This window comes from Doryrhamphus excisus, linkage group LG13 (assembly GCF_037039965.1).
Source record: "Doryrhamphus excisus strain RoL-2023G ecotype Guam linkage group LG13, RoL_Dexc_Guam_v1.1, whole genome shotgun sequence".
Taxonomy (NCBI): Eukaryota; Metazoa; Chordata; class Actinopteri; order Syngnathiformes; family Syngnathidae; genus Doryrhamphus; species Doryrhamphus excisus.
Window position 1 is genome coordinate 12270184 of NC_136369.1, and position 144179 is coordinate 12414362.

General features: G+C 40.4%; 1 protein-coding gene across 2 annotated transcripts; it reads right to left on the bottom strand.

Moving 5' to 3' along the window:
- Positions 1 to 49184: 49184 nt before the first annotated feature.
- On the bottom strand, positions 49185 to 120676 carry mafa (MAF bZIP transcription factor a). Of its 2 annotated transcripts, XM_058088628.2 has the most exons (3): positions 119307 to 120675; positions 112217 to 112282; positions 49185 to 56081 (listed from the first exon to the last, which is right to left on the bottom strand). In XM_058088628.2, the coding sequence occupies exons 1-2, from the start codon at positions 120299 to 120301 to the stop codon at positions 112255 to 112257; spliced, it is 1023 nt and encodes a 340-aa protein (XP_057944611.1). In that variant the 5' UTR covers positions 120302 to 120675; the 3' UTR covers positions 49185 to 56081; positions 112217 to 112254. The 2 variants fall into 2 exon arrangements, with proteins under 2 accessions (XP_057944611.1, XP_057944613.1); XM_058088630.2 differs by lacking the exons at positions 49185 to 56081; positions 112217 to 112282 and adding an exon at positions 117691 to 119140 and having other exon boundaries at positions 119307 to 120676.
- Between the last annotated feature and the right edge of the window lie 23503 nt (positions 120677 to 144179).

A 144179-nucleotide genomic window follows, 5' to 3' on the forward strand; every position in this document is an offset into this window, starting at 1 on the left:
GAAATTAAACCCGATTCGCAATCAGTATTTTCAGCTGTAATATTCCAGACTTCTTTTTTAATTAATTGGAACGGCAGCTGTAGGCCTCCTGCTAATACAAAGCCTGAACAAACAGGCTTCCTTCTGACCTAGCTAGCCCTGGGACTAATTATCATCTTATGGAAATGTGGCTATTTCTGCAACTTCCATATCCCTAATTATTTCTGTTATTCCAATATCAGGCTGGCTTTGATGTCCCAAATCCTGTATTTAAATAGTATAAGATTCCTATTCTTTGTGCCCTCTGAGGATTGTTCATGTAAAATACATGGACTAAGAGTTGGTATTACTACATCCTCCAGGGGCTGGACAGACCAGTTCCTCCTTGTGTTCCACTCATTTTTTACCCCCCCCTCCTTTTTTTGGCTGCATCTTCTGGGACAAATCAGCCAGAAGGTATGAATGTGGATGGGAAATATTCACCTGAACATTTTTATGAATTACTCTATTCTTAGAGTGACTGCTATTAAGCTTGACCAATTGTTTGAATTATTAGGCCACATTCTATCAAAGGCATCCATTGTTGGTGCTTAAAGAGATCACTTTCATCAATCCCAAGGGTTACAGTCTGGAACCATCTTGGTTGCGAGGAAAATAATGTTGACCCGTCTTGAGAGAATATCATCTCCCTCGTACAAGCCACACGGTGATTTGATTCAGCTGCACTGCAGGTTAGACAGAGTCCTGGAAATGAACTACACATGTAGAATTATGACTGTGGCTGCTTCTCAGCATTTTCCCTGCACCGGCGCATGAACTTCATCCTAAAAGATGACTCTGTGTAAAACCATCATCATGTATTTTCATATAGATGAGCTATGGCTACTTGCGCTCCCAGCCATGCCTTTATTAATGGGGAGCTGTCAGGATGGGGGCTGCTCTGCATATTCGCATATTAAACAGGCATGAGGAGGGGGGGGGGGGCGGTTTATTACCGTTTGATATAAATCAGCTTAAAGCATCTCTCCACCTCCTGCTCCACCTCCTTTTCTTCAGTGGACTGTCTCCTCCTCTGTCTTTCTCTTCATCATATTCTTGTTTTTGCCTTCTTCTATTGTTTTTATACAATAACTCTGTTTTTGTAAGTAGTTCCTCTGCACTATTTACCTACCCCAACAAATTGTGTACCATTTTCGTGTGTTCTTCTCATTTGCTACTTTTTCCGTATTTCCAGTTGGTACACTGGTGTGCAGAAAGCAACTAATTCATTTAATCCAATGGAGCGATTAATGTCTATACAGTTTTAATTGAAGTCGACTTAATTACCCATATTGTGGCCATGCAAGCTTTCAAAATACCCATTCTTCAAAAACGTCCAACAACAGCGTCTCCAGCGCAACTGAAGTACACAGATCTTGCATGGCTGCTATGGTAAATGGAGCGTTGAGCTGGCACCTGTCCCTGGGCAGGGCCTGGGCCTCGGCGTGCTTGCTCAGGCATGGCTGTGACACTAAACACTTTATATCCTGGCACTCCTCCAGACGACCAAATTATAATCGCCACTTAAAAGACAGAGAAAACAAGAGGCGCAGTGCTGAATATCCCTCCTGAGAGAGGAGTGCAGGGCACGGCATGATGTGACTCTAATCATATCTTTAGCCTGATAATGATCCTGACATGTTTTGTTATGGCCTGCTATACTGATGCCTCCTCCTCCTTTTCACGTTTTGCTTTAGGCAATATTATTATACCATGTTAACATCATGGCAATTGTTTTGTTTCTATCTTGCACTTTTGGTTTGTGCTTTCTCCTGTCAAATTCTCTGTACGGACACAAATATATGGATTGTTGTATGTTTGCTATTCATATAGGAACTCATTATTGTTGGGTAACCCCCCTTTATAACTGTGGGGATTTTTCTCTTTTCACTCAGAAGAACATTTTGCAGGGTAAAAGGTCACAAGACAATTTCTGTTCTCATTCATCATTCAAGATGTTAGAGGGGTATGTTACGATCTTTCACACAAGACCTGGGTCTATCAGAGTAAAAGTTAAAAGATTTAGTACTCAAAAGGTTAGGAATCACTGGTGAAGACCATACCTGCCGTGCTGGATAAGCACAAAAATGCTTACCAAACACTCTCCAAAAACACACAACAATAGTCTATAAATCATGACTGTGTCCTATCCACCCTCTTTTCCTTTTGCCCCTCCCTCTAGGGGATTTTCTTCTGGACTCCAGAAGCAAGTACAGCTCTCACTTTTTGGGAGAACTTCCCATAGGCATTATGAATTATCCAACTTCCTGTTGAGTCCAAAAGCCGTGCCTCCTCTGACCTTGTTTAGGTAGGCAGATAAGAAAGAGGAGCGCTGGTAAGACAACAATGCTTTTAACATCACCCTTTGTTGTGGTCATTCGCCGTTATTTCTGTGTAGCAAGCTTTCATGTATACCTGTGCCATTGTGGACTTCAATTCCTGCTTGTGGTTATTGCCCCACAGGTTCACTCCTCATTGACAGAGAGCCTGGGCCTATGTGTTTGGCCACAGCGTTTAGCTTATGCATGTTTAATGTTGTTGAACATGAACATACAGTCAGCCCATCATAAACATGGCAGCTGGGACACATAAAAGGTCATAAACTTGTCAGTGAAATTAGAGTGGCATGTACACCAGTGCCATACAACACCTGCTTGGAGACCAGGACAGGGTTGAATATTTTCCATGGCTATCCCCTCCATCCTGCAGTGCCTTGCACAATAATAGGAAGATGGACAGCATGGACGTTTCCAGCCACTTACAACGTTTGATAATGATATGGTCTTATTGACCATAGAGTGGACTCTTGGTTTCCATCATAGATCCGTTCTTGAAGGTCCGACTCAAACCGAAACATGCTCTAACCAAATAAATTCCCCCCATACAAAATAATGTAAATCTAAATAAGTCATTTTTAGCATAAATTTTTGACCGAAAAAAAAATCCTGACCAGGGTGTACAATAAACAAGGTTTCATTGAACATTTTGAAAATTGATGATCATATCTCTCAGATGCATGATATGAGTGAGTTCCAACATTTAGTATGTATGATTCGAATTCCTATTAGTTAAATCAGTAGCAAAGAAGATAAATTGTAAAAGGCAGGGCCTTTTTATCTTTCAACATGTGTGGGAGGACTTCAGAAAGTGCCCTCGAGTGTGATCTTCACTTTTTAGGTTAACTGCGTGTGCTACCAGCTGCCACAGGGTAAAAATAACACTCTTCTTCTGCACCATTATTCATTCAACTCCATTAATCATGACAGCATTATCTGGCATGTGAAAATTCACTTCGCTGATAAGGGATGCATGACCCCAATATGAGATTTCCGGCTATTGTGGAGCTAGACTAATTGATCGAGGTCCGTTTCTGAGACTTGCTGCGGGTGTCTCTCCCTTACTGACACTCTCACTGTCTTACATTCTGCTTCAAGTGTCTTTATTTTTCATTAAAAAAATATTGTGGATAGCTGAAGTTGCTATACCGCATGACTTCCTATAACTATGATATTTTTAAACTCATTTTTTTCTTGATTGCTTCAGTGAAGCAAAATAAGCTATTTATTTACAATGATCTGGACTGGCTTGCATTAATTAGTCATGGTGGTTTATTCATCTTTATCAAGGAGTGTGTTCTGTGACATGAGAAGTTTTTCCTCTTTCCGAATGACTTTTTCCGAAAACAATGGTATACATGAAAAGGAATATTCCAATCTCTTGTATACATGCCCGCTATAGTCAAACAGAATAGTCAATGGGGCATTCTTTCACTTGTTGGAATAACTCGGTATTGCGAGTTTTTCGTCCGTCCAGTCTTGAAATTTAGTTTGGATCAAAAAGCAGTCCAGTGCCGAATGCTCGCCTCCATCTTAAAAAATGAAAAATGTCTCGACCTTCGTGTTACATCATATCTGAGCATGCGCTGGAAGAACGCACCCAGGATCAATTTAAACAGGAAAACATCAAATTCAATCTTGCTAATATTTTATAATTAAACTCAGGACATGTTTCGTATAGATATATATTTTCTTTTCAAAGAAAACTGGACTTGTGAATAAAGTACAGAAGTGTTTAGATTCTGTTCCACATGTGGTGGTAGTGCACACTGAAAGCTGCTTGCCAACTGCCAATAAACAACAGAAGAAGAAAAACACAAAAAGCACGAAGAATGCGCCCTGACAACTTTCCGTTGTCCTCAATCGGATTGAGAAAAAGAATATCCCACCTCTGTGAATCTGATTATATGTTCTTTCGGATTGAGGCGCATACAAAGGTTCAATTCTTTCCGTTTGAGCAAATAAACCGAATGCAATTGGAATATTTGGGTCAATGTATACCTGGCTAGTGATGAAGTTGTCAAACTGACAGGAAAATTGTGGGCTCTATTTGTCTTTCAACTAGCTTACATCTAAGGAAAATTGCTGTTCATCTCATAGTGCTTTTGTAATGTTACACCACCACCAAAGGCAGCTTTATTTTTTCCTTACATGACTTCACTCACAGGAGGCAACTGTTTTAAAGGGAAACTGCATTTATTTGTTCATTTTCATTCGGGCGAGAGGCGGGGTACACCCTGGACTGGTCGCCAGCCAATCACAAAGCACATATAGACAAACCATTCACACTCACATTCATACCGATGGACAATTTGGACTTTTTGGGAATTTTGCCCATCATTCACAATCATTATGTGAAACATGAACGCATTTTCCCCCCTTTCTGTGCATTTAAAACCAGAAAACAAGTTAATATGAGCTAGTTAACAATGCAGGTCATTAGGACACACATATGTCGATTACCAAGCCGTCTAAAAAAACCCTCTAACAACATGTTATTGCTGCATATACATGCTGTGATCATGCAAGAACAAGTACATTGAGATAACATGTGTTGATGTTTCACATAAGCATTGTGAATGATGGGCAAAATTCCCCAAAAAGTGCAGTTCCCCTTTAAGGTATAGTCATTCCTTTCATGTGTGTGAGTGTGTGCAACCTGATTATACAGACGATTTCTGCAGTGACCAGCTTGTGGTCTCTCCCCGGCCTTAGCTACAGAGCAGCCAATTTTATGTGGTTTGTGGTCAACAAACAGCCTTTGACCTCAGAGAATGGCTGGTGTATCCATTGTGTGAATTCTGGGGGCAAGGGTGGGAACGTCAGGCAACCAGCTCTGATTGAGTTACTTTAGGCCACAGCTATGTCACCTACTCTTTGCTTGTTTTGTTGAATTATTTAACAGGTGTTGAAGGAAAACAGATCACTAGACTGAATATTTCCAAAAAAAGATTAAGAGATTCGCCCGTCTGAGAGGAATTTGTCGTGATACAGACTTTCAAAACACTGCTCAGGCCTTTGGAAAGTACAGTAATCCCTTGTTCATCGCGGTTAATTGGTTCCAAACCTGACCAAGATAAATTAATTTCCACAAAGTATACATTGATTAGTGTCGTAGTTAGAGCATAGAAAACCTCTTTACGATCTCCCAAATGTGTTTTTTAAACATTATTAGAGTGCTGTAGACATGAACTAACACCCCTATAATCACTTTCACACTCGTATTACCCAATATAGCAGAGTAGATAAACCTCATCTTTGGAGGAGTCTTCTGAATGTCTTGTATGTAATTTAATTAATTTAGCTTTTTTATGCTTGAAAATGCTTAATTTAGGCAAAAAAAATTCAGTATGCACATTTTTGACTAATAATAGCCTGTATTCAACAAAACACACAATTATTATTAATTAATATGTTTTGATAAACGGTGATTGACTGAAGCAACAAAATTCAAACTACAATGTGGCGAGGGACGACTAGATATGAATGTATATAGAATATGAAAGCAAATGTGTGTTTTATTGATGTATTGTCTTAGGCTTAACTAGTTTCCCCAAGAGAGCACATGCAACACATCAAACAATGATCATTATTCTCAATCTTCATTAGCCACTCTAAATCTTCTTTAGAAGCCGTACAGCATTCCCGGCACGCAATGAGTGATCTCTGACACCGAATTCTGTTGGCATAATCTGTGCATTAACAAAACTTTATAGAAGACATTTTCAGTAAGACACTGCTACTCCCATGTGGTGTTGAGTGACCTATGATGAGAGGCACTTTTCCAAGAAGGCCTCTGAGTACTCCAAGACGACTTTTCAACACATGTTCAATTTCTTGCAGCTTAAATGACAGTGGAATAGTCGGCTGTTACTTTCCTTAAAAGAGCCAGATGGTGAGAGTGTGACTGAAGACTCAAGTTTCACAGACACTTATTGAGGGATTGCATGCAGAGCTGCACGAAGATGTGCGTGCATGTCTGCATTTACATTGGAATAAAAAAGTTTGGGCACACATGATAATCAAGATTTTCCTCTATAAATCACTGGTTGTTGGGCTCAGTCATTTCAGTTAAATAAATCATATAGCAGACAAACACAGTGATAGATGGGACGTGAAATGAAGTTTATAGGATTTACAGAAAGTGTGCAATAAGTATTTAAACAAAAGTAGACAGGTGCCTAAATTTGGGCACTGGTGATCTTGTTCAAGTTGAAGGTCGTATGGATTCCAGTCAGTATCAGCAGATTCTTGCCAACAGTGCTCAAGAATCAGTGACAAAGTTGAAGTTGCGCCGAGGCTGGATACTTCCAACAAGACAATGACCGTAGACACCGCTCTAATTCTACTAAGGCATTCATGCAGAGGAACAAGTACAATGTTCTGGAATGGCCATCTCAGTCCCCAGACCTAAATATTGTTGAAAACCTGTGGTGTGATTTAAAGAGGGCTGTCCATGTTTGGAAAACATCAAACCTGACTCAACTAGAGATGTTTTGGAAAGAGGAATGGTCAAAAATACCTTGAACCAGAATCTGGATCCTCATTGGAAGTTATATGAAGCGTTTATTTTGGCAAAGGGAGGATCTGCTAAATATTAATGTCATTTTTCTGTTGGGGTGCCCAGATTTAGGCACCTGCCTACTTTTGTTAAAATAATTATTGCACATTTTCTGTAAATCCTATAAACCTGATTTCACTTCTCATCTATCACTGTGTTTACCTGCTATGTGATATACTTAGAGGTCTTTGATTTCATGTTCATCATTTTCTTTGACTGATCCACATCTTTTGTCCCACAGACTGTTGACACATATGTCCATCCATTCATCTCCAGGCATTCATCCATGCCTCGCAAAGTGAAGTAATGCATGTCTCTATTCTATAAAGGCCTCCAATATGATGTCCATTTGCTTGTAATAGCCATAGATTACTTTATTGTATTTTGTTTATGATCTGCATTGATTGCTGTTCCTTTGGATGATGCACAGTGTAACATCTAATATATTGTCTCAGAATCAAACATCCATTTTCAGGAGCACAAAATGGATACATGGGTAGGATTCATGAAATCCTTTTTGGAGTGTCCAATTTGGACATCTGTATAGAAATGTGCAGACATGCATGAAATTACAACAATGCTTTGCTATAATCCTGAGCATGTCAATCCATCAATTTTCCATGCTGCTTATCCTCATTAGGGTCGTGGGGGTATGCTGGAGCCTATCCCAGCTGACTTTAGGTAAGAGGCGGGGTACACACTGGACTGGTCGCCAGCCAATCACAGGGCACATATAGACAAACAACCATTCACACTCACATTCATACCTATGGACAATTTGGAGTCGCCATGTAACCTTTGGAATTTGAGAGGAAACCCACGCACGGGAGAACATGCAAACGCCACACAGAGATGCCAAAGCGTTGATTCAAACCCAGGTCTTCCCAAACTCCAGTGTGTATGCTGTGTGTCCTGATTTATACAGTATGTGTCTATATGTTGGACCCTTAGCTCCTGATCATTATATTTTCATGAGGAATACAGTGTAAAGCGGACCATTCTTCCACTCGGCTCCCAATTGCCCCTCCAGTCCAATTCACTTTCATGGTGGTGTGCTGCGGTGCTCCCTATAGGTTCTATATCAGTGGTTGCCAAACTTTTTACAGTCACGTACCCCTTCAGACATTTGACCTGGAGCCATGGACCCCCTACTCCTGCACACTTAAATGATTCACATGAATGCACCATTTTCAAGAAAGCTGGCGCAGCACTGACAGCAGTTTGCTAGTTGAGCTTGTTGAGTATGAAGTGTCCATTATCTGACTGGAATCTTTCCATGTTGTCCCAACTCTAAAAGAACCACAACCTCCTTCTTGAGGGGGGATACAAAAATACATACAATAAAGCCTAAAGCTTGGGATCTCCTTGCACTGTGAAGCATTCAGATGCACTCGTAATTTTGCGTGTTCAGCGTCAATTGTTTTTTTCATTTTTATTTTCGCACCGCCTATGGCAATTTATGTACCCTTGGGGGTATGCATACCCCATTTTGGGAACCTATCATCCCATATATCATCCCAACTTTACTCTCGCTAGGTTTCCTGATTGTTTTTTTTTTTCCAGATGTGCTTGACTGTCTCTCCTGCTGAGATTACAAGAAAAAGATTCTTAGAGAAGAGCAGCACTGGGTGTATGGCTCGGAAGCAGGGGGAAGTGGCCATGTTTCTCTTAATCAATACAGGGGCTCTTCAGTATGCTGCAAAGTAGCTGAGTGGTCAAGAAATTGTTGCACTTATAGTTATGAAGTTAAGTGAATGCATGTGCAGTACATATTGACATAGCACATATTACTCCAACATTGTGTACCTCACCTCAACTGAACTCACTGTATTTGAAAGCTGATTGGACCAGCTACAGTCAAGGAGTCAGGGATTTAAAAACGTATTTCTATTTGCGATTAATTCTGAGTTAACTATGGACAAAAGGGGACTTGTGCACATATAAATATATATATATATATATATATATATATATATATATATATATATATATATATTTGGCCACACCACTAATATATATATTTATATATATATATATATATATATATATATATATATACTGTATTCGGATTTGGCTACACCACTAATATATACATACATATATATCTATATGTGTGTATATATATATGTGTGTGTGTGTGTATGTATATATTAGTGGTGTAGCCAAATCCGAATATAATATTTTGGTTTGTATTTCAGTATTTGTGTTTGAATACAAATAATATATATATTGTATGTGTATGTGCACACACACACACAAGTGCATATATATATATATATATATATATATATATATACACACAAGTGCCCTTTTATGTCTCAGTAAGGATTGACAAAATGTGCTGTCTGCATGCAGCCATTTCCACCAGTGTGCTATCTAAAGGCCACTAATAAAGCGGAGTTTAAGAGGCTCTGAAGTATCCTGCTGTAATACCATTAATAATTATTGGCATTTAAGAGGAGGAGTTGGGCTGCTAAGTGTACACTGAGACATACTTTTTACTGTACTGTGCATTCACAGGTTTACAATGAGGGTCTCTCCAGCCCTGTCAGTGTCTCACATTGACAGATTTAGATGAGTTAAACCAAAGGAATTAAATAACCTCAAGGGGTTCTTTTGTGACAGTCAATATGCGCTAGTTATGTTGAAGCGTCCGCTTTTAAAATTGTTATCCCCATCTCCACCGTCGAGGCATGACAACACTGGATGTTAATAAAATTTAAGTCATTACGTTGGATTCAATTAAAAACAAGCTTTGTTCATTTTCCCCTTTCACTGTTTCCCAAGAAATGATAAAGATTTAATCCAATTAGTCTGGCACTGTATCACCACAATGCTGAGGGAAATACACTCTAATTGTACGAGAGACAATTAGCTGAATTACTTCCGTGACAAGTCAGAGAATATTGTCAGATTTAAACAATATTCCCCTTTGCCAAACCCTTCAGATGTCTCCTCTTTAATTCAAATAGGATGGCACATTAGTCAGGCATCTTACAGTATTTCAATCATTCTGGAGTCAATACTTGAAATGGATTCATTCATATTTATAGTTATACGTTAGATTTGCTCTAAACTGTGGGCATCCTTTTTGTATTGTTGCAAGTTGATTTTCATCTTAGCATCATATTCTTAATGATTAGGCTGAACAGCAGTTTTGTTATTTGAATTCACATACAGTGACATTTTAGGAATGAGACAGAATCACTCTCTTAGTGGAAACATTATTAGCCATTAGCTAAAACAACTTACACTTATATGTGACTGAAGTGCCCAATACTTATTGTTTCATTTGTCACGTTTGGTAGAATTTGTACAAGCACAGATTGATAATCTAGATTAGTGAATTTGGACAATGGTGGAGTGCGGAAGACTCAGGATTGGATTAAAGATCAATAGCGAAAAAATAAATGATGGGTTCCCCCAAGCAGTCAGGTTTACCCACCCATTCCCCCTGCTCCGTTTCTCTTCTAAACAAATGCATTTCGAACCAGCTCAGGGAGCACCCCTGCTAACAATGACAAACGACAGCACATGGAGTTTTCTCTCTCTATTAACATAAAGTAATATAAACCGAAGGACACTAGTGTATAGAGAGAGTTAGGGGCTAATGTTCCATATCAGATGTGGACAATGTCAGGACTGAATACAGATTAGGCTGTGTCCTTCTCTCCCGGGGGGAATTAAGGGGTTGACACCAGTCTAGCTGCCAAGTGTATTATTATAACATGCTGGTGCCAGGTCCGTCCTCCCTGGACTATTAACCCCACTGTCCCCAAAGCACCCCCCTACTAGCCCTCCAAACCATAACAACAGAGAGTCTTAAGCCAGCTTCACCTTATGGTACTCTACTCCCACCGTCCCCCTTAGCCTCTCTGCGGCCTACTGTAAAGTTATTGATAAGTCTCCTTAGGCCTCTGCCCAATCATTTTATTATAACGGTCCAAGGAACCTCATTTTATTTACTATCACTCTCACAAAGATGAAACACCACAATGCCAACAGTGTGGGGCAGAGAGCCTGAACTTAACACGGCACAAAAGCAGTAGGTGTGTAGTCTGGCTGATCTGTTTGCCGATGACTATTGGTCAGACTCATTGTGCATGAGTTAACAAGTGGGCGCTCGATTATCAGAGGTTTGGGGGAGTTGCTTTACCAAATGATAACAGATTCAAATCATTACAAAATATTCAATTCAATTGAGGGCTGCACGGTAGTGGTGTGGTTAGCACGCAGGCCTCACAGCTAGAAGACCCGAGTTCAATTCCACCCTCTGCCATCTCTGTGTGGAGTTTGCATGTTCTTCCCGTGCATGCGTGGGTTTTCTTCGGGGACTCCGGTTTTCCTCCCGCATTCCAAAAACATGAGTGTGAATGGTTGTTTGTCTATATGTGCCCGGTGATTGGCTGGCAACCAGTCCAGAGTGTACCCCGCCTCTCGCCTGAAGACAGCTGGGATAGGCTCCAGCACTCCCCGCGACCCTCGTGAGGATAAGCGGTAGAAAATGAATGAATGAATGTTTCAATTGATATTGCAGTAGTAAGTTTTGATGAAAGTAGAGCTGGAGTAGAGAGACAACGTTGGACCACATTGGATAGATGATACATAATTGACTGTTCTAAACTGTAACTTTATTGGCATTCTGTTGGCTTTGGTTGTGTTGCTCTTCATATAAGAACCCTTGACTTAATTGAGACACGTGGTGGTCTCTTCACACAGGAGCTTGTAGGCTGTTACCACTTCGAGGTTTGGTGCCTTAATTGCCACCACAAATGGAAACATGCAGTATTATGCGAGGTGAGTTGCTGGTGCTGGAAAATTCCATGCAATAATGCCTGCGAGTGTCATGCCATGTGAGTGATAATGTGTGGGCAAAGGCTTATATTCTCTTTTATATGGTCATGCCCACACCGACACACACATGGAGCCCCCCGTTTGAGCTCTGTAATGAAAGGAACACTTCGTCATGAAGGCTGAGGTTTGAGGTGTTGTTAAAGTCTTTGAGGTTTTCTCCCTGTGGGCCTCTGTCTGCTGTCCTGAATAAGAGGGGCTTTGTTCGAGAGGCGACAGAGGCTTTGGTGAGCCGTGTTGGGCAGCTCTTTCTCTGCTGGATTCGAGAGAAATGTCAATCCAGCCTTTAACTTGCCCAGTTCACCTCCCGAAGTACACTGTCAGAAACAGTGTGGTTGCACACATACACACACACACAAAGACATGCAGTTCTCCTTTGAGATGTTATCTTGTTAACTTTGCTGTAATTAACAGCAGTGATGTCACAGGTCAAGTGGGGGGAATCCCACAAAACTAAAGTATGTTCTTTGTTTAATTCTTGTTAAGTCCTTATCTGTGCAGTCTATAGAATTGTATGTGTCGTGGAACACTGATCACAGAATCTACAATGATTCATCTTTTAATTTATGTCTATAAAAATGCAGCTGGCGACAAATGCTCCTGAGGTTGTACAATATGAAATTTGACAATTTGCCCCTCACAAAATTGTCACCATACATGATGCAGCGTACGCCATAAGAGATAAGGTCAGCCAACATGGGGATGAACTCTGAATGTATAATTTCTATTTTGTATGTTTTTTTTGCAACATTTATTCCAAAAGAAGGACCAGGAGAGAGGACCAAGGAGAGAGAAATATTCACCATAATGTAGATATGTAAGGGGACATTTAAAGCTTTATACTTGCTGTGAAAGATAAGGTACAGCATACATCATCAGTCAAAATATTTCACTTAAAGATTGTTGAGTGGTGGATCATGTTCCATCGTAAACGTTCCACTGTGGAAAGACCAAAAAAAAAACCCTAAACCATTACAAACCATCCTTGAAACTGCTAAGCAATATACTGTAACCTGCAGGGTTTGCATTTCTACCATTCTTAGCTAGCAATAAACATGGGACTGCTTATTTCGACTTATTTCTCAGAAAATCCATCTGTATTCCCTTTCGACCAATCAAATGTGCCGGTGAGCAGCAAACAGGAAGACATCAGCATTCCTTTGCTCTCCTGGCAGGAAGTCTCTGTAACGGCCTGCTGGGAAATGTTTTCCTTCTTTCCATCTTTTTTTTTTGCATGTCTTCACTCAGGCAAACTGCGATAATAAAATGTCATTAATACAGCTGCCGTTGTGCCAAACAAAACTGTCTTTGTCGAATGAGTCCCCTGTGGAAGAGAGCTCTTCCAGGACATGTCATTCTTCACGTCCCCCCCACCCCTCTCGTCTCAGGCCCCCTCCCCCCTGACCTTCTCAGTAGTGCTACCCTGCACATCAGGACACTTTCAGCCATATGTCTCATTCTTTATTTTCACTTGGCAGCCATCTGAGCTTTGGGATGATGGGGATTTACCTGGCTGGGTTGAACACTCATGCTCCTAAAGAGACAATAAACGAGCCTGTTTCCATGAGTTAGTAGGTGGTGAAAGGCATTACATATAAACAATTATGAAGTTTATGCTGTAAAACAGTTATTAAAAATCTGCTTTGTGATGTGGCTTATTTTGTGAGTGGTTAAAGTCAATTGCGACGTTAAAATGACACTTACCTTAACCCGAAAGAGTAAAATGAAAGTGTTGCTCAGCATTTCTGAACATCGAATGATGCTGGCTGAAAGACAATGCTTTATGAGAAGCAGTGGGGATTGCGAAGCATTGAATTTGATGGTCAGCTATAAATGTTGATTGGGTGCCCGTGGAGGTGTTTAAGTCTATGTGCGTGTAAATGCTTAGTGGGCAATAGAGGGGCTTGGGGCAGTGCCATGCCCCCTGCAGTAGTTTATCTTAGGCTTGTACGTGCCCCCCAATGGCAGGGTCAATTCTCAGGGTGCCCTGCCCCAGCACAGCTCCATTAGTGGGTGTGCTAACCTTGCAACAATGCTGTGACACTCTCGTTTTTCATCTGGCCTTGCCTTCAGCCTTTTTACCCCACTCAGCCTAACCTCTAGGCCACCCAGGTGAGACAGAGGTGAGATGGACTTGCTGGTTGGACAATCCACTGCCGTGCCAGTCAAAAGAGCATCATCAAAAGAAGCCAGGATTAGAGGTAAGTGAGTTTTTTCAAGAGGAACAGTAAAAGTAATGTGTCCGCCCCATTTAGTGCGTTTTCAGTTAAGATTGAAAAATTACGCTTCAAGCCCTGTAAATCTATTTTGCGCGCGTCTTCTCATATTATTAAATAGCGGCACAACAACAAGCACACTTCTAAGTGTGACCAACCACAGTGGGTGGAATAAATTAAAACAGACCATTTTCATGGAAAGCATGAAATCCAAAGAAATACAGCTGGAATTGGTGCAGCTTCCGGAAGATCTAGAAAGCTTTTTGTGCTGGTTAGTGTATGTCGCTGCTCTATAGGAGTCCACAACTCAATACAAATGTCTGGAAAAGGATTAGCCGGTGACCAGTCCATGGTGTACACTACATCTCACCCAAAGTCAGCTGGGATAAGCTGCAGCATACCCCCTGTGATCCTAAATAGCAGAAGCGGAATGAGTGAAAATAAATGCAATCCACCTGTTCTGAGAAAAGCCGTATATGATCTAAGAAAGAAAAGAAACCTAAAACTGAATCTTAATCCAATGTTCCTAGATGTTGAGATTGAGTCTTCCAGTGCTCTTTGAATCATTGAGTACACCGTCAGTAGTGAGCGCAGTGACTCGCTCTGTAAATGAAGCACAGATGACACGTCCTGCAAAATCGATTTAAGACAAGATCTCTAATCATCATCAATCACATCATCACAGCAGAGATGACTGTGGCAGCATTGCAAAGCTCGTTTTTTTCCGTTCATGCAGATCACCCTTCATGAATACATTTATCCAGAATGACCTTAATGGCACGGTTTCATGTGGGTATAAAAAGCTGTGAGTATTTAAACTCTGAGGTTAAACAAGGCCCAAGGCATCAAGACAGAGACACAATTGAAGCAGATAATGAGATGTGAAATCCAGCGAGCACCTTATCAGTTTTCCGTGCTTTGGTATGCCTTCCTGAAGATCTGCTTCCTTTTACGGGATAGTAATCCAGCATCCTCTTACTCAGCTGTGAAAACTATGATATCCTGTGACACTGTGTACTTCAGTGGCTCTTTTAAAAATGATCATTTGTCAAGGCTGGACTAATTTGTATCAATCAACTCAACAAGCAGCAGGTCCAAAGATCGGACTTTGAGCGCTAGGTTTTTACAGCCACACATGGAAGTTGAGAGTTCCATCAGCATACTACTAGATATTTATCCAAGCAGCTATGCAGTCATCCAGTGTACATTTTCTCATTGTCTCCCTGCATGCTTTTTGTGTACCAGTGAAAAAGCTTCGGGTATTTTCTTCTTGTCAGGTGCTTTACAGCTATGCTCAGTGCTTCTTCGTACATAATCAATCTCTGCAAAGCTTTTGAAGGCAGCAAGAATATAGAAAAGCTTGGCCTGCCCGCCTCCCTAACACGTGTGGATGATTAAATGGGTGTAATGTATATTCCTGCCTGTTTTGGCGTCACTGTATTTTGTGTTGCATGTCTATTCATCCCCGACACCACTGTGATCCATCATATACACTGCTGATGGATATCCGTGCCCTTCCAAAGCTGCCCTGGACACATACTTATTGTATCCTTTTACTGAGGTGGAGGGATGAACTCAGGCGGCCCTGCGACAACAGAGGCTGATACTCAATAGCTGAATGAGCAAGGACATGGGTGAGTATAGGAATCCAAATTACACCGCACGATACCCACCACACTGTGAAGCTAACTTCCAGAAGACACAGGGATGAAAAGACATGAATAACATGACAAATCAAAGTGCTCTGAAATGGCACATTCCCAGAGGAATTACATGGTTGTTACTGTTCTTTACTTGAGCAGGAAAAATGAATTAGTTTCTTTTTTTTACACCACTCAGGATTGTCTGTGATAAAACATTCAATCAGAGGTAGCCCTGGGTGATACTATTTTAGTGCTGGGTGCAGTGTCCTCCTACATTCTTCTTTCCAGGGAATTTAGTGTGATTTATGGTGAAGCCTGGGCAGCTGGATGAGGCTTTTCCTGCTGATATGATACATCCATGTATGGTTATAATGAAATTTTCTGGCGCACAATTCAAAAATTGTCATTGACATGATAAAGGAACTAATTAGAGTCAGACACATATGGAGTTTTGTGATTTGTAAGAATGCACCTCCATCCATTAGTCTCTATCATGTAGTAATATATTAAGCACTTTGCAGGGGAAATACAAAAATGTTTAGTAGCTCTGTGCTAAAGATAAATGAAAAACTTGAAATACGTTTGACCCATGCTGAGAGGAAGCATTTGCAGAAGAGGGATGAATCACGGCTAAGCCCCTTATCCGATGGACCTGCCACCCTCGCGCTGTCATCAATAAAATAATCTGATCGAGATGAAACACTCTGATCCCTGTACTGTTTTCACATGTAGACCATTTAAATTCTTTAGGAGCTGGATTAAGTATGCACAGGCTCTATGTTGGCTTCCCAACATGTAATTGAAAAGCAATGGCAAAATCTAATATTTGTATGCCATCTCCATCTGGTTTGCACTGTTTGAATATACTGTAAAAGAGGTTCTTCATCAGCTGCAAATCTAGATGTAAGCCCCACCCCCAATAAGGGGGCTTAGCGAGCAATGAAAGAGAGCCACACAATGAATTAGCTCCTGATTATATACTATCATGGTAGCCTAATCTTTTGTAAGCTGCCTTTTTGCTTCACCCGTTTAAGAAGCTTCTCTTTACTCGTACTGATGAGATGACCTGAGTTGCTGCTCTCCTGCCTCAGGGTGTCGGCTGAACTGATAAGGACAATACAATGTAAAGAATGAGAGGGGAGTTCAAAGTAGAAAATCCTTCTTTCCCAGTGACTTTGTATTTTTTATCAGCTGCCCTTGACAGGCCAACCACTCACACTGGATATACTGGATAATGCTCCATCTGGGGCCTTTGCACAAGGACTCCAATGAGGGTGAGTGGGTAAGGAAAGACAGGTGTGCCTGGTGAGGTTCTCAGGTGACCTCGGCGTGCCCTGGAGAGTGTGAAGCCCATGTGGGCACAGGTGTGGTTGGCACCGAGCTGCTGTGTAACAGCGTGTCCCATGCAGTCTCACCAGCCGGTGTGCCCTGGCATGGAGCCGCGTCCTTCCCCTCTCCTGGCCACATAAAGTGTGATGACTTAATTCTTGCCGTCTGTGTGTAATTAAATATGATCTCATAATGTTATTGATCCGGGTGGGGGATAAAAATTACACTTCCACGGTCATGCAAAGTGTACCACATATTGATATGTGGTGTGTGTGAGTGTTGGAGTGAAAAGTGTGAAACCACAATTTATAGAAGCAGTTTAGTTTTAATTCAAAGTGGCTGCACACACGCGCTGTAGTGTGCGCACACCACCACTTTCCAGCACTTAGTTACATGGGTCATTGAATACTATTGAACAAGAACTTTAAATTGATCCCCTTTCTTTGCATGTCTAGCTACAGTTCAAGGTCACAAGCCCATCTTAATTACGGTTAAGGTCAAAGGCAGGCTACATCCTGGACTGGTAGTCGGTCAGTCTTTGAACAGTTGTTATGAGTGGGAACAGGCACTGAGAGGGAATTGATCCTGTACTTGCAGAATCACAGTCATTACAGTATAAGTGACAGTATAAGTGACCCTCCACGCCCCCCCCCCCCCCCCAAGTGACAGTATCAAAGGGAAAATTAATTATAAGATGTGCAGGGATATTGAAAATATCTGAGGGGTTACAGCTGTTTCTTTTTGACATAAGAAACTTCAAGGTTGCCTTTTAATTGAGATCTGATATAAATTGTTTATTCTGTATCGATGGATATGATATTAACCACTACAGGTATCTGCCTATGTGTTCTTATTTTGGGAGTGTGTATTTTCCTTTTTGGGTTTTTGTCCATGCCTCATTTTGTGTGTGGGTGTGCTTTTTTGGCACCACGGGAATTGTCTTGGTCCGCTTGTATTTTGACATTTGATTTATGTTTGTGTGAAACCATTTTCATGCAAGTCATTATGCAATCTATAAAAGCAAGCATGTGGTTTTCAGTGAGCGTGGGGACCGGCTGCCGCATCGCTAGCATACCAAGTGGCCCGTCTTTGTAAATTTCATTACTCTATCGACACTGCTGCAGCTCTGACCACAAGCTAAAGGTGCCATTGGCTAATGAAGGAGGAGGCTGCGTCTAAGTGTAGATGGATGCTGGCATCACCGGTGCGCTGTGCTATAAATATGTGAGCATATTTCTCAAAGATATGAGAGGAGAATGACACTGTTGCTTTTTCTGGGGGAGGTGACTGCACTTTGCTGACTTGTAAATAAAACAGTTTCCATCTGAATAAATAAAATGGCTTAGGGAGAAAACCAATGAGAAAGAAAGGCTCCTTTATGGATTATGTGTAAAGTCTGACACAAGACGAAATCAAAGTATTTACTTTTTGTTTTTATTTGAGGATGTAAAGTATACAGATCTCCTGCATTTCTGAAAATTGTGGCCCCCACTCTTTCTTGATGCCATGCCAAAATTGATCTGTGGGCACATCATCCACTAAAATAAATATATAAATGATGTACTTTAATTAGACTTAGTCATTACTGCACACCATCTGCAGAGCAGACCCGGCATATGTAAAGCTGAAGTTTAGCTTGCTGTATGAAGTGTGAAGCGAGTGTTGTTTTTTTTCTTTTTCAATGTACTGCCTGGCAAAAAATAAAGGTCACACACACTAGTATTCCATTGGAGTGCCTTTCACTTTGATTACGGCACACAGTCACTGTGGCATCATTTTCACAAACTCCTGTAATGTCAAAACATTCACTTCTGTTCGGAATTCCATGGATTTTCTGTGAAGATATCGGTGACAGGAGATTCCAACCACTGTCCGAGTCTTCTCCAACACATCCCAAAAGATTCTTCATGCGGTTCAGTTGTGGACTCTTTGATAGCCATGTTTGTGTTTCCCCTCTTTAACTAATGTTTAAATTACGCATACACTATGTTCATATTGAACCCTCCCTCCTTCTTTGTTCCCAGCTTTAATATTGATTACTTTTCTTTGGTTTTCACATTTTCAAAAAGGTTATACTTCTCAGCATATTCTTCACACCATATTAGTGTGATACCATTGTATTGGAATTAGATGATGCTGGACATTGATCACTCCAGTGCATCTTACCAACAGCGTTCTATTGTGAATTGTGAATAATGCCACTACTCCAAAGTGCATCTTAATATTATACAAGACTCCTTTAAATCAGTTTAGAGTTGCCTACACAAGCCTCAGACCTATTCATCTAGACTCCACTCCCGTCACAATACTGAAAAGAGATGCCTTTTACATTGGAAGGCAATACAATGACAATTAGATTACGCTGACTGCACTTTGGTCATCCATGCGACTCTTCTGACCCAAATGATTGGTTAAGATCTAGCAGCGTGGTTCAGCTGGGAGACAGAGGTGGTGCTCATGGCAGCCTCATTGTTCAGCGGAGAACTTGATGTGCAGCTGGTGTTGCCTCTGATGTGATTTGGCTTTTCTCCCATCCTCACTTTGGCTGATAAAAAGGTTTCCGTGCGGGGCTGCCTCCAGCAGCTCATAAGTCCGTTGAAAGATTTAGGGCAAAGATTGCGGTCGGAAGACTTTGTTGGTTGCTCAAGATGATTTTGTTTTGTGAAGTCTGATGCAACATTGTTATGAATGCAAAAATGTGGTCTCGATACCCAAATTGCCAAAATGTTGACACAACGTGCGTTCTTGGCTTTTGATTCAGTCCCAATCTATAGTTGTTCCTCTTACTGCACATACAGTAGCATACAGGGTATCTGATGAAGAGACGCATTAAACCTTATATCTGGTGCTCTACATTCACATGCTGCTTCTTAGACAAACATGTACCTGCGCTCCTGTGAGACTAGAAGATGCTGTCGAAGATAAGAGACCTCTCTTTAAACCACATAGTTTGACCAGTTTGGTCAACATGAATTACCATACATTGTGTCACTGATGATAGGAAGCCCAAAAGCCCTGTAAACACTCCCTAATACACCACTTGTAATCAACTGTCCCTCTTCAGTTAGAGAATTTTGCCTCTTGCTCAACACACAAGGCTTTGGCTGACTATCTGCTGTGGTGCTGTTTTGTATCTGGCGCAGCCTGTTCTTCCTCTCCTGTCAAACATACAGCGGAACACATTGGCCTGCTGTCAGGCAGTATTTTCCCGCAGCCAAAAGGCTTTAGGAAGAAGAGACAGAAGCCTCCCAGCGTTCGCTCCACACCTCTCAGAGCTCTGCGGTTACGTGGGAGATGAGCTGTCTGACGAGACCACCTCTCCTGCCAGACTTGGAGTAGATGGTGGGAGAGGATGAAAGCATCAGTGAGCGAGAGCGAGGAGGGGGGAGTCAGACAGAAAGTGAAGGAGAGGAGCCTGGAGACTATTTCCCTAATCTTTATGTATTAACAAAAACAACATTTTCTCTCAAGCTTGCCAAAGCTTTCACAACCTAAAGGAGGAGGGTTTGGGACAGGATTTGTTTATCTATGCACTCGAGTGTGTGTGTCTGTGTGTAAGATACAGACAAGAAGGGAATGTACAACAGTCTTAAAGTCCATCTTGAGTTTATATCGATCGAATTCATGTGTTTTGTCCACACAGTTGATCCAAACTTTGACTTTGACTTTAATTGGTTCGTGTTTTTGAACTTTGTGCTCTCTGAATGGTGTTTAGGTAAGGCTATATGAATATTTCATCGCTGGGAGCAGCCCTGGCTTCACTCTGAGCAGATCTGTGTTTGTCTGAACTTAACTTGGGATGACATGACATCTGCATCTGGAAGTCAACATGCGTGTGAATGTTTGGAGGTTCATTACCACCGATCTCTCATCTTGAGAGCTTCAATTTTGGATACTTGGTGCAGACCAAGCTTGTATAAACAGTCGCAAAGCCATTGTTATGTTACTCCAAATGAATAATCACAATCTGTCACTCGTGAAAACAATTTACGCTTCTTAAAATTCTTTGGAAACTACAAACTCAAATATTTCACAATTGAAACACATTTTGGCAGGGGAAATAAACCTATAAAGTTGCATAAAACGTTTTTGGGAGAAAAAGAATGGCATGGATTCATACTCAGTGTTGATACCTGCTGTCAAAGATAAGGAACAGTAATTTATTGATTCATTTTTGGCATGTTCTCAGCATCTTTACTTTGGGTCTCCCAATGCACATACGGTATGTTGATGTTGATGTTGATGTAGTGCCTGTAATTCCATCTTGAAAAGCCAGTTTTAATTCGACAGACCACTTTGGACCTGTTATTGTCTGGACCAACATCCCTCTACTCTCACACTTACTGGCTTACCATGAAATTGTATCCTACCTTTAGCCAGTCATCATTACTTATGTTTTTGTCACCACTAACCAAAGACGGCCACTAAAAATAAAACATATCCTGACAATGAATTTTAAGGCAGGAAATAAGGCTGCTAACTGAGAGTTTTTGGCAAGTTGTTCTTTTTTTTCTTTTTTTATGCTGACAGCACCATTTTGGTTTTGTTTGTCTTGCTTTCTGTGTCAGTCAATAAATATTTGTTTATGTGTTTTATTCTTTTTCTTTAAGGTGGAAAAAGCCGCAAATTAGATCCGTTCATTTGTTGTGTTGTGCTCTTCAAATATTAGTCAACAATGAACAATCTTGAATCAGATTTGACAATGAAAATCTTTAGTCGAAGAAAGCCCTTCATCTTTATTTGCAGTTCCTGTCCTGTGCATGGATGATCAGGTGCTGTAATATATCGATGCATCATAAGGAGACACATTTCACTATTGGTAATGGTAACAACATTTGAAATATAGTGTAACCTTGGATATTGGATTTGCATTGTTTGCTATGGGGTAAATAGCTTTGGTAAAATTCGGTTTTTGATGGATCCCAAAACTGACATAACACCGTTGTAACTAATTAAAACAGTTACTGCGTTGGTAACACTGTTACTCCCAAGAGCCCTGTTGTCATTGAGGCAGTTGTGCAGGGATGACCATAATCTTGGCAAAGCATCCTGAGTAATCGTCTTCTCGCCACAAGCGCAAACTGTAAACTTCCCCACTCAAGTACAGTGTTTGTCGAGGTAATCTCCCCTCCCTTCCAGTGCCAGACTTGTATATGATACCAACATAAGCTGTGAAGTTTGTGAGGTTACAGCATATATGCTATATTTCTCACGGTGACACCGGCTGAAAAGGTATTTCCTTCTCTTACAGGCGAAGGGGTCATACTGTCTGAGCTGGGCTTTCTCACACGTGGTTGGATGCTGCATCATTCAAGGCCCCCTGAAATCTGTCTGGGTGATAAGCTTCCAGCGCAGATGGGAATAACAGCAGATAGGGCTTTAAAAGCAGTTCAGCTTGACTGGAGGGCTTCTGCTTGCCTGCCAACAGCCTGATTACTCAATCCAGTTTTTTCTGCTGCTTACAATCTGCCCTAACAGCTCCCAGGACCGGGCCTCATGACGACCTGTCAATACCTGATACTCCACAAAGACGGTCAATGGTGGGTTACTGGAAGCAAGAAAATGTTACAATGTCTGCTGTCCTCAATCAAACTACAATATTCAATACATGATATTCAGCATCCGCCGTCTTGTATTATACTACATAGGCATCCAAACATTCGAGAAGAAAAATTGGTTACCTTAGGAAGGATTCTGAGACAAGTTATTGAAGTTATCTATCTCTGAAATCATTTGTCTTACCTTCATGCTCATTTGCAAAAGCAGCTCAATACACAAAGCAGGATTACATGAAATTGATTGTCCGTCAACCTTGAAATGTGAGGTTTCACATATCAGAAGCGAAATGAAAATAGACTTAAAGGTAGAACCTATTTCACAGAAACTGCATTGTATGCCTTTTTTGTGTAACATCTGTACAGAATATGTAGAATATGTTGATATTGGGTTAACCGGTGTTATGGCAAAAACAATTTCATTAACTGCATAATTACAATGCTCATTTTGGTAATTTATTGACATTGTTTTTTTTTTATATACATTGCAAGTTGAATTTATTTTATTCATATTTTAGGGCTGTTAAAGCTCCAACGTTCTTGTTAACCACTTCAATAATTGATTTGGGCATGCCTGATGCCAACAACCATTGCTCCAACAACCTACACATGACTTATGACTTAACATGAAGACAAATAGACATTAAGGCAAGAAGAGAATAGTTCTCTTGCCACAGCTTAGCATTGTACTCCTCTTCTCACAGTGCGTTTTAACATTTGTCCACCTACTTGTGTTAGTGTAAGTGTTATTCATGTATCACCATGTCCCACACACGACTGACTTCAAAGTCATCGTACATTCCAAGTAGGCTGCATAATGTCAGAACAAATATTTATCATGTTTTTTGAAGGTGCATGCTATTTAAATTCCATGTATGCGTGCACACTATTCATCAATTTCATAGGGTATGCTTGAGAGGTGTTTCTTATAAAATGATGATGATAACTTTTTTTAATTCAACTTCCTAATCAATTTATTTTTGCTGCAAAGGCAAAACACTATTTACTGTATTTTAATAGGTTAATTGCGGAGAAATACAAAAAAAGTGAAGCATAGAAATAGCATTTAAAAACTAGATTGTTGCACCCAAGAGACCAGACCTCCCCCCTTGGTCAAACAAGCGTACACCCTCATTGATGTGCCATTATTTAGTGAAACATTATTAATATATATATATATATATATATATATATATATATATATATTTAAATGACAACAGGACAAAGAAACAGTTTTTGTTTTACTTGCAGTTGACATTTTCTGATGTTTTTTCTTGACCATGATAGTAGATTAACGGACAAATATCTAGTTCTTACAAACTTCGCAGTGGTTATGAGGTCTAGCGGAAGTCCTCAGTGTTTCACATCAGTGTACAGAACCACTGTACACCATGTGCACATTCCAACGTTTGTCCTGTTAACCTATTTTGCAGATCACAAGTACACTTGTGGTTGCACAACAGGCAAACTGCACGTCCGCTTTTGACTAATATGACAACAGTCGTCCCATTTATTTGTGGTTGTGGAACATTTTTCAGCTGAGGTATTTGAATAATGTGTGTAGCAATGCTCTAATGCTTCTTTGCCATCGTTACAGCAACTAAACAGTGTATTCACTAAACTGGAAGCAATACAATTAAGATGGCTTATTAAGATCAGAGGTCTTTATTAATCAAAACTTAAAACCCGCTGATTTAGTAATGGCTGTGCCGTCATGGCAGCATTTTATTGCTGTGCATCAACATAGGGGCCAGGCTGCTCCCGGGGCACCGCAGACCCTTCCCTTGTAATTACGTTCCCCTCACATTGTTCTGAAGGAGTTGAGGTGAGCCTCTTCCTGCTCCTCCTGCACACTTTGGGGCATTATCATAAATACAGCACATTAACACTTGTTCCTGCCTTGTCAGGATATAAATTAAGTCTGCAGGTGTCCCGGCGAGGTTTACCCCTGTTGCTAATTAAAGCATGATAATTAGGTTTGTTAAATTCGGTCCTTTCAGCCCCGGTCCCCCCTTGGAATACAACAATCGCAGATTGCAGACAAGAGAGGGGCTTAGAGGATGCTTCTCTCGCGAACACATGAAGCGACCATCGGGTGCCTGATAAAGTCATTTGCCAGTACTGGAGGGAATATATGGGCTTGTAATTATGATTTTACGTGTGACAATTCTCATTCATCTGACTCGGGCTCGTTTTGTGAAGGGAAGAGACAACATTTTGATGAGCTTCTCGCTCTTCATCAGAGAGAGAACTATTAATTTACACCAGAGAAATACCTCCAACACCCCCCCTTTCTTCTCCTCTCCCATGTCTCTATGACCTTGGCGTCTGGCAGGCCTTATCAAGCAAGAGACAAGAACAAAGAACTCAGAGAATAACAGAAGGTTATGGCAACTCTTTAAAGCATTTCAGAGGCTCAAGCATAAGTTCTGTCTTCTTATAAGAGTGAATACAAAGTCAGTGTATCCAGTGATGCTGAGCTCATTAGGTGATGCCAAGATATATGCTGAGGATTGTGCACCTTTGCAGAGAGGTCACTAAAGGACACAGATCTGAATATCATTAATCACTACCATGCTCCTTCAGAAGGTCTCCACGCTTTAATGTAGCTCTCCAGTTCAGTTGGGAGAGTGCACTCATTTTCATATGAGACAGAAATGCTTGCAGCGGATGAGACAAATAAAACCTCTTTCTCTGAGTGGCTGATGCTTTTATTATATACTATTGTGTTCAATAAATTAGGAAAATGGACTGAAGAAAGACGTTAATGAATAGAAGAAGAAGAAAAAAAAAGATCTGTCCTTTTCGGTGGCCTTGCCAGTCTAGAATGAAGTGAAGAGTGGAAAAAAAAGCATATATATAGAAAAGGATGGAAAGGAACAAGGGAACATTCCTGTTGTTAAAGAGGTAGCTGGCCTAATAGTCAAGCGGTTCATCATCTTCTCCCTTGCGACCTGTGGACCCTTCACTGCAGAGGAAAAGGAGGAAAAGGATGGGAACAAGTTGCAAACCCAGACAAAGATGGAGTAGAAAATTCAGAATGAGACTGATCCCTCCCTCCTGTGTAGTCCAGATGTCAGACTGCGTGCAGGCCTCCCAGTCCAGGCCTCAGGGACAGGCCCAGCCTGGTGAAGCCCACTGACAGCACAGGGAGAACAGCTGTGCACAGGTCCTCTGCTCTCCTGCTCACAGCTCGAATTTGGGACAAACACATACTGCTCTTTGTTTACACATTGGCTTTGTGTATGTACTGCACTTGTTTACAAGCCTTTTGTTGTCAGTGTTATGTGTGCCATTGTTCTGCATAGTCATCAGCTTTTGAAGTTTTAGCCTGTAGCAGCTGATGGCTCTCCAGAGGTGTCACGGAAGCATGCCATAATGAGCATTTTTTTAAAGCGAAAGTTCCATTGTAGTTCTAATACTTAGCAGGAGCACACCTGATGTCTGCCCTGAAAATTACATAGAACTACATATGACTTGATTCTGGTTCACTGCATTGGAGCTGCTTTGTCAGCAAGTTTTAGACAGTGAATACTGTTTTATGTGAAAACAAAAGTGCCCTAGAGGGATTTATTGTCAATTTTATCTTAGTCAAGATGGTAGACATTTGCACATCACTGAGCCGCCTCTTAACTGGCAACAAACTTCAACTTATGAAAACTATGATGAAATACAGTGGAGCGTCTGAGGTCAAGGTTCATGGATTTGTGACAATTAATCTCACTGGAACTACAGTATATCAATCTAAATGATGTGATACAAGTAAAAAAATTACAAAAGAGTTGACTGTTTGGTGTCAAAAGCAGTGTCGGAAGCATAACTGAGATGGGATGGTGGCTCTGTGGAAGGGAATAATGCAAAGCTGAAACAAGGGTGGGCAGTTTGAGCACCCAAAGCCCAACATTTTATAATTCAGAAAATGTATCAAATACAAAAAATGTGGATTTACTTACTGCCACCTTGACATGCTTTTCCATGGTTTTTGCCTTGTTTGTGTATTTCCATAGGTGTCGGTTTTTGTGTTTTCACTCTTGTGTGGGTCAAGCACGGATAATCGGGACAGCTGATGGTGGAAGCACCTTGCGATAATAAACACTAAGTCCCAAACTTTCCTTTATCTGAGGTGCATTATCAAAATAACTGTCTTCCAAATATGCCATTTACATTATACCGAAGAATCTGAATGGAATCTTTTAGAATTGTAAACAGGCTTATTCCATCTCTGTGAGTGTTTGAGCACAACGAGCAAGCATAATATATATATATATATATATATATATATATATATACCAACAGAAACTCAACAAAAAACACTGTACTCTATGCATAGTTCCGAGAGGCAGTGTTCTCGATGTGATGTCACTTCATCCTACAAGTCCTGGTTTGATTTTCAATGGCGAAAAATGTAAAAAAAAAAAAAAAAAAGGAAAAAGGTAATATATCAACATTCAAGCACAGGTGTTACTGAGAAAATATGTCTTTCAATGTTATTTTGTGTGGCAAAAATGACATTTCATGAATTTTCGTGTCTTTTGATCTAATAGTGGAAAAAAGTTACGGGAAGCTGACCCAAAGCTAAACTTTCTTTGTCACTTGTTAAGTTCCATTCTGACCCTGAAGAAACATCGCTGCAGAAACACGATGTCTTCCATGATGTAGTTCAAAGAATAATGATGTCATATGCTGTGTTGTTGCTCTGCTGCCACCTGTCTGCTGTCTTTTGCAGCACACTGCTGACCAAGCAGAGGCGGAGCCACAAGTACACACCTGCAGTCTATTACTCACCTGCCTTCATAAGCTGGGCTATTGGACGCCCTCATTGCCATATTGTTCCTTGCCTGAACTCAACGCTCCCCTACATTGTGTACCCCTCATTGGCTGTTTTTCCCTACCTGTTACTGTGAGTACTATTCCCTGCTTGGCAGCTCTTGCTAGTATACGTTTCTGCTTGTTTTTCAGTATCACTTTGTGTTAGATTTTTCCTGCTTGTTTTTCAGCGGTGCCTTCAGTTGCTTACTGTTTGTAGTATTTCCTGCTATTACAGTGTTTTTCTTTTTGTTGCCTAGCCTGGTGTTTCTGTGCTTTTGGACTAACCATTTTTGGCTTGCTTTGTATGTCTTTAACTCCTATGGAGAATCTTTTTTTTTTTTTTTCGTTAACTTCTGTTTGGGTCCTCTCTCCATCTTGGGTTCCAAACCCCGACTTACCCCAATCCTTGACAAATGGCTGCCATGAATAGTGGAGTGGTTAGTTGTCCCTTTTAGACTTTTGAAGGTACTGCAACATCATGTCAACGTCAACAACAACAAACGTCACCCATTAAATGCCTTAAATAAAAAGGCAAGTCAAAGACTCGATGATGACTAGGCTAAGGAAATCATTGGATGGATTTAACCATAGCACTTTGTGCTTAGTTGTGTCCATTCCGTCACTATCCAGAGAGGCGCCTGTTGTGTACTCTCCCGTTTATGGATCTCATTGCTCTTAACAACACACTTCAAAAATTAATCACCCCAGAGTCCCATAGAAGTCATGCATCTTCCCAACTGCTCTGGTCAGCCTTACTCACTGGAACGCAGATGAACAAACCAATGGCAATACGGCGACGCATTTTATCTGGTGATGTCTACTGTTACTTGTCACAATCTTGTTTGCTAATGTTTCACGTTGCTGCCAACATGTTACCTCCTGCAGGTTTCACTTTGAAATCTCTCGGGTGGGCCTTTTAAACAGTTGCTCACACGGCAGTGAAGGCCTCGCTCACATTTTTCCACCTCTCTCGCTCCTCCTGTCTACTGTCCTTTTCAGCGGCTGATTTATGGCCGGCGTAAGTGTGCAAGAGACATTGCGATTTCAGAGGAAGTCATAAATAGAACAAAACCGAGGAAGACAGGAGGGAAGAGGAAACAGACTGAAAAGGTGGTTAGGAAATGCAGAGTGAAAGCTTGAGCTCGAGAGAGAGAGAGAGAGAGAGAGAGAGAGAGCATTTCACTGATTATTTAAGAGTATTTTTTTCTATAGAGGGAAGGCCTTCTGCTGCGCTGCTAGTGTACTTGCTTCTCCTTTGTCTTCTTTCCTGTCAGCTGACCTTTGAACCGCTGATAGTGGTTATACCTCCCAGTGGTTTGTTCTCCTAATTGGAGTTAGTGTGCAGATGCTCTTGCAGCTTGAGGGTCCACACATTGTACACACTTTGTTTCCAATGAAACCAGCGGAGTCAGTTGAAGGGAAAAGAGGGTACATTTCTGACTATTAATATTTAATTCTAGCTGGTTAATTCTGCCATTTTGTACTGAGCAGCCAGTATCTCTACTCATTTTAAAGCCAACGAAAATGCAAAATCTGTGGACAGTTTGAGACTCTACGATTGGCATAGAACAGTATATATAATATATATATACATATATAATAATATTATGCCAAGGTCAAACAATTTATAATTTTCCGCAATCATACATAATCACCTTCCGGGGAAATTAAAAGCTTTCCACCAATGTAACACAAAAATGTCATGGATTCCAGTTATGTTTAGTTGTCATCCCTCCTCCTGGCAGTTCCCATTTTATTAGAACACAATTATATATTTGTGTGTCAAGGGTTAGCCACATAGACACATTTTCAACGTACTTTATTGTTTCAGCCTCTCATCTACACAGAAATGGCGTTGTGGATGCCCTGCAATGGACTTGGTCACCGTCACCGTACCAGAAGTGAGCTTTGACAACAAGCTTACATAATATCTGAATATTTCGACTGACATCATTCACCCCAGTCGACAGTCTCTTGATATTTTGTCATCTTATACTTGATAATAACTCAGATTCCACCACCCAAAAGTCTAGATGAGCCTTGTAAAGCTGACGACATTGGACTTATGCTGGATTTCTTCTATGATTTGGTGTGTCAAGTGGATTCGTCTGCGTGTCTGTCTGTGTGTGTTTTTATTACATTGTTTTCATTGTTTTCACACTAATCAGTGTGGACGCATTTATTTTCAACCCCTACCCCAAAAAAATCTCAGGCACTTTCTGGTGTGGACAGGGCCTTTGTGTTTTGTGTTTTTTTTTTTTATTTTATTTATTTTTTTTAGTGCACAGACGGTCCATCCATCACGTCCTCTTTACAGTGTTTCCATGAGTCATTTGCATGTCATTACAGCTTTGTTTTATAAGTGAGTGGCTATTAAAGAAGCTGTTCCATAAAATGCTTGTTAAAATGGAGGAAGGCAGCAATACGGATCTTAAAAATCCAAGAGCACCTAGCGTGGTTGATGAAAAATATGTGTTCGTGTGTGTGTGTGTGTGTGTGTGTGAGCGAACCCAGATGTCTTTCCTCTGGGATTCACACATCTGTTGAGTTTTTAATAGCAGCAAAATTCATGCAGTCCCATCTCCCCTCCCACTTTCTCTGTGCTCCCTTTGCTGTTCCCAGCTTCACATCTGGACCTGGCTGGGGCAACCCTGGTGTTGTCCCCATCTGGGCGGGGACACAACTGTTGGCACAATTCATTCTTGCAGGGTCTGGAATTTGGGCAGGGCATACTGGGAATCCACACATTCCCCGTGCCTCTCTTTTAACATGTGTATGTCAATACAGCATGTGACTACATTTGCACAGCATCACAGCAATGCACAAGAGCCCAATGACACCATATTTGCTTAGTTTTTATTCTGTGTGAAAGCTGATACCTCTTTGTTAACGAGGAACCACAGACTGGAGTGTGGGACTTGAATCCAACAGTTAAGAGTTAGGTGGTTTTAGGTGTATTATGTGAAAACCCCACATGAGCTTAGTAGCATGTAGTCCACATCTGGTTCTATTTACAATGTCAAGGAGGTTGCACCTAAATAAAACATTTACAGAGAAAATGTCTCTCTAATTCAATCGTGAAAGAAATGTTGGCTTGGAAAGCAATTTTGACAAGTATACTAGGTTCTTTGTATACCAACCAGGAATCTACACAGACATTTTGGATACCCATCATAACAATGTTCATGTAAATATGATATTCCAAATTTATTTTTTGGGAAATCCACACAATTTTTAGGTGGACTAGGGCTCATCTTCATTGGCTCTACTGTATATTATGAGTGGTCAAAGAGAGGTCAGGTCAATTTTTAAAAGTGATTATGTGCAAGCAACTGTGCAATTTGTGCATCTAATATGAACCAGTTAAAATCATTCTTACAAATAGTTGTTTTTGTGCAAAATGGGCCAATGCACTCCTACTTTTTCCCCCTAAATCCCATCTTGTCAAACATTAAGTAGGCTCACTGTGGTCAGAAACAACTGGTTCTCATTTATCGCACAATGACGGCTCTGTTTGCTAGGGGTGTACTTTGTCAGATTACATTCCTTCCCATCTTCACACACGGTGAATTGAATTCAAATTTTTGGGGTTAATTTCACCTCACTTTTGCACTCATTTAATGAAATAAAGAGACAAACTATACACCTTGTGTTTTTAATATGTCACTTTGATAAAGGGTTGTATGTACGACATGCTATTCCTGTCTACTTTGGACTATATCCGCTCACAACTGTTCTCAACAAGCACTTTCTCCTTCCCTTCTCACTAAGTCCTAAGTTGCCTTCTCTCAGGCTAGTCTCTCCAAACAGTTTCTCACAGCTATTTCTTTACCTCCCCCTCTGGCCCGCTCGCTCTCATGGACATGACAGTGTGGGGGGATAAGGGAAGAGTAATTATGGTTCAGTGAGGCTGCCAGGTGTGATAAATGACTAATAAGGGGAGCAGAGCCCTGGGTCCTCTAAGGAGGACTATTACAGTCTTATCAGCACAAGGCTGCAGCTCACAGCCTGGCCCGGGACAGAGGCCCTTGTTGCTGTGCTCGTTCCCTTCCTAAACCTTTCACCTCAGCCAGCATCGCGCCAGCCCACCCCAGAGACAAGCTTGAGCTTTTAAGATCTTAAAGGCTGGCTCTGAAAATACTTGTGAATTGCACGCTAATGTATTGGCAACAAGTATTTATGCCATATGCCAGGTTTTAAATTCATGACATTTAAAATAACCACCAGTATATTTGTTTCACTGTTGACCTTACATCAAATAACAATGCACTTCCTGACAATTGCACTTGATTATAAACACATAACTTAATACAATCCATTCTAGGATGCCCCCAAAACATAATGTAAATTCATTATGTAACTGGTGCTCATACACAAAGGCAGCCCCAAAGAAGCCACATTATTTTTTTGATGTTGTATTTTTCCTTTTCCTTTAGATATGAAAAATACGAGAAGGATGTTCTGACATCTACACGTTCACAACACAAGCACTTACACAATGATCCTGCATGTGTCTGTTTTATGTGAGGCATAGTTTACGTGCTCTGAGCAGAAAGTGCTTGCAACATATTGAAGTTTTGAGGGTTGGCAGCTGTGTAACTGTTGCAAACAGACCCTTTTAATGGATGTTAAAACACCAAAACGTGACGAAGTGATGGATGTGCATGAAGTGGGAGGATGAAAATCTCATGCAAAATGTGTACCAAATGATAGACATTATCACTAATGAGGCCAAAAGCCTTTTAGTCCTAACTCTTGAATGCTGAAGCAGAAGTCTTAAATATGCTCAAGTTATGCATGATGATAGAATAATTTATTGTTTTGATCCATGTTTTCCTGCAAATTTCTGTAAAGATTTTGCAAAGATTTCTCATACATCACCTACTATTTATTTCCCCTTGCATTGCTCACATTTATATACATGCATGTTTGTTCTTACTGCATCTCTTGAAAGTGAATTCATGTGAATCTCACTTTGGATATCCTCCACACTCATCCATCCTTGTCAGTCAAATTTTAATGTCATTTCACGAAGCTGCACCATGACAAAAGTGTCTTATAAAGCTCTCATGCAAAATGTTCATGAAGCAACTGCTGCTCAGGGAACACAATGCGCCCATTCTTAAGCTACTGAATGATATCACCTCTCGCCCAAATTGCCTCGTAGCTAGTTTTATCTGATGGTGGTATGGTTTCCTCCATGCATAGATGCAAAAATAGTGTGGAAACATGATAATCCATAACTACCAGTGACGCTGTCTGCACAGTTGCTTTGTCACTTCACTTCAGCTCTCATTTGGGTGTATACGGACAGTTTTGCACAGAAGCAGGAATTAATTATTTCAGAATATAAAGGCACAACACTTAACGTTATTATTGAATCCACTGAAAATAGTCTTAGTGTAGTTGCACCACGTAGTCAGCTCCCATTTCCCAACATCTAACTCTCTCTTCATGTTGACCAAACGATGACCAATAAACATTATAATTGTTCATAACATGGAATTCTTGTAGATCTTACCAATTAAGAAGTGTGGCACTTTCTACAGTGTTTGCACGTCTCTCATCCACAGGTTATAAAAGAAGCATTACAGAGTTCAAATGGTAAAAGATGATGCGGAGAGAAGAAAAAGCTAAGAAAAACTAGTTTATATGCTCAAGTAGATTTTGGATGATCAAAGGAAGAAGATAGGCCATTGACTTTAACACTGCACGTTATTATTAATTTAAATTTACCTTGGGAAACTAAAACATGGTCAGTTAGCTGTTATGGGCTTGGTTGGGTGCTTACTGTATATGAGCTTGTTCTTACCGTCTTATCTGGACTGATTGGACTGACTGAGGAAATGAACCACAAATGTGTTAAACGTGCATGCGGCCCTTTAAACTATCCCCCTCATCTAAAATTCCGGGCTAATTCATAGCCCCGTTGATTACCCAAGGGAATTCTTTTATCTCCCCCATTTCATTCCTGAAGCGCTCTGTGGACGTTTTAATGGCTGCACTTTCATCGTCTGTCAGATATTTAAATGGAGAAGTGCATGCGTGTGGTAAGGAGTGAGGCAGTGTAGGAGCCCTCTCAGATTCAGCATGTCAATCTTTAATGCCTAGAGATATGGATGGGCGCTGACCTCTCACTCTGTCATGCTGCCGCTCCCTCGCATAAATTGACCTCCTGATAATCATTTCCTGCTCCTATATGCTGTAACGAGTGATCCAGAGTACTTGGCAGTCACATGACCCAAAGAGAACCATTAGGGTTGAGAGATTGACCCTTTCGCAATGGCTAGGCAATAGAGCTTCTTTCTGACATATGGACTACAGTCGGACGGTCATGGCATGTGAATATTGCTCTGCATCTTATGACCATGTACATCACAAAATGGCATGTAATGGAAATGTGAGCCATTTGTATAATGGAGACACAAGAACAAGTCATTTGCTATTATTGCTATCTGTTACTCGTTAGCATCGGAGGAATGTCTGGCGAAATAAACTGTGAGGCAAAAATGGCGTTCTTGGTCAAATTTCATGTTATTTGTATTACATTAAAAAAGTCATCGTTAAATGTTAGATGCTATATCGGTGGTCCCTGGTGGGTGCAGTGTATTCAGCACTGCATCCACTGCTGGAGCCTATCCCAGCTGTCTTCGGGCGAGAGGTACACCCTGGACTGGTCACAGAACCACTTCCATTAAAATGAGTTATAAATAATTGTATATGACAATCATGCGATAAGGATGGAACCGCAAGTATGACCTTCTGAATGTATTCAATTTGCCTTACGCTCACTTAGTCCTAGATGCAAATTCTGTTTAATTCATTTATAATAGCTGCTCACTGCTGGTCCTCCAATGAACATTTAATCCCTTTGGGGGCACCGCTAATCTTTTCATATTAAAAGCCAAACGGTCAAATGTGGATATTGATCTAATTACACATGGCTACTCTGGAGACCACTGAAATTAAACGCGTTCTTCCTGTAGCACCCACGCTGATGTTGTTGTCTTCACATATGAACGTGAGAGTGCGGGCACATGAACGACAGGTGAACGTCAACTGGCAGCCCACGGGCCACATTCGGCCTGCCAGAATAAAATTACTATAAAGTTAAAACTATACTATTATAAAATTATGAATACTAAAATTGACAGAACAAAATCAATTGCAGGAAGGTCAAAATTATAATCAGAAACACCAGATATTAGCAGAGATTGACTTTACTATGCAGTGAATAACGCAAGCGCAAATGATATTCACTGTGAGGCAACAGAGAAGATTTAGTTTAAAATGCAGAGCAAAAGTGGACATCTTTTTAGTTGCAGCAATAAACTGGCAAAGTAACCAATCAGGTTTGGCCCGAAACAGCATCATGGCGTGTGTGTTTTTTTGGTTTTTTTTTTTAGCCTGTGAAACACTTTTTGTTGAGTAAGGAGATATGTTTTTTGCTTTTGGTAACAGAATGTGCACTGGGCTGAAAATGACGATATAGACTCTGTTTATTTTGCGTACTGAAGTGGAGTTTTATGCTTATGCAAGGGAATCATGTCGTGACATCATGTTCCCCAACCTGCCTGGCCCCACATAAAAGCACAGCTGCTCTGCTGGATCAGCTGAGTCTGAATAATGCATCCACACAATGTAAGCAAATTATAGTACAAATAATTATAGTTTGCTTATGTTGTCAGCCGTTATTAGGCGAAATAGACGATATCAGCTGATTTGAACTTGGAACCTTGGCTAACTTTCTGACAGCATTGACTAATGGACAGTGCCTTACCTCCGATGTCCTAATTTCTTCATATGAACGTAAATGGCATTTGTGGAACTGTCCCTTGGGATGTGACCAAAATGCTTTGTAAGACGTCACCAGGCAAATGGTCAATGACTAATGGTAGAACATGTGTTACTAAGTCCGGCCTGTTCCCCAGAAAAGAAGCTTTGCTTGATGACAACCAGGGTTTTCTACCAATCTTTCCCAAATTGTACAACACAATACAAAATTTAATGGTCATTCGGCAAAACATCATACAGGTACAGTGGGTGTTTTGTACTTTCAATTCATTCTAATCTCTGGGGTTTACGGGAGTTTGGGGTTTAATAAGTTTAATAATAATATTGGTCAGAAAAATCACTGCACACACAATAGGAGTGCGTTCACACTTTTGTGTGTTGTGACTGGTAACACTGCTCATCTTTGCAAGTCACTGCTGATCGAGTTGTATTCACTTGTATGCAGTGTGGGTTCAGTCCCCTCCCAGCCATGTGTGTGTATGTGAGTGCTGTATTGATGATTGACTGTCTCTACATGTGCCCTGTGGTTGACTTTTGTCCAGTCTAGGGTGTAGTCCGCCTTCTCACCACAGTCAGCCAGGATAGACTCCAGCTACCTGTGATCCTGAACAAGATCAGTGGTAGAAAATGATGGATGTTGGATAAACACCATGCAGTTCTGTCAAAAGCAGTCCCATTGCATCAGAGTTGTAAGCCCAGTCATTTGTATTTCAAGTGTGATTACTGTAGACAGGCTAAATGGGAGGGTATATGACCATGAAGCTGTTTATGGCTTGCACATGAAAAATGTAATGGGTGGTTGAAAAAGAAACTGCCAAGAGCCACCGGCCACCTTTTTCCATGTTTTACATGATTTGTGTTACACTTGACTGGCGTTTTAAGACAATTTTACTTTAAAAATGGCTGGCACAGTTAGTAAATGTTTCAAGATGATTTATTGTGCAGATTGGTAAAGGGGACCAATTATGCTCATTTTCGGCCCTTGACTCCTATATAGCAGTTGCACACGATAACCCGCACAGAAAGCTTTCTAGATCTTCCAGATCTGCGCTCCTTTTTCTGCATTATTTCCATGGACTTCCATCTTCTCACCAAACGGTCAGATTAGTTTACTCTACCTCCGGCCCTCATCTAGGTGCACCCACTCCACTGTGATTGTTCACACACCCAAGCACTCCCAAGGACCTCCAGATATGTAGATGTCAGTAGAACTTGGTGTAGAGCCGTTCAAAACTTCTTTCAAGGCTCACTTCTAAATGTACAAACGTTTTTGTCTGATGCTTTGGCATCATTTAACACAAAATACAACTTTCTAAATACATTTATATGTCACAAAAGTGTAAAAAGCATAATCGGTCCCACAAATCTGACTTCAACCAGCATCTTAGATAACATATTTTTTGACTTACCAGCTTCCATTGTATTGTTGATTATTTTTTTTGACTTTCACATTTTCATATGTCCCTAAATGTGTGATACTTGGAGTTGCATTGCATTTCATCATTTAAGGTCATTCCATGAAAGCTCGTTTGTAGAACTGTTTTCACCACACTAAGGAGGTGGGGTGATTAACAAAGGTTAGATAACCTCCACATGAGTAAACAAAAGAGAAGTATTATGGCTGATATGTTGATGATTTAAAGGATAACAATCGATGTTTGCATAATTGCAAGAAAAAGAAAGTGGGCGTTCAAAAATCACTTGTATGGAAAGGAAGTAATATAATGTTGAAAACAAATGAGATGTAGTTGTTTCATGAGATGGACTTAGAGACAGGGAGGACTGGAGGGATACAGGCAGTGTTCTAATGACTTCACACCCCATTAGCCACTTAGTCTGATGCGTCACACCCCATTATGCTGCTAGAGCAGCAGTGCATGAATGCGTGAAACCCTGCGCTCAGCCAGACCTGTCCATCCGCTCCAAAGTCTCACTCACTTATGGCAATTAGTGTGTGTATGTTTGTCTTTCACTGTTGCTTGCTTGTTTGCATGCGTGTGTAGAGGTAAAATCTAGTCCAACTGCTTCTAAAAACGACAATCGCCACCATCAATCTTTTGAGAACGACTTTCTTCGTCCTGCAAATTTCAGCACATGCTTGCCATGGCTATCTTGCAGCTCAAACTGCAAATGTTCGGTATTGGCCAGAGGACTTTCTTTGTCAGCCTACAGAAGAGAGGCGGACTGGCATACTACAGAGGACTCTCCTTAATCTCCCTCAAACATCCATGCACTCATGCAGACACACCGCACACACAGTCACACACATTTAAGAAGATTGAAGAAACCCCCCACCCTCCTTAACGCCATTCCTTGCATGGGCAGCCCCAGTTGGCAGAGTGTGAAGTGTTCCTCTCCAGGACCAAAGCCCGCTAACTCAAATCCTTGGCCTTGAGCCACGCTGCTCTCCATTACAAACACTAGGCCCATTTATTCCCGTGTCACCCCCCCACACCCCTCCTCTCCCATCACAGTCACCCAAGGGGAGTACCGCAAAATAGGTCTGTAGCCACTGGAACGGACATCTCTGTTCCAATAAAGTTGATTTCTTTGCTCTAATTGGTTTGTTAATAATAAATATCACAGCCCAGCGCACAGGGAGAAACAAAAAAGTGATCTGTGCATCCTTGTGCCACATAATTATTTCAGAGCCTGTAGGCTGTACTTTATGTAATTTACCCCGATGGACACTTCTACAAATCATTTTTTTAGTTCTCCTAACATTTGCGACTTTTATAATCGTACTACAGTGTATACGTACAGTGGAACCTCTATGGTTGAACACAATCCATCCCAGTCCAATCTGTCCAAATTGTCCCATTAAAACTAGAAATAATTACTTCCTGGGTCAAATCGTTGCCATCAGGAAACCTCCCTTGTACAGTTTCCTTTTTTCCCTTCATTCTTTACTTTCAAACAAGTGTAAAAATAACTGCAGAGATCACCGTCCACATTTTCTGGCTTCTGAGACTATTTTCTTGGCTTGAATTTGTGGAATTGTTTACGTTTATGAAAGTAGCTCATCAAAGCATTAAAATTATGTGGTATTGCCCAAGTTCCTTTTATTATTACGCAGGGTGACCACCAATACTGTTTAACTTTTGTAAGCTCTGTGAATCAAGGCCCTAATCCTATGAAATAGCCAATAAGTCAAGTGTGGACAATTTGTGGTGGGGTTTAGAATATTACTCTATTACTTATTTATTTAGTTTTTTTTAAACAAAACTCCCTTACGGCATATAAAATTGTCCCCCGAATTCCGTTTTCTTGTAATTTTTTCAAATTCTTACAGCCTGAATCGTGCATACACATACTATGTACACAGCTGCAGTGCTAAACTAAGCTATGGAGCCAAATATCCAAAGTCCAACATTGAACTAACTTCACCAGGGTTCACCGTGTAAATGTCTGCCCTGCATTGTCGTCTTCTTGCAGGTGACCGGAGTGGAGTGGCAACCGGCTTTCGGCACATTATTGCACCTACCATGTTAATGTGGCTCAGAGTTACGATTGTTATACGGCCAATGCATTGGCCTGATCTCATTGTGGAAGCAGATATTATCCGATCCTCAAAATACAGCTGAGATTCTGAAGATTGGATCGAGACACCCCTATACTCACAAGTTCATAAATGGATCCTATGTTGCAACAATCACCAAGGGAGACGTAGAGGGTTTACACAGGAAGCGGTGCAAACAAGCTTGGATGGACCACTGAGCAGATTTAGGGATTCATTGTCTTACTCAAGGGCACCTCTTTAATACTTCAAAAACAGCCACCCAGACTACCTGGTCTGACATACCACTTTTAAATCCTTGTACAGCTGTAAAATTGTTTAAAATATATGTTGTGCGTGTGTGATTTTGCTCTCCCAAATATTTCGACAGTAGGGAGTGACCTTCAGAAGCATTGGGAGAGATAATGTAATCATGGTCAGGGAGTTGTTGCTGTCAAACAAGTCTCCTCCCAGTGATGAACACACGCTGTGTGAGCATGTCAAACATCACACACCTGAACACCTGTCTGGTTCTGTCTCCAACTCCTACCTCGCCCCCATCTTACAGGGCACCAAGGGGGAAGGACATAATTGAGGCACGGGTTATTGCATGGGGTTGAAAAAAAATTTTCTTGCACCCCCAGAGCAAAAGGATACCGCATTTGTATTTTACCACACCATAGATTATAACTCACAGTAATTATATGCTAATTTGGCAGAATGGGAGTTTAATTAAAACATTTTTATCAGTGAGGGGTGCACATGGGAGGGTACCTAAGTAACATTTTACAGTTCAAGTATTAATCAAATGTGACTGACTGGCAGCTGTGACAATGGACACAGCTTGTAGTGCGTTGGATGTATGCAGTTGTGTGTGTGTGTGCCTTGCTGTGACACTGCTGCAGTGTCTCTGTAACCTCCCAAACCTCCTTTACCTCCCGTTCCTTGTTTTCAGGATCTGTTTTCTACTGGAGAGTTGACAGGATGCATCCTCTCATTGTTCAAGATCATGGTTTAGGGGCAGGATACAAAAGCTAGCTCAGAGATTTCAGCTGTCAGGTTCCACTCTGAGGAACATAGTGAGGAAATGGAAAACCACAGGCACAATCCTAGTTAAGGCCTGAAATCTGAGATTAGCAGAGGCAAACGATGGTGAGAACAGTGAAACTCAACCCACAGACCACCTCCAAAGACCTACAACATGATCTTGGTGCAGATGGTGTCACTGTACTGTATCGTTCAACTAATCAGCGCACTTTGCACATGTACAATGTTCCGGAATGGCCATCTCAGTCCCCAGACCTAAATATTATTGAAAATCTGTGGTGTTTTTTTAAAGTGGGCTGTCCATGTTTGGAAACCATCAAACTTGACCTAACTGGAGATGTTTTGGAAAGAAGAATCGAGAACCTCATCATTTCTGCAAAAGGAGGATCTACTAAATGTCATTTTTTTGTTGGGGTGCCCAAATTTAGGCACCTGCCTACTTTTGTTGAAATGATTATTGCACACTTTCTGTAAATCCTATAAACTTCATCTCACTTCTCATCTATCACTGTGATTTATTTAACTGAAATGGCTGATCCCAACAACCTGTAAATTATGAAATTATAAAGGAAAATGTTAAATTATCAGGGGTGCTAAAACCTTTTCATACAACTGTACATCATACTTGGGCAGACATGATGGACTTGTGATGTGATGTGTCTTGGAAATGTGCGCATCCATACAGCTGAATGCCTTAAGCCCTGTTTACACTTGTATTTATGCATGTATGCAATTTTACATGTCATTGGCGTGCCAATGAGTAATGTGGTTGTAAGTACCTCAGCAGTGCGCAAACCGTGTGTAAACTAGTCTTCAAACTTTTTAGGCATGCCATCTAAATGACAATGTGGAGGCAAAATGTGCACATGTATAAACACAGCTTAATTTTTGTTGAGAAGACTTGCGGGATGATCACGCACGACGGTCAAATATCCTCATTATCATCCCCCTTACTTATTTCTTTCAGTGGCTTTATTTCGACCCCAGTCCTGCACCCTCTCTATGGCTTGCTGTTACTTCCTCTTCTCTTTTTTGGACGGAGGAATGGTTGAGATCATAATTATGTTTTGACACATGGCGTTAGCCCCTAGAGCACTCAGAGTTTAACTCAAAGTGGGAATTGTCAGAGCGGCAGCCCTTGCTGCTCTTAATTGGAGGGGTGGGCCAGGAGGCCCGCCCACTAACCAGTGGTGGCAGTTTTAATGAGGTTATGTTTGTGCAGGAAGTCAGAGATGTGACAGGAGGAAACAGTCATTGGCCTGTTAAAGTGAGCAGATGACATCTCAAAGCCTGCTGCGCTTGCCGTAGAGGGGGGAGACCTCGCTGCTCCTCTTTCTACAGGTGGGAGCAGGCAATTAGAACAGGAGTAAGTAAAAACACCCAGGGCAACCATGCCAACGAGAGTACATCACCAATAAACAGCACATGTGCAAGGAAAAGCTGCTGATAGAATAATAATTGCTAGATGAAATGCATATTAACCCCCTTGGCATCACTTCAACGAGTCTCATTTGAAAAGAAGCAATAATTAGCTCTGACTAAATGGTAATTAACAGTAAGCGAGGTGCTCTATAACACTGTAGTCCATGTCTTCAGTATGTATGTGGTCCAATTGCTTTGCCTTTGAAATCGTTTCCAACGTGTGGAGAAAAGGTGTTGAAAGAAAAAGTGCAGCCCTCTTGAGTCAAGACACTGGTCCCAGTGTGTACCATGTTGGAGGAAGGTGCTGTTGCCAAAGTTTTGCGGTTGTTGGTACCTTGCCTCAACAAGCAGGTAGTGCAAAAACTTTGATCTGCACCACCTTAAAGTGAGAATCCCTAGAGGTCTCCCCTTCACTGAAAAAAACATTTTGTAAATGTATCCCATTCCTTTCTCACATCAAACCAAAATCCTATTATTGGCACAGAGTTTCAATTCAAACAGGTGTGTATTTGGAATGGTGGCTGAGTTTATTTTTCTAAGTTGTATTTGAAACGGTTTGAGTTTCAGTGATGCTTTTAAGCACACAGGCATACAACTCAAATACTCACTGACATTTGACATCACCATCCTTCATGCAGTCCTTGGGATTTGATGCAGACTTCACATTTGCATTTTTTTTTTTTTACAGTGTCACCTCGGTTAGCATCATTTTCCAGAAGGTCCGACTCATGCCAAAACATACTCAAACAAATGCATTTTTTCCAGAGAAAACAATGCAAATCCAATGACTCCATTCTGGACACCCAAGAATGATAATAGAAGGTACAATATTATAATTTTACAATAATAGTTGTACTGCACATGCAGAGAATCATTCAAAATGCATATGCATGAAAGGCATGAATGAATATTTATTGTCACTTTTTCCTTGATTGAAGTCTTGATTGGTCGCAAGGTGGACAAGCAGTTAGTTAGTTAGTGGTTAGGCCACATAGTCAGGAGATTGGAAGACCTGGGTTTTATTCTCCACTTGAGCATCTCTGTGTGGACTTTGCATGTTCTTTCTGTGCATGCGTGGGTTTTCTCCGGTTTCCTCCCATATTCCAAAAACATGTTAGGTTAATTGGAGACTCCAAATTGTCCACAGGTATGAATATGAGTGTGAATGGTTGTTTGTCTATATGTGCCCTGTGATTGTCAGGCCACCAGTCCAGGGTGTCAAGGCAAACACACAAACACAGGTGGTGTCAATAACAGATGCGTATTAATAACAGATGCGTGCTATATTGTACACAATCCTGGAAATGTATGTTAACTGAGAAAACATTTTTGCATAAATTTTCTGAAGATAAAAACTGTTGAAAAACAAAAACGGTAAAGGTTGAGCCGCCCATATTCAGCTTGGTGTAGATGGGGCGGGGGAATGTGAAGAATTTTTTTTTGGCAAAAGTGTCCACACAGCGAGTGCCAGCTGCCACTTGGCTTATGTGTACCTCTCTCATATCATGAACTTAATAGACCCTCTTTGTCCTCCGTAACAATACGTGGCTTCACACAATTAGAGAGGACTCCTTCCTGCCATAGCACAGATAAGCATCTGCTGCTGGCTGTATAGATTGGAATGGGCCCTCCAAGGTTGTCTAGAGGTCTTTCTGTGTTTAGCGCTGCATTCAAACAAACACCGCAGAGCTCGCTTCTGTGTTGAAAGCAACGTGCTAGGATGCGTTATGACCTTGTGTGACATGGGGTCACGCGGCATGAGTAGTGGACAGAAAGAGACAAGGTCATGGTGGGTTTTAGATTAAAACAAGTAGGACGGGAGGTTATCTCCACCTAGTGATTCATTGGCTGCTACCTACCGGTAAGAATATTTTAGCTTTTGACCTTTGGTCTTCTTTAATGAACATTCATTCATTAATTTTCTATACCGGTTATCCTCACAAGGGTTGCAGGCATGTTGGAGTCTATCCCAGCTGTCTTTGGGCGAGAGGCGGGGTACACCCTGGACTGGTTGCCAGCCAATCACAGGGCACATATAGACAAACAACCATTCACACTCACATTCATACCTATGGACAATTTGGAGTCGCCAATTAACATGTTTTTGGAATGTGGGAGGAAACCGGAGTACCGGGAGAAAACCCACGCATGCACGGGGAGAACATGCAAACTCCACACAGAGATGCCCGAGCAGGGAATCCAACCTGGGTCTCCTAGCTACACCCTAACCACTTGTCCACGGTGCAGCTCTTTAATGAACATGTGGTTACAAACAGCAAATGTCCCTTCTAATCTATATACACATTTCTCACATATTTAAAATTATTACGAAACATTCAAAAACTATGCCTTTAAAAAAAAAAAAAAAAAAAAAAAAAAAAAAAATCGAGTGCCTATTCCTAATTTTGTCCTCTCGATTGAGATAATCACTTCATGTTGTCATACATATACAAATGTTACACAATTCAGGAGAGCTATAGGGGCACAACAGAATACATCACAGCAAAACATTGTATTGAATTAAATGCTCTATAATTCAGTGTGTCACACTACTGTACAATTGTCTTGTATAACACAGACTCTGTGGCTCTACACTGATCACCTCTGGTTAAACCAAGAATCCTTAATGTGCCAACGTCCCCTCAGCCTGGCTTCTCTAACATTAATAATGCAGAACATTTTCCTAATGAAGGAACATATTTTTTCTTTTCCATTTCTCTTTCAACATGTTGGATCACTGTGTTAATCAAGGCTTTACTTCCACATTCACCCCCACTTCTAATGGCATATGCGATGGAGAGAAAAGGTCACGGTGGTAATAGACTGATCTGTAGTCCTCAGGGAGATTCTCTTCTTCCCTTCCTTTCGACGCCCTCTCTCCTTCTGACACATGACAGTCAGACGGCCTTCATCCCAGACATCCTCATCTGCGTCCCGCTGTGCTCACCCCACTGTACAAGGATTTCAATCACTGGGCTAAATGAAATTATTAAGAGGTGTAAAACTTATTAATCATTAAATTAGCTAAATGATCCTCCAAGTGCTCGCCCAGATGAATGACATGACATTCTCTAATACAATTTGTCTCTACAACAGGTGAAGGTCAAGAGGATGTTATAGCATGTTCTGTATGTGAGTGCTCTGTTTTCTTTTTTGAACGTCTTAGTCATTTGAAGGGGGGATGTTTTGCATGACTTTAGAGGTATAATGCCTGGAGGAGTTAGGAACTGCCGGTAACACAACGTTTGTTTACTACCCGTTTAACCATAAAGTTCGAGAAATGACAAGCAGCGATATGTTTGCTTCAAATATTACATTGCAACCATTGTTTTTTTATTAATTTATATCATATTAATACGAATATGATTATATAATTAGTCTGTGATCAATACGGCATTGATCGCTATACAAACAAGGGATTAGAGCATTGTCTGCCCTCTGGACAGTTCAGCATTCATGATCTGGACATGTTCGACAAGCTGACCAGCTGACCTGTGCAACCTTGAACAAGTTTACATCGATATATGTTTGTCAAGAGCTAAAAGGCTGTGGGAAAATAAAGAGCTGGAGGTTACAGAGGGAAAATAGAATGGTAGTATTGCATTGCTTGGGATGATTATTGTTTCCAATCAGATATCTGTGCCGGATCGGTACAGTTTAAACAGGTTTGTAGCTGGCCATAATTTTGGCATGCAAGTTGAACAGAATTGCAATTTAATTACATTGATACAACAAAATCTTGTAAAAATGATATAATGAAAGTAAGTGTAACTGCCTCCCTTATGAGATTTGTATATATTTTTTGTCTGATTACCAGGAATACATTACATTAAAGATATTACTCAGTATGTAGAAAGACATAGTGTATAATAAATGTTTCTGCAACATCATATTGTTGTCAACATTTGACAAAAACATAAACTAGCGTAGACCCCATGAGCCAAATCAGTCAGCACTCGGGATGATAAGTGGGGCTTCCACACTAAGTCGGAATGCGACGATCATAGTGGCCTTCTCTGTAACTAATTAAGAGTATTGCATATTCAGCGATTTTAACTTGAGAAAATGTTAAGCCATTGGAATCATACAGCAAATACATTTATAGTACAGTTCAATGGATTCAATGGTTAATATTCTTATGTATTCAAATTGATATGGATTGATCAATTGCTATATTTGCCATACAGTAAATTTGCTATACAGCGAATATATTTATTATTCTGCTATGTGTACTGTGTATGTGTGTAAGTGATCTGTAAAGCATAGCCATAGCCAGTGTTTGATGCAGTTACTATGCAGGTGTACCTCATGTGATGGCCAGTCAATGCGGCAGTCCATCGGTTGTTACCACTGTCTATGTACCGCCAACTGAAAATTAACAAAATTATTATATTGTAGGTAGCACGCCTGTTTTATGACGACTTCATGGAATAAGACAAAAATGCATTTCAAGGAAAAAAGTGGTCATGCTACCTTTTATGTTACAAGACAAGTAACTTTAGATACTAATTGAAATAGAGGCGAGCTGAAGAAAACCTAATAATATGGAAGCACTGTGACCAACGCAACACAAGCTGTTTTTAACTTGCCAATTGCACCGTGTACGTGAATGAGGTACTGCTCAACCCTCTGTTGGCTGAGTTGTGCGTCTAGGGAGAGGCGGTCGCTGTGTCTGACTGGCCAATCTCCAAGCATGAAGAGTGAATACAGAATGAACATTTTCTTTAAACACGAATAATAACACAATGTACTTGTTTCATACTCGTTTCCAGCAAAAATGCATTACCTGTAACGGATACTCATTTTGTAATGCATTTATGGCTTATCCCTAGTCTTTAGGCTGAGGTGACACTTGTTTATTGTTAAGAGTGTGTATAGATGTGACTAAAGTTGTTATGATTCGCCTCTCTCTTGTGTTGCTACAATGTGAACCAGAGCAGTACTCCTATCGCCTCTTATTTTCCCCAATGTTACTGAGTGTAGACCCCCAGAGAGTGATTGTTACATCCATGAGCAGTGACTCCTTCATGCTCCGCTGACTCTCGATTGCCAAGTAAAGAACTCTGGAGAGACATCAACGATCACAGTCGATGTTTGCCCAACAGTGACTAGGCGTTGCGTCTTGTACAACCAAGCGGTATTAGCAGCAAACATTCTGAAAGACAAATAACATATTCAGTAACATTGAGAATGATTTAAAGTGGTTCATTTCATTTTGTCTCTTGAAAATGTTGATTAAATCCTCTTTATTCCTCCTAGTGGCATTTATATTCATATTTTTTCAGGTGGCAACTTTTACACTGTAATTATAGTTTGAATCTGTTCATGCTAATTACAGTGGTGTATGCAATTATGTGATTTGTGACAATTAATCAGTGACGTGATGCAATTAACATTCATATTGAATCGTCTCATTCATGTCGGGACATCAGTACTGGAATATTTTCTTTCGCTCACCGTTATGAATGAATATGTCAAAGACAGCCACAAACATGCAAGCTTATTGCCAGATTTAACACAAAAGAACACAAAAAAACCTTCGTCTGTTACAATTGCATATTTTTTTCCCCGTTGTGCTTTTGTTTTGTGCAGGCTCATTTGGGATGGCATTCATCTCGGTAAAGGATGCAAATGCCTTGCTCTTTTGTGAAAGAAGAATACTTTACAATCATCTACATTAACAAAAACAGTATTTTACCATTACAATAAGCGCAGACAATAGCGTGTAGCCCCCTTGTTCATTTTTGTGTAGCAAATGAAAAGGATGCATACGCTTCCGATGTTCTAAGAAAAATGCACCACAGACACCGCAATCTCCCGCTCCACTTTATGTACTAGATAATGAGAAGATGCTGATAAATTTCACAATAAAATATTCTCTTCATTGCTAATCCACATCTTTCAGCATTGTAACGATCACAATTGTGGGATATTATTCCTCATTCATAGCAGAACAATGAGAGAAACACCCTCAGATTACTTACCCCATTGAGGAGGATGAAGGTTTGTATGGTGGCAGCTGTTGGAGGGGCTGTGCTTGTGTGTTTGTGTATGACAAAAGATATTTTGGGCTGATGGAAAATGTGTTATGAGACTAAGACTGGCTCATACAACTACAGATTTCATTTTTTTCCAGGCATTGTGTGTGAAAACTGAGGGATGTTGTCACTGAGAAGCGTCGGAGAAAGAAATGACAAACTAAACCTCGTCATTATATTACTACATATTACCTACGTGGCACACAGGCTTACTCATCTGCCTGCAAAACCTCGTGGTAATTTGATGGGCACCTCCCTTGCAGATAAGGGAGGAACACTGCCATCCGGGAGAAACCAGTGCTCCTCCACATTGAGAGGAACCACGTGAAGTGGCTTGGTCAGAATACCTAGGACACGTTGGCGAGACTATGTCTCTCAACTGGCCTGGGAAAGTCTTGGAATCTGCGGGGAGGACAAAATATTGGTATATGGCATTGAAAACAGCATAATTCATACTTAAATGCATAATGTAGCCCCCTCATATCGATGAACATACTCTGCAAACTCTTCCAAGAGTCAAATTGCATGTTGACTAGGATACATTTGTACATGTTGGCAGGTCTTCACTCTGAATGAGAGTCAAAATGGCACCTTAAAATTAAAGACTACCCCTTTTTAATTGTATGACTTGCTTTAATAAATTACTTCCCAGTGAGATCTGGACATTTATTGTCTTTTATAGGTGAAAAAAATTGTGTTCTTACATCCACTTCCCCATTCAGAGCATGTGGAATGAAACTAGTGGAGCTTACAAAATGACGTAGTTTCACAGCGTCTGCACAAGTACTTCTCATTTGCCTTGTTAGATCTCTTCAGCCTCTTTCTTTCTCTGTTTCCTGATACACCTTCATAAGCACCATTCCCCTTTCACCACTCTCAGCTCCACTCGTGCCTTGAGAGGCTTGGACTTGCATGCCAAGAGGCACCCTTAAACCCACGGCACACCACCCCCACCATTCACATACACATACACACAGGTTTGTTTTGGAGTTCCCATTGAGCTATGACAGAAGCCACTTGACAGGTGACATGATGTTATCTGGTCCTGTTCAGAGATTTAGCCTTTAAAGTGATGAGAGACTGTCACTTGCATTATTTATCTATGCTACAGGATGAGATGGAGTGAGAAGAATAGTTCCCATTGTGGCTTTTTTTCCCTCATAGACAAGGAAAGTCTAAGGCAGAAGTGAAGAATTAATTCTTCCAAAGAGCCACATGACAAATTTGGAGGACATTGTGTCATTCAGGGCCAAAAGGCTGAACGAAATTATGCTTAATATCAGTTATATCTCTTTATAAAAGCAAAAAGTGATTGAGCAATGTAAAACAAGCTTATACATCATTTATTTACTTCCCCATTACTGTGACCTCATGTTCCAACCTTCCCTCACTTGTGCGTAAGACCCCAAGATACTTGAACTCCTCCACCTGGGGTAGAACCTCATTCACAACCCAGAGGGAGAAATCCACCCTTTTCCGACTGAGGACCAAGGTGTTGGATTTGGAGGTGCTGAGTCTCCTAGAAGCTCCAGTAAACGCCGAAGGTCACAGCTCAAAGAGGCGATCAGGACCACATGGTCTGCAAATAGCACAGATGAGATCCTAAGGTCCCCGAACTGGACTCCCTCCACGCCTTGGCTGGCCCTAAAAATTCTGTCCATGAAAATTATGAATAAAATCAGTGACAAAGGGCAGTTTTGGTGGAGGCCAACATTCACCGGAAACAGGACTTACTGCAGGAAATGCAAACACAGATCTCTTGGCTTACTCATTCCAACTGGTCTATAGTAGTGAAGAACAAGGTGGACAGAGGTCAAAGGTCATCCAATGTAAGATTTGGATTTCTCCACATTTTATCTTGAACATAGCGTATGCAAAAGCCACTCATTTCTGCATTAGCAAAATCCAAAAGGATAGGGCAGAATAACACACATTATTGTTACAATAATTATTTATTAAAGTTAAAATATCTTTAGCACAGGTTAAAAATTAGACACTTCCGTCTACCATGAGCGCCTTGGGATTTAATGTTTTAACATGGTTGAAAATAAACACTCTTTGAAATCCAACATCCCTCATTTTGATCTTAATAAAATGTCACATCCAAGTGATCAGGGCAGAGGCAGATTTTGGTGTAGACACAATATTACAATTCAAATTGAAATCACAACATTTCTTATCATGTGGACACATTCTGTTGAAAATTGTGTTTACCTCCAGCTTTAATTTTTACAATATTGCATTTGTTTCAGAAATGTTGGCCTTTTTAACATAGCAGCAAACTTTACAGCTGGTGAAGATTTATTTAGACAGAGAGAAAAAAACAAGTGTCTGCCCACAGTTTGTAGCGTTGAAACAATATTCCTTGACTGTGTACGCACACGGAGGTGACTTTTTTTTCCTCCAACACCCAAAAGTTCAATAAATCACTCTACGGCCCTTCCTTGCATCAGTCCTATCCTATGAAACATACAAACATGGATGAATAATATAAGCAGAGGGCTGTAAATGTCAGACCGATGCATCAGTTGTCCGTAAGAAAACATTAACAATAATCATTTACAAACCATATGCATTTTAATTGTTCAGTTTTTTTTTTGTATTTTTCCTTCCATGCTATATGAGAACTTGGGATTACAAAAGTACCTGAACAAATTGCTTTTATAATAGCATGCATAGGTGTTTGGTATTTACATCCTATTTACAGACGTTTACTTAGAAGAGAGGGAGCTACGGTTTGTTTTCACTTGTTTTTTGGGGGTGATGGTGAACAAACAACAGTCTCATACTGGCCTGTTGAGTACACAGTACATGCACAAACAGTAAAATATAATGCTTGAATGACCAAGACACCCCCATTGATACAAAGGAACAGCTTAATTCTGTTACAAGCTATGTATTTGACCAGTGCCGCTACATTGCATAACACAGACCAGATTTTTTTCAAATTTATTATTTGTCTCTATTAGGCGCCAGTCTCTGTGCACGGAGTACTTGGAAAAGTTAATTTATGATGTTAACTGTGCCGTGAAGGGAAAAGCAAATAGGAAAGCGCATGCACAGCACCAGCGAAGGACATTAAGCTGAGACCGTATCTTTCTCCCTCTGTCTGTCCAGTGAAAACAGTACAGCTTCATCATGTGTAAGAAGACACCGTTCATCTTTGCAGACAAACTGAGAGCGTCTTTCAATGGCCACTAGCAGGTATACAACCTCTGGCACCGCTTTCGTATGTGTCTGTAGGGAATGCAAGTAAAAAAAGGCCGCCACTGGGAAAGTGTCTTTAAAAAATTTGTGAAACATAATGGTCATTTAAACAACAATAAAAGGAAAATATAAAACAGTTTTGTTTATATGTACATTGGACGACTTAGCATATCTTAGTAAGAAAGGGAAGACATGATATTGTGAGTATTTATGATGCATGGCTAGGTAACCTCCTCACGGGGTATTGCAAAAATATATTGCTTGGTAAGTAAGAAAAACATCAGCGTCCTCCGCTCTGGCCGCAAGTACAGGTCCATTGTCCACCTCCAGCTCATTTACACTCAGCCTCTAATATAGGCAATCAGCTGCTCTGTGTCCTCACTGGGGGTCCATAAACACTCGATTTCACATAACCGCCTTTGATAAAAGAGGCTAGCGACTCCAGGAGCATGTTAATGTGCCTTCCCATGAAGCTTATCTCCGACTGGGGGTCATGGAGGCCAAGTGGCAAGGGGCTGATCGCCATTGCAATAAGACCCTAGAAGCTGTTAACGCAGCTTATGACCCTTCTGACGATAAACGCAGCCAGCCCAGGGCATACTTTTTTGAATAATCAAAGTCTTCATTCAGGCCCATGTGGGAAATAATATGCGCCTTTACAGCAGTACAATTGAAATGGGAGCCATGCTCAAATTAACCTCTGTTAACGGAGATTTGGGCTCTTTGTTATCTGATATGAGGAGCCATAACTCTTGAATTGTCGATCAGCAGCAGTTTTTACAGTAAATACAAACTACAGAGCTGACCCACGCCATTGCAATATGAGGCTAGTGTTTAAGAACAAAACAAAGTACAGAAGTTGTGGATTTGCACCAAATGTGATATTAAGTTGTTTTTGCATAATTCCATTCATCCATAAACACTCATGAAAATATCCTCCTTCGTTGAGAAAATGTGTTCTTATTACATGTATGTGGTAATGTATATTTCTTTATGAACTCCATAACACTTTTTTGTCATGTCCATTTGATGAAGTGGTAATTAAACGGACTGGAGTTGTTTGCTTTTGCGCGGAAGACTTTGATAGCATATGGTTATCCCCTGCTGGCTCACACTTTCTCCTCTATGGGAGAGGATGAAGGGGATATATGCATAACTCTCTGGATGCTCCAAACTTTTCACTCCTTTTAAACTGAAGGATTACGCCTTGTTCACAGCAGGGAGAATAGCAAGCATCCTAGCATATCCTCTTAAGCCACTTGAGTCTGCATTGTGAAGCCTGATGTCCAGCCAGCAGTTCGAACATTCTCCGCTTAAATAAGAACAAACAATCTTAGCAGGGTCTAAATAAGACTGTCTCCCCTATCAGGAAGTCCATTTGATGTTTTTTTTTTTTTAAATACTGAACAGAGTCATCAATTGTGCTTTAAAGGGAAAAACTGCACTTTTTAAAAATTATCATCCACAATCCTTATGTGAGACATGAACACACATCTTTCTCCTTCTCTGAAAAAGGTCCAACAAGGTTTTATGGTTTTATATACATGCTGTGAGCATGTAGTACATTCATGATAACATGTAATTAGGGATGAGGGAGTACACCACTATCTGTATCTGTACCTGTTCAACCATCTAAATTATCTGTGTCTGTAATCGGAGTGAGCGAGGCATAAACCAGAAGTGGGCGTGGTTTAACCAGGAATGTGTGTGGCTTCCACCTGTACATTATTTTAAGTCTGAAATTGACATGGATTGATCAGAAGTTGCTATATCTATTATTACCTCGCAATATGTATACTGATGTATTATTTAATTATTTTTTTCAATGATCTGTGTGAAATTGTTGATTGATGTTAAAATAAAATAAAACACAGCAGCACTATGTAGCATCACCTTATGGTAGTGGCCTTAGGTGTTGAAGCGCTGGAGGGGACTGTGTGGGGAAGATGGTTAATTGGTGTGGGAATGTGTTAATACGCCAGTTATGTAGTTTGATCGGTGTGACAATGTTAATAACAATAATAACAATGACATGTATATTAACCAAACCCACAGCAACACACTATATGTAAATGAGGCATTATTGCCGCTTTTTTGAATTTTTTTAAAGGCTTTATAGGCGAAATAAGTGTTTCCCATGATGTGTATTGTTACCTATGTCTTTTTTAGCTGTTTTTATATGTTTACATCGGGAGGAAAACAGAGAGACATATGTGTTAATATCGCACATAAAGATTGTGGATTGGCAAATTTCCAAAAAAGTGCAGTTTTCCTTTAAAGCATGCAAATAGGACAGTAAATCAAGCTGTCGGAAAGCAGATTGTACGGCTAAATGTTGCAGGGTGATACGCCACCTGTCCACACCTGCTGGCCATTTTTTTTTCTCCTTTTATTTATTTCAACAGCAGGATCGTACATATTCAAACCCCTGCCTTTCTTGGTTTGAACAAAGTCAATATGTTTGGCCTTGATGCTACAAGACTCTTATAAAGGGATTGACAAATAGAAGTTTAAAGCATCTGTTTTTCCCTATTACCTAATCAGATGCTAAATATTTGTTTTACAGCATTGATCAATGGCATTACTCTCATGTCTGCCGAGAGCTTTTTGGTTAATCCGATTCTCTATATTCTTTCTTAAATCTTCTTGGGCGATCTCATCTCTCAGCAAGGGGCTTGATGCCTAACTGCTCACACAAAGCACAAGCTTATGTGCTGCCGGCCACAATAAGGAGGGAGGATGGGCTGTAAAGGCTTTATTCATCGCTGTCATTAGCTGTACGGCATAAGGAGGTCTGTTTCTTGGTGACGAGTATGGGCCTTTGCCACTGTCCCCATGTCCATTTTAATACCAAAACAAAGCGGCCACTTTAAGGAGTCGTACATTGACTTTGTGCATTTCAATGCCTGCATGTGTGTAATCTGTGTGCAGGTGCCTGAGGCTAGGGATTAGAGCAGAGGAATTGCCATGGGGTTTCACACTGTAATCCTTTCACCTTTGACCCCACTCCCTCTACCCCAAACATGTCTGGCTTGAGGTCAGTAGTAAACGTAACACCCCACCAGACACTTTGTGCGACTGTGATGCCAAGCACATTTCAGATATGCCGCGTGGTCTAGCTGCATCACCAACCAAAAAATAGGCTGAAATTCATAAAACGTTTCTTTGCCCCCAACTTCAGTGGTCCAGGCAGCCTCTGATGACACTAATTGGGTGTTTAATCACATGGGCATGCACTTCTTAACTAGTTGAGATAATTGTCAAGATGGTAATGAAATAAAGGCCATAGAAGTTAATCAGTACTGTGGTCTACACTTGTGTGCTGCAAAACACATATGCAAGGAGAGGAAAGAGAGGTAAAGGTAGAATAAACGGTAACTCCCTACCCTGCATATGAATGCTACCCACCCAACCTCTCACTTATCCATTATGTTAATACATACCGACAACATGGCCAATACATCTTTTGACCTGTGATTACGGTAACAGCATATTGTAGCACTAAACACTCCTATTATGTTGATGACCTGTTAACATACCATCTTGCTATTTAGATTACAGTGTTTATGTGTGTGTCTGACAGTGGAAAATCCTTTTTTTTTTTCAGTGGATAATCTTTATGCTGAGGATATTGATGATTGGGCAGGTCATTGCGAGAAAATAGTGTGTATCCTGTCAGTCTATCCCAACAGCCGAAACACAAAGTGACTAATTGCATGAATGGATTTTTTTTTGTGAAATGACTTTTCTTAAATTAAAGAAGTGCTAGAAGGGGGATCAGGTGTATAACCTCAGGGTTGAGCATCTGGTTGAGCTGACGCCTGTGCTCATTAGCACATAGTAAACGTCTAGCAGGACATGAGGTCATGACAGCCTAACAGTTTGAGGTCAAGGTTTTTTTTTTCCAACTTTCCAATGTGGTTGTCTATAAGACGTGTATACCTTGTAAGGAGTGACAGAGCATAGCTTTGACACACCCTTCACTTTTAGAACTCTTTCTTTCCTCAGCTTTGGTTTAGGACTTCTCTGGCAGCATGTCGACTCATTGAGATGTACAAATCCCTTTGACGTTGGATGAATGGACAGCTACTGGCAGGATGCCCTGTACCACTTTGTAAGCTGCCATTTAATTGGCGCGCCCCAGTTTCCCTCTCGTCTTCGTTTGCCTCCCACCCATGCTCACTGTGGCCAGGTTCTGTCCCACATCAAAAGTGAGGTTCCGTGCCCTCCAAAGAGTTTAAGACCTATTGGCACCGCACTGCTGCCTATTTGGCTGAAGAACCGCATCCACAATAGGAATGTGAGCCTACCCTTCTACAACTCAACATGCAGAGTACAGCAGCCCTAGCTATACATAGTTGACAGTACATTATATACAGTGGCATATGTGAGCGATGCTGTGTTTTGGCTATGAACCTATGAGATATTACTAGCTTATGTCACTGAGCGTTTACTGTAACTGAACAATTGTTTCGGTTCCCACAGCACGGCATTTGTCTGTTGCATCCAACATTGTGGCATGCAGTGGGGAAAGGTGGGCTGACAGTCTTGGTTGTGGAGAAGTCGTCAAAAAGAGGTAGGGGATACACGGTGGAGTTGAGGTGTTCCAGTTCCCTGTTGACCACGTCAAGGTTGCCTGATGTCCCAGTTGAGGTTGTCCGTTCACTGGTTTGGCATCTTATCGGTCTGTCCATTTGGTTTTAATAGTCCAGTGAAGACAGATTGAGGTGTCCTCATGTCTACATTGCAATTGGTGGAGGTCTTCTTGCTCCCAGTGTATTAGGTTGGGATCAAAGCACCTTATGCAACCATGCAAAGCAAAAGTTCCTTCTCCTGGGCTGGCAACACTGGCCACCATAGGAAATAATACATACAGTCGGCTAATAAATGGAAGAAACCTCTGACCGGTACCAATATAAAGATTTATATAACTTCTTTTCAAGGTAAATTAACCCCAGATTCACCTAAGTTTCCTTTTCAGACACTTATTTTTCCACAGATAAAACTCATGTGTTGTCTTGTAGTAGCTTTAAGCTTGTTAACAGATTTACCTCAAGCTAAGATCTCTATGCGGTATAGAAAACACATTGTATGTTGCTATTAGAAAATAACTTATAGAAAGGATGTTTCAAATATCCACACAAGTTGAGATCTATGGTACTCTGGAGTTGCAATGATACACTAAGTGGTGTTTCATGCTGTTGTCTTCATCCATCTCTATTTACATGTTCTAAAGCAGATATTGGTTGTAGGAGACCAAGCCAGTGATAATTGCAAGCACTTTTGCTTTTTTTTTTACAGTCACAATGATGAGAAATGATAATTACACGGTGTCTGGATAGTAGTGGCTTCATGTGGAAAATGGCGGCCATGAGGACTACCCACAGTCGTGAAGGTTTATGGGATGGTGAGAATGACTTGGTATGTGTCCCACTTTAGGAGTATGGGTTTTATTATGATTTATTTACAGAAGCATGCATCGGTGCAGTTCCTGCTGAAGAGCAAGTAGTCCTCCCGATTTCACTGTCTCTCACATTTAGTCTTTGTCCCCTATCCCCCATCCCCCCATTTTTTGTTTTGTAGAAAAAAGCTGGAGGTAAAATATCAGGAAAAGAGACAGAAGTGGCAATTTTGAGGGGTTCCAGTAGGTCCTGTCTTTTGTTCCCCAGTGAAGACATTTTTGAATGTTGTGCTTTGTAGGTGTCTTCGTGTGATTGGTCAGTCGCTCTGATGTCCTCACTGCTCAGTTGTGGAGTTGTCTGTGAAAAGAAAGAGGACAAGGGGAATGGACAGTGGGGGAAGAAAAAGTCTCATTATTCAAGCGTGACTCAGACAACCAGAGGCTCACGCATGCATGTAGCACTTCCACTGAACTAACGCACATAATGTGAAAGTGAAGACCACATTAGAAGCTGTATGGTACTTTTGTCTCAGCACGCAGGGTTTATAGTGACACACACTGAGTCATGGTCACATTATTTAAGGGGTGGGGAGGGCTTTGCCAGCGTCAAAACAAAGGCGCCGTGACCACCCTCTGAGTGTACATGGCAAGCCCACTTGGCAGAGATTCAGAGTGACAGTGGCGTCTGCATGGGGGGGCTGACTCTTCAATCAGATTCAATTAAGGCCAAAGGTACACGTGCACATTTAACAGTGGTGCTTCTCCTAGGTGTCTGGGAAATGTGTACTGTGTGGGTTTTTTTTTTTTTTTAACTCGATCAAATTACACATGTTTGTTAAAACTAAATACTTATTTAAGGTTTACATGGGTACACAAATTCTGTTCTTTGTGGGTGGGCCATTAGCAACACAGACTATAGTGGACTCTCCGCTGAATATCCAGTTGCATGACCCCAAAGATGCCCACCCTGCATGCATAATAAATCAGCATAAACAATGCATGTATTGAAACTGCATTGCATACAAATGAAGCATCATGCATCGTGCTAAATTATTTTTGGTTGTGTGTTGGCGAGTTTTCTCCAGTTGCTGTTTTCTTTCAGCTTGGCCATAGCGAGTTAGTATAACAGCATTATATTTTCCCAGTTTTTCAGTTTCTTCATAAAACTTTCATATTGAGAACAATTTGGGACTTTTATTCATTAGCCAAAATTTTCATTTTGACAATGACTTGTTTGTTTGTTGTTCTTCTGAGAAGCCACTTATGTATCACAATATATATATTTATATATATATATATATATATATATATTTATATATATATATATATATATATATATATATATATACAATTTAACATGTTCTTAAATGTTAATTAATACAGATTGTGTATGAGTGGATATTATTGTTGACAGCTGCAAGAGGGCGCGGTATGCTTCTGACAGCTATGTACTGTATATGCTACTACTGTACTCAGTGAGATCGAGAGCTTGGTGAACTTGCAGTCTCCCAGGTATGTTCTATGCTATTGCATAGTTGAATAACTGTTATGTGTTATATTAACATACCAGACATCTTTTTAGGTTGTTTTTCCGTGTGCTCTTCTGCAGTTGAATAAATTGCCTTTCCAAATTAGATGTTTTGTGAAATCAATTTCGAAATGAATGCACTTATGGTACCTCTTTGCTGGCTTAAAAAAAGGCCCAGGCATCTAAATGCCATATTATCTAAGTGTGAGATTTCAGAGTGAAAACAAAATTCAAGTCATATATTGTGTACCTTTTTTTTATTTCTATTTTTCCTTTTTGTTGTGTTGTAGACACGGTCAGGTCCATTGCCCTCTCTCTGTGACCATACCACTTAAACCACCAATTGCTACAAGCTCTACATCACTGTATTGTCCACCTTTTGCACAGCAGTGAGCCATGTGAGCCAATAACCTCACCGCAGAGATCACAGCCATTGCCCCGGGGCACGCTACATCCACTCTCGGAGAAACATCAGCAGTCAGGACTCCACAGCCCTTCAAGACTCAATGTGGTCCCAGGGTGTGTGATAACAGAGTATGTGATGGGAATGCAGGGCCATTTGGACCTGCAAAGCCAGGTGTTAGCACTTCAGCTCACCGCCTCATCAATAATTGACAGAGGCAAACCAATCAGAACAATTTGCTCCCCACAGCGAAGTGCTAGAGCAGCCTAACACTGGTGAATCATTAATGAGGCAATTAGCTGAAATGGTTAGACAGTTCGCCCTCGCTGGCAACGCTCTTGTGACGCTATTGCGACGGGTCTCCTTCTGCTGGAGCTGCAGATGATGGAGTGATGTCCAAGCCAACATAAGCTGAAGCAAATAGAGAGACACAGGATCACTTGAAGACCGAATGAACCAAGTCTCCTTAAGACTGAAGCGTTACTCGTGTTGGCGGTGCCAGTTCTCCATCTGTTGACCACAGCTCAGCGCACCAATAATGGGAACAAACCCAATTGGCTATTACCATGGGAGATTGACCTTTATTGGCTGTTGTTTCCATTGCACAGACCAACAGATGCCATCTCCTGGGTGATTCAAGTGTGGGAGAGCCTTTATGGACATGGATAAAATCGACCTTGGTGACATCACTCAAACATGGGGTGGGGGGGTGGAACAACAAAAATAACAGCAAAGACGGTGCTCGCCTTTGAAGAGCAGAGACCCCGGATTGTTGTTTGAGAGGGAAATCAAAGCCCCAAGGGAGCTGCTCACAAAGCCTCATCGACCGGCCATATTGGAACCATTTTATAGTTTATCAATGCTCCTCTCCCTGCTTTCTCAGCCCTCGGTCTAGCACAGGCTCAATTAAACCAGCAACCTTGATCTCGGGGAAAAAAACTGAATGCAAATGCTAAATGTTGCATACTGTTGATTAGTGGTTCCCAAACTTTTTACAGTCGCGTACCCCTTCAGACCTTTGACCTCAGGCCATGTATGCCCTACTCCTGCATACTTTGCAAAATAGCCATTAAAACATTATAACATGTAGCCATGAAAATAACATGGTCTCCTATTATAAGCAAGTAAGACAAGTTTATTAACCCAAGTCTTAATACATTCACAATTAAAAATCAAATTAGATAATGCTGGCAATAATACAGTTTTGGAAAGCTGGACATTTACATGTGGGACAAACAAATAAAGTGCCAAGTATGAAATTATAAACTGGTCTTATTTAACACATCACACATTAACGTAACATAGTATATTTATAATCCGAAGGCGAAACTTGGAAATAATTACAGACCAGATCATAGCTTACTGATTTTTATGGCCATAATATCGATTGGCCGATATTATCAGACCACATGGGGGACAATCTTGTTTAGTTTTAGTTTGATTAGTTGGATGGGTAGATTTTCCAAGCAATGATTGTAATCCTTTAAATATGATGTTGTATAACTGTATGGACTGGTACTGCTTCTATTATGTCTTTAAAGGAGTAAGGCAGGGCAGGGTGCGCTTGTTGACTGCAACCAGCAGAGGCGCTGTTCATTCTGTCTTTTGCTAGTTTGCCATGTGAAGAAAAACATGAAAATATCAATACAGAATATTCACAGAGCTCCTATTACATTCAATTCAAATTTGACAGAATTAATTGATCGTTCAGTTTCACTAAAGTTGATCAAGGAAATGCCTGACTCTAATTTTATGTAAATGTTATAGCAAAAATATCTTCAATATTGTCTTGGTTGTTTTTTTAAGAATGGCTTTTGAAAACCTGGACTTTGTGCACATCATTGATTATAAAGCTAGGTCAGTCTGTATTGCTGATATTGACACTTGTGTGGACTTTTGCGGACAGCTCGTCTATTTAATGGTTGCTATCCACTTTTATTGCCCTCTCTGGATGTCGTTGGGGAAAACAGGAAATTTGCAGTGTTACTTGAGAGAGTCATAACTCCGGCACCTATGTGTTTTGAGATTAGCATGTAATTAAGATAGTAAATCAATATTTATTAAACAGTATTACAAAACAAATGAGAAGTGAAGTTGGTTGTAATGAGTTGGTTGAGCCACCCCTGCCCCCCCAAAAAAACATGTCCATGATTAAGGCAAATTTGATTTGATTCAAATATCAGATATAGAAACGGTCCCATTTATCCATCAAAACTTGCTAAAAGAGAATAAAACTCCCTCAGCCTCGAACTCAACATTCACCTCCACATTTTCCAGCATTTACTGCAGAATAAAAAAAGAGGGAACGCTAAAAGCTTAATGGCTTTCTCCTTTTTTTATTGTTTAAATCTCGCTCAACAAATAAGTGGCTGAAGCAAACACTGGTAGACCTCAATTATGCAGTGAAAATAAAATAAAGTTCTGAGCTAGTGGCTTAATTATTGATGCTGGCTCGGAGTACACAAGGATGTTAGTGGCAATGTTTTTTTTTGCTGACGCTTTGTCTTGTATTGATAATTTTTCCTACAACGTCTTGATCTGTGGAATATGGAAAAACACATCATGAATATTGGAAATCTAATGCAATTTTAAACTGAAGCGGAAACTAAAGAGTTTAATTGATAAGCATAATAGGAACATGAAAACAATGGAAACAGGTTTGGTGAGGACTTGTATATTGCTTTGAATTAGAACAAAGATGATACTTTTTACATACAATCCTATATTCCAACTCTCATAACAGGACTACTAGTCATATTATTATTATTATCAATCATAATTTCATCTTATGTTAATGCAAATGAATGATATATTCAAACAATATTTGACAGTGACTTCATTAAATGGAAGTAAAAACTAATTTATCTTCCAACTTTGCTATCACATTTTGGGTATCATCATTCTATTAATTTATTGTCAAGCATGTGAGCAACACAGCTTATGAATGAAATAATACAGGAAGTAACAGAGGAACAAATTCAAAGAGTGATAAAACTGAATGATTTCAAATTGAATGCAATGTAGTTCTAATATATATAATACACACACACATACTGTAACTCCACATTTGTATCACAGTTCCTGTTGTCACTTCTCAGTATAATGACATGTATAATAAAGGACGTGAGTGCATAAATGTGGCTTTAAAAGCAATGCAGAAAAGCACACAGGTGATTTTTTTTCTAGTTTGTTTTTTCTGTAAGAAGTGTATCATTTGATTCTCGAAATACCTTAACATTATTGCGTCAGGTAGTGTGCTTTTGCACTCCACTGGGTTAACTGAAGTGTGACTCAGTTCAGTGGGAAATACTCATCATCATTTAACACCCGTCTTTTCATCTTAGAGTAAAAAGCACTGTGGTGGAAACTCTAATCAGATACACTGCACACAACCTTATTTATCACCCATAGGCAACAATAAAAAGTCTTTATAATGATGGACTGCTGAGGAAATTCCCCATCAAGTTAAGGAGTTTTTACTAGATACTCTATCTGCTTAAAAGCGGAATGCACATGCACATTTATCCTGTGGAACTGCAATATCTCACAAAGTAGGTAACAGCTTGCTAATGTACAGAAACAGTAAGTTATATATTGTATACATGTATGTACATTTATCATGTTTATTTATTGTGGGCATGCTGGAGCCTATGCAAGCTGTCTTCGGGCGAGAGGTGGGGTACACCCTGGACTGGTCGCTAGCCAATCACAGGGCACATATAGACAAACAACCATTCACACTTACATTCATACCTATGGACAATTTTGGAGTCACCAATTAACCTAGCATGTTTTTGGAATGTGGGAGGAAACCAGAATGAATAAATATCTATCCTTATTAATCATTATTTATAACAAAATAAATATCCCTATTCGTAACTCATTATGAGTAAAATAGACTATTGATGATGTTATATTTTGAATAACTCCAAATCGATACATATACGTTTCTTCATTCACAGTGTCATAAGCCAATGCGTTCTGTCTTTGGAGCAAAGTGACTAACGTGACTGGAAGTGGAGAGATGACATTTTGAGCAGGCATTAAAAAAAGCTCAATGGATCATCTGTCAGCTTTAAACAAGAAAGGTTGAGCGAGACAGACAGAGACGAGGTGTTCAAAGGAAAAATAGAGAGACAAAACCGAGGCTGAAAAGCGAATGCTTGTGATACATCCCATGAAGCATTGTGACTGATCTTGCCCCGCGGCAAGACACAATCAAATATTGAGAATATCTGTGTCTGTTGCGCTGAGAAGCGCACATGATTTTTATGCAGTCTAAATTCGGGCTTGAGTGGACTGGCCTAAAGCTAAAACAGGCTTTTTGAGGTTTGGAGTAAAAAGTGATCATTTATTCACTCTTTGGCACCTTTACCCTTCTGAAGTAGTGTCACTTTCCCCATCACGGTAACAATATGGTGGTCGGAGGCCATTGTTAACTATCCCATTCCTCCATAGAAAAGTGTTGGGTCATGTGTGAGATGTATGCTGGAGGAGAGAGCTGCCTGTCCTATCCTTTTCCAGGGTCCCATAATGTTCGCCTGTGGAGATCAATACCCATCAGCCCGGTAAAACAAATACATTTATCAAAGCCTGATAGGTGTGTGCTACACCTTGCCGCTACAAGCGTGTTACATCTGATTGCAGGCACAGATACCAAGGAGCATCCAGCACCTGGAGACGCTCCTGCCAGATTGCTGCAAGCGTTGCTGTTAAACTAACCCTGTAACACAGGCTGTCTTTTATTTTGTTTTGGAGCAAGGTGATGACAGGCATTATGGCTATGGCTTTTCTACTCTGTGTTCTCCATCAAGCAAGCTCTTGTGGCATTTAAAATTTCATCAGAGGGAAATGTTCCTTATGTCGGCCCTCTGCTGCAGATAAAGAACAGGCGTTTGAGTAATTATGGTGCATTATCGCTAAGAAACATTTCATTGCCGCGTTTTAAACTGTGTAGTGAACGGTGACAAACGCACAGCCATTTTAATTCCTATCAGGAAGGAAAACACATTGCCGGAGCCAATGAAGGCAACTCTCGCAGTCTGCCGCTGACTGAGACCATCTGGACCGAATAAAGTTTTTCCCCTTTGAATCAACAGCTGTTGGAAATTAGACAGCAACACTTCTAATCTATATCTACTATATCTGTCTTTATTCTTGCACTGTGAAATTAACTGAAAATTGTACACTTTTATTTCATGACAATCTTGATAACAATACCAATAACAAAAGTAACAATAACAAATATTTGCATTATTAACAAAAACACTGTAATAGACAATCTATACCAGGTTGAACTACAGCCACATCACACTACGGCAGTTCCTCTGGGCAAGACTGGCATTGAAAGAGGAGTTCACAACATTCAAATATTCTTTGATTAAAAATAATGTGCAACATACTATTAGAAAAATAATAATGACCATCCTTAATATACAGATAAAATTAGGTCAGGATCCAATTCTTGAAGATTAAGGTGTTGTCCAACAAAACATAATATTTGGCCTAGACGCCATCCCCCTCCAAGTTTTATGCAAATCAATACTGTTTGCATAATTTTGCTAACAAACAGTGATGAAAACATAACATTCCAAACAGAGGTAGCAAGGCAACATGATTCCCTGCATCCTCCCTCCTCGTGCATGTCCTCACTCTCTCTCGTTCGCTCTCTCGCAGTGATCGAAGGCTTGACCGTGTCTGTCAATCTGTCAGTGGCTGACAGTTTTACAACATATGCACTATACTGATGGCTACCATCACTCAGTAACGATTGAGCTCTGCACTGAAATCTCAATACGAGAGAGAAGCAAAGAGATGTAAAGGGTCGCATAAACAGAAGGAAAAAAAATGGTTTTACGGCACCAGAGAAAGACACACAGGCAAGAGATAAAAAGGTCAGGAAGTTTATTTTTTTTTCGTGTGAATGAATCATTTAAGGTTTTTTTTACACTGTCAGAAGGTTTTGAGGTTTCCCCCTGCGGAGGTGGAATCATTGGCCATGTCTTTCCATCAACTAGCAAATAATTTGTTCCATTCCAGTGATGACATTTAACGTAATTCTGGAGTGAAATAATGGAGAAATATCAGACAAGATCCAACTAAATAGAGCAAAAAAGCTTGTCACAGCATTGTAATTTATACTGCTGTTTGCGGCAATTTTTCTGTCCTTTAATATACTTGACACGATGGAATATTTAATTTTTGCCCTGACACGCGTTAATGTTTTTTCCACCTGCAAGTTGGAACATCCACCAATGTTGCTGTCACATGTTTCAGATGAGCCTCTCTTTCATAGAACTGAGTGGCATATGTGACAAGTACCAAATTTTGTACACACATTTGTGCACATTTATTTGTGGTATCATTTTATTTACTTTGAATGAAGGATTGCTAGATGGGAGTAAATAAAATATACATGTTACATATCATAGTTTATGGTGTTGATTACTGCTTTGTTTATTACCATAATCTTAAAATTGGCATCATTGCCCCTTTTTTGTTTTTTCCCAAGAGTGGGTATCCGTGTTAAGACTTTTACTCTTCATTTCACTGGTGTGTGTAAGCGACAGGGAGAAAAGCTCTGACTACCATAATCTTAAAATTGGCATAATTTCTCCTTTTGTTGTTTACTAAGAGTGGGTATCAGTGTCTACTCTTCATGTCACTAGTGTGTGTGTGAGTGACAGGGAGAAAAGCTCTGACTTGCTTGGAAAAAGGTTATTTTTCACCATGCTGATGGTTTGCATGTGTCAATCTTAAGACCCTGAATATGTGATATGTTTTTCAAGTGAAGTCCATCCATCCATTCATTTTCTATGCCTCACTAAGTTGCGGGTATGCTGGAGCCTATCCCAGCAGGCAACAGGCAGGGTGTCTTATAATATATTCTGCTCAACAAACAGTTTAAAATAAGAATAGGTTTAATTTAAAAACCTCACCTAAATGAAAGTAAAGTATAAGCAAAAGTCTCCTTGAGTCTCTCCTTAAATCCAGGAGGCAAAAGCTGGCCCAAAGAGAGTGGAAAATAGCCAACATGCTGCTGTGTTTGCAGTGCACAGAAACAGAAGCATCCTGCCATCCTGTACTGTCATACGGGAGGCAGGCGCCCACAAACACATGCTTAATGACTCGATTTATTCACCCTGTCACCATCTCTTCATCTTTTTCTGCTTTTTTCTCCAACCGTCTAGCCCGGACGCAGTTACCAGTTCTTGTTTTCTCTTCTCATTGAAACACACAATTTCTGCAGAGTGATATTTGTAAATATTTGAACCTGACAATGTGGCCCTATACAGAGCAAAGCGAGGGTCAAAAGTAGTTCCCGATGGTGTGCCATTCAGGACGTCACTACAGACGTTTTTCAAGCATCTATCATACAGTAGCTCAGGAAGGTCTCTCAGAAGCTATATTCTTAAATCTATACTGACAAGTGATGACATGATGGAGACGGGCCTGCACAATTGATTCTGTCTTCTCCTTTTTACTTCCCCTTCTCTTCTCTCTCGTCTCTTTGTCCAATCACTCTCTGCCTTATATGCTTTGCTCGTGCATCTTTTCCCCCCTCTCTTTCTCCGCGTTGAGCACAAGATGTCAGATTATTTCCCAGCAGACACTGCGCAGTGTGACAGAGGACCCGAGCAGTATATCACTACATGACACTTCCTCTACCGCTAAACCCCCCACCCCCCCCACAACCTCCACCAACACAACTACCTCTCCATCGCTCTGCAGACATCAAATATCGCCAGGCCTTTTTGATCACTTAAAAGGCTTGTATTATGAGACGAGAAGGTGCTTAAACAAAAGCAAACAAAGTGTTTCATCTGTCATGTTTGTCAGTGGACCATATGTGCAGCATAACAGCTTTTCTGTCACAAAGGCGCTAAATCACACATTATCATACACGAGGGGACTCGGAAGGTTCAAACACCAGAAAAGGGATATCAGAAAAGGGAAAGTGGTATTTTTCAGCAGTCTTTTTCCATTTGACTTTTATGCTCTCACCCTGCCATAACATCACATGTAAATACATGCAACTAATCCAAAGATTTGTATATGGCCTCCCAATCCAAACCTTCTAGTAGGAAATTAATGCAGTTAGGTATTTTGATTGGGAAGAGTCAAGTCTGGTTTGAAGTTCAACCCCTCATCTTATTGTTTTTGTGGCCCACCTGCCCCTCAGACTAATAACTCCAAGGTCTGTGCTTGCAAAGCGTGTATGGATACCACAAATTACAATACTAATTCAGCACCAGGGATTTATGCAGTAGCCTCTCGCAGGATTTATGGCATATTAAGTAAGAAAGAAAGGCAGTGAGAAAGAGGACGAAGGACTGATAATGCTTACCAAAGTGATTAGCTCAATAAGATCAAATCATAAGAGAAGTCTGCCTGCGATTATTACTGTGTTTCTCATCACGTAATTACTTGAAACAATGCAGTTAATGGTATTATTGGCTGCCCCTCAGAAAAGGGTGGGTATATGGGCTTGATAGTTATAGTCGTGTGATTTGATGGATTGCATATTGATTATCACAAACACGTATGATTTGTTGAAGACAGCTGGTGGTGGGAGCTGTCCGTTTGTGAGAACGTGACTGTGGAATTTTAATAAATCTTTAAAGTTTAGCAGCACGCTGTATCTGTTCATATTTTGGAAAAAGGTTAATTATTAAAATCAGGCTGGCACTAATTCAGTTCATAGGGACTCGGGCTTCAGAATCAGGTGGTTTAAAATAAAAGTCAATACAAATAAAGAATAATATCAAATATATCTATATTCGAGAACAGAGTTTAATTATTTAGCAGAGTGGCAGGATGGATATGATTCAAAGGAACAGTAGAATTTCAAATTCATGATTTGATATATAAAGATAAAGATTTAAAAAAATATGTAGATATATAAATAGACATAAATAAATGCCACAATCTCCAACAGGGCCCACTATATAGGCACACACGCTATTCTGTTTCTGAAGAAGTCTGGTAAGTCCGGTAATAATCAGCCTGTTTACTCAAATGCTGAAACACACCATTAGTTATCATTGCTGGTGTATAGAGACGGTCTGGTGTGAAGACTCAACAATACAGCAGCCAATTTAGTTGCGCTTCTGAAACTACAAGTTAACTTTTTTTTTCTGCATCTACATCTACCACCCCCAATGCTCTCCCTCCTCCTCCAATGCTCTCATTCTCTCTCTCTCTGACGGCTCAATAACAGGTGCCATGCTAAGAGAGCTGTTACAGCTGTCCCTGAGTGGTTGTGTCAGCAGCAATGTTGGGCTTGAGCTTTCCAACCTGCTAACCATGCAGGAAAAAGGAGAGGAGGAAGGAGGAAAAAAAACAAAAAAACTCTCCTAGGTCCCCAAATGATGCCCGCTGGGAGCCATCGTGCGCTAAATTTCGCCGGGTGGTTCTCCGCTGTTTTCTGTCTTTTGGCTTCCGGACTCTGATTAACAGACAGAGCCATATTGGGCCTTTCTGCATGGCAGAGCCCTGGCAGCTGCGTTCAGCAGAAAAGAAATAGAAGCACATAATAAAGATACACAAACAACCCAACACAAAGCTTATAGACTTTTTCCTAGAAGCAAACAGTAAAAAATCAGGTCTTTCAACCGATTTATTCCAAATATTTTACTGAAAGATCTATCAAAGTGATTGATGGTATCAAAATAAACTTTGACTTGAAGAGCCAATCTAGCACGAGCCAATCGTCAATCTTAAGTGCAAAATAGGCGATCCATCGTTGTGATTGCTCGTCTTAACTCTCCTTCAAGCACACTCCTGGAGATTTGAGAGCTATGTGGCCAAATCTATGCAAATGAAGCCGCTTTGTGAAAAGACGCATCTGCTTGCATGAAACCAGAAGCGGGCAATAATCATGGAAGGATTGTGTGCAAACAAGAGATGCTAAGCACATCTTGAAGCGACAGAAAGCCACCGCAGCCGCATGAGGAGATAAGTCAGACAGGTGATTTTTAGTTTCTTTTCTGCTGATGAACCACTTAACATTTCACACCATCTCAACCTAAACAACGTATGATTATGTGCACTACTTAAACTCTAGTACTGCACAAAAGTATTTGTCTGCAGCCAGCTTTATTTTTTTTTAATGACCTTTTGCAAAACTACCGTATGATGCACATTGGACTTGATGTCCAGTGTGGCTGGAACCCGTCAATTCGGGGTTTTTAGCTTGATGGCTAGCGCTCTCATATGTCATTCTGCAGACCGCGATTTAAGCCCCGTGCAGAAAGTGTGAACCAGGCAGGTGAGACTAGGAAGTACATATTTTTCCTTTGTGTTATTGATACATTCTGCCTACAGACAACAACAGGCTCCCATTTACAGGGAGCTGCAAATGGCTGTAGAAAAGGCACACCAACTTCCTGTTTCGTGTATATTGTCTGGGATTGAGAATGTGTTATATGGGAGTCTCTTCTGGTCACAGTAAAGGTATAATTTGTTTAAGAAGTGTTATCATGCACATGCAATCTCCATGCATAAATAAATATGCTCCTCCATTCACAAAAAAGTGTATCTTTGGCTAGTTAGATGAAACTAAATATAGTCTGTCATGCATTTATAGAATAACTAATAAAATAAATAATATTAAAAAAAAGGATGGAGATGGCCTCTTGGGCTCAGTATATAAGGATTATGTAGGAAGTTTTTGTTTTTGTAGCACGGAAGAAGGGTAAAGGATGTTGGCATATAGGTAATCTAAATTTAGAGGCCATACCATCAGGAAGGTGGCGTTTCATTTTACACGCACACAAAAAAATGATAAATTTCAAAGGTGACCTGATGGCTTCACTTACAGCTGATTGATCTGCCTATGTGAGTCAGGGTGGCACAAAGTGGACACAGAACACCTTTGGGATCCTTGGAAGGACGTATATACTGTAGGCTGCCTGACCACAGCACATATACAGTACACTACAGCTGGGATTGACAGTACCTTAGAGTCATTAAATATTGTACTTTGTGGAAGTAAATGGAAAATAATTTAGTATAAGAACTGATCTAAATTAATTCCACATTAATCTTTTGTTTTTGTGTTTACTTATTCTTTCCCTTTATAATTAGGTTGAAATATTAGTTTCATTGTTGAAAATCTAATGAAAATAGTCAATTAGTCATACATAAAGGCATTATGTATAAATTAAATGTAAATATTATTTCGCTTTTTAAAAAAAAATCATAATAGACTTAATAAATTTGTTGTCAAGGACTAAAAAGTTCCAGTAGTTATTTTTAAGGCTGTCGTGTATTATATGTGAGTGTTTGGGAGCAATGCAGGCATATATGAATCTCTCATGAACACGTAAATAACGCATGTAATTCATCATAAGAACGCAAAGGAAATGTCAAGGGCATAGGAGTCCTTCTTTTCCCCCCATGTCGAGGTCACACAAAAAACATAAACAGCAACACACAGGCACAAACATACACAACATTTGCATGCGGCATTGTTGGCTATGCGACACAACAACAGAGTTACGGCATTGACAAATCACTGAGACCTGGAAGTGGGGCCGAGGTGGGACTAATTGAAATGAACTTTAGAGAAGGATGGGAGGGGGTGGGGGGGGGGCACCTAATTAAACATGAACTTTCCATGCTGTGTTTGTGTTGACATCACACAGCCTAAATTTAAGCTCATCTTGTTTAGCCAAATCTGGCGATGTAGGCAAAATGCTACTTTACATAAACACAAAGAAGGAATAGGGTCATTGCGTCTCCTCAGTGGGAAATCATATTTTGCCACGTCCCAAATCACTTGCGATACTTTTTTGGAAGTGGAACATTTATTATATAGATGTTTTAGATGTTAAAGAGACTGCAGTGCATACGGTGAGTTTCGTTTTGTGTATTTACATCTATATAGGATCTGTGTTTACTGGCATGCAAACAGCCTCATGTACCTGCATTTAAGAATACATGGGTGCATTTGTTTGCCTTTTATTGTCCATTCTAGCTTTGTTATTATTTTGTATGTTTTCACAGTAAGAGCCTTATTCCTCCGTGACTCTCTCTAGTGGTGCTAAGTGTTCTCCTCTCTGTGCCCGATCAGAAAACAAGACCACTTTAGTCGGTTTGTTTAAGGTCCCAAGAGAATGGACTCTTGCATCTCGCTTGCATGCCACTCGGCATTACAAATAAATTCAAATTGATGTGCACATGATTCCACAAGTGTACTGTATATCATTGTTTTCTGTCAGACTGTACCTAACTAAATAATTCATGTTTCCTGTAAGTATGGTAGTTGTTTTTTTTAACTAAATAAATATTGGCATGTAATGTGCAGTATATCATCAAACAGGAACTATTTGTCAAGCAAAAGAAGTTGATTGTCTATGGTGTTGCAAACAAACTCAGACTATATTTCAAACTGAGAGTAATTGTGTATTTGTTTACACTGTGTACTGAAGATATATTACCTCATAAAGCAGTACATTAATCAATCCTTTACCAGGTAAATTATGCTCGGCATACTGATGTTTCTTGGCTATGAATTGACTGAAGTTGGCACAGGCCCTGTGAGGGCCAGATGACTTAAGGGGCAGCACAGCAGCTTGAAAATAATAAAGAAAATAATTTTTCAAACCTACATAAATTATATCAAAATGAATGTATTTTGAATGTATTTAGCATTTTTTATATATGCTCCAGAAATCGGGTTTTTGGAGAAGGTAAAATAACCTTATTATATTCTCTGCTGACTCACTCTTCCAAACTTTGAATTGACTGAAGTTGGCACAGGCCCTGTGAGGGCCAGATGACTTAAGGGGCAGCACAGCAGCTTGAAAATAATAAAGAAAATCATTTTTTAAACCTACATAAATTATATCAAAATGAATGTATTTTGAATGTATTTAGCATTTTTTATATATGCTCCAGAAATCGTGTTTTTGGAGAGGGCAAAATAACCAGATTATATTCTCTGCTGACTCACTCTTCCAAACTTTGATCACCCCCAAGCTTATGGATGAAGTAGCTTGCTAAGCAGTAAAGTAATGCTTTGTAGTCTATAAACCAAAACAATATTACTGTTTTTCATGACAATTGACAGCAAAATATGAAATTCATGTGGAAAAATATGTTGTTGATGTACTCGTGAGTACCGTTTTTGGCTACCTTACTTCTGCTCTGCAAAGACTCATTCCATTCAACAATATGATAGCCATTCACCAAAGAAAAACGTCCTTTAAACTATACTGTAATGTTAGGCTTTAAAGCTGCTCTTCGTCATAAAGAGCGGCTGCCTAGAGGGCACTAACTTTCAAATATAATGCAAGCATTATGTTCACCCCTCTTCCGGCTTTGAATAAGTAAATACGTGCACTAAATATAACTGTTGCCCGCTAATGATAGCAGTTTGGCAAAGTTGAGATCCCAACGATAACCTACTGCATCATTGAATGTATACGTAATGTATATATGAATAGAGTAAGTCATCACTAAACATGGTTAGTGACCAATCATCTTATCAGACAACAATTTGTACTATTTTCTTGTGCAGTTTAACTCTTAATTGTGAAAAATAGACACTGTTTTGTTTGCTCTGTTCTCTTAAACCACTATTGGCAACACAGCTGGTAGTGGTGTTCATATATTTATATCCGGCTTATTAGCTGCTATGTATTCTTATGCTTTGAACCATGCGGCTTGTACAGTGAGAGTACGGCTTCAGGAAGTAGTGATATGGATGGAAATGGAAGCTAATATCACGTTTTCCGATGCAGCTATTTCTGACACATCTTCTGACACATACTACAGCTTCTGTTTGGACTACACGGACCGCCAACCGTCCATTATCACCAAACGGTTTCAAAAGGCTGGCCTGAATGAAGAGGTTAACTCAAACTAAATGGCCAGTGTGCTTTGTGACAATAAAAAGCGGCAATATAAGAGAGAGCGAGAGAGAGACTGACAAAGTGTGTGACAAAGGAATTCTGAGGCTGTTGAATTGTGATGCTTGTCAAGATGACTTGAGGCATTTTTTTTTAGGGTTTTACTTCCCAGGAGGAGGAGGAGGAAGACGATGACAATGAATGGCATTTCTGATATTTGAAAAAGCCATTTTACACTCACTGTTTGACACTGTTTGGGGAAAAAAAACATTTATTAAAATATTTATTTGTAACATTTGTCTTTGAATTAAATATCCCATGTTACAACGTGGACAACTGCGACTTTTAGACAGGTGTACAAATCTTTATTTGTCTTTAAATGCAGTAGGTGCCGCTTACATACCGGTGTACAAACGACACTAACCTTGAGCTGGTGACATACATCAACGTGCGTAACATTTCAGACCTGATTCTTTTTGTTTTTTAAAACTTTTTTCTCTCAGAGTCACAGTTCTCAAAGTCATCTTTTTGCCTTTGGTATTGTATTGAATAAAGCAACAAAGCTATTGGGGAGGATGATGGAAGCCAAGCTGGACCTTCATGGATTACAACTCATCTATACATCTATACCATTACTGTAAAGCCTGGGAATGAGATCCATATGACGTTCAAAGGATTGCTGGACCACAGACTGTACCAAACGATGGAGCAGAGAGGTCACAGGAATGGCATTGTTTCTTTCAAGAAGCTTTTCAGCGGAAAAGTCATTTAGGTGGTTTAAATACATGACATTAAATAGTCAGAATGATCTCCTGCACTTCTCAAAGGTTTTGTTAGCTGAAACGCCTCTTTGCATAGGTCTACTCAGGCTCCACTCATCCAAAGTGAAACTGACAGTAGCTTTATGCATTTATATCAACTTGTTTAAAGTGATAATAGCTTAAAAGTTAAACAGACCAGCTGGTCTGTGCACACCTATTATTTGCATCCCAGCCACATGTTTGTGAACACGGTGTTGTTTTTCACTCCCGGATTCATCAAAGCAACAAAACTTGTCAGTTTTTCTTTCTCCTCCCGGTATCTAGTTCATTGTGTGAAGGTTATCCAGCAGACTATGTGGCTAAAAGAACCGAGGAGATGTCGTGCAATCATAGTCTTTGTCTTTGAAGGCTGCATGCTGTGTCTGTATCGCTGTTGCAGCGTAATTGATACAGTCTCATGCTGTTGAGATTAACAGAGGCTCGCTGTGGCCTTACGCTCAGATCTCACGCAGCTGTAGGCCTCAGAGCTCTCGTAAAATCGCACAAGCATGTGTAGACGAACACACACACACGCATTCGCCCAGCCGGTTGGTGGTGAGATCACAGCCAAGGAGATTCAGAGTGGAGCTGGTTAGGCGGACGCTAATGGAGATGAGCTGCCTGGTTAGCTCAATGGAAAATTGAGCAGAGTTGATGCTCATTTCATCCCAGCAGCCGCCTGTTCCCCTGGGAATACAAGTGAGTTTAAAGCTCTCTAAAAGGAGGAAAGGGGAAAAAAATGCTGGAACACTACAGAGAGAGCTTTATCATGTGAGGCTTTCCATGAAGCTAGATGTGATAGATGATTGTCTCATAAGAAGCATGCTCAAAGCCTACATTTGTAAGGGCATGCTGTGCTCAATCAGTGCTCTGCAACTGACAGGGAGCTCTTATCGCTTGCCTCCTTAGTAGCAAGTGCATTAAATCATGTCACGGCTGTGGGCAAAATCTGTGCCACACCTGAGCACTTGTCCAGACCAGCAGCAGTGTAGCAGAGTAAAAACTACAGAGGATCGCTGGCGAGCAGGAGGTGGTCCTTTACTTTTATCCCCCCGCCTGACATTCTGTGACATTTAAGAAGTCGTTAAAGGTGTCAGCATTGGAAGGAGAGCTCCTCAGGCAGAGAAAGACCCTCAGTACTGTCACCAAATAAAAGCTTGTTGGGTGAACTGATTACGGTGTCGGGAAAAATCATGTTGTTACATTACACCCTTGTCACACTCTGTTTACTCTTTTTACAAATCATGTTTGCTGTTATGATAGTTAGATGCGCTGTAGGTGATTATAAATCAGCCATGTGGCATATGAAAAACGAGGATACACTGCTATTAGTACATGACCATCTCTGGTCTGGACTGACGTAGTTGTGGTTCACAGTGGTCAGACTGGACAGCGACACAAACACACAGGATCCACAAAAGATAAGAGTCTCCACTTTTATGAGCTTCTTCCTCTTCACCGACAAACAGCTATTAAAGTGCCGCCACATCTGGCTCCTGCCGATGCTGCTGACGGCTAATGTCCTGCCTGCTATTTGTCCATCTCTGGCCTTCATCTCCATAAAGGGCCTTGCTGTAAAAAGCCCCGCTGACCTACATCGTTAGGGGCCGACCCTGTCTTTACTGTTGTAAATGTTTGTTTAGGGGCACCCCCCACCCCCCCCACCCCTTTTGAAGTGGTGATTAGACTTTGGTGAAGAGAGGAGCCCTCAGGTTCAAAGCTCTTCCTTTGCAAAGCGGCTGTCACCTCCAATGCCAACAGAAAACACAGATACTTTACACAGAGCTTTGCAAAGCTGCAGCTTGTTGTCCAGTACATGTAAACATACAGTAAGGGTCCTCATGGAATGAATAGTGAGACAAGAGTGGGTTCTTTCATTAACAAAAATATGGGACAGGAAATATAGGCCTGCTGGCTCACAATGCATGTTCGAGTTCATCCCACAAGTGTGGATGTTGTTGAGGTCAGGGTTCTGTGCAAGTGCTTCCATTCCAAAGTTGTCCATGCATGCCTTATGGTTTGCCTTCCCAAAACTCCCCACAAATTTGGAAGCTTTGCATGGAATAAATAACATACATGGGACGCAGAGATGTCCCAATGAATTTGGGAATTGGTCATTTTGCCCTTGCAGCTAACATGAAAAACTATATTTACCTGGCGGACTAACACAACACGCCTTGCTAACCGCTCGTCTCAGCGTCATTCACAGACAAAAATATTGTGCTGGAAGACACAGCCATCCCAATAAGAACGGACATCGTATGCTATTGTTGCTGACGGAATATAGCATATGTATGTGTATCAATGCACTGAGGATATTGTTTTGGATGGTGCTAGCTCATATTAACTTGTTTTCTCATGTTATAATGCACATAAAAGGGAAATGTTCATGTTTGACATAAGAATTGTGAATGCTGAATGAATTGTGAATCCCAATGGTGTGAATGAAATTACTTAGCCTGTCTACTGTACTTGTTCTAAACTTGAGAAAGTGTTTCAAACAGTGTGGCAAGGGGCGATTGTAAATATGTCTGTGACAAGAGTGAAAGTCAACCAGGTCACCCCGAGACCTTGGCCCATCAATATGACATTGACTGCCACATTCTTGGGGGAAGTCCTGACATTCTCACCAGGCACATTGAGGTAATGGAGTCTCATGTGTGCTTAAGGGCACAGAAGTGACAGTAAAAAGATATGCAGACTGAGTGCCAGTAGGGGAATACAGTCGGGTGACCCCTGCCCCAGGTACATGTGTCCAATCTTGTGTTATATCCAGCTCAGGTCTGCCCTCAGTCACATCACATGGAGCGGACCAGGTGGCTTTTTGATGGATGCTGAAATGGTAATGGATTGTGCTTTGGGACCACATCTGGAGTGTCTTCTGTGGCACTCACAATATACTTAATATACACTCACATATACATGTATATGCTTTATATCAATAGGATTTTCCATAACATCAGCAGCTAAGCATTTCTGTGTAATGTACACCCATTTATAAACATTATTATAACAAACCAATACACCGGTGTATTTTTCAATAAACCCTGCATAGAGAATTAACAATTTTAAAAGGGAGATAGCCAGAGCTGACATGGCTTCATAGCCACTTACAGCCAGATCAATACTTGAATGAGCACTTTAGATTATTTATGTCAAGTCAAGTTTAAGTAGTTTGTATAGCATGGTCTTGAAGTTAGGAAGATGAACCCTACATGTTACATACCTTTGCCGTTTTATGTAATGCTGTTCATTTATGAACACTGTGAATCAGGTTCTTTGCAATATAAATGTACCGGAATTAAAAGATCAGTCTGACCCAAACCTGTCTGAGTTAAAGCCAAAACTAAACACTCAGACATCTGGTCGTTGTAATCCTCTTACAAACGCCCCCCCACACATACTGTAGCGGCTAATGGTAAATTGTTGGTGACTGTGACATTGTGCCATTGAAATTAACCTTAACTTATGTCCATTGACTGCCCAAAAGCAGCTTACACCAGCAAGGGTCAAGGAACAGACTTAAAGTTTAAGCATTGTGAAAACTGGGGGAGATAGGTCAAGGGTCAGTCGCATCCACATGACTATGAGTTTGTTGTTTTTGTCATTACAGATACAAGTAGTGAAATCCTACAAACTAAGACATTCGGTTGTACGATTCGGAATACTGAGAACTTTATGATATTAATGAATTCATGTCATCTAGAAATGGCATCAAGGTCATTGACTTTAGTTTTGTATGGTATGGTTCATTTGTTTTAGACATGCTTACAAAGTTCCATTAAGATTTGCACAATAATTTGACATGTGTAGGAAGAAGCAGAGCGTATTCAATATTCTTTTCTGGGTTTCTTTACATGTCGACACATACAATATTTCACTTGATCACATTTTGTCATTTACATTTTGGTCATTTCCTATGTGAAACAATGGGAAAGCAGAGTTAAAAATATCAAGCAGGAAATAAAATGTCCTTCACCACGGTCAAGGGTTCCAAATTGTTGCAAAGTGGTTTTGATGAGGGACTTGTATTTGGCAACAGCCATGTTTGCGGTGTTTGTTTTAGATTCTAGTCAGGGATTGTGTTACCTTGAACAACGGCGTGCACATATTGATGCCCATCACGAGCAATTAACGAGCAAACACACTGTTGAAAAAAGAGGGGGATACTTTTAAGAGCAACAGAAAAAGCTTGAGAGAAATTTTGAAGATAACAAAAAGGGAAGCTTTGGTGTTAAAAGTACCTGACCCTGCTGTCATCACTCACCGTGACGTCCTACATCACTCTTGCTTTCCTATGAATTTGTAATTTATTCCACATGCCGTGTGTTAAGTGTGCAAACCTCTTGGGTGCAATTGTTTTGTTTCTCTCGCGACCGAACGCTTAGGAGTTTCCATATATGGTTTATGAGAGAAACAGACTGGTGGCATATGTGTGCTTAATTACTTCCTGTTGCACTACAGCGGACTAAGTTTGTCACTAATTCACTAAACACGGTTCAAACGTGCTGAAAGTGAGAAATTCAACACATGGGAACAGAATAGACTTTAGTCCTATACAGTATACTGTAAATGTACTACTTATATATACTGTAGGTACCAACACTGACTAAACGAGAAATATATTCAAACTCTTCCATCTGTCATCCCAAAGGAAGAGTGTCCTGGGGCAAGCGCTCAAAAGTTTTGAACCAGATTTTTTGACAGTGCCTCTCCAAGTTTAAATAAGTAGTGCTCCTCATTAGCGAAGTCCCAAAGTAATGAAGGCTGGATTGGCAAGAACCCCCTTAGGGGAAATGCAAGGACACTTGGCGTTGACTCAGACCTATTTGGACTTAGTAGCACTTTGTCATTGTCTAGACTCGTAGACATAAAAATCAAGTTAGCGCAAAGCCTATGAACCACACATCTGGTTGAGGGGATTTAAGTATGCATACCCAGACACAAAATAAGACAGATGCTGAAAACTAAATCATATCCATGTATTTAAAAAAAAAAAAAAAACAGCCGTATCAGAACCAATGTAGTCCCACCAGGAGACATTCCACTTGCTGTTTTTCATTAAAATGCTGGCCACATCGCTACATTACATCTCAGTGTGAACCTAAATAGTTAATGGGAAGGCCATCCACCCAGCTACTGTAGGCAGACTGAACTGCTTCAAAAAGTTACTCCCATAGATCAGAAAGTGTAACTTTATAGTTTTGCAATATTCATGGTGTGTTTAGGTACTCTATACCCTTCCCTGGCTTTGAAGTCTTCAAGCAATACCAGATTTCTGTCAAAAATCAGTTATGAGTTGAAACTCTTGGAAACCGGACAACATGTACCCCCGGATAAAGCATCCATCTAACCAAGCATCATGCAGATCTAATTAGCTTAGGTTTAAAGACCATCAAAGACAAAGGAAATTAATTGATGATCTGTTCCTGTAAAATATGGTCTAAAAGTTGACAGTAGGCTATAGTCAAATTATGGCCCAGAGGCCTTTAGCAGCCCACAGCTTTTTTTTTTTTCTTTTTTTTTGGCTCGCAGCACATTGTAGAAACAGAAGCAAAACAGGAATCTTCTGTGGAAAAAGTTTGGTCAATAACAATAATCTATTTTATAACAATAATCTATTTCACATAAAGGGGAATTGTGCCAAGCTTGTTCTAAGCAAACGGATACTCTGTTTACGAGGTTTGATACTCCTCATGTGTCCACGTTAACTGTGCACTTACTGTTTCGGGGAGATAAACTGTGTGAGGAAGTAGATCAGTGAAGTACTGAAAGATACCACCACACAGGTCCAGGATGCCAGTTCGGAAGTTGAAATCTTAAACCCACACTGAGACTTAAAAGTGTGTGTAGCAGGACCTCTTTGAAGAAAACTATAAAATATTAAAGGGAAGTGGAAACTTCACCTGGCTGAATGTGGACACGAGTCGAGCCACACACAGAGCTTCTGAGATAAACCCTCTTTTTCTCTCGTTATCTCTCCCTGCCTCACTGTCCCTGTGGGTTTTTTCACTGATCTGAGGGTAAGAGAGGCATCATTCAGGTTTACGCCTCAAGAGTTTAACATTGATAGTGCCTCTTTAAGATGTATGTGCCTGTGATAACTTACAATCATATAATCTTTTATGTATGTTGTGTTCTTTCATTTTGAACAATTCTACACAAAAAAGCCATTGTTGGAACTGTGGGACTTTGATAGCAACAGAAAATTGATCAATGACTCCTTTTAACCCAATAGTTCCCGACCTATCAGCTTTGGTCCACTTCTTCTTGCAGGGCTGTTTAAAGTTTCCGATGAGTCTGTATTCCAAATGTAATGTTTAAAGCATGTGCCACTTCAGTTACACACCAAATAAACCTTTATACTAAAGGAACTACACTTTTTGGGTATTTTGCTCATCATTCAAATCCTTATGTGAAACATGAACATAGATGTATTTCCATTTTCTGTGCATTCTCACATGGGAAAACATGTTAATATGAGCTAGCTGACAATGGACATATTTTGGTGCTAAAGCCCTCACAAATACACCCTCAAAAACAACAAGTGTTCCATTTATTGGCTCACAAGTCTTCCAATGAGAGCGGACAATGCACATGTTGTTGCTGTATCTGTGCTGCTGTTGACGGAAGTAGTGTAAGCTCCTGGCGAGCTGTGACTTGTGTATGAAATCAATGCACCTAGGGAAGGCGTTTCGGTAATCATCAAAGCACGGCAAGATACAGAAAGTATTATGTTATCATCGGTGTACTTGTTAATGCATGATCACAATATGTATATCAAACCATAAAATATTGTTGCATATTGTTATAGGTACGTCCTGATGATGTGCATTATTATCTAGCTCATTCTAACTTTTGTCTTGTTAAAATGTGCAGAAAAGCCAAAGAAACATGTGTTCATGTTTCACATAAGGATTGTAGATGATGGGAAAAATTCCCCAAAAAGTGCAGTTCCCCTTTAAAATGTTTTAATGAACCATTTATATGCTTTCATCAGTCAAAGTTTTGTTATGACTATATACTTTGTTTTCAAGTCTCCAGCAGACAATCAAACACAATCCAGACTATCGATTTTCATGCACAAGTAACCATTTATTGACATATATTGTACATGACACATCGACTCATGATTCATTCATTCATTTTCTACCGCTTAGGTGGGGTACACCCTGGACTAGTTGCCAGCCAATCACAGGGCACATATAGACAAACAACCATTCAAACTCACATTCATACCTATGGACAATTTGGAGTCGCCAATTAACCTAGCATGTTTTTGGAATGTGGGAGGAAACCAGACTACCCGGAGAAAACCCACGGGGAGAACATGCAAACTCCACACAGAGATGGCCGAGGGTGCAATTGAACCCTGGTCTCCTAGCTGTGAGGTCTGTGCGCCAACCACTCGGCAGCCGTCGACTCATGATGCCAATTCAAATTCAAAGCACTTCAGGTAGTTACTACTGCAAGGACACCACTTAAGTCAGGTCCGTCAAATCTCTGTCATGTCATGAGTCACTCCCTGGCTCCACCTGAGCACCGGTGTGTGGTTGGAATGATCGCTGTGTGTAAATGATCCACCCTGAATCGATCCAGACTGTCAGCATAGACCAGACATTCACCTCTGCCTGTTATCTGTAATGAAGCCTGCCTCGGTCACGGAGGCAACCGCAGCCTTCCCTAGTTCGTCAGCTCCAGTCACAACCTACTGTTGCAGAGATGAATCACCTATGACTCCCTGCAAGTTCTTGTCTAAAGTCAGGCGTAACTTTGTGGAAATTAAGAGCAGAGGGATGTCAGTTGGCTTATATTGCATTAATAGGTTAAATCTATGGTGACCTTATTTTTGGTGAAGCGGTGTGATAATTGGAAGTCCTGCACAGCATTGGGGATTACCGTGTTTATCCTCCTATAATCCCCATAAACATTAAGACACAGTGAGCTACATGCTGATTGGCTTCAGGCAAAAGCAGTCAATCAGAGAGTGATAAATAGCCTCCTGGCTTTCCATGCACATGAAAGAAGGCTACCTTCTGCTTTGGATTTTCCTTTAGCACCTTGTGAAATAAATGAAAATGTCATTACTGGATACTACGGTATATACAAGAAGGCCGAATTATATTTGTAGTATTAACACTAAAGCACTGCCTTGAATCCGTTACACACTCATCGTATTTTGGATGAAGTTTATAACTTTAAATTAAAGTGGAATTTTTATGGAAGTCATTCAAATAAACATGCAGTTCTTTCCATAACTCCCAAGTCGACAATCACAAGTGTAAACATTTATCACATGCCTCAGGCCTGTGGTTAGGATGACTCCTTTGGCACACAGGAGGCCATTCTGCCATGTTGCATATTTGTCCATTCAGACAGGCGAATGGCCCAAATTCCTCAAGCAGAACACATTTAGGAAGGCGTGTTGTGAGGACTTCATGTTTGCAAATGACTTGCAACTACTCGCATAAAACCTGCTACCTGCTCCTGATAAAGTTACTTGTTGAAACCCAGACAAGCGCTGCTGTTGGGCTCCTCCAACCAGAAGCGGGGTGGGGAGACAAGCTGTGCGGTGAAATGGGGGAGGGTAGCGAGGACTGCGTGCGTTTTCCACGTTTGGTGCGACGCCACGATAAGGAGACACTAGAGCTTGTTTACATGCAGCAATGGGAAAACAAATTGAAAATTCCTGCCAGGCCGCAGATGCATATCAAAGCAGGATTATTTTAGAAATAATCATCCATGCCACAAACTGTCACCCGCTAATCTCCACTTTGTTAGAATTCAAATTACTTTCCCATGTTTACATTGCCATTACTGCAAGGGCAGGGGCCAGACACTCTATTGGGGCCTTATTTGCACAAGAGTAGCAATAAAATACTGATAAAATAAACCTGCCATAAATATTCCAGAACAGAACGAATGCCCAGGTTCTGTTAGCGCAATAGGAATATTGAATAGGAGAACCTTTTGGAATAATGGAGTCCAAAAGCACCTATCAAGGAGTAGCGACAAACGGCTTGCAGATTGAATTTGTGATGGCCTGACAGACAGCAAAAGCCAAAGCCAATCATAAATCCTACAAAAGCTATCTTTCCATTAAGTTGTACAGGTCAGTTGGATACTGATTGACTGGCTGCCCAACGGATGGGTAAAATGGTTTAGGTCTGATATTTTGGGACCCTTCACAATGGAAACTAAATATAATGAATATAGACTTAATCAAACTGCACCGCTTTCTTTCAACAATGCCAAAACCGGATAGACTAGTCTCTGATAATCTTCCACCTAGCCCTGAACTTGTCAGACTAAACTGGACTTTACAAAGAAGAATTGAACCGCATCGAGTTTGAACCCTTGTCAGCGGCAGAGGTGTCGCTGGTCGCTGGATCAGGTTGCTGATGTCTACCACTTCTAGCTGCGCTTGCACTGAAGGCAGACACACTATCCCGTATCCACCACTGTCAGTCACAGAGTGGAGTTGTCTCCAACATAGGAGCATCAGCAAGCTTCAGTTCTGGAAAGAGCCGTGGAAAAACAGTATGACTGCAAATCTAACCAATCAATGGGGCTTCTCCTTAAGTGAGAACAGAAGTGCCCACCAACCACTTATCATGTATCAGAAGCGCCATAAAATTTACTGTTTAAATGCAATGTAATGGTAAAAAAAAAAAGTTGCACGTCAAAAATCAAGCACAAATATATGTCACATAATTCAGTTCACAGCTCCACATGTCCAAAAGGAGTAGGAAGAAGCCCATGTCTTTCACATTTATTGCAGTATATTTATTCATTTCCTGTTTTCCATATGTGATTTTTGATGCCTAAAGAACCATAATCATATGGTGATGTGATTAAGATTTTTGTTCACAACCATAATAAAAGATGATCATACATAACAATCAGTATTGTAATAAATATCGACATAAGACTCTTCTTCCTTGTATTTTTCAAACATCAACTGCTTGTATTGTTTTTCTTTTTTGCAGTGCATTTAGTAAAGATTTCTTTTATGGTTTTTACCCCATATCTCCACTCAATAAGTTAGAAATTGTGTTATCATTATGGTATTGAGAAACTGATAATGCAGTATTCATTTATCTGTACTGAATTCGAAACTGAAACCAGCAAAATGCTACAAAATTGAGAGCAGTGAGGCATACAAGTGTATTCAAATGACATGCTGAGTACAACAAATTCAGACATGTTGGCAGGTCTGCACTAATATTGGCAGTTCTCCGTGCCCCACACGCCACTATTTGAGAACCATTGGTTTTAGTGTGATGTGCAGAGTTTCATTACATGTGATATTCATATGAGTTAGTCTGTTTGATGCAATTTTAAGGAAAAATAAGGTGCAGACCTTACCTAATTGCAGACCCCTGCCCTATAGTGACATTTACAAGTGGCCCTCTGAGGGCAGCCAATACTGTAATGTGGCCCCTAAATGACGTGAGTTTGACACCTGCTCTAGGGCCATCTTACATATATTCACTTATATCAGATTTAAAGCAATTAGCTTCTTGTAAAGTAGTGCCCCCTTACGTTTCATTAGTGATGCCATCAGTGTGTAGGTTTTTCTCAAATTTGGTCCTAGTCAGAGTCTATTTGTTGTTTGGCCATGCTGTCTCAGAGGCTGCCCATATCGTTCCCTGAAGGATAGAGGATGTGCCTTGTGGTTGAAACCACACTGCACGACAGACATAGAGGAGACACAAAGGAAGCGACCCTGATCCATGGTTTATTCCAGCAATGCTCACCCCAAACACCATCTCACAATCTGCTCAAAACATACGTTTGCAGGAAATGTATTGTAAATGTAGCAGGGAAAAAACACTTTTGGGGATGGATGTCCATAAGGCCTCCTTTTAGACACATTTAACTAGGGATGCACTTTTTTTCCAAGCCAACACTGATATAACATCCTGCTTCTTAAGACCAATACAAATAACTTACTTATATATATATTGTTTAGATTTAAATATAGATTTAACTTTTGTGCACACTTGAAGGTACAAACAACTTAAAGTTGGATTTGTACCTGTAGATCAGGGGTCAGCAACCTGCGGCTCCAGAGCCGCATGTGGCTCTTCAGCCTCTTTATTGTGGCTCCCTTTGCGATGCTTGAATATTTTTAACACCCGAGTGGGGAAAATGCACGTCTTTTGTAATGAGTTTTAAAAAATCCAACTTTGTCTGAGACCATGAATGCATCCTGAGTGAGTTCTGACTGCTATCCAGTTCAGTACATGAAGAAAAACAAGTAATACTTACCTACAAATCTAAAAAATAAATTCGAGATAATTTAAAAACAGCGGCATGGGAACTTGTTTTTACGTTTACAGTAGTTTACACATACATTTATGTAAGTTTATCTCCAATACTAGCAAGAGTACTCCAACTCGTCTTTTCTTATCTGAACTACTTTGATACTCCCAAATTCCCTCCAATGTTGTTTTAAACATACTATATGTTTTGCGGCTCCAGGCTATTTTTCTTCAGTGGGCATTGGGTAAAATGGCTCTTTTCATAGTAAAGGTTGCCGACCCCTGCTGTAGATCATTATGATATCACTACAGACAAAAGCTGTTATCTTCAACAATGGTAAAGGTTTGCGCAAAAGTGTGTCAGTGCCCTAACTGTGTTTATTTTGTGCAAGCAATCAGACAAATGGGCTGTCTGGAAGTCCTCGGGAGAGCTTGGGAGTATGACCAATCACATACCTGGAGGAGGGCCAGGGGTAGGGTAAATTAAACCGACCATTTGTGCGGGAAGCAGGAAATCCATTGAAGTACTGCAGGTAGAGGTGCAGAATCTGGAAGATCTAAAACGCTTTCTATGTGGGTTATCGTGTGTAGCTGCTCTTCAGGAGTCCACAACTCAATACAAAGGGCCAAAAAATTGAATAATAGGTCTCCTTTAATGTAATTTGTTAAGCATGTGCAAAAACAGGACCATGACTAACTGATGAATTTATTTAGGTCACATTGTGGGACTGGATCTGTGATGTAAAATGTATCGTCTGAAACACAAGTGATATCTCCGGCTTTGCTGTGACTTTGCTCTTATGTTCCCCAGCCCTTGCCTGAGGCAGCAAACGGCTTTGCTCACTAGGGGAGGGAGGAGAGGGGTCCATGGTGGCTTGGGAGGCAGGGAGCAGACAGAGGTAGGTTAGATTAGCTTTGACAAGGTAAGGCTTTGAACAGGAGCCGGTTGGAGTATTTATTCTCAAACAGCTCACCTTAAACTGATGACAATGGTGTAATGCTCACCTTTTTAACCACATGCTTTGTCTCTCCTTCAAACTCATCATCTTTTTTTTCCTAGAGCTATCTTTTTTTGTTACATTGAAACAAAAGAAAAACTAATAGCAGTACATGCATCACGTTTGTGGCTGACTCGACCTTGTAATGAAACCAAAAGGAGCTCACGCTAGTAAACGCAACGTTCACACAAACAAAACAGGAAACTACTTTTCACACATGTGAGACTGACAGATATATATAGTCTAGAGAACTACGAAGAGGTTATGGTGAGATATCGCTGCCATGGCAGGAAGGAGTTGAAATAGATACCATCCCTTCCGCAATGCTGGGAAGGTGCAGCTCATATCTGACAATCACTTTAACTAGGAAAACAAATACAACTGTAAGACTCGACACAAGTAGAGGGCACACTGACTCACTCTAGAGCAAGTGTGGGCAAACTGTGGACCGCAGGCCACATCATAGCCCGCCAAGTGCCTTAATCCGGCCCACCAGGCATTTCCAAATTCCTTTTTTTTTTAAAAACCATAACATATAAAGTATACTTGTACAAAGTAACCTACCTATAGCACCTTGTGAGCATACAAACAAATATGTATTTGCAGTACCCGTGCCAAAAAATGCCTATATTTTCCTGCCGCAAGGCATGCTGGATAGCTTGTGGTACTCTTTCTCCCTACATTTCGCCATAGTTCTCACATTTAACATACTCTTGATATCCAATGTTTTATTGTTCCTAGTTCATATTTTTGTCATGTCTTGCGGGCATTTGGAAATAACAGTTTTAAGCTATGCATTATGTTTAGTGCTAAGTGGTTGATTTATATGATGCGTTAACTTGCTTTGAATGTGTTGTGTTTTGGTTTTGTTGCACTGTGAGAAAGTCTGTCGTTCCGTTTCATGCCACCTATATGTAGACATCCCTGCCGCCAAATTTTTAACCCAATAAGGCCCACAAAAAAAAGTTTGCCCACCTCAGCTCTCAAGTCATCCACATGATTATTCAATAATGCTGATACTTTCTTATCTCGTATTTTCTTTTCTTCTGCAAACTGTGACAACTCTAGCCACAAGCTGAGACTGCACACGTTCTTGACCATATATTGTAAGCTGAGAGACATTGAGACATGTGGACCTAATAGCACTCTGTGTACTTTTACTTTTATTTGAGTAGGGTGAGAGAAGTTGCTTCTTCTCTTTAGGTGCAGCGTGGCAGCGTTGGTGTGGCTGCTTCTCATCCATCAACATATCTTTATAGCTCTAAAAACAGCACATTCAGGGCAATTCAATACATGAGTCCCTCATTTTACTGCAGGATTTAGGCAAACAAAATAACCACGAATAAAACATCTTCTGACAACGCCCACAAATGCACACTGCTACAGAGTTTTAGTGTATTGTAGTGCACTGTTACAACCCAGCTAATTAATCGTCTGGACAGTTTGCTGAGTCTTTCTTTTTTTGGCTTCAGTTATTTTCGAGTGAAGCTTAAGTTAGCGTGAAGTACTACAATGTCTGTGGTGATAGAAACTTTACAGGCAACCTCCCCTGTCCTCTGTCCTGCAGGTGTGGCCAATCACACACAAACCCACTCCCACATAACTGTGAACCTCAATGTGCCCACTTAACCACAAGTTTTCACTGGAACTCCTCTTGACTTTGGCAGTGTTTAAAGTAGAATGATAGAGTGACTGCATCGCCAGTCACTGCAAAACCAGTTTATATATATATTATTAAATGAGAATCAGATTAATCAGTTTTTACATTAATCACCATTTGTAACTATGTTTTAAAGATGCCAATTTTTTATGTTTTTTTTATTAACAGAAATATAAACAACATGGCTTTTAGCAGCGCCAAATGAATTGAATTTTTAAATTGTGCTAAAAAGACACAACACATTCTGAAAATCTTCTTATGTAACACCAGTCTCTTTAATAGTTGCAGAACACCTGAATCACATACTAACCGTATCATTATGAGCAATGAGGGGTTGCATTCAAATACACCACGTAATTTAAATTCAAGTCATATGCTTTGAGTGTGTTTTCTAGGATTTCTGAGCATACTTAAGTCCTGGTAAGAATACCCTAGTAGTAGTAGTAGTAGTAGTAGAATACCCTAGTAATAGTTTTTCTTTTGTCTTTCTGTTTATTTTGAGTTTGGAGTGTCCGTGAATACAACTTGTGTGAATGTGGTTAGAATGAGGAAGGTGTTGTTCAAAGGACCATTGGTCTAAAGATGTACTTGCGAGTAAATAGTATACAGCATGGTGTTGGAATTGTACTGCTGTTGATGTGTTCCGGTTTTAATTAATTTACAAAGAGCATCAGGCTCTGTGTTGGACTCTACACTGTGCCTCCTTCTGTGGCTTGCAAAACATAACTTAATGAAATAAATAATTTAGTTATGGCCATAAGTTTGGCATCCCTAATTATTATTTGTCTTCAGCATTGTTGAGCAGAGATGGTGGTGGTTTGAGATAACAAAGTCAAAAAACGAAATTGCTCACACCTTTCTAGAAAACAGGGCCGGAACGGTCACAGCCCCCATGCTCTGTTCCTGGGGGAGGCAGAGTGTGATGATGATGAAACACCAGATGATTCACATTTTACTGTCAGAGGTTGTAAAGGGAACACTTGCTCACACGCCTTGAAGAAAACAGTACGACTTCAATACTGCGGCCTCTGTTGACTCACATCTCCTCCTCTGTGTCACTTGGGCAGTTTAGTCATGACAGCAGGGAAACACAACATGTATTTTTATTTTTTTATTCCTGTAGCCATGAGTTTCGGTAATTGACCTGTTGTTCCCTCAGTTATGTTCCGGTGATTTGCTTTGGGGCTTTGCAAATGTGTCTCTGTTTCCACTAGCAAGTTGGGTGCAGTCAAAAGCAGGACATCAAAGTCTGCACCATGACACTTTTGGGTATATGGAGAGGGGAGACAGACACCCTGTCATCTACTTTCAAATAAATCAAATAAATACAGTTAGGACACTGATAAATTGTGCAGCTTGTGCAGCTCTGATTGCAGCTTGCAGGTCTTCAACTCTTCGACTCTTCAACATGACCAAGTAACGTTGGAAAGGCATCTGACTTCAGCAACAGTCTGCCCCATATTTTTCTCTTCACCAGGAAATTGAAATTCCAACCACTTCTGCCTGATGCTTGCCTCTTTAATCTATTTCGCTGTCCCTCAAACATTTCCTGGAAGCCATTGCTCTTTGCTAACCTAGTGAACTCTTTAACAAAACCGTGACATGGCTTCCTTATATAGGATGTTAGAAAGAACTCTCTGAAACCGAGCCTTCAGAGCCATCCCAAACTTCTTTCAAGGCTCACTTCCAAAATGAAACGGGTACATTTCGTCATTATCCGTATCCATGTTTTTAAAAAAATGCTCATTATGTATTCACTCTTCATGCTCTGTGATTGGCCAGTCACACACAGCGACCGCTTCTCCCGAGACACGTTGCAGCCACAGAGAAGCTCAGCGGTGCTTCATAAGGTGCAATTGGGAAGTTTACTTGATGCCACATCAAGCATTCTGCATTTATGGCTGGCATAAAATATTACTCCCCTCTCAGTATGTTGCAGTATGCACCTTGCAAAGTTGTTTCATTAAATACACTGTGTTTTTAACAGGACAGCGGGCACGATCGTGCATCAGTCACTGACAGTGTTTTTTTTTTTTTTTTGTCTGCTTGTTTCGGGTCCCTGTTCTTCATCAGCGCCATCTCAATAGACTGTGTTCTCATTGTGTCGAAACCTGTTTGTGCTCCTCACCTTGTCTCCGACTACACCAGCTCTCATTAACTCCTATAGTGTGAGGAGGTGGCGATGGTGAAGTGTGGGGAAAAAAGGAAAAGGTCATAGGCGTACCATGTTCGTTCTGTATTGCTCAACAGGCGATGAAGGCCTCAAACAGAAATTGATGGATGGATTTGTTGAATAGAAAGTTCAGTGTTGTGATTGTTGCACAAATGTTTTTGACTATGTTAAGATTCCCTGCCTTTTTGTTGCCTTTGCCTTATGTTATGATCCATGTCCTTTTGGCTTTACAATAGCTTGTGTATCTTTTAGACCAAGCACTATCTGTCCAAACATTGATACAGTGATTCCAGAGTTTCCTCTTGTCACCCAAAGACCTAGCTGCTAAAACAAACACTGACCAATCAATCTGTCAGAGACATGCCGCAGGTATGTAAAATATAGGAAGTAATTAATTCCTCACGTGAGCTTCTACCTCCACTTGGGTTTTTACATTCATATCTGCCACTTCTTTGCTCTTTGCACAGGAACTGTGTAGACCTTGCCCATCTCTTAAACGTTACAGTGCTAATGTCTAAACTTCATTTTGCCTCAGCAAGCTGGGTTACCCACTCTGTGAATGGGAAGACGCATCTGAGATAAGAATGAGGTTTAAGCAAGCAGGCATCCTGTCCCCTGTCCCCCATGCTTTTCTAACCCCGACTCTGGGAGCAGCTGAGGGTCTGGAGGCCTGTGTCTTAATGGTCCCCCAGGGCACATAAAGCTGCCAGGCCCATGATGCAGTGCACGCTTACTCCACTGACCATGTCACCAGGCACTCTTCCCCCCCGCCCCTCTTTGAGTGCTGCTCATGTCAAGTGAGGGTGCTCGCCGTTTGATGCATGTCTCATGCTGTAAAATTAAGATAACCAAAAAAAGGCGTAATTTTTCAACTCCTTCTGTCAACAGATTTACCATATGCCCTCTCTAAGAAGGGAATGAATAATGTGAAAGAATGTGAGTAAATAGGATAATAAAATGCTTTAATATTGGGCAGACAAAACAGATACAGTGCGGTGGTGTGCATACCGACTAAAATTTCATTTTAACATCTGGATGACGTAAAACTTTATTTATGGGAAAGCTAACCAGTACATAAGTTCAGGGCTCTATTTTAGAAACTCACCTAAATTGTTTCTACACCTAGCAAGTCACTAAACACTATAGAGTCTGGAGGTTACATGAATCAAAACAAAGAACCAAACTCCAACATGAACATCGGTGTCTTATTAGTCAATGCAGATTGTTTTATTGTTTTTATATTGATGTCTTGTAACAGTAGCGTGATAGGAATTGAACTCTGCTGGATCAAGATACATTTTCAACCCAAAAATATTTCTCTCATCTAGCATATACTGCTAACAGTAGTTTAAAAGAACAGATTGTACATAAAGTTTAGATTTTCGACAAAAGAAATGAATTAAACTGCCAAAAAATGGTCATTAATTTTCATTCATCCTAAACTAAATAAGCCCAGGCTCACATCGAATCCATTACGGCTCCGTTGCGGCGGCTGGAAGCATTCGGTAAGATTGAAATCCCTGTTGTAGGCTCACACTAGCTTTGTGCATTGCAGCTCTGGCCATAGAGCATAACGGAAAGAATCTGTTTTGGTTCTTTTTTTTTTGGATGCTGCAGACGGCAGAACACTCTCTGGTCAAGCTAACAGGATATCAACATTGTACACTCAAAAAACAAATGAGTAAGAAATTAGCAGTAAGTACATTTTCTGTACCGCTTATCCTCACAAGGGTCACAGGCATGCTGGAGCCTATCCCAGCTGTCTTCAGGGTGAAGGCAAGGTACACCCTGGACTGGTTGCCAGCCAATCAAAGAGTAAGTAAGTAAATAAATGCTATTTAATAATAATAGATATAATAATAGTTTTGTACTTACTCATTGTATGAAGCAAAAAAGCACCAAAAAAACAGAAACAGATTTCTCAGCTGGAGCGGACACCCACTGTAGTGCAAGCTGGACTGGACTGAGCTCAGTCTAACTACCGTTTACGGATGTCAGTCACGGCTGTCTTGTATTCATCCAAATGTTGTAGAGCATACATACACACAAAAGCCATCTCAGAGAGGAGTGCAGCTATTTACATTCATGTTGTTGTTACGATAGGCTAGAAAACCAATGATAGCTGTAGGAAAAATGGTTTTGAAATGTTTTCAAATATACTGGCCATCCAGGACCAGCTTCCTGAAACAGATTACGTCCAACTTTTGAGGTTCAAGTCTTGGTAAAACTAGCAGGAAAATACCCAAGATTCCAGAGAGGACATTTATGGAAAAATCAATGTTGCAGCAGCTTGTGTGATCAATACAAACAAAGAAAATTGATCTAATGATCCTGCAACATAAATCTACAAAATATAGACCTCAAGTTTGTATGCAAAAGAACAGTAAAGCAAGTCTTCCCAGTCTCTTCCCACTATGGATGCTTCATACATATACAAGAATATTGTCATCGCATATATGGTACTTTTTACAGCCAGTCTCATACAATAAATAGCATTCCTTCAATAATGCAAGCTAAATATTTGTCCTATTGTGTTTTATGTGTTTGTTTTGAGGGTGGCATGATTTATGTAAAAAAAAAAAAAACGTGAACATCAGCAGTTGTTCAAATCACTGCTGCACGGGGCGTGAAGGAATTAAAAAAAATGCCTTGCACACACTGCCCCCAGTGGTTAAAAAAAACAGCACATTTAACCTGGCCAAATTTGATCGTCCAAGCGTATTCATTCACGCCGTGTGAATCAGAAGATGTTGTGATTTTAGGGACGTGTCATAGAACTCCAGCAAAGATTAAAAAAGGGAAAAAAAGTAGGGATAGAAATGTGCTGTGCTTGTAGTTTATCAACACAAAGATCATCAAATGGGTGCACCTTGAGCGATTATTCCTAAATCCAGTGTCTTCCCAACTAACTTTTGAGTTTCAAAAGAAGAACGGTTTAAGTTTCAAAAGAACGGTTTAAGAAGAGCACTGAATATGTATCCACAGCATGGCTACATGTACGTGGGATATCACACAGACTGGCTAATGAGCATTAACATTAGAGCTAAGAGATACACAGGTGAAAAGACAGAAGAAGGAACCTCCTGAGGATATTTTTCCCAAATGCTCCCTTTTTTCCTTCTCTCTTTTATTTCCTCCCCTTCAGACGATTAGCCAATAGATACCTCCCACCTATCCGCCCCACCTCTCCTCCTTTTCTCTCTCTTTCTGTCTGTGTGGTGCAATTAGCGCTCTCAATGAATATTGAAGGTATGGAGAAGAATGAGGCTTTTTAAGCTGTTTCTCTTCCGCTAAGACCACGCCGGCTCCACGGAGGGATGGCTGAGGGCTTCAACTAAATCAGGATGCAGTGCTACAGCAGCGGCACTTAGAGCCGAACAATCACTGATCATTTATTTAAACAGACTTATTTATTCATCGCCGTTTGCTGTTGCTTAGAGCTGTGATTATCTCACCGAGGATTATTCTCATGTGATTATGCTGTACCTTGAAGAAGAAAGCTGCTCTGAGCTCTTCAAGTGAATATGAATCCTTAAGCTTGCTTTACCAGGATAAATGATTATGTCAATCATACAACTACAGGTTGAAAGAATTTTGAGAAAATCATATCTGCCCCTGAAAAATAAAAGGTCATGCAGAAAAAGTGCTTCGGTCAAGCATGATGTAACATGAGACCTCAGAATATCCCATGAATTTAAGTTTAGCACTTTAAACGGTTACCTTGGCTTCTCTTCATTTTTTTTTTTTGTTTTTTTGTTTTATTGCAATACCACTAAACCGAAGAGTCCAAAGAAATGTGCAGCAGTGACCGTAGAAGAAAAGTATTATCACCACAAAAGTGCCAAAGTGATATACATTTGTATAGTTGCATCTGTCATGCAAATGGGAGTAGTTTTATTTGATTAATTTCTGTATATTAGTTATATACACTATAGTATACAGCCGTTCACTCCTTTGTACATTTATATGATATGATATTATTAATATGATATTATTGATACGTTTTACTTTTTTACACACACTACTCACTCAGAAATACAGTATTCAGCTTTCGGGTGAAACTTCCCAGATGAACCTGATGTTGACTTTTACAGGTGAACTTAATTTGACCTCTAAACTTTTGAATGCACATTTCAAGCTGTTCAATAGTTTGGTTAGGTTTACACACCTTGCTGTTCTTGTAACAAGAGGCTGAACTCACAACCAGTATGTAATCCACCAATGTATGTGACAGTACATTGTCACAGAAAGGCATAAAGTATGTATTTTATATAGTATAGTATATCATTTTGTGTATCAAATACCCCTAACTTTTTGTGAGGTATTTAAACACACACAGTGTGGAAACCTATACCTGTGCATGCATGTTTCTTTTAGGGTTGCACCGTATCTTTAATGGGCTCTATTTCTCAAAAACACAACTAACTGCACACAAGCAAGTAAAAGACACAATCTATCTGACCAATAATCATACACAATGCAGGTGTTGGATACATGAAAATGACAAATTAAAAAAAAAACATTGTTGCTGTGAAACACATCTGCTCTACCTTCCACTGTGTCACACTGGTTTTGATGATTAAAGTTTATGAAGCAGCGCCCTGTATTTTGCTCATGCTCAAATACTGCAACATACACACAAACACAAAACATACACACTGATCAAGGTAGGAAAGTATTGGTGTCTCCTACCACTTCCTTTCATATACCCGAGCCGTGTGGTAAGAGTCATAATGCAGTACATAAATGCACCTCACATCGACAGTGATGCAAATACAGGAATCGAACATGCAGAGAGCGGTTTCCAGGAAGCCACGTCTAACTGCTGTGAAACTGGCCACAGGCAGCAGCAGCAAACTCTTATCATCCATGTGTCTCAATGAACACAAAAGGAAACACATTCAGCTGCAGGCAGCCTCTGTACGCCACACTTAAATAACAACCACAGCAGCAGGACAAGCCTCATGTATGGCACAAATCACATAAAGAGGGAATTAAAATCATGACAGAAAAAAAAAGAGCTAGCCTGCAACCAGAGAAGAGACGAGGCTACTGTGGGCCAAAGCCAGACCACAGTACGAGACAGGCTCCAGCTTTTGCTTTAAGGTCCATCAATGTTTAATGTGGTGGGGCAGTGAGGGGGCCAAGGCTGGGCTGTCATCCTCATAGAGGAGGTCAGCTGTGGAGTCAGTGAGTGCAGCTCTTGTTAAGGAGTTGACAGGAGACACACGAGGCATCCAGTGGAAACACATTAGAGGTCACAGTCTTTTGTCAAGCATTGACTCAGTAGCGCTGCTTTGCCTCTTTTAACAATGCTCATGCATCATGTATATCGTGAAACCTCAAAGATCAAAATCACCACTTCATTTCACCCATGTCCATAGTTGTTTATCTATCACAGCAGTATGACAAAAAATGTTTTATTAAGTGAGCACTTTCCTTTTTTCTTTTTTTTTTCAAACTTTAAAGGTTTCAATGTAATTAGGAGTTTTGTTGACATGCATTTTCTGAAAGAACGACGTAAAATAAGCATTCGATATTTCCATGCAAAGTCACCTTAGATGTGATGTTGAAATATAAACACCACCATCCTGACCTTCCTTCAAAAATTCTTAATATGCATGAGGCATGAGTAAGGACACTACAGTGATACTCGTGCACAATAAACTCAATAAACTGAATCAAATTATTACATCCTAAACTGTCAAAAAAATGCATCATGGCCATGTGTCTGCTGTCAAAACCAAGAGTGTCAAAAATGTTTATGGTTGAGCTCAAGGCTCATAAATTTCAGGCTGTTTGTGAAAGGACATCCTGCCATGATACACACACAACAGCAGCCTGCGGTCTGACAGACGCCTGCTCTGTGATCAGCGCAGGAAAAAGTCTGTTCTCCTCGGGTCCATTCTCGTGACAGTGGGATACACTCCGCAAAAGACATAAACCCACAGGGAACCTCCCATGTACAGTCACCTGCACACATATTACCCCCACAAGCTATGATTACCAGGACTCGAGTCTGCCTTCACTGTCATTGGGGCCATCAGGTGGTGTGTATTTTGGCAGTGAAGAACAATTTAAACACACTTACTTAGTGACCTTCATCTGGTACGTATCTGGTGTGGCGGCAGGGTTCGGTCAGTAGAAAGAGTAGGCGATTTGCGAGAGTGATAACAGAGATAGTAAATAATAGAAACTGTGAGGCAGAAATATAAACAAAAACTTCATGGAACCTGCAAAGTTGATTGACTTGTACAATTCTGACTGACTAAAATATCTGGAGAAAAATATCCTTGCAAAATCGACCTCATGGAAGATCGGAAGCCTTCAAAATATGAGCAAATCAGAGGTCCTGCAATCGATAGTGTCTTTGAGGTTTACATACTGTACATTGCAGTATTTAACATAATAACCTGGGTGGTATGTCATCAAGTGATGTCAAATATGCCACGCGTGTTTAGGAGTACAAGGTGGGAGACAGAGCGAAAAGGAAAGTGAGGGAAAGTGCTGACTCTGACACCAGCTTTGTGTTGCTAACACAAGAACCAATTAGCTGGAAGCCAGCTTCCGTTGCCTGTGCTGTTACAGGACCTCATCTGGGAGTCCCCAGGGCTGACTGCAACTTTGGGTCTTTGGTGCCCCACACTGTATTAGCAAAGACACAGACACACTGCAGACGTTCTGTAGATCTAGGATGGATGTGATAAATGTATTTATCTTTTAAGATGTTATCGATATAATGTCTGTATCAATGACGGTTATGTTGTGTCTTCAAATAAAGAAAGCATATAAAATATTTTGCAGCAACCAGCAGAGGGTGCAATTATTTCAAACAATTTATCATTTAAAATATGTTAAACTAAGTTTGGCTGTTTTGGAAAAAACTAACAAAAGTTGATGCTTTGCAGTATTGTGTATACAGCTGTGAGTGTCACTGGTTAGAATGTCAATGAAGCTGGAAAAGTTAGTGAGATGATAGGTCTGCATGCCTGCAACTCAAGTACCCACAGTGGGACAACAGCTTGCCTGACTGTCACTAGACTGCGTTCACACATCAAACTGCATTTCTCAACAAGAATTAGTCAGCTCTAGTTTCTCGGATTCTCAGGTTTTGCCTTTTCACTTTTTCATGTTTCGGGAATAGTAATAGGTAGAATAGATAATTGGTTGTTAGGTTTACAAATCATTTTCTACTACAAATCCTATGGTACAACATGCAACTTTAACGATCATTGATCAAGGACAATTATTTGAATTACCATGATCATGGATGAACAGAGATGTGAATTGGTCTTCTAGACAAGCGGTTCTCAACTGGTGTGATGGTTCCCATCTCTTAATGACAAGCGGCCACCAAAATTGGGGAAATTCTTCAACTCTTTTATTTCTAATAAGACAATAAAGTGCAGTTTGAAGTTGATGTAGTCGAAAATAACACTATGCCAGCATAAAACAAGTTTAATGATCATTCCAGGAACAATAAGGTTTTATCCACAAACGCCATCCATTTGTCCATTTTCTACTGCTTATAGGCCCAAACTTCCCTCTCCCTGGCCACTTCGTCCAATTCTCGAGGTGTTCCCAAGCCATTTGGGAGTCGCCAATGTGTCCTCTGTCTTATCCGAGGCCTTTTACCAGTCGGACGTGCCCTGAACACCTCCCCAAGGATGCGTCCGGGAGGCATCCTGACCAGTCACCACATCTGGCTCCCCTGGATGACAAAGCTTCTCACCTTATTTATGAGGGAGAGCCAAGCCACCTACTGGTCAAACTCATTTTTGTCCTTTTCAGTCACTACCCAAAGCTGATGACCATAGTTGAGTGTTGGAATGTAGATTGACCAGTAAATTGAGAGCTATGCCTTTCGGCTCAGCTCACTCTCCACCTAAACAGATCGATGTAGAGTCCACATCATTGCAGATGCCGCACCAATTCACGGGTCGATCTTGTGTTTCATCCTTCCCTTACTCATGAACAAGACCCCAAGGTATTTCAACTCATCCACTTGAGGCAGGAGGTCATTCCTGACTCGAAACTGACCTGAAACTCCACCCTTTTTTGGGTGAAACCGATAGACTTGGGCTTGGAGGTGTTGATTCTCATCCCGGTCGCTTCACACTCTGATGCTAACCAATCCAGTGAGAGTTGAAGGTCACGGTTACGATGAAGCCAAGCAGGACCACATCATCAGATGTCCAATCCTGCAGCCACCAAACCGGAACCCCTAAACTCCCTGGCTTCTCCTAGATATTCTGTCCATAAAAATTAATGAACAGAATCAGTGACAAAGAGCAGCCTTGGCGGAGTCCAACCCTCAACGGGTCCAACATATTGCCGGCAATGTGAGCCAAACTTTGACACCATTCATATGAACAGCCTGAATTAGCTGGTCCCCACATAATTCCTCAAGGAACATGGTCGAATGCCTCACAAACTCAAAAATATTTTTTTGGAACTGGACTTGGACCTGGATGAGTGGTGAAACAACTTTAAGCAAATCAAGTCAGTCCAGTGACCCTGATTCAACTCTTCAGATAAACAAGAAGTGCAATTCAAGCTGTTTGTATATACTAATTGAACTTTTATTCTGATTAACTACATTTTTTTTGTCGGACATCTCCTTGTCTGAGACAATAGTTTGTACTGGGTATAAAACACCTCCAGTCAGCTTTCCCTTCATAATTCAGAGTCTTCATTGTGAGGAAAAATGCCCTCATGCAACACAACATGAGCTGCAGTGGTGAAATGCTGCCTCTCTCTTTATGCCGTGATTTTGGCACTCCCATGCCCCACTCCTGCTCACTGTACCCAGCCATTTTCTGAAGCACACACCTTGTGGCAGTGTAGCAAATGAATAGCACAGACAAGAATGTAAAGTGAATTCACAGACATCGCAACTCACAACCCACCCGTTGATAATCACTGGTCTGGACAAACAGGCACACATCTGCATCGAAACTATATGGTTAACTTGTATACAATACTTTATAATACTACATATAATGGATTACTACATTTAATTAAGAGGAATTAAATGGAGAAATAAACATAATATGCTTCTTCTCAGGTCACCAGTTGAGGTTTCATCAAATTAAACCATATGTATTTTGTGTAGTCCAACTGATGAATAAAACCTATCCAAGAGAATCGAAATGTGATAGAGCAGGTAGCTGTTGAGATCATTGACAGTAACTGACCAAGTAAAGCGACCCATCATATGTGTTTTAACTGTTAAATCGCCTCAAGTATCACGATCACATTTCCTTCCAGGTAACACATGTGTTTCACATGTTCCACAGAATAAACCTCAAGCCAAGTCTATTTAACTATAGAAACAAATGTTGCGCAATGTACTTGCGCAAGTGAGACCCCGCGACCCCACGCCTGTGTGCACTTATGTATGCATGCATGCATACACACGTACACCTTGCTGTCCTGCATAAAGAGGGCAGCGGGTGACGCAGACTTTTTATGACACTTATTGATCCTGTGGAGCGCCATAAAAACTATCCCCAGACAGACAACAGAAATAACTGTAACCATATAACAGCTTCCTGCCTGGGGAACAGATCCCACTGAGCAGCCACGTGACTCAACTATTTCTGGAGTGGTAGAACCAAAGCCGGTCCAACACAAGCATTAGGCACACACTCCTATATGGGACAAGACAAAAGAGTGGTATAGAGCCATTTAGGTTTGGGCTCAATTTCAGGAGAATGTATGCATCAAGCTGTGGAAACATCTCAGAATATTACAGAGCATAAAGGTTCACTATTGCCAATGTCCATATAGTTTCCACGGTCCTTTTCAATGTTGAAAGCAGAGCACAAGGTTCCATTACATTCTAATCAATCATGTCCGTGTGTTGGGACATTAAAATAATCAATGACGTTGGCAGCTTTTCGACTGAAGATGTTCAAAGCTGAAAGCATGGAAAGAGAACATCAATTGGGGTAGAAAACAGACATGATGTGTGGAATAGTAATCATTAACATCAGTTTCCCGTTACGGTGGAATCTCGAAAGTTTAATAAGCAATCATACAAAGATCAGGGAGCTGAAGCCACCATTGTGCATGACACCTTGTCAAAGTTTAGCTGGTTGAATAGTTCAAATTTTATTGGGTCGCCGCTGTGATTGTATTGAGCTCTAATAAGGCAGTATCGTGAACCTCGGTTTTCGAACATCATAAATTTTGTATGATTCAGTTTTTACGGATACTGGTCATTTAGATGGGTGAACAGATACAGATATAGATACAGATACAGATATAGATACAGATATAGATAGTGGTGTACTCGCTCATCCCCTGTGAGTGCAACTGTGTTACGTAACAAAACTGTTTACAAAACGTGCTGGCGTGTTAGCCTGTTCTCAACTCCACCCGAAAGTCATAGTCCCCCAGCTCCTTTGCCCCTCTATAGTGTCACAAGCAGTTGACTGTGTAGTTCTTTGCTGACTAACACAGTTACACCACAAGTCTCTGCTTTTTTATTGACCGTGACGCCAAAATGGCAAAATAACCCACAGTGGAGCCCAAGAATGTTGCAAGTTCCAGCACTTTGATAATGAAGATAAGAAACACTATTGAATTCAAGAACTAATTCATAGCAAGGTGCAGTCCGTGTGGCTCTCTCCTACGTTTCTCCATCTCCGGGCTTTGCCAACAAAAGCATTAAATCAAAATAAAAGTGATGTTAAATATTATTGCATCCTTTTCATCCATTTCATTGACATTATTGCATGTGGAAGTAGTACTAAAAGTGTTTTGTGTTATTATCCTTGGATGTCTGGAATGAATTAATTGAATTTACATTATTTCCTATGGGAAGTATTGTTTCTGTTTTAGGTGGACCATTTGGAATGAATTAATAACAACTCTATTTTACTAAATTTGGATTCCAAGATGGAACCAAATGTTAATTTTAATGTGATGCCACTATACTAGGGTCCCAGAGATGGGAGGATCCCAGTGAGGATCTTAGAACTGTCAATGGAACTCATTGCATTGTAAAGTGGTAAACTGGCTGACAATGTGATGTAGTTGACAATAATAAATACATAAAATAAAAAAAAACACAATTTTACACCAGAAAGGGGCTTTGCTTGTTCCATCGTTGTTAGAATATGTTGTATGTCTCGGGCAAACAGTATATCCAGCATGCAATTACAATGATTTTAAAGCCGTTGCTTTAATGTAGATGTTGCAAATAGCAGGTGTGCGCCTGTGGTCCATCAAGTGAGGATAGCAGCATCATTGCATCTCTTAAAAACATCCCCGCGGGTGTTGGTGCATTTGCTATCCAAACAAGGAACCATCTACCAGTGACACCTGTGCTGTGCTTTAGTTGAGGCGTTGCAATTGCACCCTCAGACTTGTCGTGGCCTGAAAAACGAGCGTTTCATGTACTTGTGTTCACTGAGAGGCTTTCAGTTTGATTGTTTATGAGCGCTTCCTCTCCCTCACCATATGGTGCTGTTCACTTTTAATTATGATAATATCAACGTCTTTGTCTTGTATAGTCCATTTATGTAATAACATTTTCTCAGTGCACCACTCAACCACAAACACTCCCTCAAGCAAACACACACACACACACACACACACATCGTAGAAACATAACCCATCAAATTCCCTTAAATAGCTTTGCAGTGTTACACTGCAAAACATGTTGAATAAAAGCTTTTTTAAAGCTGTAAATGTGTGCTATTAGATTCATTGCTACGGCGAGGCAAGTCACTATTTCTCTGTGTGAACAATTGGGCTGCCAGTAGAAAGAAATTGCTGTGGTAAAGCTGACTGTCATTAATAGTAAGCTAAAACACCGTGAGTACCTGAGATGAATTAGAAAATGACAGAGAAAGACAAATGGACATAACTGGGCTATAGGCTGGATGGAAGAGAGCAGAAAAGAGAAAGATACAGGCGTGAAGGTGAACAAGCATGTGGGGTTTTATACTGAAGGCCAAAGTGTTCAGTGTAAGAACTTCCCATCAGTACAAATGCTGACACACCTTGGGAAATATGAACAATTTACAGCAAATTTTGCCCATCACTGAGAAACAGTGGGTTACTCAATCCAGATTTAATGTGAGTTAAACTGAGTGGTAATTAACTCATACATGTTTTTATCTCTTTGTAAGCAGTGAGGTTCTGGACTATTGTTTACTGCTGCCATTGTTTTTCTTGCACTGACTGCATGAACAGAAAAAGGAAGGCATCAATGTCTAGGCAACTTGGGAGACAGTAGCGGCTGGCTGACCTAATCACTCAGAAAGCTCACAATTTTTTCAATTTTTAAAACCTTTCCAAGTAGGTTCAAACACAATTAGACAATGCAACGCTTGGTAAATGCAAAAGAGGGAGAGTGAAATAGAAAACACACACTAGTTCCTTGCTCTATAGCCTATTTCTGTACGCCAAGCCTTGTGCATCTATATGTGAAATAGATTCCTTTGCCATTCACAGTCCTTCACGCTGTTAGGTAGCGGCGTCCCGAAATATAAGGAGGGTACATGGAAGAATGAATGCAGATTAGGTCGAGCGCATAGGAAACGCACCTCTGAAGGAGGAGGAGGAGGAGTTGTCTTACTGGAGGAAAGTATTTTAGTAGTCAAGTGAAGGCCTGCAGGGTACTGCTTTTCTGCAATATCTGCAAAAAAATTGTTAATTTCTGAAGGAGTTTCCCTTGCCTTTTTTTTTCATTTTTGCTGTTTTGAAAGACTAGGAGGCAAAAGGAAGAGTTGAGTTTGGGGATGCCAGGGGCTTCTAGTAGATGGTTATCTGTTTAAATAAAGCCCTGCAAAGCTGTGTCATTGTAAAAGGAAAACACACATGTAAGGGAGATTTGAATTTAAAAAATTGTAATTGTAATTGAAAGATGTAAAAACAGAGAACTTTTTAAATTTCTTAATTTGTAAGAAATGTTAAATTATAAAAATTTGGGAAGTTTGAAGAAGTTGAGCGATAGCTTTACTGTACCGATTTCTCATCATTCATATAATAAAACAACATATTACAGAATACAGAATATTTCAGACAATGCTTGATAAGAAGCATTTGCACCATGGGCTTTTTTACAATGGACAATGGATGTGCCCATAATAGATCTAGTCATAATGCCTACTGCCCCAAAAACAAAAGGTGCTTTTCTGTTGGCTCATCAGAATGTGGGCTACAAGTGACATTTGCCATAGTGTGACACACTGTATGTCAATGGCTCTAAAACACCTTGAAACTTCACCATCCAAATAATAATATCACCTAGACTAACATTATATGAACAATGTTTTTTACTTCTGCTTTGGCAGTTTAGATATTAGGATATTTACTAGGAATATATTAGGAATTCACTAAATTTAATTTTAAATTTAAATTTAATAAATGTATCTAACTTTAGTCTGGCCTGCATACATCAACAGCAGTGCAATTCCAACACCATATACAGCATGTACTGTATTTTCCGCGCCATAAGGTGCACCGTAGTCTACAAGTTGCACAAGTCACATTGTTAGCTGTTATTCAGAGTCTGGTCAGTGTGAAACCCTAAACCTGTATAACCACTCACTCATATCGAAGCAGCATTTTTTGTTGTGTGCGTGTGTGTGTGTTTTACAGGAACAAGCTGTCAGAATCATACAAGCTAGTTTTAACTCGTGATGCAGTTTATTAAATATTTCAACTGGAGCCAATTTCCCGTTAAGTGTCATTACAGTGTTTCTGCACACGCGTATGCCTGCAAAGTGTCACAATTAATTGGAGTTCATTTCCAGGAGATCATTTCCGACTGTTAGGCAGGCTGTAAAAGCACATCACCATGCACGTAATTACACAGGGAGGCACAAGCAGCCTGCAACATTTATCTTCCAGCCCAAATATGAGAGGCTGGTGATGAGGTGTTTGTAGAGGCGTTTATGTCTTTATGCTTAAATGAGCCTGCCTTCTCACATGGCTTGAGCAGCTTTGCTTGATTTTTACCAAAAATAAATATTTAGCAGGCTAATAAATAACCGACTCACACGTTTTACCATAAAATACAGAACAGTCAAGAAACAACAAGTCAATTACATCCAAATTAACTGTCCATTCAGCACGAGGCCTCCAGCTGTCCTAAGCAGCTGAAAGCAGAAATTAGTGTTGTGAGTAATTGAGCTCTCTGCTCAAGTGAACCCTTGCTTACCTTTCGCTTACTGTGCAGATGCTTTAAACACAGCAAATAGCACAATTCTATCTAGCTGGCTATGTGGCAAAGCCCTGGCAGTGCAAGATTGTATGTATAAGACAGTAGGAGCATGTGTAGTGGACATTAAAAAGGGATTCGATATATGTGGAATACCGGAGCAGAACTCTGCAACTGCTGAAGACATGCACATTAATGATAAATCTGCGAGCTGGATGATGCACTTCAACTTTAAGAAATGATGCGTTCTCTGAAAAATATCATCCATTTGTGAGGCTGCACGTAGGTATGTGTGTGACAGAAGGTTCCGGGGCTGCTGTGTGCAGTACCGGTTGGCAGGGCGACTGTCAGGATGGCCCTGTTTCCTGTGTCAGCTCTAAAATAGGTCCAAACGCAGCAGAGATGCTCAGCACACTCTGGCTATTTACAGCAAGCACAGTGTGAGCGCAAGATGCTGCCAAGGTGTGTCGTCTCAGAGAAGCTTTGTGAATGCTGTGCGTGGAGTCAAAAAACATGGAGAAACTGAATTTGACTGGGCAGACAGGCTTTATAGGATGTGGAAGACTTTTTTTTGGAAAATTTTATAAGATTTTTTTTAATCCTAATTAAATGTGTACATACTGTATATGCTTGACCTTGAGTGCTCCATATGTGACAATATTGCATATACGTAGTAAAGGCACTGTGCCCTGCTTATGTCGTGACACATGCCTCCTGTTGACTGGCATGTTGCCCTCCCTAACCAATAAACCCATGAAACCAGAATACCGTATTTTCCGCACAATAAGGCACACCGGATTTTAAGGCACAGTCTCAATTATGGGGTCTATTTTTGTACTTAACACCTATATGAGGCGCAACATGATAAAACATGCAGCATCCAAAAAGTTTAGTTGAACTTTATTCTATTATTTAACAATACATACCGTATTTTTTTTACTGTTTATCTACATACGTATATATATTTACCGTACATACCGTATATTTATTTTCCCACAAATCCATCAAAGTCCTCATCTTCTGTATCTATCTGTTTGCCGACCATGTTGCATGTTGATCATAAATTTTGCTAATTGTATTTTTCTCTCATCAGTGTTTGGTCCTAAAACAATAAAATAAATCCTGCAAAAACTACTTTGACAAGCAGCTTTTTTCCATATAAGGTAGTGTGACCATTTGTCTTTATGTATCTTTTGATTGACTGGCGACCAGTCCAGAGCTTCTCACCCAAAGTCAGCTGAGGTAAGCTCTAGGTCACATGTCACCTTGAACAAGATTAGCATTTGAAAATAAATGAAACATTAATACCAATGTATTGCAACATGCCATGTGTAAGTGGAGATAAACGGATACTATTTGCTGAGTCCGTGCTGCTGTTTGGAATAGGAACATAGTTTTGCATGTTCATTACATTGTTTATAAACTGGTGTCATTAGCATTACTACATTATGTAGAGGGAGACATTTGATTTAAGTGGACTATGCAGCCAGTGACTATTTCTGCCACTATTTGCAGAAATGTGTTAAGTAGTTGGACAGTGGAACCTTGGTTAGTGTACGCCTCAGTTAGCATGTTTTAATAATAAAAGAATAATAAAGAATGTGAGAGACACTATTGAATTCAAAGACATTTTCAATTTTTTTAAGACAGCAAAAAAAAACATCTTGTAAACATGAAAAAGGACACAATGGCACCATTTTAAATTAAAAATTGTGTCTGTTTAACCGGTCCGTTATTGTTAAACACTTTTGACCATAACGCAATAAATGGGTTATGCTTAGAATGGGTCAGTATGCGTTCTTCTTGTGTGTAATCTTCTTCCTTGGGTGAGTGTAGTGAGGAGAAAGGAGGAGGAGTAAAAAAAAAAAAAAATCCATAGTCTTTTCATCCTCCTGTGGCCACTGCGCCTGTGAGACAGCAGCTGTGGGAATGGAGAAGGATCCAAGCAGCCCTGCCTCTGACCTCCCTCTACTCCAACACAAGTGTGGAGATAAACAGGGCCACAAGCATCACTAACATCTTTCTCAGGAAGGCAAACACAGTCTCTCCCTCGCTCACACACACACACACACACACACTGCACAGACATCTCATTAAATCCATTGTAGGTGAGTGTTTGCAACAGCAATGTGCCACTGGGAGAGAGGTCTATTAGGGCTACTATCAAGAGACGTGGAAGGGAAATGAGAGTTTGTATGCCACTACTCTGTGCATCACATTTCGGAATTGCATATACGCTTGATGTCTATCTCATGATCACCCGAGGGATCAAGTCTGTATGAGTACTTATTGGCTGACACATTATGATAGTGTAGGGACCAAGTCATTAATTCTCTGGTTACCTCTGCCACTGAGGTTATGTTTTCATGGGTAGTTTGCTTGTTTGTTGTCTTCACAGTTTGATATTTAAGATTGGTCAATATTCTTCCTCATTCAGATTGCATTCTTGGAAGTGAGTGTTAATTTATGGTAAATCTCTTGTAGATTGCAATTCTGTGCTTTACGTATGTTGCAATATAAGATCATTTTACATTTTCACATCATGGATGAAATGTTTAGCTCCTTTTAGCTATTAAAAGCCTACTCTGTACTTATTCACTCATTGATTTTAGTAATGAAAAATTGTACATTCTTGGCTTATGTTTGCACTCTTTGATTGCTTTCCTGCTAACTTTCGCTAAAAAGGCTGAAATTAACTGGAACTGAATAATTGTCTATGATAAAAATCACAACTGCACTCGATCCAAAGTTTGACTACAACACCAGGCGGAGATGTGCCATTGCCAGATGCAATTTTAGTCTGTTTTCAATTACTGGGTCCATTTTTAAGTCAGACAAGGCCGAACTGACGAGGGCTGATAAGGGGATTTGCACCATTAAGGATGTGGTTATTTTACATGATTTGTGTGAACACTTTGTGCGTTTAACACCAAGTAAACCCGTATAGGTATCACGTCACACACCACAACAGTTTGAATTAGTTTCGTGCAAGTTCAAATTTATTAAAAAAAGTAATTTTCTTCCTGAAAATTGGTTTGAATTTCACATGATGTGACTTTCATTCAACTTTAGAGCTTCTATTTAAATAGTAGAAAGCATTTTACACTGTAATGTAGAAATACTTCAGAAACCTGTTTTCAGGCACCATACCTCACAAGATAACACCATACAAACAGTGGGAGTTGTTATGGTTTATCAGGGGACATTAGCGAAACCCAGTTTGAATACTATTGTATACTTCTCTGCTCTCTATTTTGTTTCAGTTTGGAGTTACGTAGAGATAAATAAATAGATATTATCAGTTTATCGGTATTTCAAATGGGGAGAAGGAGAGGGCATGGCAGAAAATGATTGAGAACCACTGGTGTAACCCAAGCTGATGGACATTTCTATTGAGAGAAGTACATATTCTCTTACTCTTTGTGTCTCTTTTTGTTTCCATATCAATAAGCAGCTACTTCCGATAATGTCATCCTACACTGCTGTCCGCTACTTGCAACCAGAGACCATCAGATGGGAACTCATTGCTCTCCCCACACTGCTATCATGACCTCATAGCATATGCATTGCCATGAGGAAATCAACTCTAAGACAGTTACAGAGCATTCCTCTGCCTGGTTAACCAGAGAGTATGAGACAAATATTTACTCCCTTGATTTCTCCTCCTCCAACGCACCCTGGTGTACGAGTTAACAATAAGAGCAAGTCGGGTTTGTAAATAAATACACTAGTTATGTCAACACTCACGGAGCCTTGGAGCAGACTTACAGGCTCCATTGCACTTCAGGCTCTGCTCTACACTTTTTTTTTTTTTCATTTCCTTTCTTTGCTCTCGTCCTCCATACATTTACACTGATGACCTCCACTCTCACCTCTTCTTTCCTCACCTCTGTTCTCCCGCCTTTTTCTCCCTTTCCACGCCTCTTTCCCTCCCCTCTGACTTATTATTACGATAAACAACCACGGTTTTATCTTGCGTAAGGGATAATACACCATAATGATATGTATTACCATGTGTTCAAGATATTCTATGGTATTTTAACTGGACACAAAACAGACCGTGTATGCTTTTTTTTCCTTTTTTTGCTTGTGTGTATAAACATATTTTTAAATAATTTGACACATATGAAGTGAAACATTCTTTCCATTAGCAACAAGGATACATGGCTCTATGTCTCTAAGAGTTATGTGTTTTATACAGATGTGTGTATGTGTGAGTAATGCAATTACAGTGTGGATGACATACTCTAGTTAAATGTGCATTTCCATATCTTCATTTGGCTGCTGCCTCTATGTAACCCTGCCTCTCATCACATTTCCCTATTGTCACTGCATGTATACACTTCATACAATATTGTCCTCTCCTTTTCTTCTGTTATATATAATATATGCTCTGATGCTGATAAATAGGAACATGCACTAGCATCGTTGCTGGGGTTTGTGACACAAAATGTCGAAGCTTGTTGTGATTCCAGTGTGTATTTGAGCTTTCTAAATGCAGGTCTCGCATCTGCAGAGGGTGACTGACTACGGGAGCTACTGTATGGCAGGATGAAGTGTGTTCATTTCCTTATTTATCGACTCGCTTGCTTTTCTCTGAGTGTTTGAAATTAATAACAGCCAGCAGAAATCAGACAGAGGGATGAAAATCAGCACTTTCCCTGCAGTGAAGCCATTCATCAAGCTAACGAGGGAGAGAATGGGAGTGGAGAAGGTGTGTGTGTTCGTGTATGTGTGTGTGTGTGGTGTGATGCTGGGAGACGGGATATAGGGAAGCTGGTGCAATGTGAAGAAAAGAGGTAAATGTGATATTAGGGAAGGTGACGGAAGGATGTTTGTTTTGTGGGGAGTAACACAAAAACTTAAAGTTTTTGATCAGACAAAAACTTAAAGTAGTATAACTAACAGTTAGTTTTGGGTTTTCTTTTCTTTGTTTCCCGTTGGTGTTCTTTTTTTGGTTTTCTGTTTTGGGATCATGTGCAGATTTGCTGGCAGAAGTACTTGCTGGTAATTGTTAATCAGGCTAAGATTTAGTTTACCTGGGACTCTGCTGGTAGCGACATTATTGTTTGCTGTTGTGTGGGTTTGCTGCATTTTCCATGGACTTTTTCTACCAACTTGCTTATTGTGTTTTGTGTTTAGTTGGACTGGACTCTGTAGCCAGCCTTTGCATTCCTGCATTTGTATATTTTGTGACTCACACTTGTGGACTTCCCTCTTCCATCCACCCGTTTTGTATGCCGCTTATCCCCATTAGGGTTGTAGGGGATATGCTGGAGCCCATCTCAGCTGACTTTAGGCGAAAGGCGGGATTAACCCTGGACTGGTCACCAGCCTATCGCAGACTTTCCTCTTTTTCCCCGAATTGCATGTTCTCCATGTGCATGCGTGGGTTTTCTGTAGGGACTCCGGTTTCCTCCGACATTCCAAAAACATACATTTTGAATGATTGTTTGTTTGGCTGGTACCCTGACTCATGCCAGCTGAGACAGCTGAAATAGGTATACCTGTGACACTAGTGAGGGTAAGCGGCATAGAAATGGATGGATAGAATTCAGCTAATGAAAAATTTGCGTTTATATTTTTGTGTAGGTAACAATCAACTTAGTCCATTGCAGACAAAAATGTCCCCAACTGCTGCTTTTTACCCCCCTCCCCTTCAATGATGGGTAATGATGCTTTCTCCCCAAAGTCCCCGGCTGCTCCGCCTCCCTGACAGTCCACTAGAGACCGAACAGTATCTCAAACCCAGAGTCGGGCTGACTAAGCACATACTGCAGAGCTTGCCTTCTCTGAGCGAAAGAGGCGCTTCTCACTGAGAACTCACGGAAATAATTAGTAAAGTGGAGTGCAGCCCAAGCACGCTACAAGTAGCACTTCACATACAAATGAAGCCATACGGCTTCCCCATATTTGCACATTCAAGCTTACACTGAAAAATGTGTGCTTGATGTATGGCAGTGACGCAAAACTGTTCCCATCTCACTGTACATGGTTGGCTTTATTTTTAACTTTCAACTGTCTTATGGTCATCACGACTAAAAATAGTGAAGTGTCCGGTTTCTCCCTCTCGCCTGAGAGGCAAGTGGAGAAGGCGGAAGGGTGGGATGGCACCCAGTCTTGGATTAATCATCCAGAAGGTTGTTTATGTATTTCTGCACACCCCCTTTCTGTCTCTCTAAGGCCTCTGCACCCTTGCCTGTCTCATTAATTTTCCCCTCCACACGAGAGGTCAATCTGGATCGATGTCACCTGCCCTCGATTGCAGAGCGCAACATCCTGGGACCCACAAATAGACCTCGCTGTGATAGAGAAGCCTTACTGTAAATACACGCCGTTCAGAGTATGTGTGACTGACATGAACAAACTGATATAGTGGTATTTTTGAACTGGGTAATTTTGACCAAAAGTGACACGCAACACAGCTGCTGTGCAGCAAGGTGTTTTTTTGGTGAAACCTGGGTGAGCCCCTCACATTAGGCATAGGTCATCATTTAGTGGTCTGAATGGTGTGCTTTTCCAGCCGATTGAGCTTGTTCATTCTGCAGCGGAGGTCTAATTGGTTGGTCAGTTTAGGTAAATTGACCCATTATGGGAGAAAGCAAGCAGACGCGAAAAGGGAAGAAAAATTGTTTGTGAGGAGAATTGCAGATAACTTATTAACCATTCAATGTAGTAGAAAGGCCTGGTTGCCTTCTCAGGGTTTTTAACAATGTCCTCAATTTCTACAGATGTTCAACCCACCAAAATGCTGCAAATAATTTGCCTATTCATTTGCACAAGGTTGAACATAAAAATGCATGACATTGCACACAATATAGTGTTAAAGATTTCAGCATGCGGAAGGCTAATTAATGCATGTGTACCGCAAAACCAGCTGGATTTAGTGTTTTATGTGATGACACTCTCCTCCGAGACACATGCAATAGACCTTCACATCATCATCCTGTCATGTTAATCGTTACAACCCTCTTTTGTAAATCGCCATTTCATAATGTACAAACTTTCAATAGTTGACCAATTAAAAAAAAAGAAATAGTGACCTACTGCAAGTTTATAAACATTGCAAGTAGATTTCACAATGAAGGTCGAATATTCTTGAGTGTAACCGGTTTACTTTTTAATGTAAAAAATTTGACTCTTCTTTAGCCATCCTCCTCCTCCACTTTATTAGACGCTACACCTGTCAGACATCAGGAACATTTATGATGCATCATTGAAAACCTATTTTTGTGCTATTTTTGACCATCATGGATGGCCATCAATTGTTTGAAGATTTAAACAAGGCTGTCATCTGGTTTCTGTGGTGTGTTCGAGTGCAACGCAGGTATGTGAGGCAATGTAGCAATCAGACTCCAGCGGCAATTTCTTTGACGTCAGTTCACTGTGTGTTTGCCCCTTACAGAATGCTTATGTGATCACACACACGCCGGCTGCAATCTATATTTGCACTCATATCCCACTCACATTTTTTCACACACTTATATATACTGTATAAGCGTACACACACCTGGTGGTTTATCTGTGTCAGCATATCTTGGGTTCCTTAGCTCTCATGGGAGCTCAAGTATTTTTTTTTTTTGCATGGTGAACTCTTGAAGTGTCTGTACTTCCACCCACACTGTCCAGTCCCTTAGGGAGGTTAACATGTCTTCAACTCCTCACCTATCAAATATCAGAGTGGCTTTAGGTAGAGTTACAATCATTTTGGTCGCGTCTGTGCATTCCTGGCCGGAATCAGGACACACTTTCCCCAGGCAAGGACACCAAGACCTGGCTCTCCATCTCCATCATTCAACTTGTCCCCCTGGAGCTACGTGGCTCGACTGCTCATTGGCACTCCCCTCTCCTCATATACTTTGCATAAAACAAAGACGTGCTTCTCGCATGGTTGAAACCTCTAAGAAAACGATGGAGCGGACCACACCGTATGCGGCCCCTCCGCGCTCCACTGCCAGGCTGTCAGAGCACCGCTTCGGTACCTTACAGCGACATGGCTAGGGCGTGGAGATTTACGAGGCCGTCTGAGATAGACATCCTCATGCTTTTCCACTTTAATTCGTTTAACATCCGTTCCCTTGGCATTGTTTATATTCCCCACCCCTCAGTTGGGAGCATAGGGCACCTAATTCACAGTGATGACGTGTGGAAGGAGGGGATCGCTGAAAACACTTCATCTATGCAAGATTTGTCCTTGTCTTTCTTGATGGCTTTTATGCTACCTCAACTCTTGAAGTGAAGTAAAGCTGGAGAAAGGCCAGCTGCTGATCACACTTCACCTTGACTATTTGGTCACAATCAAATGTATAGTCGCACATGCAACATACAACAAATCTACATGTGAAAGCACGGTAGGCATATTCAGTCTCATTGAAGGTTTGCTGTTGAACAATCGATGAAACTTTCTTAGTTTATTCTCTTTCTTGTGTTGTATGTGTCTAGTATCTCATTTACATTCAAATGACCGGGTATAATATTAATTGGTGAGGACAACGATTACATATCAGTACTTTTTAGTTTGCCCCAAGATTGAAATAAGATGGGAAATGGAAGTTAGAAGGAAATCAAGTAGCACAGTACAGTAAAACAATTTCTGCAGAATGTCTGATTTGTTCATCATCGACATTCATTGTTGAAACGGTTTTTCCCATAGGAAGCAATGGGGATTGTTTGCTGTAAGTGGATCGACTTGCATGCATCGCGCTTTAGTGTGTGTGCCTGGGAAGTTGTGTATGTGTAAATCTGTGTGCATATACAAAACAAAACACTACAAAAAATGGAGTCCTGCTACAGCACACCTCAGATACATAGTGGACTTGCTTGCTTGCTATCCCTTTAGACATGAAATAACAATCCTAGTCACCTTTACAATCGTATTACCCAATATAGTAGAAATAATACATGTAAATAAGCCATGAAAGACATAAATGACTCATGCTGAGATGAGTGATGGCTGGACACAAAGTGCCTTCTGGGGTTCAGAGTTGATTTTTACCTTACTGTGGGTTATGTCTGAATTGTAGTCTGTGTTTTTATTACTAGGCATTATTGTGAGAAAATTCAAACCTGCAATAAAAGCTTGTTTTTCTGCCAATCACCAAACATCACAGCAGCATTACTGACATCTAGTGACCAAAAAATACTACATATCACTCAGTGTCTTCTGAATGCCTTATACTTGGATTTTAGTTTATTTTGATTTTTTTTATGCTCAATGAGGTGAAAAAAATACATAAAATGTGCTTCAATGTGAATATTCTTTCACCTAGAAAAGGACACATTCAACCTTGGAACATCACGATTTATTAGTTAATATATTTTTTGAAAAACCGTGATAGAGTGAGGCTGTGAAATTGTAACCGCAAAGTGGTGAGACAACTATACTTAGAATTTATGATTGAATCCACCATGCAGGCACCTTTGCTATCACATCATTTCAGATTTGAAAAATACACTGTTGCCCTAGACGAGGTTAAAATAATCCTGTAACAATATATCACATTCAAGTTGAATATATCATTGAGCATATCAATTGTATTGAGACAGGATAAATCAAAGATATCTGCTATTGTCGCGAGAGGACTCTCCACTCTACACACACAAAAAGACTGAAAGACATGTGTTTTTACCTCAGGAAGCCAAGGGCACGGAGGAATGGGGTTTGAAATCACAGATGGAGGAATTTTCTGGATGACCTAGAGGAGCAGATAAGATTGGGGAGAAAAAAAACACAAGAGAGGATAAATGACGATCAAGGTAAATACACACTGTACCATTTGCTCTCATTCCTCTGTTTCTTCCAGCATGTGTCATTCTCTGCCACCCTGTCAAACACACACAATAAATGCACCAAACAATCACAAAGAAACAAATAGTTCCACTCCGAGAGAGAGATTCCCTCTCACCTTGTCTGTCTCGTGGAATACAGTACATGCATCACAGTAAGTGTGTGATGCAGAGGGAAATGTAAAAATTTGCATGCAAATAGACTTTACAGGCAGAGCCCCATGCATCAAAACACTCTAACCACCAGAGACAAAATATCTAACCACACTGTGTGTCTCTGCACACAGAAGACAAAATATATATATTTTTTACCTGCTCAGCTTATTAAATTTCACAATTAATTCTTCTATAAGGGACTATAATTTATCACACAGACAAATGAACTGTGACGCTTGGCATTTCTGGTCTTTGCTGCTGACACTTCATGAGAGACACTTTCATTTTCACCCCCCTCTAAAAGCACACCTCAAAGTAGGAGAGCAGGTGTGTTCGGAGTTCCTCCGACGCTCAATAAATGTTATGTGGAAATGTTCGCTTAGATCTCTGCTCCCTGTGCAGGGATGCCAAACGGGCCCAGAGAGGAAAATAGACTGCACTAAAGGAAAGTTTAAATCATTGCATTTTCAAATAAGTGCCACATAAATCTCTTTTACTGATTGTGTACAAACAGAGGCCTCTTAATTAGCTTCAAAATATTTCCCATTCAAATAATAAATAGCCTTTTTTTGTGCACTCACAGTTTTTGGAACCCACCGTTATGTGCATTTGCTGAGGGATGGTGTTGCATTTATTTAAGTCACCGGCTCTTGGTCTGGGTCCATTTACAGACATATAAAATTACCACAGCAGGTCCCGAGCACCTCATTACCAACATAACCTGCAGCCAGTCTTTCAAGGACAACTCTCTAATGACACCACACGTATCCGCTTAATGTCTATTTGAAGCACACTGTGACTTCCCTCTGTGGGGAGGAGAAAAAAAAGAGGAAATTTATAGAAATAGCTAAAGCATTCTCAGATTGAATAAGCACCTTAATGGATCCCTGATGTCAGTTTAATTCTAAAGGAGTTTAGTTTTTCCGCACTCTATCTCGCTCATATAGAATGACAGGAGACAGGATTTTCATTATCTTCATCATCTGCTGGAAATGTGTAAAAACAATCCGCAGATGTGACTGCCATTCAAGACACTTCTTATCTAAACTCTGCATATTTAAGACACGTATCACGATATTTATGTGCCTCAGTTTGTGTGAAACGAGTCATAAAGCACAATAATAAACTAAGGCAAAATAGAGTGTGCTACTTGGCTTCAAACAGAAAAGGTGCTGGTGATTCAATCTCAACTAGTTTGCTTGTTTCACTCTCGGGCATTCCTGATTTGGGTAGCATTAGGCCCTGTCCACATGGGAAGGCTGCTGGGATGTTTTTTTTTTTATTTGTTATTTATTTATTTTTTCCGCGGGTTGAAATAGTCAGCGTCCACCCTGTGCCGGAGTAGTAAATAGATGCATCCAGATGGGAACTGATCACTGGGTGACAAGAATGTAATATACAAGGCACACATTCATGCAGTGCTGTAAACAGACAGAACCATGGGCCACTGAAGAAGAAAGAACGCATGCGCATGAGTCCATCGTCTTTCCAGGGCACACCTAGACTTACGAGAAGTAGAATTACGCCTGTGAGTCATTTTAGAGAATAAGACAGTATAATATTAGGAGAATGTCGACTGGAGTCTGTGTCCGTGGAAATATTCAAATATTATGTTGGCTTTTTATCAAAGCTCACTTCTGGTCATGTGACAGAAACGAGGGGATGATGGGTCGGTGACATAGTTTTACATAAAAACGACAAGCCAATACTGCACGCCATTTTCCATTTTGGGTCACCCAGAACGCAATGACTGTGTAGATGAGAGCCTGAGACAATAAAAATATTTTGCCGTAAAACAGGAAAAAGGAGTTCAGAACTTTCAGAGATTCTCTCGTCTCTTTAACATTAATACTTAAAAAATAACAATTACTCTATTTATTGATTTAACCAATTTGTAGCTGTTGTCTCATTACAAATTGGCTATAAGATGACCTAAAATATTTCACCAAGGATGTTTGGTGGGGTACATTGTGGTCATCTACAACCATGCAGAGACTCTGCTGAGTAATGCCCAAATAGTTTCCAACCCAACTGTAAGCTATTTGAATTAGTGGAATTAAAAACCCAAATTTAGTTATAAGAGGAAAATTTTAAATTATCCGGAAAAATAAGGGAAAATGAGGGAAAGAAGGGACATTTCGGCAGAACCGGATAGGATTATTTTGTTTTCATGCAAGTTGAAAAGTGTAGGGTGCCAGTGAAAATGGGAGAGTTGACAGGTATGTACACCCCTCCTATCACAGGTCACATTCTTAACAAGCTGTCCAATATAAACCTGCTAACAAACTAGAGCTAACGATATTCTGTTGCACAACCAAACATTGTGCTTGTGTTTTTACTTATGCCGTATGACGCATCAAAGTCCAATAAAAAGCATAGCTGTTTAAGACAGGAAATGGGTGGGAAACAAAATGTGAATAATCTAGAATTGACTGGTTTCTGTGGCATGTCGGATGTGCTTGTCCATCTCATTTGGTGGGTTCTGGGTAAAGGAAATGAGCATGGAATCCCCAGGGCAGGGATTACTCTAATGACTTTGAAAGCAACCCTTTGTACTGTCACTTTTGACCTCCACTCGTCGTCCTCTCCAGAAGATGACAAGCGGATACGCACACATACATTAGTGGGCAAACATTCACGTGTTCACACGGCCTGATTGTGTGTGTATAATATACTGTATATACATGGTAGTGCGCCAAAAGAAGGTAGGTGGATATTCATCCACCCATTATTTATGTCTATTTATATCCTCAATTGGGTTGCTGATGTTTTAGATATGAATTATTGAAAATATAACTGAACCTTTATGTAAAAGAAAAAACTGAAAACTCGTACAGTGTTAACTGTCACCTTACTTTTGGCACAGCCTTTATGTGTGTATGTTACTACTACACATCAAACGCAACAAAAGTGCAGAGGAGTGGTTGTCCAGCCCAGGAACACAAAGTATTTAACAGAGGAGCCAACAATCAAAGATTGCCTATATAAAAGCAGTATTGCGTCTGCTTCTAGCTGAAGGACTGCTGCATGAAAAAATAAAATACAATTAGGATAAACACATTAAATGTCTCTGATGACGTACATTCTGCTTGTTGACTTGGGCTGCTTTAGACCTTGGCCACATGTTGCATGATGTTGCGTATCAGTAAACAGTTTTAACCTCTTAATTTGACAGAGGAGCACATCTTTCAAAGATTTTAACAATTCTGTAGAAAGGAGGATGTTGTATAAACTGTCTTGCAAATGTCATAATCACATAAGGAATACAATGCAGAACAATGTACGTATGTCCACTTATTGTCTGTGAGATTTTTTTCTGTGCGGAGATACTTAAAAAAAAAAACCATGCGTGTGTTATTATTTTTGCTTGAACTGATGTTTGCCAAACAAGGAAACAATCAAAATGAGCATGCAAACGAGTTGAAAGAGGACATCTTAACCAGAAACCCAATTTTCATTTTTTACATACCACTGCAAACCTCCAACACATGACTATAAAAGCTATTAAAAAGATTCTTTCTTTGAATTCACAAATATACCCTTTGAATGGGACTAAAGGACAACAATTATCCATCCTAAACTTCTTGAATACGTTACTCTTACATTGAAATGTGAAAGTAGCTGCACCGTGGCTCAGATCAAATAGATGCAATTAGATAAATTGAGGAAAAAGGAGGCTTGGCTGTGAATTGCGTAGCGTGTGCACGCATGCAAAGACGCGACAGTGGCACAGCTGCACAGAGCTGCGCTCTCGATTTATCATCCCTACATCGCAGGAGCTAGTGGGCCACACTACTATTAATCATCAGCAAAATCATTTAATTCAGCACAAGCCCAACTATTGTCTGTCTCTCCCCTCAGTCGGCTGTGCAAAACAGCGTGCACCTCTGAGGAAATCACTGCAATAAGAGCAGGCGTGGGTACCTAAAATGACCCAATGTGCAGCACATTTGTACTTGTTGGAGTCACAATGCATTTTTGTTGTAAAATTCAACTTAAAGCTACACAAAGGCGATGGACTCTAACATATGTAGCTTTGCTAGTTTTTATAAAGTGTTTTTTTTTTGCTTTTTTGGGGGGCTTTTCACAAGCAAAGTTGTAGGGTTTCATGAAAAATCCAGTCTCAACCTGCCCTCGGAAGCCTTCAGTGTTTGCTGACACTGTTTCATCAATGTAATTGTACTGGAACCATTAGAAGGAAAAGCATTCCCATGAGACTTTCTCTGTCCAAAAACTTGAACAGTATGTTTTTGAGTTTAAAAGTTCAGTGACTTTCTGAAGAAATATTAATAGGAATTAATAGGAATCTAAAAGAAATGTCCCAAACCAAACAAATTACAAGATTGGGTTTCTTCTGCCCACTAGCATTGGCACCTTCTGCAGCGCCCCCTCCCTGCCTGACACCCCCCCAGACCCCTCCCGTATATCCCCCTCAACTCGGGCTCTGCTTTGAGCCAACATCCATGCAGGTCCTTTGCCAAACAGGATGAAGTAGGGTGGAATTGAAAGATCCACAAATAACAAAGTGTGAGCACACACTGTCCAAAACCTGACAACAGATCAAGCAACACGCAATGTGACATGCGGTGGGGGGGGGATAGGCAACATGCACCTATCACATCATGTAGAGAAATGCACTCATGTACACAAACATGAACATGAATTCATACTCTGATTAGAAAAAAAAAGAACACTCCATCGCTTGTAATTGGGAAAAAAAAAAGCATGGCTATGATGTATTAAAATGTATTATTATTTCACTGATTGCTATTTATTTTCATTTTTAGGCCAAAATAACATGGTTTAGTGTTTACGACTATCCATATCAAACCGTACACAATAAAAGCCACAGTGTGATTCCATCTAATTTATGTGTCATGTGGTTCTGTTGCATGTGTATTGAATATGTTTACATGCGGGACAGCTCTGCTTCTAATATTGTGTCTCAACTTAGCACACCATTTTTCTTTCATAATAATTTGGTGTAAATACCAGTTACTAAAACCATACTCCTGGGTGGTCTGGGGGAAAACAATGCATGACAAAAATAAATGGTGTACTGTTTTGTACAGCAGAACTCTTGATTGTTTTTTTGTTGTTTGTTTGGGATCACAATCCTGAGAACAAATAAAAGAAAAGTGAGAAACTTATTGAAGGCAATTATACATTTATTGCATATCATTTAATTGTATGAAATGACAAAACGAGCACATATGAACATCACATATGGTTAGTGAGTGAAATCATTTTGCACAGCAAAATATATATATTTATATATTTAGATGTATGTATGAAGAAAGATTAATTCACATATTCTTAAGAAGCAAAAGGAGCTCCCTCTTTTTTTTTCATTTGTACATGCAGGGTATCAATCCCTGACCTTCTAACAATGTCCAGACATTATCAATTATTAGAATTGTTATTGCTTAGCAAATTTTCTTTGAAGTCAACACAACCGTTTTTCCTGAAGTGATGATAAAAGTATTGCATGTTACAAAACACCCAACACGGGCCAAATAACTTGTGGAAAATACTTGTTCTTAACTCCCTGCCTTGTGATGACAGGCAAGAATGTTGAGTGCACTTCAGTCCAAATACTTCAAAAATTAAAAGCACAACAAGCGACCTTTGCTGAGCACATTCTCAGTTGTTAAAAAAAGATTGTGAAAATTTGTGTCGATTCTCACTGTGCAGTGAAGCTGCATGCTGCAAATGCAATGTACCATCCTGCTCACTGCATCCACTGGAGCCCAGCCAGTCGCTTCAAATCACGTCCAAATGCTTTTTGCTTGTGAACTGTATATTAGCAATCTTCACATGGTGGCACTTTTTTGTCTGTTTCTCAATTTACATTTATAAAACTTTGTACTTTATATTAGGCTTTCAAAATCAAATGCTGTCAAATGTACAGTGGGAATATATTTAAATAACAGTAAAAAAAATCAAATGCTAATTTCTTTTTTTTCTTTTCCTTCCCCTAGCCCCCATCAACCAGGACCCCTGTTGATCAACTTCCATCATATTCACTGCAGCTTAAAGGCGGTGGATGATGGTGCACTTCAACACAGCTGAAACGCAGTCGCACTGTACAAAGGTGGGAAAGTCCTGTCACTTTTTTGTATAGCTGTCCCAAAAAAGTGAGGGGGGCAGGAATGAAGTATGAATGCCATGCTGGACTCATCCCACAAAATAATAAAAAAGACATAGCAAAGTGAAATAAAACAATATAAAACATACATGTCCAGCATGCAGGATAGTTCAATACCTCTTTTGAGAAAAACAATGTATACATAAAGTCCTTTAACAAGCAAATGCATGAAATGGCTGGCAATCCTCTAAGTTTGGCAAACACAACAAAATGTCAAATGAATGCACTTGAACATGTATCTGCATACTGGTTTCAAACTTTAAAAAAGATGGCAAGGGCAAATTAAGTGCAGGCATGCACTTCTGCTTGGATCTTTAGACACAGCAAGTCTAACAATTGTCACAAAAAGGTGGTTTATGATAGACAAAGTAGACTAAATGAGAGTTCTATCTGGGTAGAATTTGTCCCAGCAGAATGAAAAACAGCTCTCCACATCTAAATTGCAGTCACAGACTTGAGCAACCTGTTTGAAATGTGCAAAATGAAACAAAAAGTTGACAAATTAGTTCTTATTGGGCATTTGTGCCAAATGGAGAATGGAAAAAAGTTCAAATGGAAACTTTTAAAGCGGGGCTGAGAAACTCAACTCTTTCTTTTTCTCTTTTTTGCACGAATATGTGGAGACTCACATGAAAAACTCCGGGGATGAAGGGTTGTTGTCACTGCTCGAACCACTTTCTCTGAAGCCGTTGCCGATGAGCTTCTCATACTTTTCTTTGTACGCGTCCCTCTCCCGGACCAGCCTGGAGATCTCCTGCTTGAGGTGCTCCACTTGCTGCACCAGTTGCGTCTTCTCGCCCTCCAGGACGTGCCTCTGCTGGACCCGCTTGAAGCGGCACGACTGCGCGTAGCCTCGGTTCTTGAGGGTCCTCCTCTTCTGCTTGAGCCGGATCACTTCTTCCTTGCTGACCCCCCGCAGCTGCCGGTTGAGCTCCCGCACGGACATGGTCACCAGCTGCTCGTCTGAGAAGCGGTCATCCAGGCGCATGTGCGGGTGGTTTGTCCCGGAGGCGCCGTTGGACTGGACGCCGGGCGCCTGGTGGTGGTGGCCGCCTCCGCCGCCTCCTGGCCCGCTGTGGTTGTGGTGGTGATGGTGGTGGTGGTGGTGCGGAGCACCGTTCTGAGCGGCGGCAGCAGCGATGACCGCCGACACCACCGCCGCGGCTGAGCCCATCTCTTCCCCGGCCATGGCGCCTCCCGGGCCGGCTGCGCCTGCGAACTGTTGGCCTCTGGCGTAGCCATCGAACGACTGGAGCTGGTGGCTGCTGTTGATGAGCGCCTCGACCGCGTCCTCGGGGCTGAAGCCCAGCGCCTCTGGATTGAGTTGCTGTTGGTAACCGGACATCCAGTAGAAGTCCTCTATGTGTGTCTTCTGCTCGCTCCCCGAGCCCGGACTGGGTGCCGAGAAGCTCGGGGAGGGGGGCACCGAGCTGCAAGGCGTGCTCATCGGCGTGGAAGACAATGATCCCCCGGCGATGAGGCGGCTGCACTGGCTGATGTTGCGATCGGGCTCCACAGGCTCCTTTTTCACTTCAAACTTCATCAGATCGAAGTCATTAACATATTCCATGGCCAGGGGACTGGTGGGCAGGTCGGAGTTGCTCATTGCCAGCTCTGATGCCATCCTCTTGCTGCTGCTCACAGTCCTCCAAGCGGGCTGAAGAGCAGCTGTCACGCCGGGCTGGTTGGCGAGAACGTGAGCCAGTTTGACTTTTTGGGTAGTTTTGCTTTTTAAGGCGTCACAAAGAGTTTCTCTGCGTCCTGGACTACTTTGGCCTTGCTTGGCGGAGTCTGTCGCGCACACACGCCGGCCGGTGCCGCGCACACAAGGAGCGGAGTCCCTTCTCGGCGTGCGTGTTGTATTTCAAACATTTAACACAACTTTTCACGCGCCTTTTTCTCACGGAGACATCGCCACACAATGCAGCCCTGGAGCGAATGAGCGAGCAGGAGAGGGGTGGACGCTGGAGAGATTTTTGCCAAACAGGCATCACACAGCAGTTTAAGAGCTTTAGAGCGCACATGACGTCAGGCTGCAAGTGGGAAATTGTCTCGGATGAGGAACCAATGGGGTCGCACACTCCGTGAGCTAATTAGCATATTAGTCGACTACACACACACCAACCCCCACACCCCCCCTTCTCATGTCACCTGTCAAAGACCATCAGCTGACACTCAGCTGGGAAGTAACCTCTCTTTTGAGTTAGTTAGCAGAACAGTATAATACTATATTATACACCTGGTTCATTCATTTCAATGGAAAGAAAAAGCACGTGTTTTTTAATGCATTGCTGTTTGGAGCAATACCACTTTGTTAGGTTTCTTGAAATTAATGTATTTTTCTTTGCTATAGCTGTCCAAACCAATTGATAACATACATATATATATTTAAAACATATATGGCAGAGTTGCGTGATTGATTTCTGCATTTATTACAGTTTATATGTGAGAACGTGGCTGGAAAAGGAAGAAAAAAAGTTAATTTGAGAGGATGGGCCATGTGCTTGCGCACCATTATAAAACTCAACACTGCCACCTTTTGGACATGTCAGGTACTATTTTTAAATCAAATCACTTCTAACAAGCTTTCAATAAGGTTTAATGTATTTTTGAACTCCTTAACATGATAATAAAATTAATTTGAGCATTTATCTATACCACCTGTCCTCACTTGGATCACAGGTGAGCTGGATCTCATTCCAGCTGATTTCCAGTGAGAGGCGGGGTACACCCTGGACTGGTCACAGGACAAATATAAATAACCAACCATTCACACTCACATTCACACATACGGAAGACTTAGTCTCCAATTAGCCTAACATGCATGTTTTGGGGCTGTGGGAGGAAGCTGAACTACTTGGGGAAAAACCAGGACAGTACAAGGAGAACATGCAAACTCCATACACTCCAGTAGTGATTTGAAACCTGATCTCTTACAGATGTGGTAACCAGTATTCCACTGCGCTAATATTTACAAATATACACATTATGTCATTAGCAACCCGTCTAAGATGAAGTTATTGTGTGTGAACATGAACCATGTGTTCCATCCAAACTGATCCCACGGCCATAAAGTGACATTTTATCTAAGCACCAGTGTTGCAGGGCGGTCATATAATCAGCTGGTTTTCATTGCGCTTTATCTCAGTTCAGAGGTCTCCTACTTTTCACTCAACTTGTGTACAACACAGCCATAAGACTGCTGTACAATACTGCAAGTATGTGACCCCGCGCTGCTCCCTTTTCACCTTTATGTCCTATCTTGTTAAGTCATTTTTAGCCTTCACTGTCAGAAGATAGTGTCTTCTCCATAATGCTCATTCACTCGCAGTAACAAGACCAGGATGGCATTGCATTCATGTGGAATTTAGTATCGTTTGCATGAGTTCCCCATTGTGCGCTCCATAATGGCAAAAATGCAGTAAACGGAGGGCACATGGCACATTCAGTAAAAATGCTGCAAGGGAGTGAAGCTGACTGACACGGTGCTTGTAAATAATTTCTCGACAATTTGGCCAGTTTCTCACTCTTAGGAAATGGTGTATTTTAGATTTGTTGTGTTTTTGCCTTTTGTCTGCCTAAAAGCTAATAAATAGCCACAAAATGAGGGCACTGGCCAAGGAAGTTTCAGTCTGAAACCAGCATGTTTCCTTTGTATCAATATTGAGACAGGCGAGTGGTTTTGTGAACATGTTCCTTATTTTATCAGTTCATAATGCATACATGTTAATGTCCACAAATCAGACAATGTGCAGGTAAAACATACCACTGAAGGTCTCCAGTTTAATGTTAATCCAGTTCTTTGCTGTGGTGTATTTTAGGCTAAATTAGCCAATTCCCTGCAAACCAGGACCCATTTTGTGACATAATCCTGATAAACTCTTGGCACTTGGCATTCTGTTCAACTCTTTTCTGTTACACGTTGTGCCTAGGTTCATATTGTCTAGCTCCGATACAACAATGAAGTGAGTGCAGACACATCCTGTGTTTCCACATCAATACAGCACTCTGATTTTTGGATTAGACAAAATCTCAACTACAGGCCTATTGTTTCTATTTCCACGCTGTTGCCCTGTCATCTGTTTGGGCTTACCTGCACAGCAGTGGCCCGTTCCCCGGGGTACGTCCACAGCAGAGCGAGACTAATACACAAACGAAGGGAGAGCTCATTAGTCATGACAGAAGAAAGTGGCAGAGCTAAATTAGCTGCTTTTGTGCTGGCTGAAGTTATTGATGATGCCTAGCAAGCAGAGATGTGCACGGAGAGAAGAGAAGGAATCAAACCACCTAGTGCACTGGAGGATGTGGAAGAGCCCAAAAAAATAAGTTTGTAATATAATATGTCTGCGATGTCTCATTTATTTTGGCCATTTGTAATAGAATACATCTGAAACCATAGCAACCACTTTAAATAGGATAGGAACTACTGGCAAGTGTGGCAATTTTTTTTGCCACCAGTGGCCTCATTAATGCAGTCTGTCATTGTTTCCACAAGCATTTTACCATGCATGACACTAATGGGTATTTATCACGTACCTCTGGACAGAAACATGCTTAATATGAAAATGCCTGAAGAGTAAAACACATTGAAACAAAAAGGAGTAAAGTCTATTTCAAAAACACATGCACAGTTATTATAAAGTTTAAAGTAAAGTATTTCTCATGTAATGAGACGTATGCTTCAGGATTATTGCTTTTCTATTAGAAATGGAAGTTTAAACTTGGTATGGGCATAATAATCACTGTGTGAAATTGACTCTCAATAAATAGCATTTCCACACAAGTGAAGCCAAAATGGAATGTCCTACTTGGCTACTACCGGCAGAGGTGCTGTTTAGTCTCAGGTAGTTTGCTGTATGAAGAAGCAATAACCTGATGTCAGCTATGACAAGTTGTGCCTCAACAGCAAGCGTGATCAATATACAGTTGTCCCTCACTACATCGCATTTCCAAACATCACTACCTTACATCGCTGGTGGTCAGGTCTGGAACTAATTACACGGAATAAACGAGGGGAAACTGTACAGCAAGGAAAGCAACACAAGTCACAAACAATACCAAGTATGAAGCTTGGAAGATTGACTTCCACAACGAGGAAACACAATAGATGAATGTTTTTTCTGTGTTTTTACAGGAAATGGAAATAGCTTTTAGGAATACAACAGGATATATGAAAACATAGTCCAACAAACAAAGTGGTCCAAACAACTTACAAGAAAAAACGTAAGCAAAAGTCAACTGGAACATTACGCTGAATGCAACATAGGAATGGAAAATATATTAATAAAATGTAATTCAGTAATTGTAAAAGGTGAAGGAAATTAGTCAAAAATCTATTTATAACCGCAACAAAGAAAATTCCTAATTGACCGTATTTTCTGGTGTATGAGACACACCGGTGTTGAAGCCTCACCTGCTCAATTTAGAAAAAAAATGCACAGATTTGTGCATATATGGATGCACTTGACTATAAACCGCACATATCCACGTCATGAAATGGCCTATTATGGCATGCACAAGTCCATGAGGACTAGGTACCTCTTTATTTGACAGGAGCCAATCATGATGTATGGGAAAACTCATGACAACCCATCAGAAATTGCCGGGACAGTCTGACTCATGTTGTCATCTCAGAATAAAACAATAAAATCATCACACAGTAACTTAACACCCTAGAGGTAGATAGGAAATATACAAGTATAGAGGTGCTGCAATGATTCATTGAGCTGCGTCTGTCGACCAGAGGGAGCTCCCCCTTCCAATGGGTTGACAAGCTTGTCATGAGTTCCCTTATAATTCGTGATTGGCTCCTGCCGAAGAAAGAACTGCCGTTTCCTCACTGACTCGTGAGGAGCACAGTATTTAAACGATAAATAGTAGTTCTGCAGTAAAGGAAATGTCACAAGATTAGAACATGACCATAAGCTGCAGGGTTCAAAGTTTAAGAAAAGCATAGCTGCTTCAACATTGGAAATTACTGTATTTATTTTTACTGTAGTATGTGCATAATTTCTGCAGAAAAATCTAAATCTAAAAAGAATGAGTGTTAGTGAATTGTGAGTGTCAGGCTTGAACTCCTCTCACACTGTTGAACGATAGAAGTGGCTGAGTGGAGAGAGCATAGGTCACTGAATTGTTTGCTAGATGTCTGTTTGTTAGTCTGCGCGTGTGTGTGTCCAGACAGCTATCTAATCAGCCTATACACTTGCATTCCATCACTTTTGCATTCTGCCCTTAACCTCAGCCCCTTTATGTATCACCACTGGTGATGACCTGAGAGTTCATAAAGCCTCTGCAGAGTCATACAACTTTTAAAATACAGTATATACTAACCTTTTTGAACGCTCTTTGCATTTCCCTCTGTTGAAAGTGTTGCCCTGCACCTCAACAATCAACAGTTGAGTGAGAACAACAAAGCTGGAATATTAATTTTCACCCTAGCAACAGAATGTGGGCACAGCCATGTCATAATGACCCTAATCCATTAGTCAGGAGAAGGGTGAGGCTGAAGAGGGTGCAACACAGGACAGAACAGACACAAGAAGGCCACAAGGAGAGCAGATTTGGACTCTTTAGGTGGATTTTGGATAGCATCTCTGACATTGGTGGCAAGTATTTGTCCCAGTTTGACAGGATGACTTTGTCTTTCGTCTGGAGGTGTGAGCGCTTCATGAGGATGACAGCAGTTTGGACATTTACCGCTGCACATGTATCCCCCTGCGTCCCATACACCACGTGTCAAATTCCAGATTAATTCTGCAGACCACAAATCTAGACTGTCTGGTATGTAAAACAATCAAAGGCAGCCAGTCAATATTGCTAAACAAATTAGCTATAATTACAGTCACATAAAAACATAAAGCACTGATTTATCATCATGTGTAAGGCTAATATGTATAGCACATTATTGATATATGAGCTTTCAAGGGTTAACATGCTTTCACACAACATGGACTTTGCAACTATGAGAGCATGTATGTGACGTGGCCATGTTTACCTGTGTGTGTGTGTGTGTGTGTGTGCTAGTGTGTGCATGTCACTGCCTATGTTGATATGCAGTGTTTGACTTTGATGATTTCATATGAAAGCACATATTGTATACGGTACACAGAACTTGTCTTCTGTAAGTGATATAAAATGATATAGAATGATAAGTCATTTGTAAAAGGGGGGAGAACCATTTTGTGGTTGAATACAGCATATCAGTAAAAAAAAAAGTATGCATGTATTGTATTTGCCTATTGTACATATTTTTGCCTAAATTAAGCATTTTCAAGAATACAAATGGCTTCATCAACTAAAATAAAAAAAACATTAGAACGATGCATTCAAATTATGAATGTAGTATTCTACATTGGCCACTAAGTGTCAGTAATTGTTCGGTGAGACAAGCACCCTTGAACGCTATCTCGAATAGAAAGACTTGATGAGGCGGACAAAAAATATGTTGCACGTCATCACTAAAGAGTTGCACTAGAACACACTTCAGCAGTGTGTAAATTTGTAGTTTCCACTTGTGTAGCGCTTTTTATCTTCCAAGGTACTCACGGCACTGTTTTATTCCGTTTTTATTTATGCATGTTATTATACACTTTCGTACTGCACGTTTGACCTTTTAGCAGAAAATTAAAAAAATTGCAGCGTGTGTGTCATCTTTATTTGTAATGTTGGAAATGCCAATGCCAATCATAACATACCTGTAGATACAGTGTAATATAAATAAATTATAAATAGCCTACTTTGAAATTGAAATTATAATATCTGTAAAATATGCACATAAAACAGGTCCTCCCTACTTATTGACCATTAGCAATCGGACTAAAGTAGCCAAAACTACCAATCTGTAGTTAGGGTGTAACCAGAGTAAAAGTGTTGCCCAAAATGTGAATTGCTAATGCCCCCTTGGAAGGAACCAGCGGATTATTCACCATGGCAACCTACCCCCATGAAGCCCAACTGCTAGCCTCAAATATTGTATGTATACAGGCATTCTCGGGCTCCCGCATAACGGTAAATATATGCTTCAATACCCCTGCTTATGCCTGAATATCTCAGAAGTATGTGGCTGCATGCAGGGACAGATGGTCACGCTGTCGTTACAATAGCAATCATTGAATGTATATCCTAACGTTAAACTTTGGCAAATTGTTACCGACAGCTGACAGCTATCATGTTTGTGTCTGTTATGTGGGGCATAGAGTACATGCTTGTAGCAGGCATATAGTACTTGTAGCACTATCTGGGCAGCTGTATTATGTAATGTTGCAAAAAAACTTTGTCTATATAGTTAATAATAAAGGTTTTACGAGGAAAGATATACAAGAGCACAATGGTTACTGGTTGCTAATTATTTTGAACTAAACAAGGCTTGACTGGATAAGCAGTATTACACAAAAATTAAAATATGACAATGACAAAGAAACTTTACAGAAGGGAAACTGCATTGGGCTATGGGCTAAAACAAAATGTAGGAGGTTAAGATGTGTTTTTCAAGGTGTCTAATATCCAATCCATAATGAAACTCAATGAAGGTTTGTACTCTTGTCCAGTGGCCATGCTTTTGTTCATCAAAATGTGCTTCAAAGTAAAACATACTTACAAAGTCAGTTTCTACCAGTGAACACATCATGATCACACAGACGAAAACAAGACCCAATGACGCAAATCTTTTCCCAAATGCATACCCGCTTGCACAAATGCAGAGATGCACATGCACATGCGCATGCCCATAGCCTAATGAGAGATTTTCTGACCTTTCTCTGCGTACCCCTGGAGAATATTGATGAATCCCCTTTTAAAAATAACTCTCGCCTTGTAGGGTCATTAAATGATTTACAGTTATTTCACAAACGCATAATTATTGCATTTATTATGCTTGGGACTGGAGAGGGTTATGATTGGACCTAGTAGTGCACACAAGCATGCATAAAAGTTGATTTTCTATTTAAAAAAATACTACATAGTATGTATCCCAAGAATGTATTGGTCACAATAAACTTAAGCATATGTACTACAGTTAGGAATCCTTTCGAGAAGAGGTGTTAGATGCAGATCTAATCAACTTTTCTAATTATAGGATTTTACTGACATTTGAGGCGTATATTGTTGTAAATTTGAAACTTATATGAGGTAAACCTTTGCCCTGCAGAAACGTGATTAGACACATTTTGTTCCCTCTCAGATCATCACTATTGTCTTTGTCCAATAAGACTTGATCTAAAATGGTAATCTACATCATTACAACTAAATTCATTTTATGTCGGATGGCATTAAGACTAACGACCACGACGAAATAGCAGGGTTATGGAATTATCTTAATCAGAGACATCTGACCCGCAAATGTGCATCACCTCTGTCTTTGTGCTGCCTCTGAAATTGCCATTATTACTAAGGCCTTGGTCTGTTTCAATACTACATGGTGTATGTGTCCACGTTAATGATGTTCTCTCAATTGTTACACAGATAAGCTGGTTAAAATGTCATCTGACTGTGACTGAGCGTGGGTCCTCCACAACTCCCTGTGAGCAAAACTGAGCTCTGCATTCAGCTTTAACACCAAACTCAACAAATGTAGATAATTTTCATAATTGTTTGAAAAACATTTAATTACACTGTAAAGTGAATTACATATCTGAAGTCATGAGTGATTCTGAATGAAAAGTTTATCATTCATTCATTATTTTATTTTTTCCCCATTATGATAGGGTCAGGCTGCACGGCCAACAAGTGGTTAGCACGCAGGACTCACAGCTAGGAGACCCAAGTTCAATTCCACCCTCGGCCATCTCTGTGTAGAGTCTGCATGTTCTCCCTGTGCATGTGTGGGTTTCCTCCCACATTCCAAAAACATGCTAGGTTAATTGGCTACTCCAAATTGTCCATAGGTGTGAATGTGAGTGTGAATGGTTGTTTGTCTATATGTGCCCTGTGATTGGCTGGTGACCAGTCCAGGGTGTACCCCGCCTCTCGCTGAAGACAGCTGTGATAGGCTCCAGCACCCCCATGACCCTTGTGAGGATAAGCAGTAGAAAATGAATGAATGATAGTGTCTGCCTGACATGCCTCTCTTGGCCACGTCACTGGTCCCCATAGCAAACAATCACTTAAGGGTTCCTGGATGACCCAACACTATTATAGTCCACAAAGATAGGGCAAGCCAATGTGACAGTGACAAAGATACATGTGTACCATATACATGACTGTGGAGCTATTTCAAAATACTACAAATTGTTGTTGTTGCTGATTAATAGTGGACTTAATATTTTTACATTATTGCAATATGACATATTCATTTCAAGTAGTTCAATGAAGAATAAGGTGTCAGTGGCCAAACTGGTGGAACGAGACCGCAGTTACAGGGCAGATGTGCCACCAGGACTGTAAAAATCCCCCTTTTTTGGAATCTTGAAGGTAAAGGAACACTGAATTTTTATTTTTTATTTTGCCCATCTCCACAATCCTTACATGAATCATGAGCACACATATTTCCCTTTTCTGTCCGTCCGAAAAAGTCAGCATGATATTGATTTGTGATACAAGGGGCACATAGCACATGACAATCCAACACAGTCCATCTAGCCGTGAATAAACAAAACATGGAATGTTGGCTAATACTTGTCTATTCATAGTTGTTCTTACGGTAGTTCTTGTTTGTTAGTCAGTACAAATTGGTGTCCTATCGCATTGTTAGCTGCTACAAGAACAATGTCGCTGTAGCTTGGTTTGTATACAGGTAAGTTTTGTAAATAGAATTGTTTTTTTAAGGCTTTATAGTTGGAATTGGTGTGTCTCGTTATGTGCATTGTTAGCTGCCACATGCTGGCGGTTTTTCTCTCTTTAGAATGCACAGTTTTTGGAAAGTCCCTCATCTGTAATCCTCACACCTGCACCTCTCACAGTAATGGGAGTCTTCCTTTCGCTCTCTTTGCACCCCAGCTGTGCGTTGGAGAAAAAGTCAAACGTTGGGTGCGTCCAAATTGTAGTCTAGTAAACTTACGTCATTCTATGAGTGGAAGCAACAGCAACAGCTGCATCCCTTCGGCCATTTCACTTCCTGGTAGCCCAAAGGCCTCAAGGCAGAAGAGGGTAAATTTGCACATTCTAGTTGCCTATCAAAAACGTTTCTTTTTGGCGCTTCATGTGGCTCTACCCTCCTAGAAGTACAGCCTGGACATGTGTGGGCAATGGCCTCAACATAAAGTAAACGGAAGCTGTAGGGTTATATGCGGTGACACTATTATGTGGTTAAATCTAGAGTATACAAGCCTACAGTTTGTATAGTTAGATCCTTTCCTGCGGAACAATGAGTCTCCAAGCTTGTCTGACAGAGCCAGAGAGTGCATGCGTGTGTGTGTGTATTTTGCACGTCTGCATATGTGATAGAACGTGACAAATGACTCTACATCCTTACATTTGTAGACAAACTTTAAGCTTCTATTGTAGGCGCTGTTTGTGATTCTCGTGAGATAATTAGCATTGTGTTATAATAACCTCCCTAAGGACGTTCTATGTTTTTATAGTCGTTAGTGAACAGGATTACCCCAAAACTACTAAATCCATTTTTGCTTGGGGTGGGCATCAAAACCAATTAGTTAATTTATTGATCTCTGAGAACTCTGCCGACTGCGTGGTATGGATTCCTGATGAATCACATTATGAATAAACTACAATCCAGCAGAGGCACTGTTGATTCATTTTCCACAAACCTGCTCGAAGCTTGTGTCCATGTTGACATATTCATATTTCTCAAACATAGAACTGCATGTACATGGTTTATTTTTGTATTGTGTGTGTCGAAAAACTACACAACCAGTGCCTGTCACCAGCTTACAAGCCTTGATTGTATCAACTGATGCACATTTATTTAAATGCAAAAAAACATATTGTAAAAAAAAAAACACATTATACTGCATATTTGAGAATCTTCTCTAGACATCACATGTTTTGCAAAGCATTTAGTCCAGTTAGTGACTGTTTATGCTTGGCCGGTATCAAATTGACTAATAAAAGCTCATCATCCAAATTGCTATCTGTGACTGCACAGCTTTGGGGTCAGAGTTCACATGCACAATGACAGTCAGTAAGTCGGAGCACATCTTTGGACCAGTTTGACATTCCAGCCTGCAATTACAGCAGCAGGCCCACCAATCCAGACCAAAACACCTCCTCACTAAGACAATAGGCACCACTGTTTGCATACAAGAGCAATTCTCTTCACTTTGCTTCTGCTCCAGTCTTGACACTAAACTTAACTACTTCATTATTCATAAGAAGAATTCTTCGTCCTTGCTTGCTCTCACGTTAATGTAAAAGCATTGGGAACAAACAGTTTGGTATTAGTTTTTACTGTGTCTTCACTATCTCAGCATTACTTCTTAAATGTAATGGTCATATCATATCTGCTATCCATCTGTCGCCCATATCTGTCAAACCATCTCCCATTTCCACAGGAAACTTTCCCTTCCCCCTCCTGTTTAAGTAGCGTCTTGTAAATTTCCTGTATTTTAACTTTCATCATAAATAAAAAAATAAAAAATCCTCACTGATGCTGCAAGTGACGATGGTGACGGCATCCATGCCTGAGCCACAATCTGTGAGGATGTGGCGCAGCACGTTGGCATTGGGCAGTCGGTCTATTATCAGCTATTATTCACACTACATAATGATGTGTTAATGAGTCAAGACAGAATTTTGTGAGCGAAATGGGGTTTGTAATTCAGTACAGAATGAAATATTCAAGATGTAATGGAAATAGCAGCAATGCTTCTTAAGGTACTCTTGTAATTATACTTTCCCTGGGAAAACGCTCCATGTCATTGAGAACGCTTTCTCAGTCACTACAATAATACAGGGAATATGTGGACAATGTAATATATCTAACTGTAATATAACTAAAATAATGTTCAGTTTTTATCATCAGAAGTTGTTGTCTTGCAATATGCTTATTATTGTGTTTGTAGTTTGCATTTATTTGCAACTACAAGACACTGTACAAAAAGGCTAATACAGGAATTGGTTTCAAAAGCTGTTCACAAATGTCTAAATGCAGTTTCTAGACATAAAATAACACCATATGGTCACCTTTTCTTCTCGAGGAGCTGAGTGGTGGGAAGGCGGACAGGAAGTAACGTTTGTATTTCAAAGTAGAGTTTCAGTTTTGCATGGGTTATGTCCAAAACTCTACTCCATGTTTTTATTTGGGATTCTTATCTGAGATTATTATGGCTGAAGTGATATCAGTCAAACCTGCAATGAAAGCCTGTTGTTCGGGCCGTCAAGTCTGATTCTTGTGTGTCTCACCAAACATTACTGACATCTAGTATCCAGGATGGAATAATACATATCATCACAAAGTCTTTAAATGTGTCTTCCGAATGCCTTAGCGAGTGTTTACCTTAGTCGTGTGTATATTAGAATAACTGTCCACTGTATTCTGTAACTGTATAACTGTATTCGGAGTGTGTCATATATTTAAAGATACAGTCCAGTAACTATGTATTAGTTAATTCTAGGTTCTACAGTGCAGACAAAAAAATCAGTTTAACATGATGATGTTGAAAGAGACTGAGTAGTTCACTCTTAATTAGGCCATGTTGTAGCAGCTCGGGTCAATATCAATCAATGTGTGAAATGCTTTGGTGAGTGCTTGACCAGAAACAACTTTAAAAATACAATAAAGCAAACATGTCCCCCACACTTTGATGGAAGAAGTCTGTGTTTGCTACTGTTTGAGATGTTTGCAGCCAAGCTAGAATATCACTGAGCTGTGCAGCACTGATGTCCTGTGTAATCTTCTCAAAAGAACATCCGCTCCTCGTCTGTGTCTTCTGCTCCCACTCCATGCCAAGTTGAAGCCAAGACACCTCACTTTTTTATATTGCAGAATAGGCTGCTGCAAAGTATTTTTAACCCCCTCCCTCTCACAAACCACCATATAAAGTAAAAACTATAAATCATAATATAATTACAGCATAGATTGAACTCTTTTATCATCACCAGGAACCCTGGCTGGTAGAGACTTTGGACGACAGCTATGTGTTTCCTGTTGCGCCCCATTCAAGCTGTAGCTTGCTGTTAGAGGCATTAGTCCAGAGTGAACATATTGCAAGACACAAACCTGCAGACAAATGGCAGCCACACAAAGGCAGCAGGATGGATGCAATAAACATCAATGCATCTTATTTAATTGGCTTTTATGATTTAGGATGCTGCGTTACATCTGGCAGAAGGTGGAGTGCAGTGTCATTGCTCGTGTCTGTTGAACACAGTTTTCTTTGTACCAGGCTTGGGTATGTTTAACACATAAAGTCCACTTTGACCAGTGAGCTTTGTTCCCAAGCGATATACATGTATGTTTTCCTAGGAGCATGGCAGAATAGAAATCAGGAGCACTGACCAACCTCAACATGATGATTCTAACCTATTGTAATTCATAATAACCTCCACCTTGCATGAGAAACAACCAAAACAACTTGCAGTAACTACTTGCGCAACCTATAGACCTTATAAGTCGTATTATTACTTCCACCATTTAATTATAATACCACGTTGCACAATTCCTGTATATAATTACAATAACTGAAAATATGCTGCAATGTTAGTGTCGTATCATGAAGTGATGGCACACAAATGTGGAGGGCAGTGTGTGTACAGGCCATTGGAGGGCAGGGGACCAGTGTGACTGTGCCTTTTGTCAGGTTGCAGTTTACTTTTATTTAGTTAAAGGTAATACTCAAACAATTGTGTATCCCATTGTCTTTAAAATGCTTTAATTGTTTTGATTTAAATGTGATATTGAACAAATATAAGCAATAAACACAAAGAAAATGAGCTTTTACCTCCCTATGCAAAGGATTATTCAGTATAAAACCTCATTAATACCTTGCTGCAAATATTAGCAATAAAAGTTAACGTGCACATGTTGTACAGTTGCAGTCAAAGTAACATATTACTAAAAGAACATTGTTTTATTTCACATATGGGAGTTGAGATGCAGGATTTAGGCCATCAATGAAGACAAAGAGCTAGCATGCTGCCTCCATGTCTTTCAGCAGATTCCCACTAGACCAGTGGACACTATGTCATTGTCCCTTGCTGTGGGAGCTGTCATTTGGCCTGTGGCTTCCCGCATTTGTTTGGTTAAGCATGGGGCCACAGTTTTAGCTTTGTCTATGTGGGTTGAGGTTTTTTTTTTCGTTTGTTTTTTTAAAATAATTCTGACCAATTTTAACTCGTAACTGTTTAAGATCCACCAATCAGAGTGCGGACAGCTATCAAGCCAGTTGTGATGTAGTACTGAATCAATAGTCTGACGAGAAAACAGAGAAAAATCCATTCGTCTGGATAGTATAATGATTGATTCTTTCATTTCAAAAGTCATATCAGTGTGGTATGCAGATATGTGAAATAACAGCAAACGAACAAAGGGCAGTCCAATGTATTGATTATTTGATTACGCTCTTGCATACGTTGTTTGTTTGCTTCTACACCGCTGAAAACTACAACCACAATAATATACATATTTTTCAATTAAGTGTCACTTAAAGTCATAAATGTGAAAGATACATACTCAATAAACCATATTGTGTTTTAGCATTTTTGTTATGACATGTATAAGTAGAATGTCAGGTTATACCAAGCCTAACTGGAAACATCACTATAGCTGTGTTTTTTACTTCTTTAGGGTAACACAAATAGAGACAATATCATTATGATTTCAAGGGTAGACTGTTCCATTAATGCAGTGCATTTCAAATAGCGAGGTGCGCCTCCCTTTAGGGATACGGTGAACTGTTGGGGGAAGAGGGTGAGAGGCATAGAGTACTTTCAGTGTTAGTGCAGACCTGCCAACATGTGATCGTACCTAACATACAATTTGATTCTAGAATACGCTTGTTATATGTACTTCAATGTGACTCAAAAGGCAAAAATCTATTTCTGTAACTGCACTTTTAACTTCAATGGTCCATGCACCATCTCTTTACAAAATGTAATAGTAATTGGTTTGGTACTTTTTTGGTGTAATTATTGTATTACTACTATTTACTGGTTACTATGTAGGAAGAAAGCATTTAAAACAACGTTCGTGCTGACTATTGGTCAGGGTTTACCAACCCAGCATAGGGACGTCAGCTGGACATTGATACCCCTCCAGAACCAGTTAGACTGGACCATGCAGTCTGCTCTCAGTCAAAGATAACAAACTACAATTTGGCAGAGGAACGTGGGCAGGAAATACTGTACTGTATAATCAGAGGTCAAAGGTCACATGGGGTCAAGTACCCACCTTCGAGACAATGTGTTAAAAACACTCCCAGTGGGCAAAAGGGGGACGTTGTGGTGTTTGACAAGATAAAAAAAAACACAGGTCTGATTAAAAACAATGGTAGCCACAAAAACATTCATTCCTTCATTCATTTTCTACCCCTTATCCTCACGATGGTCACGGGGGGTGCTGGAGCCTATCTCAGCGCTACAAAAACATGTCTCTGAAATTCTTCTTTAAACATCATTGTCAGGAATTATTCTTTTCTTTATCGTAGTGTGTGCAGTTGTCTTAACCACAACCAAGGATTTATCATCTGCAGTGTAATTTGGAGAAAACAGCCTCATCAGGGGGAAAGACAATTAGTCCTTCAGCAAACAGCACGGATCAGTTGCTTTAATTAAACACCCTCCCCGTTCATTGCCTCTCCCCATGTTGCTTGTTGCCCTCTCTTTTATCTATCTTCTTTTTTCTTCTCATTTCTTTATCGCGATCGAATGTGGATTGTATTCGGTGGCCAGATGACACCCTAATAATTTGTTGTGCAGCCTGGTGAGCCTCTAACCAGTGGATTAGATGGATATCAGTCAGTGGGATAGTTTGTGGAGTTAGCGCTAACAGGATTTACCATCTACAGAGTATATCAAAGACAGGAGTCCTGCGCTAAGCACTAAGCACTTAACCAAATTAAAAAGTGACCCACAGGTGGGCTCACTGCACTTTTTGTGCCGATGGGCCATGACGCTAATTGCTTTCTAACTCTGTTACCAGTGCCATCAAATTACACTTGTCAATTAGAGTGAAGAGGAGTGTATGGAGGACCTGAGAGCTTATCCCACTCTTGCGCATTTTACTTTGTCATTATTGCACACTGGGCACACTGAGTCACAGAACCACAAAATACAACTTCTGCTAAGGTTCTCATTCTTTTCAAATGTCTCACTTATTTCAGCAATATCAAATTTCCCATTTAAAATAAACCGGAAGTGGGTGTGCTTTAACCGGAAATGGGCCGGCTTAATTCTGTACATTATTTTAAGTCTGAAATTGACATGGATTGATCAGAATATTTATTGTTTATTATTCAGCTATATGTGTACTGTGTATGCGTGTACGTGATCCTTGAGACATGCAAATATGACAAACAAGGAAATAATCTGTCAGCCTCGTTGATTGTATTTTTCTCAAAAAGCACCGTGTTCAGTACTACAATCAGTTTTCCAACTGACTTCATATCACCAGCAAGTAGACAAAAAAAAGAAAAAACATTGTTAACCGATGCAAGATCCTGCCTGCCATCTGCACCATGTAAGTTATGAAACAAGTTTAGGATTGCAAGGTGAATACTGCAACGCATTGAGAGTGGTGTAATATTTTACCATGCTTATGTCAGCCATACATGCAGATTTGTGGTACTGTGCAAGTGTACCTACCACTGTTTATATAGTCTTGAAAATTAACAAGAATCTGATATTGAAGGTGTTTTTATTATAAACAAACAATTTTCAAACAAAATCAGTTGTCTTGATAAAGAATTAAAAATTACCTATGCAGATTTGCGGTTTTGTAGTATTATTCTGCTAATATTGGGTCTGTCCATACAGAGTAGCTTTGGTTTAACATCTTCTACCCACCAAAAGGATTTCAATAATTGGTTTATTTTTATTTTTGTTTTTATCACTCCTCACTAATATTGGACTCATCCCTGAGATCTCCAGAGTACCGGAGTCTACACACACCACCATGCTATTAGGCGCCAGCTAAAACCACACAGACTCTCCTTTCCAAGCATTTTCTTCTCTGATGTGCGATCTTTGGTGAATAAAATGTACAAGAACGTCTTCATGGTTCTTGACTGGAAGTGTGGGCGTACCTTTCCTGGTAGAGTCACCACATCATGCGGGAAGAGAAGAAACAATAAAACTGAGACAACACAGCTGGAGAAGAAGATGAGCGAGGCAAGTGGTAACAGTCAGGGTAGTAATTCCAGTGCCTGTGGGTGCAGCTCAGCAAACGGCGGGAAGAGGCGATCGGTAACAGACATTCATTATATCTTAGGAAGAGGGCCAAATAACAGTGGCAAAAGGCAAGGGTTAGAACATTTGTGTTGTTTTTGTTTAGGGTCAAAGAGCGGTGCCATGTCCTGCTTTACGTACATGATTATACCTAACTTTCCTGTGTGCTAGAGGTTTCATTGACTACTTCAGGGAACTAAACTTTTGCACATGTGGTGCACCACACAAGCATCAAGTTGACTTTATCAACAAAAGGTTCACATCTGTAATACTAAAATAAATAATTCTATGTCTAATATTATTATACATGTTGGTATGCTGATATGATCTCGTGGTTGTACATTTACCACTGGCCTTTGTAGTACATTTTTTACGTCATTTTGTTATACAGCAGAGCCATGGGTAGCATCCTCTACTTTGCCTTGGTTTGCATACATTTTCTGGTTAATGTACAATATGTTCAATATGTCATGTTATTAATACACCGCATTAGTGCAACTGTCTTTTTAGGGCATTTTTATCACACAACGTATATATATTATTGTTTCCTATTCACTTGCTACTACATGGGGACATGAACTGTAGGTCAGCTGATCACCCGTCTATGATGTCATGGCAGACTCTGTAGTTCTTTGCTAACTAATACAGTTATGCCGCAAGTCTGTGAATACAAAACACATTTTTATAGTTTTCCAGTTATAGTTTTACTTGCATAAATCTTGAACGGATTAATTGGATTTACATTATTTACATTATTTCTTTTGGGAAAATTTAATTGGATTAGAGTACGTTTCATCAGGCCTTCTGGAACGGATAGATTTTTTCTAAAGTTCCAATTACACTAATCATTTTACATTGTAGAATACTGCCAATTTGGCGGTGTGCTTACGACTCATACAAACAATGAGTTAGCTATGCAAGTAAGTTGAACTTAAACCAGATGCAGTTGCAAATAGGATTGATGGTGATGATTTTGCTTGTTGTCTGTGCCTTTGTATGTACAGTATATATTTCTGTTTGTATTGTATGTATGTGCTGCAAAGTATGTATATACAGTACTGTATGCTGTCAACTTGCAGCCTCTCATGTTTCACTGTCTGCACCTTTACATGTTCAGGCATGTCCTATAGTCTGGGACTATTGCCAAGACAGGAAGACTGGTGTTTTAACCCTATGTGTTGTGGAACAGAGAAGGGAGTGCAGTGAAAAAAATATTGAAGATAAAACATACACACAAAATATATAGTATAGTATTATAGTATAAGTATGTCTGAAGTGTGTAAATGAAATAAATGGGTAAAGTCACTGGTGAGTGCTCTGCTGGTTTGCTGGGACTACAGTAGGTATAAAAAAATACTTTGTAACATTAGCCATCATTAAATGTACAGCCCAAGGGCACATCTTTTGGTCTACCACGGGGGAGGCTAAAGTCTTTCTCTGTTTATTTATTTATCAAATAATTTACATTTAAACCATTTATATTTGGGGAATTATATTGGCTAGATCTGATTCTTTCCCCAGGAAAATTTACATGCTTGGCCCAGTGTAAATTGTTTGTCACCGTTCTGGAACCAGTCCTGTGCAGATACACCCTGCAGGTATGCACGTGTGTGAGATAGCCGAGAGGATCAGCCATGAATGCCAGTCATTGCCCGGATGACAATTTGTCATTTGCAACTGTGAATAGAAAGATTCTGCCTGTTTTTCAAACCACAAATGGCAACATGTGCCAGCCGGTGGAATTTCTATACGTTTCGGTTTAAAAAGAAATATTAAGGTATTTATAAAAATACAAAACGGCAGTCTTGAGAGAGTCACACAGAGACCCTTTAAATATCCAAACAGCCAAGCTTAATGTCACTGGAACTCATTCATGTAGCACCTACAACTCTCCAAAGCAGAAACAGGAAAACAATGTTAAATTCACAATTCATAGCCATTACATCTAAAAGTTGAATTTTAAATCTACCACATTTTAACAATGACCTATCCAGGAGAAAGACATTATCCAGAGATTAATAAACACCTTGGAACATCTTGCTCAGTCGAGCATCACCCACCCAGAGAGAGGTGTGTCTAATTGAAGAAGACACTGTGTTTGTCTTCACAATTTGGGCCTAAGCCAAATGCTTAGCATCAGGGGGCTGGGTCCCTCCAGGCCATGGAGGCTGTAAGATTACCTCCCTGTGCGCACTCACATCATCTTGCTTTGCAGCCCTCCCTCTCCCGACCTCCCCTCATTTCTCTGTCTCTGCATGAGGCCAATTTGTTGTGGCAAGCATGCTTCTCAAGGTCCAAGATCTTGTTACACAAATTTAGCTTTGCTTTAGGATTTTGAACACAGTCCAGAACTGATAGACAAAGCTTTTGGCGTCTCCAGGGAGTGCCAGACTGTGATGACATGATCTGGCCTGTTTTGTTTGATGAGATTTAATATGGTGCGGTGTAGAAACTGTCTAATCTGTGGCCTATAATGTAAAAAATCACCCAGTAGGTATCATGGAAAGAACAAATAAACACCAGGCACATATACAATTCCACTTATCATACAGTCCAAATCACTGTGATCCAAGCTGTCATTACGTCTTCCATTAATATTAACTAGCCCTTTTTATGAGTCTCATAGTGGTCTTAGCCACATAGTCAGGCTAATCCCAACCAATACCACAGAAGTAGGATTAGCTAAGAGAATACTCATCCTTTCCTGGATGAAATCTTGTTGCCATCTCTGAAACGGGAAGCGGTGGCCAATGTTTTTTTGTGCTTAAGGAAGAGGGTCTGCTGTGGTTTATGCAGTCCTGTTTTTATCTCCCCTTCTGTTGGTCTAGGGATTGGTTGGTTGATGAGGCTGAGCTCCAGAGTTGGAGTGATGAACACAGACATCCAGCATTGATAACCATCTCAAGTTTGGGGCCGTTACACATTAGATAACATCATCATTCAGTAGGATACATTTTGGTAACATTGCTTTGGTTTGATCTGATCTGATGTGTTGGTTGTACTACGTGAGACGGGTTGGGCCTTGTATAAGATGTGTGGCGTTCTATTATCTAAAATGAGTTTGCAAAACTGACGACTTAAATGAAGTGAATCATTGTTTTATTAGTGCTTGTCATAAACGTATGACAGGTATACGTATACACAATGATATATTTAATAGGAAGCAGTAGGATAGGCTCCAGCATGCCTGTGGCCCTAGTGAGGATAGGTGTTACAGAAAATTGATGGATGGATGGGGTGGATGGGGAAGCAGTAGGAGTGCACAATAAATATAAGTAGTTCCAATAATTATCGGGCTGATATGAGAAATTATAAGAGCATACAAATAAATCCCAAAAAACAAACAAACAAAAAAAAATAGCTCAGATAACCGATAATTACTCTGCTAGTATGCTGTGAGAGGGTGACCAAATCAAGCACTCCTTTTCTCCTACATGTGATGTGCTGTCAGCACATGATGTAAACAAACATAGTGTTGATTATGTGGGACCATCCCACTGCCAGGTCAGGACAGGCTTCTTTATTGAGACCCATAGGTGGCTCAAGGGCTGTAGAGGGGTCTGCATAATGCTAGAGCTCAGTCTCTGCAGCTGCTTGGCAGACACATCATGCATAAGTACCATCAAATGCTCCACAGAGTCTTTGAACTAGATTAAACTAAACCCCACCATCCACCCGAAAGTCCAGCATTGCCATGGAAGTGCCCCGGAAGCCCATGAAGACACCCACAACGCCAGAGAAGTCCAGGGTGTACCCCGCCTCTCGCCCGAAGTCAGCTGTGAAGAGTCTCACCTCCCAAGCATAAGTAGAAGAACAAGACTGTCATTTCAGTGAAGCACGAGTATGTCATTGCTAGTTTGTATGTTTCAATATTAACAGTGGTTAGCTTCTTTATACACTTGTATGGCAGTTTAAACTTTGTTTAAACTGTTTAAACTCCAGATTCAAACAAATTCAACATTACCACCATGTGTGTTCTTAATTAAATCCATAACTACTAGTGTATACATATATCGGGCAATAAAACTATTCATGCTTTGATTTAAGCCAACTTTCATGGTAGACATTTTCACAATGTCATAGTAGCAGTCACTTCACGATGTTATGTGCCACCACTGTGGATATTCACATATTTCTGAGACTATTACAGTCTCAGTTCCTCTCCTACAGAGAAGTGGGCAGCGAGGTTGAGAACAGAGGGCAGGGGAAAAAAATCGACTTAGAAAGTAAACAGTGACAGAATTGAAGAAACAAGGAAGAGGGAGGCATCTGAAACACGTGGGAATAATGTGGACGTCACATTGGATGGACAAAGAGCAAGTGTGATGCCTGCAAACTATGAAATGGTCCCTCCTTGTTTGGGAAGGCTTATAAGATTGTGCCCTGAGTCATTTTCTCACAGCCTTTAGGTAAAGCATTGTGAGGCCATTTCCCTGACAGACCTTTCTGTGTTAGACACGTTGTGGGAAGATATGTTGGAAAAACTGGGTGTCTATTGTTATTATAATTGCTGTCTGAATAGTTACCAATTCTCGGTTATGAAATTAATTAGTCTTTTACTTGATGAGATTATTCTGTAAGTATCCAGGCCTAATTTATTGCATGACATCATGTATTGAAAGCAGTCTGGTGAAAATGTGACACTCTTCTGCGTACTCTTTCTGGTCTTAACTATTTTATCACTGTGGACTGTAATGCGATTAAAACAGTGGCTGACAAGCAGAGGATTAAAGAGAGCTGTATATATCTGCCAGATTCTTGTACATCTCGTTTTCCATTAACATTAGACCGAGAGCAGCATGCGTCACAGACGGACATAAATCTCTTGTTCGTCTTTCCCCAGGCCCCCACAGTAGCCTTCCCTGGAACAGAAGCCAACCTTTTACTTAACACTACACTGTATTGTATGAAGACTTCATCCACATGTAGTAAAATGTCAAGAAAATCTAATCAGATAATGTTACATTTAGTACAGACAATCATACATGGACAAATGTCTCTATGCCTCAAAAGTCCTCTTTCACCCCAAGGTTCCATCACTAGATAGAGCAAAGCAGTCATTAGCCTCTCATCCCTTTGCAGAAGGGCCTCCAAAAGTCAGTGATGGATGACTCTTCTTGGTCGTCTCCTGTGGCATACTGCCCTACCAAAAGATCCCGCCGCCCGTTGTATAATACACACCAGAGATGACATAGGACAGATACTATTTAAAGGGCTATCCTCTACTTTTAAAGATGCAACTGAGACTGACATTCAGGACATTTTTAATGGGTGTCAAGTTTGATGCTTCCTTGGGGATGCAAAGATGTAGGAAAGGTTATTCCGCCAGGTCTACTGAACCTGTGATCAAACACTGAATTCCATGTTTCCATTTTTAATCAGATGCTAAGAGATCCTATGAGGATGAGATGAAGATTGTAAGATGTTACCCACATCAAATAGTCATATGGAAAGAAGGCTCTACTGTACACATATCACTAGTATATACTGTAGTAAGATAAGGCATTAGATATCCCTGCCAGATTCCAACCTAACAGCATCTTTCTGTAGTCTAGAATTTCTGCCAAGAATTTGAACACATAAAGTGCATGGACACATGACAGCAGAAGGCCCGTGAATGTAAATTATAGCTATAACACAGCTATAAAGTTTCACTGCTGAAAATGGACATGGTCGAAGAATCCAGTATTGTAAGTGATAGAAATTTTTCAGTAGTATTATACGTATGTCTTCTGCGTAATACTGATGCATTGGCCTGCAAATCCAAACATACGCATATACATTACTTGGCCATTAAGTGTATTCTCATTAGTGGTAAATGCGTCTTGATTAGGGGCAAGTTCACACAATCCATCTGATGGTGATCTACAGGGACTGGAGTTGGACAGAAGCCTCGGAGCACCAGCCAGTCAATTAGAGTAGATAGCCTTTAGAAATGGTTCTGCTGAGGGGGTCACATTTGGACACTTCTGCCTCCCATTGCAGATTTGTTCCCTCCCACAGGCACACATCATTCACTCACTTGCACCTACACATCAACAATAGTCTTTGCTGTGACGGAAAACACTGTGTGTACTGAGTGTATGAGATCAGAGAAGTCAGGAGTCATTACTTGACTTTTCACCACATCGTAGACTTTTATTAGCTTTTATTATCTATGGCATCTTCAAAACTCTGTATAGTAGTTTGCAATTGTTCATTATCGGGAAATTTCACGTTTTTTGGTGCAGATACTGATGAGCGTTACATTGACTACTGAGCGCACTAAATTCCTTGCAGCATTGATTGGCCAAGCAATGTCACATGATCATCTGCATCCAGTGATGGCCAAGTGGGCCGTGTTATCACGGATTGACACAATCATTCGGTTGTGTATTGACCTTTGCAGTAGAGACGGACTCACCTCACCGAACTTTTAGGGTTCATTCGAACCCAGGTTAAGAACCACTGAACTTGTGGGAATGGGGTTTAGGGGTCTGATGTTAATGGAGGCAATTTTGTACTTGTGTTCTTTCTTTGTGTCATATGTTTGTTTTGTTTTATCACCTCAGACAATCAAGTAAATCATACTCAGTCACATTGATCCAGATCAGTTACCAAAAATGTGTAACGTTAACTTCCAATCACTGTCCATATGTTTTAATTGGTAATTTACGTATAATAGATACTTTAGATACTGTAGCTCCAAAGAGTAGCTACTTTCTTTCTTTTCTTTGCAACTTAAAGCTTGTCATTCTGCAGATGTCTTACTTGGCCTTAAGACTTACTTTGTGGTAAAAATGAGCACTGTTTAGGAAATAAGGACAGTCAATTCCACTGTGCATGGAAGCCAGGTCTCAGCTTATATGAGGTGTGAACGGAAACCTTGTAGTCAGCCTTGTAGTAATGCCCTTAAAAAATAAAAAGAAGTTTGGAAAATGTGCAGCTCACTCCAGCAGTGACACCAGACTTAAACAGCATTCTCTTATGTCTGGACTGTACATGAGGCTTGGGGCACTGCCAGTACCCATCACAGACACTGTTTCTTGGCTGAGCGTTAAAGGCTTGTTTGAACCTCGCAGATGTCAGTAACCAGACTAGTTTATGTTTCTGCTGACTGTCCTGTAAAAGGAGTGGCATGGCGTAGATGAGAAGGAGAGAAACGTGTGGACACAGGTGGGTAGCACTTGGGCTGTTGGTTGAGTAGTATTCTAACCAAAATATAGAGAAAAAGGTTAGAAAAT

What these genes read in the sequence shown, in the direction of transcription:
- mafa (XM_058088628.2), bottom strand. Translation starts at nt 120,301, where the DNA reads ATGGCATCAGAGCTGGCAATGAGCAACTCCGACCTGCCCACCAGTCCC. An exon ending in TCATCCCCGGAGTTTTTCAT is followed by an intron (nt 112,283 to 119,306) that starts GTGAGTCTCCAC and finishes CTGCTCCTCTAG; the next exon opens with GTCATCCAGAAAATTCCTCC.